Raw genomic sequence first — 144,179 nt, forward strand, 5'->3', positions numbered from 1 at the left:
ACTTTGAGAACACTGTATACAGCACCTTGAGAACACTGTATACAGCACCTTGAGAACGCTGTATACAGTACATTGGGGACACTGTATACAGTACTTTCAGAACACTGTATGCAGAACCTTGAGAACACTGTATACAACACCTTGAAAATACTTTATACAGCACCTACAGAACACTGTATACAGCACCTTGAAAATACTTTATACAGCACCTACAGAACACTGTATACAGCCCCTTGAGAACACTATATACAGCACCTTGAGAACACTGTATACAGCACCTTGAGAACACTGTATACAGCATCTTGAGAACACAGTATACAGTATCTTGAGAACACTGTATACAGTACCTTGGGAACACTGTATATGGCACCTTGAGAATACTGTATACAGCACCTTGAGAACACTGTATACAATACCTTGAGAACATTGTATACAGTAACTTGAGAACATTGGATACAGCAATTTGAGATCCTTGTATACAACACCTTGGAAACACTATATACAGAACTTTGAGAACATTGTATACAGCATCTTAGGAACATTGTATACAGCACCTTGATAACATTGCATACAGCAGTTTGAGAACACTGTGTTCAGAACCTTGAGAACACTGCATACACCACTTTGTGAATACTGTATACAGCACCTTGAGAACATTTTTACAGCACCTTCAGAACTCTGTATACAGCATCTTGAGAACATTGTATTCAGCATCTTGAAAACACTGTATACAGCACCTTGAGAGCACTGTATATTGCATCTTGTTAACACTGTATACAGCACCTTGAGAACATTGTATACATCACCTTGAGAACACTGTATACAGCACCTTGAGATCACTGTATACTGGGAGCCGGTCGGCCGAGCGGACAGCACGCGGGACTTGTGATCATGTAGTCCTGGGTTCGATCCCAGGCGCCGGCGAGAAACAATGGGCAGAGTTTCTTTCACCCTATGCCCCTGTTACCTAGCAGTAAAATAAGTACCTGGGTGTTAGTCACCTGTCACGGGCTGCTTCCTGGGGGTGGAGGCCTGGTCGAGGACCGGGCCGCGGGACACTAAAAGCCCCGAAATCATCTCAAGATAACCTTGAGAACAATTTATACAGCACCATGAGAACAATGTATACAGCACCTTGAGAACACTGTATATAGGACCTTGAGAGCGCTGTATAACGCACCTTGAGAACAATTTATACAGCACCTTGAGAACACTGTATACAGCTCCTTCAGAACATTGTATACAGCACCTTGAGAACACTGTATAAAGCACCTTGAGAACACTGTATAACGCACCTTGAGAACAATTTATACAGCACCTTGAGAACACTGTATACAACACCTTGAGAACACTGTATACAGAACCTTGAGAACACTGTATACAGCACCTTGAGAACAATTTATACAGCACGTTGAGAACACTGTATATAGCACCTTGAGGACAATTTATACAGCACCTTGAGAACTATTTATACAGCACCTTGGGGGCACTGTATACAGCACCTTGAGAACACTGTATGCAGCACCTTGAGAACAATTTATACAGCACCTTGAGAACACTGTATACAGCTCCTTGAGAACATTGTATACAGCACCTTGAGAACAATTTATACAGGACCTTGAGAACATTGTATACAGCACCTTGAGAACACTGTATGCAACACCTTGAGAACATTGTGTACAGCACCTTGAGAACACTGTATGCAACACCTTGAGAACACTGTATATAGCACCTTGAGAACTATTTATACAGGACCTTGAGAACATTGTATACAGCACCTTGAGAACAATTTGTACAGCACCTTGAGAACAATTTATACAGCACCTTGAGAACACTGTATACAGCACCTTAAGAACAATTTATACAGCACCTTGAGGACACTGTATACAGCACCTTGAGAACACTGTATACAGCACCTTGAGAACAATTTATACAGCACTATGAGAACACTGTATACAGCACCTTGAGAACAATTTATACAGCACCTTGAGAACAATTTATACAACACCTTGAGAACACTGTATATAGCACCTTGAGAACAATTTATATAGCACCTTGAGAACATTGTATACACCAAAATTAGTTTTTAATACACTTACACATGTATTAGATCGTTCCTTCCTCTTTATTCCAGCACTTCCGCATTGTAGTAAGTTTCTCAATAATGGAAGTAGTAATATTAAAGAAATAAATAATTTATTAATGAAAATACTAACTATTGACTTAATATTGGTAATAACGAAAACCATATAAAAAAAAGTTTGTTGACAACGGGTGTCTGACAATGGTCGAGTGGATAAGGTGCCCTGTACACCAGTTGCATAGTGCTTCTGGTAGTACGGGTTCGAGTCACTACTGGGGTGTGAGTTTTCAGTTGCATGTATACCTGGGGACCATTGAGGCTTGTTCTTATATATATATATATATATATATATATATATATATATATGTATATATATATATATATATATATATATTAGTATATTTTGGTAGCAGTCTTTCCTGTAGACATATATTATTAAATATGACCGAAAAAGTAAGATTAATAATTCTAACACGAATTTTCTCAATCTTTCGTACATTTCTTTTCACTGTTGAAGGTAAATCAAAAATCAATTCTCCAAAATTCATTTTTATTTCTAGTCTGACGCGACACGAGCGCGTTTCGTAAAACTTATTACATTTTCAAAGACTTTAGTTTACAAATACACAACTGAATAGAACTTACGCATCTCCGACTTTGTTTATATCTGCATTTGAGAGAGGTGGATGGGGTGAGGTGGCATTAATAGGGTATTAATTTCATCAACACAAGACAGAACAAGAGGTGGCATTAATAGGGTATTAATTTCATCAACACAAGACAGAACACGAAACAATGGGTATTGAATAGAAGTGATTGTAGAAAGCCTATTGGTCCATATTTCTTGATGCTTCTATATTGGAGCGGAGTCTTGAGGTGGGTAGAATATAGTTGTGCATCAATTGGCTGTTGATAGCTGGTGTTGACTTCTTGATGTGTAGTGCCTCGCAAACGTCAAGCCGCCTGCTATCGCTGTATCTATCGATGATTTCTGTGTTGTTTACTAGGAATTCTCTGGCGATGGTTTGGTTGTGGGAAGAGATTATATGTTCCTTAATGGAGCCCTGTTGTTTATGCATCGTTAAACGCCTAGAAAGAGATGTTGTTGTCTTGCCTATATACTGTTTTTTTTGGAGCTTACAGTCCCCAAGAGGGCATTTGAAGGCATAGACGACGTTAGTCTCTTTTAAAGCGTTCTGTTTTGTGTCTGGAGAGTTTCTCATGAGTAGGCTGGCCGTTTTTCTGGTTTTATAGTAAATCGTCAGTTGTATCCTCTGATTTTTGTCTGTAGGGATAACGTTTCTATTAACAATATCTTTCATTGACCCTTTCCTCCGTTTTATGAGCTGTGGAAAAGAAGTTCCTGTAAAATAGTCTAATAGGGGTATAGGTGTTGTGTTAGTTGTCTCTTCAGAGGTTGCATGGCGTTTCACTTTCCTTCTTATGATGTCTTCGACGAAACCATTGGAGAAGCCGTTGTTGACTAGGACCTGCCTTACCCTACAGAGTTCTTCGTCGACTTGCTTCCATTCTGAACTGTGGCTGAGAGCACGGTCGACATATGCGTTAACAACACTCCTCTTGCACCTGTCTGGGCAGTCGCTGTTGGCATTTAGGCACATTCCTATGTTCGTTTCCTTAGTGTAGACTGCAGTGTGGAAACCTCCGCTCTTTTCCATGTCTGTTACATCTAGAAAGGGCAGCTTCCCATCCTTTTCCATCTCGTAAGTGAAACGCAGCACGGAACTCTGCTCAAATGCCTCCTTCAGCTCCTGTTATATATATATATATATATATATATATATATATATATATATATATATATATATATATATATATATATATACATATATATATATATACATATATATATATATATATATATACATATATATATATATATATATATATATATATATATATATATATATACATATATATATATATACATATATATATATATATATATATATACATATATATATATATATATATATATATATATATATATATATATATATATATATATATATATATATATATATATATATATCACCACTCAATTTTGATCACCAGTACAATTTTGTCCCCATTGCTTCTGAGACACTCGGCGCCTGGGGTAAAAGTGCTACCCGTCTTTTTAAGGAACTAGGTTCTAAGCTCATTGAAACAACAAGGGACTCTAGAGCTGCCAGCTTTCTTTTCCAGCGCCTCAGCGTGGTGATACAGAGGGGAAATGCACACCGCATTCAGGGTTCCTGCCCGCCGTCTGAGGAGCTGGAGGAACTAGACAACTTATGATAACCATATTTGTACCCGATATGTAACTTTTTTTTGTAACAAAGTTCAAATAAAACAATATATATATGTGCAATAATATATATGTGCATGTACAAAAGAATGGGGGTGGTAGAAGATAATATTTGTGTTTAGTGAGAAACCATAAGGTCTTTTCTGAATACTTTTTATTTTCTTCTCCGAGGCTATTTGTCCCCACATTGGCACCAGAGGTGGTACCCTCACAATAAAAAAAAAAAATATATATATAATATATATATAATATATATATAATATATATATATATATATATATATATATATATATATATATATATATATATATATATATATATATATATAGAAGCCTATACTTGCATAAACCACAAGTGAAGATTAACAATCTTTGGACAACACCCACCAGTGGGACTCGAACCCAGAAAGCACAACTACCTTCCAGTAGCTGCCATAACTAGTATGCTTTAACCCACTACACCATCAGACCCTACAAAAGAAGTAGAGACTTCGAGATATATATACATCTCAAATATCTCCACTTCCCGAGGGCACCAGATGAGTGTGAGGTTAGTCTGCATTTTTCGTCAAGCCACTGTCAATGTGAGAGAACTCGTGTCCAGCTTATAAGCCTATACTTGCATAAACCACAAGTGAAGGTTAACAATCTTTGGACAACACCCACCAGTGGGATTCGAACCCAGAAAGCACAACTACCTTCCAGTAGCTGCCATAACTAGTATGCTTTAACCCACTACACCATCAGACCCTACAAAAGAAGTAGAGACTTCGAGATATATATACATCTCAAATATCTCCACTTTCCGAGGGCACCAGATGAGTGTGAGGTTAGTCTGCATTTTTCGTCAAGCCACTGTCAATGTGAGAGAACTCGTGTCCAGCTTATAAGCCTATACTTGCATAAACCACAAGTGAAGATTAACAATCTTTGGACAACACCCACCAGTGGGACTCGAACCCAGAAAGCACAACTACCTTCCAGTAGCTGCCATAACTAGTATGCTTTAACCCACTACACCATCAGACCCTACAAAAGAAGTAGAGACTTCGAGATATATATACATCTCAAATATCTCCACTTCCCGAGGGCACCAGATGAGTGTGAGGTTAGTCTGCATTTTTCGTCAAGCCACTGTCAATGTGAGAGAACTCGTGTCCAGCTTATAAGCCTATACGCCTTATAAGCCTGATGGTGTAGTGGGTTAAAGCATACTAGTTATGGCAGCTATATATATATATATATATATATATATATATATATATATATATATATATATATATATATATATGTATATATATATATATATATATATATATATATATATATATATATATATATATATATATATATTTTGGTAGCAGTCTTTCCTGTAGACATATTTTATTAAATATGACCGAAAAAGTAAGATTAATAATTCTAACACGAATTTTCTCAATCTTTCGTACATTATGCTTCACTGTTGGAGGTAAATCAAAAATCACTTCTCCAAAATTCATTTTTATTTCTAGTCTGACGCGACACGGGCGCGTTTCGTAAAACTTATTACATTTTCAAAGACTTCACAAATACACAACTGATTAGAACTTGCGTTTCCCTGATTTTATATCTACCTTTGAGTGAGGTGGGAAGGGTGATGTGGCATTACATTTGAGTGAGGTGGGAAGGATGATGTGGCATTAGAGGATATTAATAGGGTATTAAAAGTATCAACACAAGACAGAACACGAAACAATGGATATTGAATAGAAGTGTTTGTAGAAAGCCTATTGGTCCATATTTCTTGATGCTTCTATATTGGAGCGGAGTCTTGAGGTGGGTAGAATATAGTTGTGCAATAATTGGCTGTTGATTGCTGGTGTTGACTTCTTGATGTGTAGTGCCTCGCAAACGTCAAGCCGCCTGCTATCGCTGTATCTATCGATGATTTCTGTGTTGTTTACTAGGATTTCTCTGGCGATGGTTTGGTTATGGGAAGTTTTGGTTATGGTTATCTCTTCCCATAACCAAACCATCGCCAGAGAAATCCTAGTAAACAACACAGAAATCATCGATAGATACAGCGATAGCAGGCGGCTTGACGTTTGCGAGGCACTACACATCAAGAAGTCAACACCAGCAATCAACAGCCAATTATTGCACAACTATATTCTACCCACCTCAAGACTCCGCTCCAATATAGAAGCATCAAGAAATATGGACCAATAGGCTTTCTACAAACACTTCTATTCAATATCCATTGTTTCGTGTTCTGTCTTGTGTTGATACTTTTAATACCCTATTAATATCCTCTAATGCCACATCATCCTTCCCACCTCACTCAAATGTAATGCCACATCACCCTTCCCACCTCACTCAAAGGTAGATATAAAATCAGGGAAACGCAAGTTCTAATCAGTTGTGTATTTGTGAAGTCTTTGAAAATGTAATAAGTTTTACGAAACGCGCCCGTGTCGCGTCAGACTAGAAATAAAAATGAATTTTGGAGAAGTGATTTTTGATTTACCTCCAACAGTGAAGCATAATGTACGAAAGATTGAGAAAATTCGTGTTAGAATTATTAATCTTACTTTTTCGGTCATATTTAATAAAATATATATATATATATATATATGCTATATATATATATATATATATATATATATATATATATATATATATATATATATATATATATATATATATATATATATATATATGCACATATATATATATACATATATATATATACTTTGTATACTTATATATACTTTATATACATATATATATATATATATATATATATATATATATATATATATATATATATATATATATATATATATATATATATATATATATATATATATATATATATATATATATATATAACTGAAAACTCACACCCCAGAAGTGACTCGAACCCATACTCCCAGAAGCAACGCAACTGGTATGTACAAGACGCCTTAATCCACTTGACCATCACGACCGGACAAAATGAGGTAATAGAGTTTTCAGTTGCATATTGTCCTGGGGACCATTCAGGCTTGTTCGCATTTGTGTTCCTCACGTGTGCCCCAAAGAATGAGGTGATTTGGTAAAATGCTATGCCCAAGATTACTATCCGAGTGCCGGCGGTGGGGTGGTTCAAATAGCCTCGGCAATCACCTCATTTTGTCCGGTCGTGATGATTCATCACCTTCCTTACCCTTCACAACCGTCACTACCCCTTCAACACCTTTTCTACCCTTCACCACCTTTTCTACCTTCCCCCTTCATCAACTTCCTTACCCTTTATCACCTTCCCTACCCTTCACCACCGTTTCTACCCTTTATCAATTTCCCTACCCCTTTATCACCGTCTCTACCCTTCATCACCTTCCCTACCCTTCGTCACCTTTCCTACCCTTCACCACCTTCTCTACCCTTCATCATCTTCCCTACCCTTCACTACCGTTTCTACATTTCACCACCGTCTCCACCTTTCCTCATCTTCCCTTCCCTTCACCACCGTTTCTACCCTTCATCGCCTTTCCTACCCTTCATCACCTTCCTTACCCTTCATCACCTTCCTTACCCTTCATCACCTTCCCTACCCTTCACTACCGTCTCTACCCTTCATCACCTTCCCTACCGTTCACCACCTTCTCTACCCTTCACCACCTTCCCTACCCTTCACCACCTTCCCTACCCTTCACCACCGTCTATACCCTTCCTTATCTTCCCTTCCCTTCACCACCTTCCCTACCCTTCACCACCTTCCCTACCCTTCACCACCTGTTGGAAATTTCCAACAATAATACAACACTGTTGTATTATTATTAATTATTACTAAATCTACTAATCACTGTAGTAATTAAAATTAACCAACCGTAGAGTTCACATGTACTAATAATTGCATCTGTACAATAAGGCTAGAATTCTTATGTCACCAGACGCCAGTATTGCGTCAGATTACATTATAATAAACACATCTATCCAGTGTGTCTGAGAATTGAGTTTGATTCTCTATAAAACAACGGTGTTCTGTGTGATAATTATTTACAGATAAACTGATCCGAACTAATGCCAAATAGAGCGTTTATAGTTACAACTGTTATCTGGTGATAAATTTAACGTCACGCGTGAATGCCCTGGAGAGACTTTAATTCATCTCCATTGCTTGTTTACCATCGTAAAACGAGCAATTAATAATATTTAACTCCTCTGAATAATAAACCCATCTTTATCCGAGCATTTCAATCACAACTGCGAGAAATGATATTATTCGTAGTAAATAATTTGTGTATCAAATGTGGGACGCAGAGCGGCGGGGAGAGGAGACGCCATTACTCGAGAAGATGCCACCGAGAGAACGGGGAGGAGGAAAGTCGCCACTGTGAGGTGTGAAGAATAGTTGCAGAATATAGCAACTTAGCTGGTGTCAGTGTCACTGGATACGCCGTGGTGAACTGTCAACGAGAATTAACTTGACGTTCAGCCGGGAACCTGTTAATTGGTTCCGTGTAGACCAACGTGACCGGCCAGAGAAGCGCTTCAGCATCTAGGCTAGGCTCGACACCACGTGTTCATTATTACGACGCCAGAACCTAGGACGCGAGCTTCGGCAAGCCTCAACTTACACAGTGCCCTGTTAGCTAAGTACCTTTATTCCCTTTTGATGCATCATTATGGATAGGTTATAGCTGGGTAGCTTGTCGTTACGCCGAGCGACTAAAACAAACCACAGGTTATTATCTGTCTCCACTCTCCATTTTAATTTCTTGAACATAGATATTTAGCAGCCTAATATGTTGCTACTGAATATAATTTGATTTGCAGCGTGTGTGAAGAATTCCCCGAGCTGTCATTTCCTGTGTTAATCATCTCCCAGTGTTCCATGATGAGTTCAGGAGATTCCGAGGATGAGTCATAACCGATGTCTTGGAAAACGTCTTCAAGCTAAGACCCTTTTCCGTATTCCTTTAATTACATTATCTGTAGTGTATTATTACTACGGATCACTGTTTTCTGGATTAATACGTGTTTATTATAATCATTAATTTCTCATGTTCATAATCTATGTTCTTATTAGTGATTGTTTTATTGATTCTATAATTGGTCATAGGATTAGATTATTGCATAATGAACTGGTGCACGAACCCCACTAGTTCCTAGACATATATGAAGTTCTAGTAATAATCCCCCAATGTAGGTGTTTGAGGCTTTTATTCAGTTAAATTATATACAGCCCATTAATTATACAAGTGATTATATTCTCTAGTATTTATCCATAGTTACTGGTTCATCTAGGAATTTTCCAATGATCACATTTTATTAGTTTCCCTCTTTACTATAGAAGCGGGTGGTCCTTCGTAATTGATTTTCATTACATTAATATTTAAATAAATAGAGTCAAGCCCCAAATGTCCCACATTATGGTCCTTCGAACCGGATAAACATAAATTATAATTATAAATACTAATTAGTAATAACTAATCCTTGTGTGACGTAGTCTAGACTAACCATTGTAATTAATTGTGTCTACCAACAGCGTAAACCATAGGTTAGCCTAAGTCACACCAATTCATTGCTACTTTCACCTCATATATAAGGTAGCACTAGTGGGACACAGTTAATTGCCCACAACACTTAGGCCTACACTTCATACTGAAGTAAGAATCTTTAGGTCACCAGGAGCAACAGCTCATAACTTTATATTAATCACTAACACCAATTATGTGTTAACTATTTGGGCTATACAAACATTTCAATATATGACTGTCAGCAGACTGTCCATTATAGGCTGAATCCATGTTATAATTACTGATTCACTCAAGTCAGTGGATCATTAACATTTTAGGATCCAGTATACTAATATAAATTGCTGATCCCATATTAATTAATCATTACTAACCCTGATAACATTTTATTCCACAATTAGGAGTACGTTCCGGAGTTAGATATTATTTACGGCAGTAGAATACTTGCCAAACACAATTGATTCTCTTGTGTTCATTTAATTTCTTATACACATAATTATACCAGTGTATATATTATATAAAATCCAAAAAAAAACAAAAATACAGCACAATTATTTGCACATTACTGCACCACAATATAATCTTTGCCAACCTTTATTAGGTAGCAATTTAGGCTGTGATTGTGCTGAATTTGGCACAAGCATAGACTAAATAAATTTGTAGTTTCTTAAGTAGAAAAACTCACGACTAGGCTTGAGCTAGTTAGTAGCATATATATTATTCATTTTTGTGCTGACCCTATCAAGGGTGGGATTAGCCATTTATTGTGTAATTATATTTATGGCATATTTCTATGTATATCTTTGAGTGTTACTGTAAGTCAACTACCCATCCAAGGCTGATTTTGAAGAGCTAAGCTGAGGAACGCCTGTAGTGAGAACAAGATACCACTCAAATCTTAGTTGCTTATTATTAGGTAGGTAGCTAACCTCTAAATGAGGTAAATTACAACCAGCCTCAAGAAAATACCAGGCTGTCAATAATTATACCTGCTCTACATCAAGGAGCAGACACCATAGCTGTACAAGTAGCTATATAAGGCCTATCAGGCTCAATTTACCACAAGAATGAATCCTCTAGAAAGGAATGCAAGATTCTTGACAATTCTTCAAATTCAGCTAGAAAAACTGCTTATCAGATGTGACAACTGTGTAGAAACTGACCCAGGTGACGTCTACAGACTAGCAAGTTCCATAAGGAACGCTAACCGAAATTATGACTATATAAAGCCTGTAATCGAGTCTCATAGGAATTTACTCCAGGTCGGTCATACTGTCTCAGACCACTTACGTCTGACAGAATCTGATCTTGATAACTATGAACGTAGCGTTCAAACCAGGTTAGACCAATATAAGAAGGTGCCTGAGACAAGATATTCCCGAGTGGATAGAACAGATCATTAATAGACCTACACCCGAGCCAGCACTCAGCTCAGATGAAATACTTGGGCTACCTCAAGATGAGGAGAATCCTCTAATCAATACTGATCACTACACAGGATCAATAACTGAAGTTCAACCTTCATTTTCTAACCTCTCATCTAATACAACTTCACGTGATGATTTGTTTACAGAGTCTGATCAATTTTCAGACAGCTCTTCTCAATGTTCCCTGCATTCTATAAGTTCAATACATGAGGCTACTGAATTATCTAGCTTATCACAAGAACCCAGAAAAACAAGTGAAGCTGCAGATGAAACAAGTGAAGCTGCAATAATCAGTGAATGTGAACCAGAAAATGATGAAGCTAATGCTGCAGCAGCAGTCGAAGCTGTAATTAAAGCTGAGGCTAAGCAAGAAGCCTTAAGCAACACAAGTAATGGTCACAATTGCTCACAACAGCCTTCTAAAGTAAGTGCTAACAATGAGAAGACTATTATAAACCTTGTACACCAATTATTAGATTTATCTTCACCAGAAAAATCAGTTGACTCTTTACAAGCCTTTAGTTTCCAGCTTGAGTCACTGATAAATTCCTTCAGTAAAGAGGTGGATCACCCAACTGCTGAGTGGATGACAAAAATTGTCATCCAAAGAAAATTGTCTGGTGACACACTTAATAAGTTATATGTATACCAGAATGGTAATACCCTGTCAATGCAGGATATATTTACAGGTTTGCGCAATATGAGTAATCATACAGCAGACCAGGCACTTAATGCTAAATCTGAATGCACCAAAAGTGTACCCACATCAGTTTCCTTACCTGAAACTCCTAAAATGACACTGTCACTAGGTAACAAAGGTGCTAATAATCAATGTAATGACAATGAGTCAAACACTGATTCATCAGTAAGGCCTTAGAGCTCCATAGGTGCTCCTAAGAGACCTAATAGTCCAAAGAGCACTCCTAATAACTCCACAGGTGCTCCTAAGAGACCTAATAGTCCAAAGAGCACTCCCAAGAGCCTATTAATGGTTCCCAAGAGTACACCAAGTACTCACAAGAGAATAAATAACAAGCAAATGCAAGCAGCAAAACCATCACAACCTACAAGTACTGTTTTACCTAAATCGGTAACCCCTAAACGAGCTGTAGGATGGGGAATGTGCTTGTTTTGCAATCAAAAACATTCTCTGTACAAATGTACCAATTATCCTAATAGAGACACAAGAGTCAGACGACTCGAACAGTTACACAAATGTACTAGGTGTCTCAAATCACATAATGTTAATAGCTGTGAAACCCCACTGAACACCTGCAATAGGTGTAGAAGGGGCAAGCATCATGCTGCACTGTGCAAATTAGTTAGGACAAATTATGTCAATCCTAGAATAGGATGTAGAGAATCTACACCAGTACAGTGCTGCAAGGTGTGAGATGTGTACAGCGTAACTTCACAAGCATCTCAAGTGGATGCTGCTTTGCCTACTGCCCAACTTCAAGTAAAGAACAGAGGAGCCAAGATCACCACACGTGGACTATTTGACCAAGGTTCCCAGAGAACTTTCATTACTCAAAGGGCAGCAGAGGCACTTAATTTACCACCAATCAGACAGGTAAAATTAAACTTGTCAGGGTTCATGATAAATCGAGGAACCCATGAATAATCAGTAGTTCAACCGCTTGTACGACTAGGTAGTCATGCCAAGGCTGTCCAAGCCATTTTTGTAGATCAAATACCTTTAGACTTAAATATTAAGGGTCTGAGGTACACAGCCCACTTCCTGCAGGAACGTGAAATTAATTTGGCTGACAACAAGTTAACGTCTGACCGCCTTAACAATGTAGATGTACTAGTAGGAGCAGACTACTATTACCAGTTCATAACTGGACATGTTAAACGATTGGGAATGAATATGCTCCAATCTGCAGGTGGCTACTTACTTACAGGTAAAGTTCTGAATGTGAACAAGCCTAAGCCTGTCAACAATAATAAATTAGTCAGCAGTAAATCAATTCTCCAGCAGCAAGCTAAAAGGAGAAACACAGCTGAGTAATAAACTCAGATTGAATGTAGTGCAATTAGTGCTCACCGAGATGTTTCATAGCTCTCAGTGGAAACCAGTGGTCCATACTCAAACAAGTACAAGTCACAGCGACCAAGCCATTGAATCCACTGCAGACCTAGAATTATTCTCGACGAGTAGTAAATGACCACACTCAGTCTTCCTAGGTAAATTATAATGTTGGGCTAGAGAATCTAGTACTCCCTAGGTAATTAATAATGTTAGGCTAGAGAATCTAGCACTCAATGCCACTGGCATTTCCTGAATTTAGTAATACTATGAAGTCATCAAGCAACTTCTGTAATTATAAATTCACTAGGACCACTGGTCCGCTATACTTGCGCTTAAAGGTTTGCCAAGAAAACCTTCTTAATACAATGTTTTCTGCACTAAGAGTTAGTGATAAATACTTGCATCAATTTTGTTTGAGTTGTTTTTCTTTCGTTTCTGCTTAATTAGTGTAGAAACGCAGCACGAACAAACTTGCAAACTTACCAATACGTAAGTGAATCTACAGAGAACTAATAGCCTGTGAAACGTTTAGGTTGGGAAAATGTTACAAATTATCTTGAATAGGATTAGTCGTAGCAGGAATTTAATTTCCAGCAATCTTAGGTTTCCCTTTGTTTAATGCATTATCGTTAAACATCAGCATTGTTAATTAACATGCTTCATGAGCTTCATATAACTCACCCTGTTAACTCTGTTAACGAGCTCACTGTAGCTCACCCTGTCAACACTGTTGACGAGCTCAATATAGCTCACCATGTTCACGAGCTCAATATAGCTCGACCTGTTAATGAGCTCAATACAGCTCCCAATGTTAATTTGAGTACAATTTGCTCACAATTAGCTGAGTCCCTTACTTAGGTAGGTTAGAAATTTAAACCATTTATTTAGTTAGGTATAGGGACTTTAGTTAGTGTCAACTGAGTACTAGCCTAATCTGTACTCACCATTAATTGCAGTTGACTATACTTATAGAGACTGATTTAATAAACTCAATTTCATGTAAAGGTTGATTTCGTATTAACAAGTTTACAGTGTCAAGCCTATGAGCTGCACTTCAATTAGCTCATAAGTCAGAATGACTAGGCTACTAATCTCACTGTCGACTCAGATTTCCCTTGATTTAATGAATAAATCTTTTCAGTTCTCTAATTTTCCACTATCTTAGCTAGTTAGCAAATTAGTTGTACTCTCAGTCAAAATGACTACTGCACGGCAGTGCACATTAAATTCAATTTCCTCATTTGATTTTGGGGTGATCATGATGCTGCGTGATATTATTGTCTAGTAACTCAATAGTTACAAGTCACAGCGACCCTAGACAGTGACCTCACTGCAGTGTCATAGTCTCCTTGATTTTAAATGACCCAATAATACTTTACTGTACAATAATGTAGAATACAACTTATACAATAGTGTTATCAGTTCTTAGGAACTTTTTCTGAAGTTTGCCTACGATTCAGCAGCTACGTAATACACCATTACATGTCACTGCGACCCTAGTTGTTGAGTTTATTGTGAGCTTTAGAGGGTTCCTGATTACCGATAATTTAATCATTTAATGTTTCAATATTTAATACATGTTTCCACTAGAGCAGTTGTTCAACAATGCAAACGGAAACTACAAGCCTATTATAGCTCTAACTAAGAGCAAACACCTTCTCATCCAATTTAAGTAACCATCATGATACTGTGGTGGGATATCAAGTAACAAAACAGTTACAAGTCACTATGACCCAAGACATTCTCATCACAGTGGATTCTCAGTTATTTGAATTGTGGGATTTAAATCCTTAATTGTTGTATAGGCTATAAATAGCATTATTTATCTAGAGTATCTGAGAGTTTGCAAACTTTGAGACTTTGTAACATACACATTACATGTCATAGCAACACCAGTCCCAGAGTTTATTGTAAGCTTTCTTAGTTATCAGCTTTAGGTAATTCATAATAACATGTTCCATTTAACATGAAATCAGCAAGACTTAAGTTTCTTGTATGTACTTGACAAATACGGGACATTCGTTATGTGTGTACTAACATACTAACATACAAATATACTAATATTAATACTAACTTCGGGATGGGTGTGTCAGTACTCCACATTACACTGCGACCCTAAAATTCTCCCCCCGGAGTTATGTTGGAAATTTCCAGCAATAATACAACACTGTTGTATTATTATTTTTTCTTACGATTCCGCATAACAGACTACGCCTGTAGTCCATCGAAAAAATATTTCTATAAATTCCATTTTCTAACCGAAATGGATGGGGATACTCTCAGATTTTTCTCCATGAAATAGTTTTCATGGAGTTTCATTCATGAAGTTTTCATGGAAATAGAAATCATGTTATAGTTTGGAAGGACAAGTGCCCCGTCTCTGTCATCACCAATATCTACAATGCCGACACTACTCAAGCACAGCGCAGGAAACGCGTTCGTAAACGTGACGGGAGAACTGGAGTAGAAATTGTGAAAATGAACAAACCAAAGGCCATAGTGGATTACAATAAGTTCATGAAAGGGGTTGATCATTTTGATCAAATGGTCAAATATTATGAGTTTGCAAGAAAAACCCACAAATGGACCAAGAAGACCACTTTCTATTTTCTGCAAATGGCCATGCACAATGCATACGCATTGTATAACCATTACTCAACAGATAAAAAAAAACTAACACTATTAGAGTTTCACGCAGTAGGAATAAAAGCCTTATTGGCGTGGAACAGCGAGGAATGGCCAACAACAACAAGCATACCACATGTGTCGGAAAATCCGACACCATTTAATAATCATACAGATAATAGCTGTATTACCAACAAGTTACCCATAGAAAACGTAACTTGTAGTGGAATTACCGTCTATAGAAAACGGGATATCATCACCACATACTATTATAATTCACCAGCTATTTTGCTGGGAATTATTCTTAAATACATTAGTCTTTGGACTTTACCATCATAAAAACATCTTATATAAATTAACTTAATTATCAATATTAAAGTAGAGTAAATGTGACCCTTCTATCACTTTCTGAAATGTGGACAATGTAAGCCAGGCGTCAGAGTGGGGAAGGAGGGCAGCCATTATTGTTATACGAGACCAGAGGCTCACACGGGAGCAAATTCGGCTCCTGTTAATTTTACTTGGACGTAGTGTTATGGATACCAAAGGTGTACCATCTGTCAACACGCTGTCAACAAATCAAGTTAAGTGTTCTTTCCGAAACCCATTATTTATCATTGGTGGCCATTAATGTCATTATATAGGGTGACCCGGTTAGATCACATGGAAGCCTCAAACTAAAGGTAATTAAGCCAGGTCTTCATGTTCCATGTACTGTTTTCTCTGATATACTTGTCATATATAGGTATCTGGCTTCACAGCTAGCGCACTTTTGACAGGTCAAGACGAGGATGCAAGATTTGTGCACCAGTTACTGGGTGATATGGAAGCTACCTCAAAGAGGATAATTTGGTGTCTACACCCTAGTTATACCTGGTGGACTAACCTGCTGTACTATAAGATAAGGAACCTCTTTAATGTATGTAGTTATTTCTGTAGTTTGATTGGCTGCATATATATTAATTTAATAAACCCCCCCTAATGTGTAGAGGATCGATTTGTGAGATTATGAGATTATTGCAGAAATACAGTCCACTTATCATTATACAAATTGCTATCGAAGTATATAAATTAACGTAAATATAAATTCATATAAATTAAATAAATATAAATCTCACAGGTCGGTTCCCACAACATGTTCCCGACATAGATGCCAGCGCAGCTCCTCCTGCTGACGCGGCAGTTTCAACACCCGGCCCATCTGGTGCGAGGCGTCCTCTGTTCACCTCAACACCTCAAGCCCACTCATCATCCACAAATTCTGAAATGGACATTGAGGACATAGAACCACTTGATGTTTCTGATTTCATAGAAGATTCTACTACAAGTTTGGTGGTTCCTGTAGAAGACAATATTCCTCCAGTGCATCCAAGAAATAGAAGAATTATAGATTCAGAACAACGTCTCAACTACAAGTTGACGCATGAACTCGTGCACTTGGCTAAAAAAAGAAGATGCCGTGTTTATTTCAAGTCAGGCAAAAGGAGGGACGTGATATATGGATGTAAAACTTGTGATGTGGCACTTTGCGCTGCGCCTTGCTACACAAGGTACCACCGAAGAAAGATATTTTGGGTGGAGAAAAAATAACCACCGGCAACAGCTTCACTCCACCTAAGAAACATCAGATGAGCAACTTCAGGATCAGAAGCCTGAAGATGGTGGAGTGAAGAAAAAATGCTCAACTGTTGATCTTCAATCAACATAGACAGGGTAAGTACACCTATTGGGAATTTTTTATCATCTATAAGAAGTTATATTATATACGTTTTGTAGAGAATTTATTTGCGAATTTTTTGGTACCAGAATGAATATTATATCGCATAAACTTCTATGAGTAAAAAAAAAAAAACACAAAGTATGTTTGGGGGTGTGGCGGGTGTGGCTCTGGGTGTGGCGTGGGTGTGGCATTGGGTTCCCTTTAGCCGTTGATATATCCAACACGTGGAAAATATTTGTATGTGTTATGTATATGTCTGTGTAGGGAATTTTACTGCGATCACTGTCATACAAATTATAAAATGTTTCAACAAGTATAAACATGACAAACATCAAACGAACAAAAACAATGCGTTCGATTCTGCCGCGAACGCATACTGAGCGACGTGGTTCTATATTTGGCGCTTCTCTTACACATGCTTTGTACAATTGTTATACATTTCATCTTATAGAAAATTTTATTGCGAACACATTGGTATAAAATAGAAATACGTACATAGAAAAGTAGGGTCAGGAAACGTATAAATGTATAAACTTTCCAAGCATGATTTCCCCCCTGTGTTTTGGCCAGTGCGCTCGCGGCTAACTACTCTCCACTTCACACACTCTTGCGGGTGGGCAATTACCTATATTAAACATTCATATGCATATGTCCGTGTTGAGAATTGTATTGCGATTCCAATGATACCAAAATTAGCGATGTAGGACAACTGTAGGCTTCGCAACCATGTAGAGAGTGGAAACATTTTGTTGCTGTTTGGCGCTCTCGGCGAGTGATCTGCATAGTTTTTTATTTGGTGTTGATACTCCTTATGCTTGGGCGGCATTTTATAGGTATGCTCTTATAGACAATTTCATTGCGAACACAGTGATACCAAATTTAAATACGTGCGCCTTCAATTATTGTCAGGACAGTCAAAAGAGTGTACACTTTTCCGGTCTTACTGAGTAGGCGCGCGAAGTGCCGAAAGCATCTGGGGTATTGTTTTTTTTTGAGCGCCGAGAGCGCGAAAGTGTTAATTATTACTAAATCTACTAATCACTGTAGTAATTAAAATTAACCAACCGTAGATTTCACATGTACTAAAAATTGCATCTGTACAATAAGGCTACAATTCTTACGTCACCAGACGCCAGTATTGCATCAGATTCCATTATAATAAACACATCTATATCCAGTGTGTCTGAGAATTGAGTTTGATTCTCTATAAAACAACGGTGTTCTGTGTGATAATTATTTACAGATAAACTGATCCCCAACTAATGCCAAATAGAGCGGTTATAGTTACAACTGTTATCTGGTGATAAATTTAACGTCACGCGTGAATGCCCTGGAGAGACTTTAATTCATCTCCATTACTTGTTTACCATCGTAAAACGAGCAATTAATAATATTTAACTCCTCTGAATAATAAACCCGTCCTTATCCGAGCATTTCAATCACAACTGCGAGAAATGATATTATTCGTAGTAAATAATTTGTGTATGAAATGCGGGACGCGGAGCGGTGGGGAAAGGAGACGCCATTACTCGAGAAGACGCCACCGAAAGAACGGGGAGGAGGAAAGTCGCCACTGTGAGGTGTGAAGAATAGTTGCAGAATATAGCAACATAGCTGGTGTCAGTGTCACTGGATACGCCATGGTGAACTGTCAACGTGAATTAACTTGACGTTCAGCCGGGAACCTGTTAATTGGTTCCGTGTAGACCAACGTGACCGGCCAGAGAAGCGCGTCAGCATCTAGGCTAGGCTCGACACCACGTGTTCATTATTACGACGCCAGAACCTAGGACGCGAGCTTCGGCAAGCCTCAACTTACACAGTGCCCTGTTAGCTAAGTACCTTTATTCCCTTTTGATGCATCATTATGGATAGGTTATAGCTGGGTAGCTTGTCGTTACGCCGAGCGACTAAAACAAACCACAGGTTATTATCTGTCTCCACTCTCCATTTTAATTTCTTGAACATAGATATTTAGCAGCCTAATATGTTGCTACTGAATATAATTTGATTTGCAGCGTGTGTGAAGAATTCCCCGAGCTGTCATTTCCCGTGTTAATCATCTCCCAGTGTTCCATGATGAGTTCAGGAGATTCCGAGGATGAGTCATAACCAATGTCTTGGAAAACGTCTTCAAGCTAAGACCCTTTTCCGTATTCCTTTAATTACATTATCTGTAGTGTATTATTACTATGGATCACTGTTTTCTGGATTAACACGTGTTTATTATAATCATTAATTTCTCATGTTCATAATCTATGTTCTTATTGGTGATTGTTTTATTGATTCTATAATTGGTCATAGGATTAGATTATTGCATAATGAACTGGTGCACGAACCGCACTAGTTCCTAGACATATATGAAGTTCTAGTAATAACCCCCCAATGTAGGTGTTTGAGGCTTTGATTCAGTTAAATTATATACAGCCCATTAATTATACAAGTGATTATATTCTCTAGTATTTATCCATAGTTACTGGTTCATCTAGGAATTTTCCAATGATCACATTTTATTAGTTTCCCTCTTTACTATAAAAGCGGGTGGTCCTTCGTAATTGATTTTCATTACATTAATATTTAAATAAATAGAGTCAAGCCCCAAATGTCGCACACCACCTTCCCTACCCTTCATCACCTTTCCTACCCTTCATCACCTTCCCTACCCTTCACCACCTTCCCTACCATTCACTACCGTCCCTTGTGATGGAAAAATTTAGTTCTCCATTGAAATTATACTAATGGTTTCGAAGGACCCATATGAATATAAATGAATAAAAAACCAGTGGTTTATGGATCTTCAATAATATATTAATAAATGTAATTAATAATATTAAGAGAAATGGACTGTAATGTTAATTACAATTCAGAACTAAATCCTAGCACCCGACATCTTCGGGGCTAATTAATATGAATTTAATGCACTTCTATAATAATAAAAAGTTAATACTTTTCTGTTAATGAAATATTGAGATGTTAATAAAGATCTATTAATAAATTCATATATAAATAAATAATAAGTTGTCTCTCAATAATGAAGAATGGCTTTCTACAGTATATGACTGGAAATATCTTAGCTGTTTTCGGAGGAACGTAGATCGCTTCCAGCCTCTACAACACGTTCAAACCAGCCCTGAGATAGCAATCCGTGGAACACGTGATCATGGAAGTCAGTAACACGTCTCCCTCAGTCTTAACGCCACAGTCGGTGTTTTAATTCACCTGCAGCGTTACACCAGGGCATCTACATTTATGTATAAAATCAGGCCTAATGAGGTAAAATGCCTTGTCGAAAGTGGTGTCGGTAAGTTGAGTAAGCTGCGCCCTCAATCTAAAGTCCCGGAAAGTAAGGATGCTTGCAGAATCAAAAGATTTGTCGGGTCGTTTGAATATCACCAGCACGCTAGCTGGTAAATATGGCGAGAATCCTTTCTCCTCCTCTTGGGTGCCGAATGCACAATAGCTCCCAAGGATGGGATCCTGATTATAAATCATAAGATTCGTTTAATGTTCAGTATGGAAGGAAATGGGTTTGACGAATATTTACGTCATAGATAAATGTATTAAGCGGCAACAAATATTTTCTCCTAGTGCATGTCAATTAACTTAGACTACCTTAAATGTCCGAGAAAGATTCAGAGTGGAAATTTGGTTTATAATTTTATTCACTGGAACAGCTAATCGTAGTTGTATAAATTAATTCCAGTAAACGAACGTATTTACTAACTAAAAGTAAACCTATTAATAAACGATTATCCTTAATAAAGGTACGTAAATGAGGCTGGATTCTACTCGAGCCATTAATAAGTAGAAATTATTTTCTGTGGGTGGCTGACGCAACACAGTCATGATTCTAGGGAGAATTCGGGCGATACTATACATAATGTTTATACACTACTGGTTAAAATAATGAACTGAATTACAGCACACAGGTGTGTCACTGAATATTCATTAATTCATCCTCAACTTTCAATGAAGAAGAATAATTTCATTTAAATCAGTCTCTATTAATAGTCAACTATATTTATTTGTGAGCACAGACTTAGCTGAGACTCTGTTGACTCTAATTAATTTCCCTTTATATCTACCTAAATAGAGGGTTTAATTTTCCTAAACCTACCTAAGTAGGTTTAGGAAATGCTAATTTTGACAACTTACTATTTCTTTGGTAGTGTCACTTTCGCTAAATTATGAGCAGTTGAGCTGCGCGTTTGTTAATACGTTAGGCTACAGTGCTATTGCCCTCTTGAGACTTAACGAAGCACCTAGTCTAACAGAACTATTTATGAGTAGTAATGCCTACTCAGTTTATTTGTATTATGCTACAATGTAAGAGTCCTCTTGAGACTTAACGAAGCACGTAGCTTAAAAAATTTCATAGTGAGCGATAATAGTTGCTCATGTTATCATGATGAGCAATAATATGCTCGGATTATAATGGTGAGCAATAATATGCTCGGATTATAATGGTGAGCAATAATATGCTCGGATTATAATGGTGAGCAATAATATGCTCGGATTATAATGGTGAGCAATAATATGCTCGGATTATAATGGTGAGCAATAATATGCTCGGATTATAATGGTGAGCAATAATATGCTCGGATTATAATGGTGAGCAATAATATGCTCGGATTATAATGGTGAGCAATAATTTGCTGGTGTGATCATGTTGAGCAATAAGGACTCAAATTATTGTGGGGAGCAAAAATGGGCTCAAATTACCACGGTGAGCAATAAGGGGCTCGAATGATCATGGTGAGCAACAAGGTGCTCGATTTAGCATGGTGAGCAATAAAGTGTTCGAATTATCGTGGGGAGCAATAATGGGCTCGAATTATCACGGTGAACAATAATATGTTCGAATTATCATGGTGAGCAATAATATGTTCGAATTATCATGGTGAACAATAATGCACTCTAATTATCATGTTAATTCATATGTGAGCAGTTGAGTCTGCTCGTTTAATTCAGGTTAAATAAGAGCAGGATCCTTCTTGAGGGATAGCTAAGCACAGAATAAATTAAAGATTCATGGTGTGAGCAGTGATGTCTGCTCGTATTAAGCATGTTAAGTTACAGATCTATAGCCCTCGTTAGATGTAACTAAGCACAGCAACTTAAAATGTTTAATGTTATTTCATTAGATGGTGTGAAACCTAAGGTTGCTGGACAGAATTAATTCAATGTTACTACGAACAATCTTGCTTGGAAGATAATTTGTAACTGATTATCCCAACCTATACGTTTCCCGGTTTATAGTTCTCTGTTATATGTTCACTTACAGATTTGCAAGTTTTAAATTTTGCTTGCACTGGTTTCCCCAGAAACGTTTCTAAGCTTGCTTAAGAGCAGAAGCCAGAAAGAAGAAGCAGCCCAAACTGTTGCAACATGGCAAGTGGAAATTTCATTAGGAAAATTACTAGAATCCTTGTTCAGAGAAACTTGATTAAATGTGGTTGTATGGCTATAAATCGGGTAACTGGAAACTGGTAACATCAACCTGGGACAAGAGGTCACCTATACCGACCGGAGACCAGCTTTGCTACCCTACGCTAAGTACCTGCCATAAAGTTTGAACAAAATAACATACATAATATTAGAAATATACGGTATACATATAATATTATAAATATTAAACATATAAATATATATACATATAATTTTATAAAGAGTTAAAAGGACTGACATCAACAAGTGATCCACACAGTGAAGCACAAATACAACACAATACACCAGACAATGGAGAGGTGTGGCGAGTGTTCGGGAGTACTGGGAAGACGTAATGCAGGCGTAACGTGCTGCATTTGTAACATAAGATTTCACCTGGGCTGTGCAGAATTAGCTCCAGGATGCATAAAAAGGCAAGGAATTTACTGGGTTTGCAAAGATGACAGATTAATGTTAGAAAACATAACTAAACTGATGAAAAACATTCCCGAGTCACAGAGATTATCATTCACAGACAGTCTACCAGTGATATATGCGGACTGGGAAAAGTCAACATTGGATAACGACCAAAACTTAGGAACAGATAGTTTAGAGAACCGCAGCAGTAGTGTGGAGAAGGAGACTATTGTGGTACAAAATAACAGCAATATTGCAGAGCCAGATAATATAAACGATGAGAGCAACAGTGAGACAGAGTGCATAGATGAAGGAATTGGGACGAAAAACGGAGATGGCTCCAATAAAGAGGTAGACAAGACAGTCACAGATATAAATACCTTGAAAAACGCAAAACCGGAACACATTTGCAAATTCTACGCTAAAGGAATATGCAAATATGGAAAATTTGGAGCAAAATGCCTTTTTCTGCATCCTCGAAAATGCAGGAACAACGTTGGAGAGGGGTACATGCCGTTTTGGAACAGGGTGTAGATACTTCCACCCTAAATTATGTAAATTTTCAATTAGGGTCAAAAAATGCTACGATCTTCAGTGTCCGGAATTCCATGTGAGAGGTACAGAGCGTTATAGACGGGAAGATCAATATGACACTACTGGAAATTTTTTAGAGGAAGGCAGAAACAGAGTAGTAAATATAAGAGAGAGGAATAGTCACATGGAACCACTACAGGATTACAGAGGGGAACGGAGATACCCACAAGACTGGAATTCAAATTATCAACAAGCACACAGGTACTACACCAGACAACACCCGTCCTACTACCAAAAATGGACGAATCACTTCCAAAACGACACACCCTGGACGCAAACACAGTGGCCTCCTTACCAGAGCCTCAGATATTAACACCAAGTAAGGCTTCCAGCACTTCCACTAACACGATAACATCATTTATATTTGCCAACATCCAGGGTTTAAAAACACGCAAATCCAACAAAGTTCACTTTATAGATGGTCTCCTTCATGAGGCAAATGCAGTGTTTGCAGCCCTAACAGAAACCCACACAAAGGACTACCATGATGGTGAAATATGGATCTCAGAGTACAATCTTTTCAGATGTGATAGGAAACACCGGCTTCAGGGTGGGGTCAGCCTCTACATCAAAGACACACTCATCTGTACTGAGTTGCTAAACACCTCAAATGATATGGTGGAAGTGCTGATAATCAAAATAGAGATTTTAAATGTAGTTATTGTCCTTGTATATAAGTCACTGGAGGCAAACCCTCAGCAGTTTAAAGAACAACTAATGAAAATAGAACACTGCTTGGAAAACCTCACAAATCCAGCTCCGAACATCATCCTGCTTGGGGACTTCAACCTACGGCACCTGAAATGGAAGCGCCTGGCTAATACAGTAATATCAGAAAGAATACCAGGAAGTAGCCTAAATGAACAGGCACATGCAAATGACCTGCTACGGATGTGCGACAGGTTTGCCTTAAACCAGCAAATAGTAGAACCAATTAGGAAGGAGAACACGCTGGACCTCATTTTCACTAATAATGATGAATTGATCAGGAACATAATGATTACAAATACCTGTTACTCAGATCACAACTTAATTGAAGTTATGACAACCATGGGGAGTAGACCTTCAAAACCAGTCCAGATTCCCGGTGGAGGAGATTTCAGCAAATTCAACTTCAATAATAAACAGATAAACTGGGAGCAAATAAACCAGGACTTCACAGAAATAAACTGGGAAGAACAGCTAGAAAATGCAAACCTGAACCAGTGCCTGGAAAAAATAAGCTCAGTAGCACTAGAAATATGTTCAAACCGCATACCTCTAAGAAAAAAGAGGAAGAGATGCAGATTGGAACGGGAACGTCGTTCCCTATATAGGCGAAGAAAACGAATCGCGGAACAACTAGAGAGTCGCACCCTATCTCAAGAACGGCGAAGACGGTTAGGTAGAGAAATAGAAACAATTGAACGGAAGCTACAAGAATCATACAAAACCCAGGAGAGGCAAAGCGAGCAAAAGGCCATCAGTGAAATAGAAAGAAATCCGAAATATTTTTTCTCCTATGCAAAATCAAGATCAAAAACCACATCTAGTATCGGGCCCCTGCGAAAGGGAGATGGAACTTTCACCGATGGCAACAAAGAAATGAGCGATCTACTGAGGGCGCAGTACGACTCTGATTTCAGCGAGCCATTAAACACACTAAAGATTGATAATCCAAATGAATTTTTCATGGATACGATACCAACATCAAATCATATATCAGACGTCACCCTATCCCAACTGGATTTTGAAGAAGCCATAAACAGTATGCCTATGCACTCTGCACCAAGCCCGGATTCTTGGAACTCCATATTCATAAAGAACTGTAAAAACCACTATCGCAGGCCCTCCACATTCTGTGGAGACAAAGCCTAGATACTGGCGTTATTCCTGATATACTAAAAACAGCAGAGATAGCACCACTTCATAAAGGAGGAAATAAGGCAGAGGCAAAAAATTACAGACCAATAGCACTAACATCGCACATCATAAAAATTTTTGAGAGAGTGCTAAGAAGTAAGATCACAAAATACATGGAATCACAGCAACTCCATAACCCCGGACAACATGGTTTCAGAACAGGGCGCTCCTGCCTGTCGCAGTTGCTGGACCACTATGATATGGCATTAGATGCTATGGAAGACAAACAAAACGCTGATGTAATTTACACAGATTTCGCAAAAGCTTTTGATAAATGTGACCATGGTGTTATTGCACATAAAATGCGTTCAAAAGGAATTACCGGAAAAATAGGCAGATGGATCTACAATTTCCTGACCAACAGAACCCAATGTGTAATAGTCAACAAAATAAAATCCAGCCCATCAACCGTGAAGAGCTCAGTCCCCCAGGGTACTGTGCTTGCTCCAGTACTTTTTCTCATCCTCATATCGGACGTAGACAAGAACACAACCTAAAGTACTGTATCATCCTTTGCAGATGACACTAGGAACTATCATGAGAGTAGGCAACATAGAGGACACGGAGAACCTCCAGTCAGATGTAGATCAGGTCTTTCTATGGGCTACAGAAAATAATATGGTGTTTAACGAAGATAAGTTCCAGCTCATGCGCTATGGAAAAAATGAAAATATAAAAACGGAAACCACGTACAAAACTCAGGCAAATCATAACATGGAATGAAAAGGCAATGTAAAGGATCTGGGTGTACTCATGTCGGAAGACCTTACCCTTAAAGAACACAATAAAGTAGCCGTCACAACTGCAAGAAAAATGACAGGTTGGATAACAAGAACTTTTCACACTAGAGATGCTATACCGATGATGATACTTTTCAAAACGCTTGTGCTCTCTAGAGTGGAGTACTGCTGCACAATGACAGCACCTTTCAAAGCTGGAGAAATTGCTGACCTGGAGAGCGTGCAGAGATCCTTTACTGCTAGAATCCACTCAGTAAAACATCTAAACTATTGGGACCGACTAAAGAGCCTAAAACTGTACTCCCTTGAGTGCAGGCGGGAGAGGTACATAATAATTTACACGTGGAAAATATTAGAGGGGCTGGTCCCAAACCTGCACACAGAAATAACATCACATGAGACCAGAAGACATGGCAGGATGTGCAGAATACCCCCGTTGAAAAGCAGAGGTGCAACAGGTACTCTGAGAGAGAACTCTATCAACATCAGAGGTCCGAGACTGTTCAACACGCTTCCACTACACATAAGGGGCATAACTGGCCGACCCCTCACAGTGTTCAAGAGAGAACTGGATAAGCACCTCCAAAGGATACCTGATCAACCAGGCTGTGACTCATACGTCAGGCTGCGAGCAGCCGTGTCCAACAGCCTGGTTGATCAGTCCGGCAACCAGGAGGCCTGGTCGACGACCGGGCCGCGGGGACGTTAAGCCCCGGAAGCACCTCAAGGTAACCTCAAGGTAAGGTATGGTTAAAACTAATCTAAGGTTTTCTTGGCTGACCTTGGGTGCCAGGTTATTTTGGACCTTGGTCCTGGTAAATTTGAAGGTATGGAAGTTTCTTGATGACTTCATGGTCCCGCGAGATTCATTGGGTGCTAGAATTTTCTAGACTATTTTATTAATTTACATAGGGAGACTGAGTGTGGTCAGTTATTACTGTCGAGAATAGTTCTGGTCTACAGTGGGGTCAGAGGCTTGGTCGCTGTGACACACACCGGTTTAGGTTGGTGACCACTGATTATCCACTGAGGTCCATAAAACAGTTCAGCTAATATTAATTGTACCAGGCTCAATATGGATTTATTACTTAGCTGGTTTTCTCCTTTATGCTTGTTGCTGGAGAATTAATTTACTGATGATAATTAATTATTATTAATATTGGTTGTTAGCAGGCATAGGGTTGTTCAGCTTTAAAACTTTACCTGTAAGTAGGTAGCCTCCTGTTGATTTGAGCAAATTCATGCCCTGTTGTTTAACTTTACCAGCAATAAACTGATAGTAGTAGTCTCCTCCTACTAGTAGATTTACATCGGTAAGGCGGTCAGATGTTAACTGGTTGTCAGCCAAATTAATTACATTTTGTTGTAGGAATCTGGCAGTGTACCCTAGACCCTTAATATTTAGGTCAAATGGGATTTGATTTACCACTATGACCTGGACAGACCTGACATAACCACCTAGTTATACAAGCGGTTGTACTACAGAATATTCTTGGGGTCCTCTATTTATCATGAACCATGACAGGTTTAATTTTACCTGTGTTATTGGTTTGAACTTAAGTGCCTCGCCGCTTTCTGTGTAATGAATGTTTTCTGGGGCCCTTGATCGAATAGGCCACGAATGGCGATCTTGGCCCCTTTATTCTAGACCTGGAGTTGGGCAGTGGGTAATGTTGCATTAACTTGAGATGCTGGTGATTGTACGTTGTAAACGTCTCGCACCTTGCAGCACTGTACTTGTGTGAGATTTTTATCTTTTACTCTGCGATTTGAATTATTTGATTTAATAAATTTACATAGTGCAGCATGATGCTGTCCCCTTATATACCTATTACATGTGTTCAATGGGGCCTCACAGCTGATAGCATTATGTGGTTTGAGACACCCTGGTACATCTGTGTAACTGTTTGAGTCGTATGTTTGCATGTATTTATTATTTTGTTTCTTGGGAGTACTTGTTGTACTCTTGGGAGTAATTATTGGACTCTTGGGTGCACTTGGGCTCTTAGGAGCACTTATTGGACTCGTAGGAGCACATGGACTTTTGGGAGTACTTATAATACTCTTAGGTCTCACTGATAAATCAGTGTTTGACCTGTTAATATGACATTGTTTATTAGTACCCTTATTACCTAATGACTGTGTCACTTTAGGAGTTTCAATTAGAAAATTTAATGTGTGTCGGAAAATCCGACACCATTTAATAATATCATACAGACAGATAATATTGCTGTGTTGTATAAACAAGTTAACCCAAAGAAAATGTAACTTGTAGTGGAATTACTGTCTATAGAAAACAGAATATCATTACCACATACTATTATAAATTCACCACCTATTATGGTGGGAATTATTCTTAAATACATTAGTCTTTGGACTTTACCATTATAAAAACATCTCATATAAATTAACTTAATTATCAGAATTAAAATAGAGTAAATGTGACCCTTCTATCACTTACTGTCATCTGGATCGGTGTAAGCCAGGCGTCAGGGAGGAGGGAGTGGTCAGCCATTGTTATCGTACTAAGACCAGAGGCATGGGAGCAATTCGGCTCCTGTTAATTTTACTTGGACGAAGTGTTATGGAAACCAAAGGTTTACCATCATCAACACGCTGTCAACAAATACAAGTTAAGTGTTCTGCCGAAACCCATTTATCTATCATTTATGGCCATTAATGTCTTTAGATAGGGTGAGCCGTTAGATCATGAGATCGCCTCATACTAAAGGTAATTAAGCCAGGTCTTTATGGTTCCTTGCACAGTGTTTTCTCTGATATAGCTGTCATATATTAGGATTTTGGCTTTACAGCTAGCGCCCTTTTGACAGGTCAAGACGAGGAAGCAAGACTTTGAGCACCAGTTACTGGGTATTGGAAGCTACCTCAAAGAGGATAATTTGGTGTCTACATCCTGGTTATACCTGGTGGACTAAGGCCTGCTGTACAATAAGATAAGGAACCTCTTCAATGTGTAGTTAATACTGTAATTTGATTGGCTGCATATATATAAATTTAATATAAACCCCCCTAATGTGTAGAGGATCGATTTGTGAGATTATGAGTTTATTGCAGAAATACATTCCACTTAACATCATACAAATTGCTATCGAAGTATACAAATTACCATAAATATAAATTCATATAAATTAAATAAATATAAATCTCACAGGTCAGTTCCCACATTATTTGGACCTTCGGAACCGGAATATTGGTCCTATGAACCCACATTTGGTCATCTTAGTACCGGATGAACCAGTTAACCAGTGGATTCATTAAATATACTAGTGCAGTGTGATTTATACAAAGCCAGCAGTCAAAGATGGCGGCGTTGCCTCGAGCGAGTTCACGAGCCCCACTCAGTTCTGATAAGCCTTAGTCAGCGGTTTCATGCACACCCACAGATTTGGTGGCGTGTTATTCTGTGAAATGACAGCGCTAATATTGAAGCTAGCCAAATTAGTGGCTGTGTCGCGAGATTGTTCACGGATTTCGTGGTGTTAAATTTCGCGAGCGATTATCCACGAATTTTGTGGAGTTTATTTCGCGAGGTCACTAATAATATTTAATACTTCTTGATAATATTAGAAGTTTCATAGAGGCTAATTAAGAGGCTATTATCAATAATTGTGTATATTATTTCTCCAAAATAGAGAATTATTTAATATATATTGCACTAGTGATCACAGTATAATATTTACTCTTTGCCAACCCACAACAGGGTAGGATATTACCAGGGACTAGTTGAACTATTTATTGTTCATCCTAGTCCCATTATTACCATAGTCAGTTGTACTATATTGAACAACCTAGCACCATTAATGAATGGTGCAGACCCTATTTTGGGTGTAATTTTTATCAACTCGAGTTGAGTTGTATATATAATAATTTACTTATGATCATTACACGTTTGAGTGATTAATTAGTGTCTACCATCCTAGGGTGATATAGAAGAGCTAACGTAAAGGTACTTCCAGCGACACTGGTTTATCACTCAAATCATTAGTGTGTATGATTGTATATATATAATGTGTATTAATTTTAAGTGCTAACCTCTAGCAGAGGTAGGATTACAGCCTAGTGAGTGCAGAATTTTACCCTAGGCTACCATCAGTACTTGCTCACAATTTATGAGCCAGTGGTGCCCAATTAACAAGTCACCATGACTAATCCACAGAAAGCAAAACGTGCTTTAATAGCAAGTAAACGTCAACTGACAAGAGATCTCGACCAATATGAACAGTTGTTATATGAGCCTGTAATTAATTATCGTCGGTTGAAAATACCACTATTACAGATTCAAACCCAATTGCATATATTGAAAGCAAATAGGAAATCTTACCAAAATCAAGTCCACGACGACGTAGTAGTTGAAGATGTGGAACCATTCCTGTCTGACCTAGCACAATATGAAGAAGAAACTCAAGGCAGGTTGGAACATTTACACAGGATAATTGAATCAGAACAATTAGCCAGTACATCAAATAAAGTAGATAATGTTATGGATGATCTGGATCTTTTTGAGAATAAATGTCAAGCCAGATTAGATCCTTTAATCAACAAGGATAAAGCTTCACTCAGTAAAGCTTCACCCACTACAGCTTCACCCAATATTATACCACCAGAAATTAAGCAGTTCTCAGACAATTTATCCACAGTCTCTATGGATTCTGAAAACCCAATACCTGAGGCCACTAAGTTAATATGCCTCCAAACTAGAGGTGAAGCTGAACCAGTAGTAGAAAATGTAAATGAAAATAGCGACAGCACTAATTTCCCAGTCCAGCCTCCTAGGAATAATGCTGGCAATGAGAAAACTGTCATACATCTAGTACTACAATTGCTGGATTTACCTCAACCTGATCAGACTGCTGACTCATTACAATCCTTCAGCATGGAGTTTGAGTTACTACTAAGAACATTCAGTCTTAAGGTTGATATAACTACTAGTGAATGGATGACCAAAGTAGTCCTTCAACGAAAATTGTCCAGCGATATACTAGATGAATTATATGCACATCAACATAACACCATCCTGACAGTACAGGACATCATTGAAGGTTTGCATTCCATCATAAACAAACGACGAGCAAATGAGGAAGTTAAAGCCTCTTGCATGCCTTCAGAAATAGAAAATAATAGTCAATTAAAGGGTAAAACAACTACTCCAAATAAACATCAACCAAATACTCAAACATCAAGTTGCAGAAAATCTGACAATGCAGCGGAATCCTCCAAGCCTACTGTTACTAGTTCACCCAAACCGGTAACTTCCAAACGTGCAGTAGGCTGGGGGACATGTATGTTCTGCAAAAAGAAACATTCAACATACTGTTGTGCTAATTATCCAACCAGAGACACTCGTATTGAGCGACTCCAGGAATTAGGGAGATGTTCAAGGTGTCTCAAGTCACACAACATAGATTATTGTGATACCCAATTCAACACCTGTAACAGGTGTAGAAGAGGTAGGTACCATGCAGCACTGTGCAAATATACGAAATTAACGTATTCAAGACCCAAGGTGGAAGATAGCATTCCCACCACTGTACAGTACTGCAAGGTGCAACAAACAAAGAGTGTCCAATCGGCAAAGTCTAAAGGTAATACGACTTTGCCTACTGCCCAAATTACCATCCTGAATAAGAGGGCCAAGGTCCATACCCGTGGGTTGTTTGACCAAGGATCCCAGAGAACATTTGTCACTAAAAAGTTGGCAGATGAACTACAATTAAAGCCTGTAGCCCAGATGTCATTCAATATTTCAGGGTTTGTAACAGATGCAGGACCTCAAGTCTACCAGGTGGTACAACCATCAGTACGTTTAGGCAGGTACGTCTGTCGAGTACAAACCATTGTGGTGGACAAAATACCAGTAGACCTACAAGTTCAAGGTCTGAGAGCAACAGCCAAATTCCTGAGAAATAGAGGAATAAAATTAGTAGATAATATTAAGTCTGATCACCTCACCGACTTCGGTCTCCTTGTAGGGACAGACTATTGCCATCGATTTAGCGGTAGCCCTACTAAATATCAGGGCATAACCATGTTAATCTCTGCAGGAGGTAAATTACTCTCAGGCCCAGTATCAAGCCTGAGGAGACCTATGCCTGCAGATAAACAATACTAGTAGAAATCTAAATTTGTCAGCTGATTATATTTCTCCAGTAGCATTATACTAAGGAGATTACAGCTGGCTATACCAACAGAGGTTGATGTTAGTATCATCATTTAAAGCTGAAGATGAGTTCATGAGGCCTCAGTGGCAAATCAGTGAACAGTAGCCTAAACAGCTACAAGTCACTGTGACCAATGTCACTGAACCCACTGCAGTCTCAGAACCATACTTTACTTTAATGATGAGCTATTCAATCTTCTGAATCAATTAACTAAATTAAACCCCAATAAATCTGATGACTGATTTGATACATTTATTATTTAATCAAGATGTATTCCATGGGCCTCAGTGTTTATATATCAGTGACCAGTTACCTGAAGAAACTTCAAGTTATATCTAATGTCACTGATCTCACTGCAGTCCCTGAATCATACTTGATTGTAGTACTTGATCACATTCAGTCTTCTGGGTTAAATAATATGTAATTAGGCTTGAATATTAGCCTTTCAAGAGTTGACAGGGAAATGAAATCGCATTAGACTTCTAACCCCTGCAACTCTAGTACGGGACATCCGTCCTGTACGAACAGACGCACAAATGTGTGCTTACTAAATACTAACATCAAATTAATCTAATAATTCGAAGGAGGAGTATCGGTGTTCGTCTGTTCTAAATAGGACTTCGACCCGCGAGCAGCCCCTGCCGAATTATGTCGGAAAATCCGACACCATTTAATAATATCATACAGACAGATAATATTGCTGTGTTGTATAAACAAGTTAACCCATAGAAAATGTAACTTGTAGTGGAATTACCGTCTATAGAAAACGGAATATCATTACCACATACTATTATAAATTCACCACCTATTATGGTGGGAATTATTCTTAAATACATTAGTCTTTGGACTTTACCATCATAAAAACATCTCATATAAATTAACTTAATGTAAATTTTTTGTATAAAATCAGATATGTAACTGTATAACCTTGCATAATAAAGTGTACACCATAAAAAAGGGGGGTGGTAGGAGAAGCGAACACTCTTACGTATTCAGAGTACAATGGCAAGTTTTTCCCTGATTGTTGACCAGACCACACACTAGAAATTGAAGGGACGACGACGTTTCGGTCCGTCCTGGACCATTCTCAAGTCGATTGTGATGAGGACAGGTAGGGACAGGCATTAAATAGGCAAGAGAGAGCTGAGGAGGAAAGTCAGGTGTAGGGGATAGTAGTAATGAGAACTGCAGCAGGCCTATTGGCCCTGATTGCTCTGTGTTCCCTTCTCTGAGGCTGTGGGTCCCTATAATTGCACCAGTGGTGGTACCCCCCTATATATATATATCGAAAAAAAATATAAATATATATATATATATATATATATATATATATATATATATATATATATATATATATATATATATATATATATATATATATATATATATATATATATATATATATATATATATATATATATATATATATATATATATATATATATATATATATATATATTAGTATACTTTGGTAGCAGTCTTTCCTTTAGACATATATTATTAAATATGACCGGAAAAGTAAGATTAATAATTCTAACACGAATTTTCTCAATATTTCTTATGTTTCTTTTCACTGTTGATGGTAACTGAAAAATCAATTCTCCAAAATTCATTTTTATTTCTAGTCTGACGCGATACTTGAAAGCGTTTTGTAATAACTTATTACATTTTCATTAATATTAGTTTACACACACAAAACTATAACCTGCAAACACTAAACAGAGTTCTTACTTATGCTATGATTTAAACAGCTTTCATTTTATACCCGCATATCACCTCACCCAAAATGACGAGGTCGTGCAATGACGATGACGACGAGGTCGTGCGATGAGTGGGAGGAGGAAAGGAAGGCTGGTAGAGCAATTTGGGAGGCTGTGCGGACACTAAGGCCGCTGAGTCTTACAGGAAGGGTTGCTTGCTCCCACTGAGAGCCGTCCAATGGCAGGTTAAGGACTTTCACCAGCATGGACCTCAGAAGGGTGTCATACACATTTAACTTAGGGCTGCTGTAGGATGGAGAACATCTCAGAAAGTAGGTCAACTTAGGGAGAGACAGGCATCTTGTGAGGAGAAAGAGAGCATCATGGGCATCAATCTTGTCAATCCTGTCCAGCATTCTCTTTAGATCAGTGATTTTTGCATCCAGGACCTCCTCGATTGCTCGTGGGCCAATGGGGGCACCAAAGAGAGTGCAGTCCGGTGGCTCGACAACGAGAATTTCTGGAAGAACATTTTGTATTTGCCCAGTGATGTCTGGGTTGCGGGAGATTATTTCACATTTGGACGCATTGAGAATGAGGCCTAAGGCTGCTTCCTGCTCCTGGATTTTCCTTATATCCTCCAAAATGGTTTCCGGGGTTCCAGCGAGAGTGCCATCATCCAGTTACCAGATGTTTAGCTCGCTTGTCCACTGTTGTTATCAGTGACCTCTTTGATAGCTAGGCAGAAAAGGAGGGGGGCTAAGGGGTCACCTTGTTGGACACCTTCACAGGAGTTTATTTCATGCTCCTATCTATCTATCTATCTATATATATATATATATATATATATATATATATATATATATATATATATATATATATATATATATATATATATATATATATATATATATTTATATATATATTTATATATGTCGTACCTAGTAGCCAGAACGCACTTCTCAGCCTACCATGCAAGGCCCGATTTGCCTAATAAGCCAAGTTTTCATGAATTAATTGTTTTTCGACAACCTAACCTACCTAATCTAACCTAACCTAACATTTTCGGCTACCTAACCTGACCTATAAAGATAGGTTAGGTTATGTTAGGTAGGGTTGGTTAGGTTCGGTCATATATCTGTGTTAACTCCAATAAAATTTTTTTACCTCATACATAATGAAATGGGTAGCTTTATCATTTCATAAGAAAAAATTAGAGAAAATATATTAATTCAGGAAAACTTGGCTTATTAGGCAAATCGGGCCTTGCATAGTAGGCTAAGAAGTGCGTTCTGGCTACTAGGTACGACATATATATATTTATATATATGTCGGAGGTTGTTCAACCCTTCCCTTCAAAAAAGGGAAGGGGGTGGTAGGAGAAAAGCACACAGAAACTGTATTGGAGGGGACCCACATTCCCTCCAATGCGTTATGTGTGGTTTCCTCCGAGGCTATGGGTCCCCCTTCTTCCAGCCAGAGGTGGTACTCCCTTCCCTATTGAAAAAAAAAAAAAAAAATTTATATATATATATATTTATATATATATTTATATATATATATATTTATATATATATTTATATATATATTTACATATATATTTATATATATATTTATATTTATATATATATATTTATATATATATATATTTATATATATATATATATATATATATATACATATATATATATATATATATATTTATATATATATATATATATTTATATATATATATATATATATTTATATATATATATATTTATATATATATATATGTCGTACCTAGTAGCCAGAACTCACTTCTGAGCCTACTATGCAAGGCCCGATTTGCCTAATTAGCCAAGTTTTCATGAATTAATTGCTTTTCGACTACCTAACCTACCTAACCTAACCTAACCTAACTTTTTCGGCTACCTAACCTAACCTAAGCTATAAAGATAGGTTAGGTTAGGTTAGGTAGGGTTGGTTAGGTTCAGTCATATATCTACGTTAATTTTAACTCCAATAAAAAAAAATTGACCTCTTACATAATGAAATGGGTAGCTTTATCATTTCATAAGAATAAATTTAGAGAAAATATATTAATTCATGGAAACTTGGCTTATTAGGCAAATCGGGCCTTGCATTGTAGGCTGAAAAGTGAGTTCTGGCTACTAGGTACGACATATATATATATATATATATATATATATATATATATATATATATATATATATATATATATATTTATATATATATATATATATATATATATATATATATATATATATATATATATATATATTTATATATATATATTTATATATCTTCTGTGTTGGCATCGATATGTTCTTGTCTTGTCCTTACTCTCATGGTGGGTAGAGTAAATAGTTCCGTGATTTGGGTGTTCATGGTAGGTCGCTCTATTCTTATGTGAATTGCCTATATATATTTATATATATATATTTATATATATATATATATATATATATATATATATATATATATATATATATATATATATATATATATATATATATATATATATATATATATATATATATATATATATATATATATATATATATTATTAAATATGACCGAAAAAGTAAGATTAATAATTCTAACACGAATTTTCTCAATCTTTCGTACATTTCGTTTCACTGTTGGAGGTAAATCAAAAATCAATTCTCCAAAATTCATTTTTATTTCTAGTCTGACGCGACACGAGCGCGTTTCGTAAAACTTATTACATTTTCAAAGACTTTAGTTCACAAATACACAACTGAATAGAACTTACGCATCTCCGATTTTATATCTACATTTGAGTGAGGTGGAAGGGGTGATGTGGCATTAACACAAAACAGAACAAGATGTGGTATTAATAGGGTATTAATTTCATCAACACAAGACAGAACAAGAGTATTAATAGGGTATTAATTTCATCAACACAAGACAGAACACGAAACAATGGATATTGAATAGAAGTGTTTGTAGAAAGCCTATTGGTCCATATTTCTTGATGCTTCTATATTGGAGCGGAGTCTTGAGGTGGGTAGAATATAGTTGTGCAATAATTGGCTGTTGATTGCTGGTGTTGACTTCTTGATGTGTAGTGCCTCGCAAACGTCAAGCCGCCTGCTATCGCTGTATCTATCGATGATTTCTGTGTTGTTTACTAGGATTTCTCTGGCGATGGTTTGGTTGTGGGAAGAGATTATATGTTCCTTAATGGAGCCCTGTTGCTTATGCATCGTCAAACGCCTAGAAAGAGATGTTGTTGTCTTGCCTATATACTGGGTTTTTTTGAGCTTACAGTCCCCGAGAGGGCATTTGAAGGCATAGACGACGTTAGTCTCTTTTAAAGCGTTCTGTTTTGTGTCTGGAGAGTTTCTCATGAGTAGGCTGGCCGTTTTTCTGGTTTTATAGTAAATCGTCAGTTGTATCCTCTGATTTTTGTCTGTAGGGATAACGTTTCTATTAACAATATCTTTCAGGACCCTTTCCTCCATTTTAAGAGCTGTGGAAAAGAAGTTCCTGTAAAATAGTCTAATAGGGGGTATAGGTGTTGTGTTAGTTGTCTCTTCAGAGGTTGCATGGCTTTTCACTTTCCTTCTTATGACGTCTTCGACGAAACCATTGGAGAAGCCGTTATTGACTAGGACCTGCCTTACCCTACAGAGTTCTTCGTCGACTTGCTTCCATTCTGAGCTGTGGCTGAGAGCACGGTCGACATATGCGTTAACAACACTCCTCTTGTACCTGTCTGGGCAGTCGCTGTTGGCATTTAGGCACATTCCTATGTTTGTTTCCTTAATGTAGACTGCAGTGTGGAAACCTCCGCCCTTTTCCATGACTGTTACATCTAGAAAGGGCAGCTTCCCATCCTTTTCCATCTCGTAAGTGAAACGCAGCACGGAACTCTGCTCAAATGCCTCCTTCAGCTCCTGCAGATGTCTGACATCAGGTACCTGTGTAAAAATGTCGTCAACATACCTGCAGTATATGGCCGGTTTCAAGTTCATGTCGACTAAGACTTTTTTCTCGATGGTACCCATGTAGAAGTTTGCAAACAGGACACCTAGGGGAGAACCCATGGCGACCCCATCTACTTGCTTATACATGTGCCCATCCGGGCTCAAGAAGGGTGCCTCTTTAGTACAAGCTTGGAGTAGTTTCCTCAGAATATTTTCTGGTATGTCAAGAGGAGTACAGGCTGGATCACGATACACTCTGTCGGCTATCATTCCGATTGTCTCGTCCACAGGTACGTTGGTAAACAGCGATTCTACGTCCAACGAGGCTCTTATCCCTGTGGCCCGTGTGCCCCGCAGTAAGTCAACAAATTCCTTTGGAGACTTCATGCTGAAGGCGCAAGGAACATAAGGAGGCAGCAGGCCGTTGAGTCGCTTCGCCAGTCTGTACGTGGGTGTGGGTATCTGGCTAATGATTGGCCGAAGTGGGTTTCCAGGCTTGTGCGTCTTGACATTTCCATACGCATATCCAGGTTTATATTCCCCAATGATCTTTGGCAGGTGGAGTCCGGATTTCTTGGCGTTCACAGTTTCGATCAGTTTGTTGATCTTTGCTTTTAATTCGGCTGTAGTGTCCTTCGTTACCCTTTGGAACTTAGTTTGGTCAGAGAGTATGATGTTCATTTTCGCCAGATATTCGTCTTTTTTAAGAATGACATATATTGGCGACTTGTCACCTCTCCTGACAACTATCTCCTTGTTCTCACGAAGGCTTTTAGCTGCCGCTTTAAGCTCGGGGGACAGTATGGTGCTTCTGTAGTTGCCTCGATTCTTTCCTCCTTCTGCAATAAGTTCTGCTTGTAAGGTATCTTTGGTAGTGACCTTCTTTTGTGTCTCGAGGTCGAATATGTCGTCCAACAGAATTTCCAACTCTACTTTCCAGGCCATCTCACTCGGTCTGGACATAACATGACAGTTTATGCCCAGATTTAGGAGAGTGACTTGGTCCTCAGTGAGGTTAATTCCTGCAAGGTTCAGGAAGCCATCTCTTGGTCGTGGAATTGCCATAGGTCCTCCATATAATGTTGTTAGTTTCTTGATAATCCTTGTTTCAGTGCTGTGGTGATGTTGGTCTGTGAGGATGTCGAGGTGTTGTTCAATGCGGGTACGGATACTATCGTCGATGTTGCTATTTCTCCACTCGTTTGTAGCATGGAAAGTAGAGTTGGAAATTCTGTTGGACGACATATTCGACCTCGAGACACAAAAGAAGGTCACTACCAAAGATACCTTACAAGCAGAACTTATTGCAGAAGTAGGAAAGAATCGAGGCAACTACAGAAGCACCATACTGTCCCCCGAGCTTAAAGCGGCAGCTAAAAGCCTTCGTGAGAACATGGAGATAGTTGTCAGGAGAGGTGACAAGTCGCCAATATATGTCATTCTTAAAAAAGACGAATATCTAGCGAAAATGAACATCATACTCTCTGACCAAACTAAGTTCCAAAGGGTAACGAAGGACACTACAGCCGAATTAAAAGCAAAGATCAACAAACTGATCGAAACTGTGAACGCCAAGAAATCCGGACTCCACCTGCCAAAGATCATTGGGGAATATAAACCTGGATATGCGTATGGAAATGTCAAGACGCACAAGCCTGGAAACCCACTTCGGCCAATCATTAGCCAGATACCCACACCCACGTACAGACTGGCGAAGCGACTCAACGGCCTGCTGATTCCTTATGTTCCTTGCGCCTTCAGCCTGAAGTCTCCAAAGGAATTTGTTGACTTACTGCGGGGCACACGGGCCACAGGGATAAGAGCCTCGTTGGACGTAGAATCGCTGTTTACCAACGTACCTGTGGACGAGACAATCGGAATGATAGCCGACAGAGTGTATCGTGATCCAGCCTGTACTCCTCTTGACATACCAGAAAATATTCTGAGGAAACTACTCCAAGCTTGTACTAAAGAGGCACCCTTCTTGAGCCCGGATGGGCACATGTATAAGCAAGTAGATGGGGTCGCCATGGGTTCTCCCCTAGGTGTCCTGTTTGCAAACTTCTACATGGGTACCATCGAGAAAAAAGTCTTAGTCGACATGAACTTGAAACCGGCCATATACTGCAGGTATGTTGACGACATTTTTACACAGGTACCTGATGTCAGACATCTGCAGGAGCTGAAGGAGGCATTTGAGCAGAGTTCCGTGCTGCGTTTCACTTACGAGATGGAAAAGGATGGGAAGCTGCCTTTTCTAGATGTAACAGTCATGGAAAAGGGCGGAGGTTTCCACACTGCAGTCTACACTAAGGAAACAAACATAGGAATGTGCCTAAATGCCAACAGCGACTGCCCAGACAGGTACAAGAGGAGTGTTGTTAATGCATATGTCGACCATGCTCTCAGCCACAGCTCAGAATGGAAGCAAGTCGACGAAGAACTCTGTAGGGTAAGGCAGGTCCTAGTCAATAACGGCTTCTCCAATGGTTTCGTCGAAGACATCATAAGAAGGAAAGTGAAAAGCCATGCAACCTCTGAAGAGACAACTAACACAACACCTATACCCCCTATTAGACTATTTTACAGGAACTTCTTTTCCACAGCTCATAAAACGGAGGAAAGGGTCCTGAAAGATATTGTTAATAGAAACGTTATCCCTACAGACAAAAATCAGAGGATACAACTGACAATTTACTATAAAACCAGAAAAACGGCCAGCCTACTCATGAGAAACTCTCCAGACACAAAACAGAACGCTTTAAAAGAGACTAACGTCGTCTATGCCTTCAAATGCCCTCTTGGGGACTGTAAGCTCAAAAAAACCCAGTATATAGGCAAGACAACAACATCTCTTTCTAGGCGTTTAACGATGCATAAGCAACAGGGCTCCATTAAGGAACATATAATCTCTTCCCACAACCAAACCATCGCCAGAGAAATCCTAGTAAACAACACAGAAATCATCGATTGATACAGCGATAGCAGGCGGCTTGACGTTTGCGAGGCACTACACATCAAGAAGTCAACACCAGCAATCAACAGCCAATTATTGCACAACTATATTCTACCCACCTCAAGACCAATAGAACCCACCCACCCACCCACTATATTCCACCCACCTCCAATATAGAAGCATCAAGAAATATGGACCAATAGGCTTTCTACAAACACTTCTATTCAATATCCATTGTTTCGTGTTCTGTCTTGTGTTGATGAAATTAATACCCTATTAATACTCTTGTTCTGTCTTGTGTTGATGAAATTAATACCCTATTAATACCACATCTTGTTCTGTCTTGTGTTAATGGCACATCACCCCTTCCACCTCACTCAAATGTAGATATAAAATCGGAGATGCGTAAGTTCTATTCAGTTGTGTATTTGTGAACTAAAGTCTTTGAAAATGTAATAAGTTTTACGAAACGCGCTCGTGTCGCGTTTCTAGAAATAAAAATGAATTTTGGAGAATTGATTTTTGATTTACCTCCAACAGTGAAACGAAATGTACGAAAGATTGAGAAAATTCGTGTTAGAATTATTAATCTTACTTTTTCGGTCATATTTAATAATATATGTCTACAGGAAAGACTGCTACCAAAATATACTAATATATATATATATATATATATATATATATATATATATATATATATATATATATATATATATATATATATATATATATATATATATATATATATATATATATATATATATATATATATATATATATATATATATATAATTTTTTATTAAACCTAAAAGGGGTACCACCTCTTGTGCAAGTGTAGGGACACAGCCACGGAGAAGAAAATAAAGAGTACTCGGAGAAGACCTTGTGGATCCTCACTGAACACTTTCATCTTGTCTATCACCCTATTCTTTTAGTATGTGTGTAACTTTATTTTAATATTTCATTACACAAAAAGGGTTACAACATTGGTTACATGCTTTGTACAAGGCTACTCAACACAGGTTCTAGAGTTCCTCCAGCTCCTCAGATGGCAGGCTGGAGCCATGGATGCAGTGAGCATTTCCTCTCTGGATCGCCACACTAAGGCGCTGAAAGTTGAGCAATGGGTCAAAATTGTAGTGGTGATCAAGATCTCTAGATTAAGAGCCCAATACTGTCACCATGGTGACACTGTTGGGCAGCGCCACTCATCCTGTGACTGGACACACCAATACTGTCCATCCCAATACTTTCACTATGAATATAGTGCCAGTATTGGGCAGTGCCACTCATCATGTGAGTGGACACACCACCATAGGAGCTTGCCAATAGGAAGCAAACCCTTCATCGTTCATCCTGTCACTTGTACCCAGACACAGCTGGGACTTTCTTAACTGTCTCAAGTGAACAGCTTTGCAAACAAAAAAATTAACATTCGTCAACCTTTAAAATTGTACGTTATCTTGCGGGTGCAAAATGGGGAAATATTTTAAGAACAGTATGTATATGTGACAACCACATTTGTCCTGATAATTTTTTTCAAGCTGGAGTTTAAAAGTTCTTGAGAATTTTAGCATTTACGATTTCGTTGGGTAGGCGGTTTCAATGGGGTTCTTAACCCTATGTATTCAAAAGCATCTGTTGTTACTCCTACATTGTGGCTTGTTGAGCTTGAAACCTTTGCTCTTTGTTCGTGTTACATCTGACCTTTTGAAGAAATTGAATGAATCAATATCCTCCAAATTGTTCAGTATTTTAAAGGTTTCGCTTTATTACTCTCTCATTTGCATATCTCTAAGCATATAGATTAGATTTAGATTTAGATTAGATTTTCAATTCAGGTAAAGGTACATACATACATTGCAGATGAGTTACAAAGGGAAAGACAAGGGCTAGCGTTCACTAGCTCTATTGGAATAGAAACATCTGCAAGACAAGTGTGGGCAAAAATTCAGATAGCTAGGGGACAGCCCGGCCTGCGGCTCACAAAGACCCCCAGGGTAAGGCTGAAGAACTAATACACAAGTTGAGTGATGCAGCATCATCCTCCTCCCTCCCTGCATAAGTAAGCAGGGAACAGCTCCTCCGACAAAATGACAGAAGGATTAGGATAACAAGAGCACAATCTAGTGATGACGAGTATGAGGAACCAATCACAGCCCAGGAAGTAAAGGGGGCTATGAAAAGGATAAAATTACAGCACCTGGTGAGGATGGCATCACCTACGACATACTCAATGCACTGGTGAAGTGTCTGGGAACTCAATACTCCACCTGTTTAACAAGTCATTCCTAAGTGGAGTGTTGCATACACAATGGAAACATGCAATATTTGTTCCCATACCGAAACCCAATGACCCTGGCAATTACAGACCTATCAGTCTCATGTCATGCACATGCAACATGTTCGAAAGGATCATCCGAAACCGACTATTGCACAAAATACGCAGGTTAGGGGATGTGGGTCAATGGATTTGTAAAAGGACGGAGCACAGCAAATTGTATAGTTAATTATCTGCCTAATGACACAGCTAAGTACCCCAATAAACTCTCTCCTTGGGGCAAATATTTTAAATTTAAAATACAATACCTAAAGCCACTAATACGCATAGCGTTTCGGCCAAATATATACGAAGTAAAACCCAAACAAAAACCCATTACAGCAGAGTAGGACCCATAAAAGATGAGACTAACAATGCAACCCGTCCTCGACTCTAGTCCATTACAACCAGCGGCCGACACCACAGACGCATTCATAAATTTTAACATGCTGTTCATTCAAAACGGGAATTTTCTCAAGTATAAATTAATATTATAATATATTGGCATATTGTGTATATATAGGCATAGGATAGGTTAGGTCAGGTGTTTAGGTTCTGTTGGCGTTTATTTGTATTTGTAGTACGTGGGTGAAGCATTGATAGTGTTGTGATTCGAACAAAATTCGTCAGTGAAGCACTTGTTCCGGATATGTTCGAACGTCAGCAGTTGTGAGTCGTGTGTAAACCGCTTTTCATTCATAAACAGGGGGTTTGGCGGGTGCATGGAATCACTTTTGGATCTTTGTTTGGAGGACGGGCTGAACAATGTTAAGTTGCACGATAAAAGGGCAGCAAACACACTGAACAAATACTTTACATCAGTGTTCACACTAGAAAGCTTAAATGACATCCCATCACCCACACAAATGTTTGTCGGAAGTAAAGAGAATGAATTAAGGGAAATACCAATTACACGCTACACAATCAGGAAGAGCATTGACAAACTAAAAGACTCAAAAGCCCAAAGTGTGAATGTATTTCAGTCCCAAGTCGTAAAGGAACTGAACTGGCAAATTCACTATGTTTGTCAGTAAAACTCCTTTTCAGAAAATCCCTGGACCATGGAATAGTTGAAGGTGATAATGAGACATTACTAAGTGATCTAAATGAACTTCAAAAATGGTCAGATGACTGACAAATGCTTTTTAATGTCGATAAATGCTAGTCCTTACATGTGGGCCACAACAATCCACTTCAGAACTACCAAATTGACAGCACTACCTCACAACAGATAGATGAAGGAAAGGGCGTTTGAGTCAGAATGCATCATTTCGCCTTCTCGCCATGCCCTGTGGCTGGGGGGATTGGTGCCCTGAAGCTACATCAACACCCTATACCCCCCCGAAGTGGCAAGGGGAGTTAGGGGACAATAATATTGCTAAACAAGTGGAAGAGGTAATTAAAAAAAATCATACCAGAGCTTCATCTCTCGTATCAGGAATGGATGAGGGCCACTAGGGTAACAACACTGCAGACCAGGCATGACAGGGCGGATCTCATAGAAACCCATAAAATACTAAATTTGGAGGATGTCAATCGGGACAGTTTTTTCAAAAGGTCAGACGTAACACGAACGAGGAGCAACGGGTTCAAGCTCAAGAAACCACAATGTAGGACAGAAAACCAAAGATGCTTTCACCCATAGGGTTGTAAACCCGTGGAATCGCCTATCCGCACATGGCATAACTCTGCTTGGTATTAAAATGCTGTAGCGAGTAATCCTTATACTCGCTCCATTATCTCATTATCTTAATAGCATAACTAATTAGCACTAATTACAGAAGCTACAATCCTTTCCCCAATTACAGGTCTCTTCTCAGCTTGTTGGAGGGAGCTGAGGTGTAATCACCATATAAGCAAGCGATATGAGGAATGGAGGACAGTACAATTTCCCCATTCAACAATGTAGCACTCGGCGTGTACAGTTCTAATCGACCCAAGACGCTACAGGTTCGACACAGAGCAGACAGCAGACTACGACCGCATCGAGCCGCCACGCTCTCGCTCCCCGAGTTCAGACACTCACAATTTGCCATTTGCCATTATCTTAATTATTGTACATGTGCTTGGGGTTCTACTACCCAAAATCATGCATGTCCCCTAATTATGCCATACAAATCTGCTATTAGAACTTTTACCTGAATAAACATTTAATATTCTTTATGTAAAGTAGTACTGTTAATTTAGTACTTGTGACGTGGATTGTTATGGCCCATATACAAGATCTTGCATTTAATTATAATTTACATTATAATTTGATGATGTGGTTTGTAATATTTTCATCTATGTTATTGGTATATATGACAAAACCTTATGTAAATCAGGTAGGTAGGTAGGTGTGTGGCAGTCCGTCTAATTACCCAAAGCTTCTTAGTACAGTATACGTAAGTAATGAAACACTACGATATATTTACTCACTATATTGTTGGTGCTGAATGTAGAACATCATGAAAAAAAAACTTATTTTTACTCTAAACTAACATAATTTTATAGCAAAATTGGAATCATCTAATTACCCAAAGCCACAATATTCTCTCTTTAGCGCATTTATTATGCACCCTATACCCATCTTGTGAGCTGAAGTGGAAAGAGATACAGAGACTTATTTATTGTCATGTTCCTGCATGCCAATGTGAGAAGGAATCCACAATATTTTTATATTTACCCTCTTCCTAAGTATTCTTATATATCTATGTCTAGCTTCCAAGACAAGCACGTTATTACATGATTGCAAACTGTTTATTGCTCGTAGTGAAGAAAGGGAGTCAGAAATAATTAAGCTGTCTACTTCAGTGTTGTCAATAATTTCGAGTGCTACCAGGCTTTGAATGTAGACTTCCTGTGTTGAACTGCTAGTTAAGTTTCATATAATTTCGTTATAAAATATGATTATTTCAGAGTAAAAATGTGTATTTCCATGTTCTACATTCAGTACCAACATTATAGTGAGTAAATATATCATATTTCTTCATTACTTACGTAATGCTAGGAAGCATCATCTCAAATGAAGTAGTTTCCTGAACCTACTGGGCCGTCATATCTACACTTGAAACTTTGTACGGAGTCTGCCTCCACAACATCACTTCCTGATGCATTCCATTTGTCAACTACTGATACTAAAAAAGTTTTCTGTATCTCATTTGGGCACTCATTTTTCATGTTTACCTTTTTTGTGTTTTTTGAAGGAAAGCAAAGAAATTGCACATAACTACAACTACAATTTATTTAATAAGCATTTCTAAACTAAACAAAACTTTAAGGGTAATTAATAAAAATAAAAACTAATTTGAGAACAAATCTTTCTTGAGCAACATAGGGATGCAAAATTAACATGACGATGATTTGGGCAAAGAACATTTGCCAACCCAGGGGTAGAGAATACTTGTTATTTTCTCTTTGCTTTGCTACTTAAAGCTACTCAAATCAAAGGGAAGAGTGTTTCTTCCATTTCTTCGTTGTCAGTCTGTGACTCAATACTGACTACACTGTTGTCACTGTCGGTCTCGGAATCCTCGGAATCTTGACTGTCTGTTTGAAATTTGTTGTACTCTACTTCCCTGTCTTCAGAAAACAGGTTAGTTGCCTCAAATAGTTTAATTTGATAGAGTTTTTTCATATTTAGCAAGAGGGCCGTAAGTCCACTGGTTACATGCTGGAATGATGACTTCTTTATTGAGTATTTACCCTGTTCCTGTAAAACAAACACACATCATTATTTCAGGCATTTTTTAAATTAAATGTTTGTTTTCCTAACAAGTGTTTCATTTAAACTTTAACCAGTAAAAGTGATAATGAAAATATATTACAATTTGTGTCTACAAAATGCTTTTACTAATTTTACTTAGCTTAGACACAAACAACAATGATTAAGCTCTAAAGTATGTAGACCAGACCACTCACTAGAAGGTGAAGGGACGACGACGTTTCGGTCCATCCTGGACCATTCTCAAGTCAATTGTGATGAGGAAGTAGAGACAGGCAATAAATAGGCTAGAGAGAGCTGAGGAGCAAAGTAAGGTGTATTTTAGGGGATAGTAATAATAATAAGAGCTGCAGAGGGCCTATTGGCCCATACGAGGCAGCTACTATTATAACCACCAAATGAGAAGGAGATAGGAATAAGAAGACGATAGCAAGGGAGCGTAGGAGAAGACAATGAACAGAAAAAAGGGAGAAGAGAGAAAGAAAAGGAAAGAGAAAGAAAAGATAGATAAATGGAAGGGGTAGGCTTATGTTAGGTCACGTTTGTTAGAAAGATTACAGCATTTGAGTATATACTGTGAAAGGGAAGAGTCCACAGCAACAAAGCCAGGACTCAAGTTCATGTTAGGTACATTGTGTATTAGAGCCGATTCAACAAGACGGCGTCTGTGGAGAGTAGAGGCAGGAAAGATTATTTTGGAGGAAGACCAATCTATGGGATGATTAGAATCCCTCACATGGCAGACGGGAGCATTGTTAGTGTCTGCAGACTTGACACTTCTCTTGTGTTCTTTAAGTCTGTCATTCAGTGTACAGCCAGTTTCGCCAAAGTATTGTACAAGATGAACAGAAAATAGAGTAGACACCAGCAGCAGGAGGAGCATTTTTTTTTTTTTTTTTTTTGAGGAGCACTGTGAACTAGATTGCTACGAAGTGTGTTAGTTTGTTGGTGTGTTAGTTAGTTCTTATTCCTATCTCCTTCTCATTCAGTGGTTATAATAGCAGCTGCCTCGTATGGGCCAATAGGCCATCTGCAGCTCTTATTTTTATTACTATCCCCTAAAATACACCTTACTTTGCTCCTCAGCTCTCTCTAGCCTATTTATTGCCTGTCTCTACTTTCTCATCACAATTGACTTGAGAATGGACCAGGACGGACTGAAACGTCGTCATCCCTTCACCTTCTAGTGTGTGGTCTGGTCAACATTCACTTTTATACTATCTATAATTTACTTGCTATATTAATCAAATCCAATTCATATACACAAAGTTGTAGGGTGACACCAGGTGTTGCTAGTTACTGAAGTCATCTTCATTACACATAATAAATATCACTAACAAGTTTTAATAGATTATACCTTCCTCATTGTAACAATGCACTATAAACTAACCGGCTTTCAACATGTTTTTGGTGGTACTGTTGTACCTCGACATATAGCTGAAAATTTGCTCGGTTTCTTCACCTGTGGTCAAACCACTTCCGTGCTGCCAGCGTCCTTCATACAAGACCTATAATTAAGATGTAACACACTGTAAAATAATTACAAGGAAAGAATAATAGTCGATTGGTCAAAAATTTAATTATGACTAAATACTTTATTCTGATTAATAGCTGTTTAACCCTAAAATAACGTTACATTTATACCCGTTATTTTGACAAATGATAATTATTTACCTGGCAATACCATGCATGTGCTTTTGCATGCAAAACACATAGGAACGGCTTTGTCTCCAGTAGGGGGAATTTTTTATTTTTTTCTTGAATTTTCAGGGCTTCACTTGTGGTTTATGCAAGTATAGGCTTATAAGCTGGACACGAGTTCTCTCACATTGACAGTGGCTTGACGAAAATTGCAGACTGACCCCTCACTCATCTGGTGCCTTCGGGAGGTAGAGATGTTTGAGATATATATATCTCGAACTATCTACTTCTTTTGTAAGGTCTGATGGCGTAGTGGGTTAAAGCATACTAGTTATGCCAGCTACTGGAAGGTAGTTGTGCTTTCTGGGTTCGAGTCCCACTGGTGGGTGTTGTCCAAAGATTGTTTATCTTCACTTGTGGTTTATGCAAGTATAGGCTTATAAGCTGGACACGAGTTCTCTCACATTGACAGTGGCTTGACGAAAATTGCAGACTGACCCCTCACTCATCTGGTGCCTTCGGGAGGTAGAGATGTTTGAGATATATATATCTCGAACTATCTACTTCTTTTGTAAGGTCTGATGGCGTAGTGGGTTAAAGCATACTAGTTATGCCAGCTACTGGAAGGTAGTTGTGCTTTCTGGGTTCGAGTCCCACTGGTGGGTGTTGTCCAAAGATTGTTTATCTTCACTTGTGGTTTATGCAAGTATAGGCTTATAAGCTGGACACGAGTTCTCTCACATTGACAGTGGCTTGACGAAAATTGCAGACTGACCCCTCACTCATCTGGTGCCTTCGGGAGGTAGAGATGTTTGAGATATATATATCTCGAACTATCTACTTCTTTTGTAAGGTCTGATGGCGTAGTGGGTTAAAGCATACTAGTTATGCCAGCTACTGGAAGGTAGTTGTGCTTTCTGGGTTCGAGTCCCACTGGTGGGTGTTGTCCAAAGATTGTTTATCTTCACTTGTGGTTTATGCAAGTATAGGCTTATAAGCTGGACACGAGTTCTCTCACATTGACAGTGGCTTGACGAAAATTGCAGACTGACCCCTCACTCATCTGGTGCCTTCGGGAGGTAGAGATGTTTGAGATATATATATCTCGAACTATCTACTTCTTTTGTAAGGTCTGATGGCGTAGTGGGTTAAAGCATACTAGTTATGCCAGCTACTGGAAGGTAGTTGTGATTTCTGGGTTCGAGTCCCACTGGTGGGTGTTGTCCAAAGATTGTTTATCTTCACTTGTGGTTTATGCAAGTATAGGCTTATAAGCTGGACACGAGTTCTCTCACATTGACAGTGGCTTGACGAAAATTGCAGACTGACCCCTCACTCATCTGGTGCCTTCGGGAGGTAGAGATGTTTGAGATATATATATCTCGAACTATCTACTTCTTTTGTAAGGTCTGATGGCGTAGTGGGTTAAAGCATACTAGTTATGCCAGCTACTGGAAGGTAGTTGTGCTTTCTGGGTTCGAGTCCCACTGGTGGGTGTTGTCCAAAGATTGTTTATCTTCACTTGTGGTTTATGCAAGTATAGGCTTATAAGCTGGACACGAGTTCTCTCACATTGACAGTGGCTTGACGAAAATTGCAGACTGACCCCTCACTCATCTGGTGCCTTCGGGAGGTAGAGATGTTTGAGATATATATATCTCGAACTATCTACTTCTTTTGTAAGGTCTGATGGCGTAGTGGGTTAAAGCATACTAGTTATGCCAGCTACTGGAAGGTAGTTGTGCTTTCTGGGTTCGAGTCCCACTGGTGGGTGTTGTCCAAAGATTGTTTATCTTCACTTGTGGTTTATGCAAGTATAGGCTTATAAGCTGGACACGAGTTCTCTCACATTGACAGTGGCTTGACGAAAATTGCAGACTGACCCCTCACTCATCTGGTGCCTTCGGGAGGTAGAGATGTTTGAGATATATATATCTCGAACTATCTACTTCTTTTGTAAGGTCTGATGGCGTAGTGGGTTAAAGCATACTAGTTATGCCAGCTACTGGAAGGTAGTTGTGCTTTCTGGGTTCGAGTCCCACTGGTGGGTGTTGTCCAAAGATTGTTTATCTTCACTTGTGGTTTATGCAAGTATAGGCTTATAAGCTGGACACGAGTTCTCTCACATTGACAGTGGCTTGACGAAAATTGCAGACTGACCCCTCACTCATCTGGTGCCTTCGGGAGGTAGAGATGTTTGAGATATATATATCTCGAACTATCTACTTCTTTTGTAAGGTCTGATGGCGTAGTGGGTTAAAGCATACTAGTTATGCCAGCTACTGGAAGGTAGTTGTGCTTTCTGGGTTCGAGTCCCACTGGTGGGTGTTGTCCAAAGATTGTTTATCTTCACTTGTGGTTTATGCAAGTATAGGCTTATAAGCTGGACACGAGTTCTCTCACATTGACAGTGGCTTGACGAAAATTGCAGACTGACCCCTCACTCATCTGGTGCCTTCGGGAGGTAGAGATGTTTGAGATATATATATCTCGAACTATCTACTTCTTTTGTAAGGTCTGATGGCGTAGTGGGTTAAAGCATACTAGTTATGCCAGCTACTGGAAGGTAGTTGTGCTTTCTGGGTTCGAGTCCCACTGGTGGGTGTTGTCCAAAGATTGTATATATATATATATATATATATATATATATATATATATATATATATATATATATATATATATATATATATATATATATAAGGGGGGTACCACCACTGGTGCAATTATAGGGACCCACAGCCTCAGAGAAGGGAACACAGAGCACTCAGGGAAAAACTTGACATTTAACTCTGAACACGAAAGAGTGTTCACTTCTCCTACCACCCCCTTTTTTTTTTATTATGATGTACACTTTATTATGCAAGGTTATACAGTTACATATCTGATTTTATACAAAAAATGAACATTAAGAGGACACAAGAAAAAGTTCGCTTCCTAGAGGCTGTAGATTTCCTCGAACTCCTCCGACGCCGGGCAGGAACCGAGGATGCAGCGGGCATTTCCCCTCTGGATCGGATACTGACACATATATATATATATATATATATATATATATATATATATATATATATATATATATATATATATATATATATATATATATATATATATATATATATATGTCGTACCTAATAGCCAGAACGCACTTCTCAGCCTACTATGCAAGGCCAAATTTGCCTAATAAGCCAAGTTTTCATAAATTAATTGTTATTCGACTACCTAACCTACCTAACCTAACCTAACCTAACTTTTTCGGCTACCTAACCTAACCTATAGAGATAGGTTAGGTTAGGTTAGGTAGGGTTGGTTAGGTTCGGTCATATATCTACCTTAATTTTAACTCCAATAAAAAAAAAATTGACCTCATACATAAAGAAATGGGTAGCTTTATCATTTCTTAAGAAAAAAATTAGAGAAAATATATTAATTCAGGAAAACTTGGCTTATTAGGCAAATTTGGCCTTGCATAGTAGGCTGAGAAGTGCGTTCTGGCTACTAGGTACGACATATATATATATACACACACACACACACACACTGTATTTGCAACTTAGTCCCTGGTTACTATGGCAATGCATTTATATTTGTATCTCTCTAAAATAATTAGATAACATACCATTGATATTTTGGGGTATAACGTCTACAACAGAAACTGGAGGCTTCATTACTTCATGACTGCAAGGGAAAGGATTTGATGGTGTGCCTAGTAATAGAAAAAAACAGTAAAAAATATATTACTATAACAAGTTATTTATAATTACATTTAAGAGCAGTTAGTGATTATATTTAACTGTTGACAATAATACTAATACCTAAATCTCTGCTTTTTCTAGACGAAGAGCCAGTGTACATAATTGTCCGCCTTTTTGGGTTGTTATTTTGGGAATCATAAATTGCTCGAAGCCTTGTTATCTCCTCTTCAATCTCCTTCAATTTCTTTTGGTGTTGTAAATCTTGCACACTTTTATGCAACTCATCTGAACATAGATAAAGAACACAAAGTATTCTAGGTAAAGGTGGAAAATTAATGATATTATCCAACACAAATACGTGAAGTGTGTGAAAGCTGTATTTTAAATGCAGATGACATAAATTGCTCATTTCACAATATATGTTGGTAATCTTTACAACAATATGAAAGGGAGTAAAATATTTCCTTTAAATAAAATAAAATTAATCAATTATATGTTATTTATTTCCATATTAAACATTGTGAATAAAAATATAAGTGAGCTTACAATGTACAACAGGTATATGTTTTTTCTTTTCTGATCTCTTGATATTTGCCTGAGCCTGGCTTTCCGGCTGAGCTTTACGTTTGACATCAAAAAGCCTATAGCCACACTTGCACATATGTTGATTAATGTTCACGATAATATGACATGAGGGACATAATCGCTGTAAAGCGTTTCTCAGGACTGAAAAATAAAGATAATTTGGGTTATGATAAACTGTGCAGTACAGTATAATATCATAATAATGTAGAACTACCTAAGCTCACCAGAAGTCACACACAATATGGGAAATCATTCATATTTGAATGATCAAATAAATGAGCAAATGATGAATGAATGATTTGAATGAGCAAATCATTTAACACAAAAGACCACATAGATAGTGAAATCTGGATCCAAAATTATAATTTATATAGATGTGACAGAGTAATAAGGTCAGGTGGAAGAGTAGGTCTGTATATTAAAGAGGAACTGGCATGAACAGTGCTCCTGAACTCAACTAATGAGGTGGTAGAGGTACTTGGAATCAGGGTTGAAAATATAAATCTAATTATCTTTTTAATATACAAACTGCAAGATGCAACAGTTGAGAAATTAACTGAGCAAATCCACAAAATAGAGAATATCCTTGATAACTTAACAAACCCAGTACCAGATATTATCTTCTTTGCAGACTTCAATCTGCCCATTTTAAAATGGAGAATAGTAAAAATAACATTATAGCAGGAAATCAACCTGGAAATAACAAACTACAGGTCAGAGAACTACTGAGATTCTGTGACAAATTCTCGCCCAGTCAGCAGATTACAGAACCAACTAGGAACGAAAACACGCTGGACCTGATATTTACAAACAATGATGAGCTAATCAGCGACATTACTGTCTCAAACACTACGTACTCGGACAACATTGAAGTGAAAACTAACATTAATAATGGTAGTAGGCCTAAGAGAAACAACAAGTAAGTAGGGTTATTCAATAAATCCAATTTTAATAATAATAATAAAAGGATAGACTGGGCAAAAATAAATGGGGAACATACAAACGTTCAATGGGAATGTGTTCTAAGTAATAAACATCATACACAAAGAATAGAAAAACAGACTTTTGAAGCCTATGAAGTCTGTTTGAAACATGTTCCTTTCAGGAAAGCCAGAAAGAGGTCCAACGTAGAAAGAAAACGCAGGCGACACTACAAAAAAAGACTGCCAATATTGGACCTATTTGTATTAGTGAAGGTTCATACATTGAGGATGACAAATTTCTAATTTGTCATAACACTATTTTTACAATTAGTGAAATCCTAAAAAAGCTGTATGAGGATATGTTTAGCACTCAGATACACAGCATGAAAGTAAAAAATCCGGACAACTTCTTTATGCGTGATATCCAAACCCCTGTAAATATTACCAATATCAACACGAGCATGGAACATTTTGAAAGAGAATTTTACAATATGCCCATGCACTCAGCCCCGGGTCCAGACTCATGGAATTTAATATTTATAACGAAATGCAAAGTGACATTAGCACAGGCACTCAGTATAGTGAGTAGGAAGAGATTGGACACGGGGGAAATACCAGATGCGCTTAAAGCAGCAGACATAGCCCCTCTACACAAGAGAGGGAGCAAAGAATTATAGACCAGTTGCACTAACGTCCCACATAATAAAAGTATTTGAGATATTGATCAGGAGTCAGGTCACTATTTTCATGGAAACAAATGATCTCCACAATCCAGGCGAACATGGATTTACAGCGGGAAGATCATGCCTCTCACAGCTACTTGACTATTACGACAAAATCACTGAGGCATTAGAAGAAAAAGGGAATGCAGATGTGGTATACAGTACACGGATTTCACAAACGCATTCGACAAATTTGACCATGGAGTGATAGCACACAAAATGAGGTCAATGGGAATAACTGGTAAAATAGGACGCTGGATACTCAGTTTTCTGTCAAACAGAACACAAAGAGTAACAGTCAACCATATAAAATCGAGTCCAAGAACAGTTAAAAGCTCTGTACCTCAAGATACAGTCCTTGCACCATTGCTTTCCCTTATTCTCATATCAGATATAGACTCATATACAAGGCACAGCGTTGGATCATCCTTGGTAGATGACACAAAAATCAGCTTAAAAATGACCTCTGCTGAAGATATTGAAAAACTACAAGTAGATACAGTATTAATAAAGTTTACGACTGGGCAGCAGAAAATAACATGATGTTTAACAGCGACAAATTCCAGGTACTCAGATATGGTAAAAATGAGAACCTTAAACATAATACAGGGTACAAGACACAATCAAATTTGTCCATAGTAGGAAAGTAACATGTAAAGGACTTGGGAATAATAATGTCTGACGAACTAAAGTTTAGGGAGCATAACCAAGCAAATATTGCGGCAGCCAGAAAAATGAGAGGATGGATTACGAGAACTTTCAAATCCAGGGATCCCATCACAATGGTTGTACTCTTCAAGTCACTTGTGTTGTCCCGTCTTGAGTACTGCTCAGTACTCACTTTCCCCTTCAGAGCAGGTGAAGATTGCTGAAATAGAGGGAATACAGAGAACATATACAGCATGTATAGACTCGATAAAGCACCTAAATTATTGGGATCGTCTCAAAGCTCTCCAAATGTACTCACTAGAAAGGAGACAAGAGAGATACCAATAATATACACATGGAAAATACTGGAGGCCCAGGTCCCAAATCTACACAGTAAAATAACAACATACTGAAATGAACAATATGGAAGAAAATGCAGAATATAACCAGTGAAGAGCAGGGGTGCCATAGACACAATCAGAGAGTACTGAATAAACACCAGAGGTTTGCGGTTTTTCAACATACTCATAGCGAGCATAAGAAATATTGCCGGAACAACCGTGGACTTCTTCAAGAGAAAACTAGATAGTTTTCTCAAAGGAGTGCCGGACCAACCGGGCTGTGGTGGGTATGTGCGCCTGCAGGCCACTCCAAGCAACAGCCTGGTGGACCCAACTCTCACAAGTCAAGCCTGGCCTACTGCCAGTCTTGCTGAGTAAAAGAACTCCCAGAACCCCATCAAGCAGGTATTGATTGCACTTTAAATACTTAGTATAAGCAAAGATATTTAATGTCTGGTGAAGGATGGAGGGTAGGCAATCCAAGAGAGGAGGTGCATACTCTAGATGAAAGCAAACTAAGTAATACTTAATAAATATTCTAAATTGGAATTTTAGGTAATATTGTACAATCTTTGGATGACAAAACAACACATCAGAAAACGAAGATGCAATGATCTTTACGTCAGTCTGGGACAATTATCAAATTGTGTAATTAATATTTTTGTGAATCATTTGCTAATTATACTCTTAGCTAAATGGATACTATGTAGCATGAAAGAATGCTTCATACACTTTTCTGTCCTGAAAATTATGATAATTTGGGCTATCATAAAGTATGTAATTTGATTAAAATATAGTACCATGATAAAGGAAACCTAATCCTAATTATAACGAAACTTACTTGGATTTTTGGAATCCATTGTTGCAATGATCTCTCAGATATTCGACTGCATGAGAAACAGTATCACCGGTTGAAATTGATGTTGGGCTGCTGTAAAATTTACCCAAAAGGTACAAAACTATTTAAAACCAGGCATAAAATAGAATCAGTTTAGATTAATTATATAAAACTACAAGAACAAGGTAGGATGCATACTTGCACCACCATCCAAAAACTGCAAATGAGAGTTGTGACATGCAAATCTCATAAGCACTTTTTGTTTACATATTAACTTCTTGGCATTTTTTCAGTAATTAAACTGAGATAAAAATAAAATTAATACATGTGAAAATACAAGCAAAATATAACTGAAATTTGAACAATGAAACTTTACAGATGATACAGAAGACACAAGAAAATTGGCACTGTAGGAGACATTGAAAAAACAGAAATAACAGTGATAAGTTACAGGTGCTGAAGTATGGTAGAAACGAGGAAATTAAATGAAACAAGGAACACAGGACACAATCAGACCTACTCTAAGAAGGAAAAAACATGCAAGAGATCTGAGAGTTACGACGTCTGACGACCTCACACTGTGTGAACATAACCGAGCAAATATAGTGGCGGCCAGAAAAATAATGGGATGGTTTATGAGAATGTTAAAATTCAAAGACCCCACCCACAGTAATGCTAATACTATTCAAATAACTGGTGCTGTCCCATCTTGAGTATTGCTCGGTACTGACTCCCCCTTTCTGAACAGGAGAAATCTCTGAATTAGAGGAAATAAAGAGACCATAAACAGCAAACATATAAATGATAAAACATCTAAATAATTGAGACTGTCTCAAAGCTCTCAAAATGTACTCTCTGGACAGGAGACAAGAATGGTATCAAATAATACATATATGTAAGATACTAGAGGGCCAGGTCCCAAATTTGCACAGCATAATATAACAACATACTGGAGCTAAAGATACAGAAGGTAATTAATAATAGGTGTCATAGGTACAATCAGAGAGCAGAGTCTTAACAGTAGGGGGTTCAAGGGCTGTTTGCTAGGCTAGGCAAGGGTAGACTAGGCTTGGCTAGTGTTGGCTAGGTTATGCTAGGAAGAAGTAGGCTAGGCTGATTTACTCCACCAGTAATTGGCGGTCTGTCTAATTACAAGCTACCACAAGCTACACAAGCTTCACATAGCTTCCTGGCAATATATTAGTAATGAATAAATATGATATATTTACTCATTATAATGTTGGTACTGAATGTACAACACGAAAAAAACATAATTTTAATCTGAAAAAGTATCTTTTTATAAAGAAATTAGACGAAAATAAAGAAATGGTGACACCAAATCAAGTAGACGATCCAGGCATCGGTTAGGTTAGGTTAGGTAAGGTTTGGTTTGGTTAAGTTAGGTTAGATTTGGTTAGGTTAGATTTGGTTACGTTTGATTAGGTTAGGTCAGCCTAACATATCATATTTATTCATTACTAACGTATTGCCAGGAAGCTTTGTGAAGCTTGTGTAGCTTGTGGTAGCTTGTGGTAATTATACAGACCCGTAATTGGGGGGAGAGGGGAACCTCAATATAAGCCTAATTTGTAGCTTCCTGTTCTCCGACACAATGATTTATTTTACGTCAGGCTTTCAGCACAACCGCATAAAAAACCCTGGTTATTTATTTATTTTTATACGAGAAGGTACACTGGGGGTTAAGAGAGAAAATAGCAATAATGATGATTTTACAATCTTGCCCGAAACGCTATGCGTACTAGTGGCTTTAGGTATTGTATGTACTATCTCTATCTATAAATCAAACAGAATGTTTGTACTGTAACTCTGCATCTATGTATATATTTTTCCTAAATAAATTATTATTATTATTGTAAAGCCACTAGCACGCATAGCGTTTCGGGCAAAGATCCCGTACCCAGAAGCTGGGTATCTTTTATTGCCCTGTGACTACTCTTATGACATTCCCTAACTCTTATGACATTCCCTAACAGTATTGTTAAACTAATAACAATGAACAGTAGTTCAATATTACCGGAATAATCCAACTGATGTGGCCATGTTTTTGTTGTGAAGCCCGGTCGTTCAGTTCGTATACAGCATACGAAGGTTACGAAGGTTAGAGTCTTAAAAATGTCTTACCATTGCTAAGAAATCCTAAGATATAAATATTTACAATAATACACTGGTTGTTTTTGTTGATTTAGGGGCGATGACATGAGTAAACTGGTTATGTTGTGTTGATTTAGGGGCAACGAACTGTGGTTATTAGACTATGTTTTGTACATAAGCAAAAAACAAGGTGTAATTCTTTTAATTATAACAATAATAACGACAAAAAGTTAATAATTAATGTACTTGTTAAGCAAAATTCGCAATATCTTAGTTTTCTTTAGGAAAAAAATAAAAGACATCTGGAAAAAGATCTGCAGACTATGTCTTACATTTTATTCCGTTATTTACACTAAAAGAACAATTAAACGTACACTATCGCCCGTGCCTGGTGCACGAGCACCAGGCACGGGCACCGGGAGCATCCCAGACACTGCCTTAATCGACTGAGATTAAGGCAGTGTCATTTTCATTCCTTTAGAACAAGGAAATCCCATTCTTAAACTGCATAATATGAGCTGCGCAATAATTTTTTGCTGATCTTCAATAAAGAAATTCTGGAGGGCTTGTGCAAGGATTAGGATGAGTTAGCATAGGCATTTTTATATCCGTTTCTGGTTACTCAAGGGTGACACTGGCGGGCAACACGAGAATAAATATTTGTATAAATTCCAATTTCGATCCGATCTACTTGGGGATAGTTTACAAATGTTCGCCATGAAATTTACGTTTTCTCTAATAGCCGAAGAGCTTATTTGAGAAAACAGTATGGCATTGAATCAGCGTGGTAAAACAATTGTATTATTGACACGACGAGTATAATCGACGTAGTTTTTATATATGTTGCCGGTCAAACACATCCTTATGTGACGTTTTATACTTATGTTCTTCTAGAACATTCTATTGCGAACACATTGGTACAAAAATGAAATACGTACATCAAAAACTAATGTCAGGACAGTGACAAGAGTATACAATTTTAAATATGGCCGCTCGATCGCCGATACACTAATTTCATTTGGGGAAATTTATTTTTTCATACGCCGTTTCGCGACAATTATTTATAACTGATATAAATGTTGCAAAAGAAGTTTAGGATTAAGTAACATATTACACATTAAAAAAAAATGAATACATTAATACCTAAACAGTTTGTAAATACAGTGATAAATTGTGCCAAATATTACACAATATTATTTACTAAGAAGCATATGACAACTCAAAACGGCATGATTTCAACAGGATCTTTTATAGTTGTCAAAAAACTCTGATTTTAGTTATCAAGTATTTGTCACAATGTATTTTATATAACTATGAGGCAGTGGAACGACCAAATTGTTCTGTATTATAAATGCATAATGCTAAATTTCTATATACATAACAGTAAAATAATGACCACCTACATTTAAGGATAACTAGGAAATAGTAACTGGAAACTTTATTTGAACGAAAATTCAATACCAAATTTCTTAGATGTTTTTCTTAATATAAAGATCAACAGTAACGAATCTTATTCATTATGGACAAATTAACAAAAAAAAACATAATTTTCATTGAGGACCATGTATTAGAGCATACTTAGTCACTTATATATTAAAAGTATTGTGTTTTTTGAAACATTGGGGTTGTAAACAAACAGAACGGCCTACCCGAAAAGTCGTAACATAAGAAGTTGTACATGTTTGCCAATTTATTATTTGATAAATGATTATTACTAATTTACGACGACTATAAAGGTTTCCCATTAGTAAAATTACTGTAGTGTGACTAAATGCTACTACAAAACATATATAAATCCTGGGAAAGTCACAATGACCAGCGACATTAAAGCATAAAAGACTAAATAGAAACAGGAAACTGTCGGCGAACGAAAAATTCATTTCCAAATTTATTAGATGTTTTAAATATAAAGATCGATAGGCTGGAATTTTCTGGATTAGAGCCTAATTAAGGCAAAAATATATGTATTTTTACTTGAAGAACATATATCAGAGCATAATCTGTGAGTTATAGAATAATAAGAGTGTGGTATTTCATTGTATAACAAGAGATAGTCCATGGAAGCGAAAATAGACGTAGTTTAAGACAAAATAACGTCCAAAAACAGCCGTAGAGTCAAACGGCAACTGTTGACGTTCTTTTTAAGAGGACAGGTTGGAGTAGAGGACTCCATAGGATCGGTACGGGCTGAGTATAGGACTCCACAGGATCGTTACGGGCTAAGTATGGAACTCCACAGGATCAGTACGAGCTGAGTATAGGACTCCACAGGATCGTTACGGGCAGAGAAGAGAGCTCCACAGGATCGGTACGGACTGAGTATAGTGCTCCACAGGAGCGGTAAGGGCTGAGTATAACACTCCACAGGATCGTTACAAGCTGAGTATAGGACTCCACAGGATCGGTACGGGCTGAGTTAAGGACTCCACAGGACAAGGTACAGGCTGAGTATAGAACTCCACAGGATCAGTACGGGCTGAGTATAGGACTGCACAGGATCAGTTCAGGCTGAGTACAGGATTCCACAGGATTGATACAAGCTGAGTATAGTTCTCCGCAGGATCGGTATGGACTGAGTTTAGGACTCCACAGGATAGGTACGGGCTGAGTATAGGACACCAGAGGATCGGTATGGGGTAAGTATATGACTCCATAGGATCGGTACAGGCTGAGTATAGGACTCGATTAGATCGGGTCGGGCTGAGTACAGAACTGCACAGGATCGGTACGGGCTGGGTGTAGGACTCCATAGGATCGGTACGGGCTGAGCATTGGACTCCACAGGATCGGTACAGGCTTAGTATAACACTCTACAGAATCGGTACGGGCTGAGTATAGCACTAAACAGGATCGGTACGGGGTGAGTATAGAACTCCACATGATCGGTACGGGCTGAGTATAGGACGGCACAGGATCGTTTCGAGCTGAGCATAGGACTCCACAGGATCGGTGGGAGCTGAGTACAGGAGTCCAAAGGATCGATACGGGCTGAGTATAGGACTCCACAGGATCGGTATGGGCTGAGTTTAGGACTCCACAGTGGTTACGGGCTGAGTAAAGGACTCCACAGGATCGGTACGGCTGAGTATAGGACTCCACGAGATCGGTACGGGCTGAATTTAAGAATCCACAGGATCGTTACTGGCTGAGTATAGGACTCCAGAGGATCGGTACGAGCTGAGTATAGTACTCCACAGGATTGCTACGGGCAGAGTATAGGACTCCACAGGATCGGTACGGGCTGAGTTTAGGACTCTACAGGATCGGTACCGGCTGATTATAGAACTGCAAAGGATCTGTACGGGTCTAAGTATTGGACGCCACAGGATCAGTATGGGCTGAATATAGGACTCCAAAGGATTTTATCAGTATCAGTATAGGACTTCACAGGATCAGAACGGGCTGAGTACAGGACTCCACAGGATTGATACAAGCTGAGTATAGGTCTCCGCAGGAACAGTATGGGCTGAGTATAGGACTCCACCGGATCAGTACGGGCTGAGTATAGGACTCCACAGGATCGGTACAGGCTGAGTATATGACTCCATAGGATCTGTTCGGGCTGAGTACTGCTAGGACTCCACAGGATCGGTACGGGCTGCGTATAGGACTCCACAGGATTGGTACGGGAAGTGCATAGCACTGCACAGGATCGGTACGGCGTAAATATAGGACTCCACAGGATCAGTACGGGCTGAGTATAGGACTGCTCAGCATCGGTAGGAGCTGAGTACAGGAATTCACAGGATCGGTACGAGCTGAGTATAAAACTCCACAGAATTGGTACGAGCCGAGTATAAAACTCCACAGGATCGGTATTGGCTGGGTATAGGACTCCATAGGATCGTTACAGGCTGAGTATAGGACTCCACAGGATCGGTACAGGCTGAGTATAGGACTCCACAGAATCGGTATGGGATGAGTATAGGACTCCATAGGATCGGTACGGACTGAGTATAGGACTCCACAGGATCGTTATAGGCTGAGTATAGGACTCCACAGGATCGGTACAAGCTGAGTATAGAACTCCACAGGATCGTTACAGGCTGAGAAGAGTGCTCTACAGGATCGGTACGGACTGAATATAGCGCTCCACAGGATCGGTAAGGGCTGAGTATAACACTCCACAGGATCGTTACGAGCTGAGTATAGGACTCCACAGGATCGGTAGGGCTGAGTTTAGGACTCCACAGGACAAGGTACAGGCTGAGTATAGAACTCCACAGGATCAGTACGGGCTGAGTATAGGACTGCACAGGATCAGTTCGGGCTGAGTACAGGACTCAACAGAATTGATACAAGCTGAGTATAGGTCTCGCAGGATCGGTATGGACTGAGTTTAGGACTCCACAGGATAGGTACGGGCTGAGTATAGGACTCCAGAGGATCATTACGGGGTAAGTATATGACTCCACAGGATCGGTACGGGCTTAGTATAGGACTCCACAGGATCGGTACAGGCTGGGTATAGGACTCCACAGGATCGGTGGGAGCTGAGTATAGGACTCCACAGGATCGGTACGGGCTGAGTATAGGACTCCACAGGATCGGTATGGGCTGAGTATAGGACTCCACAGGATCGTTACGGGCTGAATTTAGGAATCCACAGGATCGTTACGGGCTGAGTATAGGATTCCACAGGATCGGTACTAGGTGAGTATATAGTACTCCACAGGATTGTTACGGGCTGAGTATAGGATTCCACAGGATCGGTACGGGCTGAGTTTAGGACTCCACAGGACAAGGTACAGGCTGAGTATAGAACTCCACAGGATCAGTACGGGCTGAGTATAGGACTGCACAGGATCAGTTTGGGCAGAGTACAGGACTCCACAGGATTGATACAAGCTGAGAATAGGTCTCCAGAAGATCGGTACGGGCTGAGTATAGGACTCCACAGGATCGTTACGGGCTGAGTAAAGGACTCCACAGGATCGGTACGGGGTGAGTATAGGACTCCACATGATAGGTACGGGCTGAGTATAGGACTGCAAAGGATCGTTTCGGGCTGAGTATAGGACTCCACAGGATCGGTGGGAGCTGAGTACAGTACTCCACAGGATCGGTACGGGCTGAGTATAGAACTCCACAGGATCGGCATGGACTGAGTATTGGACTCCACAGGATCGTTACGGGCTGAGTAAAGGACTCCACAGGACCGGTACGGCTGAGTATAGGACTCCACAAGATCGGTACGGGCTGAATTTAGGAATCCACAGGATCGTTATGGGCTGAGTATAGGACTCCACAGGATCGGTACGAGCTGAGTATAGGACTCTACAGGATTGGTACGAGCTATGTATAGTACTCCACAGGATTGTTACGGGCTGAGTATAGGACTCCACAGGATCGGTACGGGCTGAGTTAGGACTCCACAGGATTGGTACCGGCTGAGTATAGGAGTTCACAGGATCGGTACGGGTCTAAGTATTGGACGCCACATTATCGGTATGGGCTGCATATAGGACTCCAAAGGATTCTATCAGTATGAGTATAGGACTTCACAGGATCAGAACGGGCTGAGTATAGGACTCCACAGGATCGGTACGGGCTGAGTATAGAACTCTACAGGATCGGTACAGGCTGAGTATAGGTCTCCATTAGATCGGTTCGGGCTGAGTACAGAACTGCACAGGATCGGTACGGGCTGAGCATTGGACTCCACAGGATCGGTACAGGCTTAGTATAGGACTCCACAGGATCGGTACAGGCTGGGTATAGGACTCCACAGGATCGGTGGGAGCTGAGTATAGGACTCCACAGGATCGGTACGGGCTGAGTATAGGACTCCACAGGATCGGTATGGGCTGAGTATAGGACTCCACAGGATCGTTACGGGCTGAATTTAGGAATCCACAGGATCGTTACGGGCTGAGTATAGGATTCCACAGGATCGGTACTAGGTGAGTATATAGTACTCCACAGGATTGTTACGGGCTGAGTATAGGACTCCACAGGATCGGTACGGGCTGAGTTTAGGACTCCACAGGACAAGGTACAGGCTGAGTATAGAACTCCACAGGATCAGTACGGGCTGAGTATAGGACTGCACAGGATCAGTTTGGGCAGAGTACAGGACTCCACAGGATTGATACAAGCTGAGAATAGGTCTCCAGAAGATCGGTACGGGCTGAGTATAGGACTCCACAGGATCGTTACGGGCTGAGTAAAGGACTCCACAGGATCGGTACGGGGTGAGTATAGGACTCCACATGATAGGTACGGGCTGAGTATAGGACTGCAAAGGATCGTTTCGGGCTGAGTATAGGACTCCACAGGATCGGTGGGAGCTGAGTACAGTACTCCACAGGATCGGTACGGGCTGAGTATAGAACTCCACAGGATCGGCATGGACTGAGTATTGGACACCACAGGATCGTTACGGGCTGAGTAAAGGACTCCACAGGACCGGTACGGCTGAGTATAGGACTCCACAAGATCGGTACGGGCTGAATTTAGGAATCCACAGGATCGTTATGGGCTGAGTATAGGACTCCACAGGATCGGTACGAGCTGAGTATAGGACTCTACAGGATTGGTACGAGCTATGTATAGTACTCCACAGGATTGTTACGGGCTGAGTATAGGACTCCACAGGATCGGTACGGGCTGAGTTAGGACTCCACAGGATTGGTACCGGCTGAGTATAGGAGTTCACAGGATCGGTACGGGTCTAAGTATTGGACGCCACATTATCGGTATGGGCTGCATATAGGACTCCAAAGGATTCTATCAGTATGAGTATAGGACTTCACAGGATCAGAACGGGCTGAGTATAGGACTCCACAGGATCGGTACGGGCTGAGTATAGAACTCTACAGGATCGGTACAGGCTGAGTATAGGTCTCCATTAGATCGGTTCGGGCTGAGTACAGAACTGCACAGGATCGGTACGGGCTGAGCATTGGACTCCACAGGATCGGTACAGGCTTAGTATAACACTACAGAATCGGTACGGGCTGAGTATAGCACTCCACAGGATCGGTACAGGGTGAGTATAGGACTCCACAAAATTGGTACGGGTTGAGTATAGGACTGCACAGGATCGTTTCGGGCTGAGTATAGGACTCCACAGGATCGGTATGGGCTGAATTTAGGACTCCACAGGATCGGATCGGGCTGAGTACAGGACTCCCCAGGATCGGTATGGGCTGAGTATAGGACTCCACAGGATTGGTATGGGCAGTTCATAGGACTGCACAGGATCAGTACGGGCTGAGTACAGGACTCCACAAGATCGGTACGGGCAGTTCATAGGACTGGACAGGATCAGTACGGGCTGAGTACAGGACTCCACAGAATCGGTACAGGGTAAGTATAGGACTCCACAGGATCGGTACGGGCTGAGTATAGCACTCCAAAGGATCGTTGAGGGCTGAGTATAGGGCTCCTCAGGATCTGTACGTGCTAAGTATAGAGCTGCACAGGATCAGTACAGGATTTGTATAACACTCCACAGGATCGTTACGAGCTGAGTATAGGACTCCACAGGATCTGTACGGGCTTAGTTTAGAACTCCACAGGATCGGTATGAGCTGAGTACAGGACTCCATAGGATCGGTACGGGTTGAGTATTGGAATCCACAGGATCAGTACGGGCTGAATATAGAACTCCAGTGGATTGTTACAGGCTGAGTATAGGAATCCACAAGATCGGTATGGGCTAAGTATAGGACTCCACAGGATCGGTACAGGTGGAGTATAGGACTCCACATGATCGTTTTGGGCTGAGTATATGACTCCACAGAATCGGCACGGCTGAGTATAGGACTCCACAGGATCGTTACGGGCTGAGTATAGGGCTCCACAGGATCGGTATGGGCTGAATTTTGGACTCCACAGGATCGTTACGGGCTGAGTATAGGACTCCACAGGATCGGTATGGGCTGGTATAGGACTCCATAGGATCGGTATGGGCTGAGTATAGGACTCCACAGGATCGTTACAGGCTGAGTATAGGACTCCACAGGATCGGTACAGGCTGAGTATAGGACTCCACAAAATCGGTAAGGGCTGAGTATAGGACTCCATAAGATCGGTTCGGGCTGAGTATAGGACTCCACAGGATCGATACGGGCTAAGTATAGGACTCCAAAAGATCAGTATGAGCTGAGTATAGGACTCCACAGAATCGTTACGGGCTGAGAAGAGGACTCCACAGGATCGGTTTGGACTGAGTATAGCGCTCCACAAGATCGGTAAGGGCTGAGTATAACACTACAAAGGATTGTTACGAGCTGAGTATATGACTCCACAGGATCGGTACGGGCTGAGTTTAGGACTCCACAGGACAAGGTACAGGCTGAGTATAAAACTCCACAGGATCAGTACGGGCTGAGTATAGGACTGCACAGGATCAGTTCGGGCTGAGTACAGGACTCCACAGGATTGATACAAGCTGAGTATAGTTCTACGCAGGATCGGATCAGGCTGAGTATAGGACTCCACAGGATAGGTACGGGCTGAGTATAGGACTCCAGAGGATCGGTATGGGGTAAGTATATGACTATACAGGATCGGTACGGGCTGAGTATAGGACTCAACACGATCGGTACAGGCTGAGTATAGGACTCCATTAGATCGGTTCGGACTGAGTACAGAACTGCACAGGATCGGTACGGGCTGAGTATAGGACTCCACAGGATCGGTACGAGGTGAGTATAGTACTCCACAGGATTGTTACGGACTGAGTATAGGACTCCACAGGATCGGTACGGGCTGAGTTTAGGACTCCACAGCACAAGGTACAGGCTGAGTATAGAACTCCACAGGATCAGTTCGGGCTGAGTATAGGACTGCACAGGATCAGCTCGGGCTGAGTACAGGACTCCACAGGATTGATACAAGCTGAGTATAGTTCTCTGCAGGATTGGTTCGGGCTGAGTATAGGACTGCACAGGATCGGTACGGGCTGGGTATAGGACTCCACAGGATCGGTACGGGCTGAGCATTGGACTCCACAGGATCGGTACAGGCTTAGTATAACATTCTACAGAATCGGTACGGGCTGAGTATAGCATTCCACAGGAACGGTACGGGGTGAGTATAGGACTCCTCATGATCAGTACGGGCTGAGTATAGGAGTGCACAGGATCGTTTCGGGCTGAGTATAGGACTCCACAGGATCGGTGGGAGCTGAGTACAGGACTCCAAAGGATCGGTACGGGCTGAGTATAGGACTCCACAGGATCGGTACGACTGAGTATAGGACTTCACAAAAACGGGTAGAGCTGAGTATAGTACTCCACAGGATTGTTACGGGCTGAGTTTAGGACTCCACAGGATCGGTACCGGCTGAGTATATGACTGCACAGGATCGGTACGGGTCTCAGTATTTGACGCCACAGAATCGGTATGGGCTGAATATAGGACTCTAAAGGATTCGATCAGTATGAGTATAGGACTTCACAGGATCAGAACGGGCTTAGTACAGGACTCCACAGGATTGATACAAGCTGAGTATAGGTCTCCGCAGGATCGGTACGGGCTGAGTATAGGACTCAACAGGATCGGTACAGGCTGAGTATTAGACTCCATAGGATCGGTTAGGGCTGAGTACAGGACTCCACAGGATCGGTACGGCTGAGTATAGGACTCCACAGGATTGGTACGGGAAGTTCATAGGACTGCACAGGATCGGTACGGGGTAAATATAGGACTCCACAGGATCAGTACGGGCTGAGTATAGGACTGCTCAGCATCGGTAGGGGCTGAGGACAAGACTTCACAGGATCGGTATGAGCTGGTTATAAAACTCCACAGGATCGGTTCGAGCCGAGTATAAAACTCCACAGGATCGGTACGGGCTGCGTATAGGACTCCATAGGATCGGTATGGGCTGAGTATAGGACTCCACAGGATCGTTACGGGCTGAGTATAGGACTCCACAGGATCGGTACAGGCTGAGTATAGGACTCCACAGAATCGGTACGGGCTGAGTATAGGACTCCATGGGATTGGTACGGACTTAATATAGGACTCCACAGGATCGTTACGGGCTGAGTATAGGACTCCACAGGATCGGTACAAGTTGAGAATAGGACTCCACAGGATCGTTACAGGCTGAGAAGAGGGCTCCACAGGATCGGTACGGACTGAGTATAGCGCTCCACAGGATCAGTACGGGCTGAGTATATGACTGCACAGGATCAGTTTGGGCTGAGTACAGAACTACACAGGATTGATACAAGCTGAGTATAGGTCTCCGCAGGATCGGTATCGACTGAGTTTAGGACTCCACAGGATAGGTACGGGCTGAGTATAGGACTCCAGAGGATCGGTATGGGGTAAGTATATGACTCCACAGGATCGGTACGGGCTGAGTATAGGACTCCACAGGATCGGTACAGGCTGAGTATAGGACTCCATTAGATTGGTTCGGGCTGAGTATAGGACTCCATTAGATTGGTTCGGGCTGAGTACAGAACTGCACAGGATCGGTACGGGCTGGGTATAGGACTCCACAGGATCGGTACGGGCTGAGCATTGGACTCCACAGGATTGGTACAGGCTTAGTATAACACTCTACAAAATCGGTACGGGCTGAGTATAGGACTCCACAGGATCGGTACGGGCTGAGTATAGGACTGCAAGGATCGTTTCGAGCTGAGTATAGGACTCCACAGGATCGGTAGGAGCTGAGTACTGGACTCCACAGGATCGGTACGGGCTGAGTATAGGACTCCACAGGATCGTTACGGGCTGTGTAAAGGACTCCACAGGATCGGTACGGCTGAGTATAGGCCTCCACAAGATCGGTACGGGCTGAATTTAGGAATCCACAGGATCGTTATGGGCTGAGTATAGGACTCCACAGGATCGGTACGAGCTGAGTATAGGACTCCACAGGATCGGTACGAGCTGAGTATAGTACTCCACAGGATCGGTACCGGCTGAGTATAGGAGTGCACTGGATCGGTACGGGTCTCAGTATTTGACGCCACATTATCGGTATGGGCTGAATATAGGACTCCAAAGGATTCTATCAGTATGAGTATAGGACTTCACAGGATCAGAACGGGCTGAGTACAGGATTCCACAGGATTGATACAAGCTGAGTATAGGTCTCCGCAGAATCGGTATGGGCTGAGTATAGGACTCCACCGGATCGGTACGGGCTGAGTATAAGACTCCATAGGATCGGTTCGGGTTGAGTACAGGACTCCACAGGATCGGTACGGGGTGAGTATAGGACTGCACAGGATTGGTACGGGAAGTTCATAGGACTGCACAGGATCACTACAGGCTGAGTACAGGACTCCACAGGATCGGTACGGGGTAAATATAGGACTCCACAGGATCAGTGACTCCTCCAGGTCATTGGCGCAGGGGTTTTACGACCTTTTTTCCCTATGCCGGTCATTGGCGCAGGGGTTTATGAACTTTTTTCTCCATGCCGGTCATTGGCGCAATGGTTTTACGAACTTTTTTCTCCAAGCCGGTCATTGGCACATGGGTTTCACGAACTTTTTTCTCAAAGCCGGTCATTGGCACATGGGTTTTACGAACTTTTTTCTCAAAGCCGGTCATTGGCACATGGGTTTTACGAACTTTTTTCTCCAAGCCGGTCATTGGCGCAGGGGTTTCACGAACTTTTTTCTCAAAGCCGGTCATTGGCACATGGGTTTTACGAACTTTTTTCTCCAAGCCGGTCATTGGCGCAGGGGTTTTACGAACTTTTTTCTCCAAGCCGGTCATTGGCGCATGGGTTTTACGAACTTTTTTCTCCAAGCCGGTCATTGGCGCAGGAGTTTTCTCGAATTTTCTTTCGTGGCCGGACCCATGCACAGGCATAGCCAAAGGTCAATGACGTCATTGGGTAGCCAGTCTTCAATTTGCCTGGGGGAGGATTAAAATGCCGGTCCCTGGCGCATCCAAATTCTGTTACCCTGGCGACCATGCACAGGCATCGGCAATGGTCAATGACGTCACCAGCTAGCCGCTCAGCGTTCCTGCACAGGCACGTTCAAGGGGATTAAAAAGCCGGTCTATGAGTCGTGTGTTTTACGTTACAACAGTGGTCCTGAAACCTAGTGTAAAATCCTATCAATTCTAGTCTATTTTAAATTTCCTATTTACTTCCAACTATTGTCCATTGCTAAAGAGGAAGCAACACAGAGCATGAGCTATCATGTATCTCCGCATTCTCCCCTATCAATCATTTATATGAAAACGGTCCCCTGCCAGGCGTGGTGACTTCAATGCGATTTCAGTTCTAATCCAATATGGCTTCATAAATATAAATGCACATACATAAATATATATGTACATCTCCCATTCACTCAAAAACATGCCTCCCCACACCTTGCTGTAGCATATAACAAATCAAAATACTCATTCAGTGTACATATATTGGAATACTACATTAAGTAAAAGCAACCCTCTCATGTTTTTGAAATAAGGTGCATAAATATATATGCACATCTCGCATTCACTCAAAAACATGCCTCTCCACAGCCGGTCTACGCACCCTGGGTTTTCTCGAATCAACTTGCCTGGGGGATTAAAAAGCCGGTCCCTGGCACACCCAAATTTCGTTACCCCAGTGACCCATGCACAGGCATCGCTAATGGTCAATGACGTCACCAGCTAGCCGTGCAGCGTTCCTGCACAGGCACGATCAAGGGGATTAAAAATCCGGTCTATGAGTCGTGTGTTTTGCGTTACAACAGTGACCCTGAAACCTAATGGAAAATACCATCATCCCTAGTCTATTTTAAATTTCATATTTACTTCCAACCATCACCCATTACATGTATCAAAGGGGGAGCAACACAGAGCATGAACTACCATATTATCCACAACTGTAATCATTATTCGGTGATAAGTGCAAAAGTATAACAGCAACCCAAATGTCATACCGCAATTTTTGTAGAATCGTACATCTGGCAGCATTGTAGGTGAGCTGAACATAATAATAAAGGTAACTGCAGAAGTCCTATTGGCCCATACAAGACTCCTATATATCTCCACCCAATCTCATTCATATTCATGTCCACCCGATGCATAAAACAACCAAGGGAACCCACTTAAAGTATTAGTTTACAATAATAGTTTCAATAAATAGCTGTCATTCTAGTTTTATACACAACAGCAATTATGAAACCCTATAGCTAGATATCGTACTGTAATCCACAAGTAACTACCACACATCTGGCAGCACAGCGGATTAGTAGCTGTGTTGATAGGCTAGTCAACTGTCCTCACATCCATCAAATAGCTATCCAAATGTCGCACTTCAATTCAACCATCTAGCAACTTAGCTGGATGCTAGTCACTATATTCATAGGCTAATCATTTCTACACCTCAAAAATAAAAAATCCTAGTTTCTAATCCAACACTCACAAATACATGCATACATACCTACACTTACTCCACAACCCATACATTCATAGAGAATAGCCTAGTTTTTGCCACCATTTTCCCCATTAATCAGATGTGATTTATGCCATACACAGAAAATACAGCAGTTACACGCCAAATATGCCATTTATGCACAAAATATATTATTTACACACAAAATATACCATCACACAAAAATATGACATTTACATACGAAATATGTCAGTTGCACACAAAAATATACCATTTACACAATATTGCATGTACACTCAGAGTATGACATTTACACAAAGTATGGTATTTGCACAAATATATCAAAATGCTTATGCATTTAGACAATCAAAAATGCGCTTTCACTAAAATTACACAATTCCACATACATAATTTTCACAAAAATACTCATACATTGTCTCATAAACCAAAATACACTTACACCATTAAGGTCTATTTTTTCAGATTACAGAGCTTACACAAAATACACAATTTGCACACAAAAATACAGTTGCACCAGTTCCACTTCAACAAATTAAAAAACACAACTTGCATTAATGCACTATTAGCACAAAAATTATTATAAAACATGGACAATTATTACACAATTTGTGTAATTATTGTACATCTTTGCACAATCAATACAAGAAAACTTGCAATATAATTTCTCGACTTGCACAATGAGAATCAATACACAAAGGTATAAATAAACAATTCGTCCATATGCAATTACACAACATGCGCAATTAATACACAACTTTCACATATATTACACATCTTTCATAATTATTACACAACTTGCACAAATACATATCTAGCACAAGTACGTACAATACATAACTACTACAAATATGAAAATACACAACTAGCATAAATACACGATTTACACAAATACAATTGCGACATTTACACAATTGCTCAAAAATAAAATCAATACACAACTGAACAATACATAACTAGCACATATTCATTAAATACACAACTAGAAAATTTCCACAAATACAAATACAATTAATACATACGACTTGTACATAACAATACACAATTTATAGAAATATAATCAATACATAATTGCAATAATCATACAACTTATGCAAAATGAATAATTTGCACAATTAATACACATGTATATTAATTGTGCTATATATGTACAAATACAAACACAACCAACTGGGTCAAACAATACACAATTTGCATGATATTTTTCAAAGTATATTTAGGACATTAATTACAATATGCTGAGTTTAACCAACTCCCCAAAAGTCAGAATTTCACATAAAAAAGGTACATATGACTTCCGATGAGCTCAATATAAAGCACATTAATTTTCCATTAATATTTCAACATTATTAGTGCTAAACTGTTCATCTAACATATGTCCATTGTTTTTAATGTCTTTATTAATACCTTCCTTGTCACATCCTCTCCAATCAGGCCACCCATATATATTTATGCAAACCATCTAACAGACTTATTTGTTCTAGCCTTAGTTATGTTTGGGCAGGTAGGGTTAGGTGAAGTCAATATTTTCTATGATAATTTTAAGCAAATTTGCTATATCTTATCAAAAATGCATCCTATTAAAACCTAAATTCATCTAAATCTATCCAAAAAAAATATTCTTATACTACACAAATTGGACTAAATTTAACCTAGCAAAAGCTAAACTAACTAAATATGAGCATCCCATATCCTCACATACAAGCCTATGTCACCTCTGTCACAGGATCGGTACGGGCTAGGTATAGGACCTAACAGGATCGGTACAGGCTGAGTATAGAACTCCATTAGATCGGTTCGGGCTGAGTACAGAACTGCACAGGATCGGTACGGGCTGAGTATTGGACTCCACAGGATCGGTACGGGCTGGGTATAGGACTCCAAAGGATCACTATGGGCTGAGCATTGGACTCCACAGGATCGGTACAGGCTTAGTATAGCACTCTACAGAATCGGTACGGGCTGAGTATAGCACTCCACAGGATCGGTATGGGGTGAGTATAGGACTCCACATGATCGGTACGGGCTGAGTATAGGACTGCACAGGATCGTTTCGGACTGAGTATAGGATTCCACAGGATCAGTGGGAGCTGAGTACAGGACTCCACAGGATCGGTACGGGCTGAGTATAGGACTCCACAGGATCGGTATGGGCTGAGTATAGGACTCCACAGGATCGTTACGGGCTGAGTAAATGACTCCCACAGGATCAGTACGGCTGAGTATAGGACTCCACAAGATCGGTACGGGCTGAATTTAAGAATCCACAGGATCGTTACGGGGTGAGTACAGGACTCCAAAGGATCATTACATGCTGAGTATAGGACTCCGCAGGATTGGTACGGGCAGTTCATAGGACTGCACAGGATCAGTACGGGCTGAGTACAGGACTCCACAGGATCGGTACGGGGTAAGTATAGGACTCCACGGGATCGGTACGGGCTGAGTATAGGACTCCACAGGATCGGTACGGGCTGAGTATAGCACTCCACATGATCGTTGCGGGCTGAGTATAGGACTCCACAGGATCGGTACGGGCTGAGTATAACACTCCCCAGGATCGGTATGGGCTGAATATAGAGCTGAACAGGATCAGTACAGAATTTGTATAACACTCCACAGGATCGTTACGAGCTGAGTATAGGACTCGTTGGGATCTGTACGGGCTGAGTTTAGAACTCCACAGGATCAGTACTAGATGAGTACAGGACTATACAGGATCGGTACGGGTTGAGTATTGGACTCCACAGGTTCAGTACGGGCTGAATATAGAACTCCAGTGGATTGTTACGGGCTGAGTACAGAGCTGCACAGGATCGGTACGGGCTGAATATAGGACTCCACCAGATCGTTGCAGGCTGAGTATAGGACTCCACAGGATCGGTACAGGTAGAGTATAGGACTCCACAGGATCGTTTCGGGCTTAGTATAGAACTCAACAGGATCAGTACGGGCTGAGTATAGCACTCCACAGGATCGTTTTAGGTTGAGTATAGGGTTCAGCAGAATAGGTACTGGCAGTGTATAGAACTCCACAGAATCGGTACGGGCTGAGTATGGGACTCCATAGGATCGGTACGGACTGAGTATAGGACTCCACAGGATCGTTACGGGCTGATTATAGGATTCCACAGGATCGGTACGGGGTAAGTATATGACTCCACAGGATCGGTACGGGCTGAGTGTAGGACATAACAGGATCGGTACGGACTGAGTTTAGGAATCCACAAGATCGGTATGGGCTGGGTATAGGACTCCACAGGATCGGTACGGGCGGAGCATTGGACTCCACAGGATCGGTACAGGCTTAGTATAACACTCTACAGAATCGGTACGGGCTGAGTATAGGACTCGTTGGGATCTGTACGGGCTGAGTTTAGAACTCCACAGGATCAGTACTAGATGAGTACAGGACTATACAGGATCGGTACGGGTTGAGTATTGGACTCCACAGGTTCAGAACGGGCTGAATATAGAACTCCAGTGGATTGTTACGGGCTGAGTACAGAGCTGCACAGGATCGGTACTGGCTGAATATAGGACTCCACCAGATCGTTGCAGGCTGAGTATAGGACTCCACAGGATCGGTACAGGTAGAGTATAGGACTCCACAGGATCGTTTCGGGCTTAGTATAGAACTCAACAGGATCAGTACGGGCTGAGTATAGCACTCCACAGGATCGTTTTAGGTTGAGTATAGGGTTCAGCAGAATAGGTACTGGCAGTGTATAGAACTCCACAGAATCGGTACGGGCTGAGTATGGGACTCCATAGGATCGGTACGGACTGAGTATAGGACTCCACAGGATCGTTACGGGCTGAGTATAGGATTCCACAGGATCGGTACGGGGTAAGTATATGACTCCACAGGATCGGTACGGGCTGAGTGTAGGACATAACAGGATCGATACGGACTGAGTTTAGGAATAGACAAGATCGGTATGGGCTGGGTATAGGACTCCACAGGATCGGTACGGGCGGAGCATTGGACTCCACAGGATCGGTACAGGCTTAGTATAACACTCTACAGAATTGGTACGGGCTGAGTATAGGACTCCACATGATCCGTACGGGCCGAGTATAGGACTGCACAGGATCGTTTAGGGCTGAGTATATTACTCCACAGGATCGGTATGGGCTGAGTATAGGACTCCACAGGATCGTTACGGGCTGAGTAAAGGACTCCACAGGGTCGGTACAGCTGAGTATAGGACTCCACAAGATCGGTACGGGCTGAGTATAGGACTCGACAGGATCGGTATGGGCTGAGTATAGGACTCCACAGGATCGTTACGGGCTGAGTAAAGGACTCCACAGGGTCGGTACAGCTGAGTATAGGACTCCACAAGATCGGTACGGGCTGAATTTAGGAATCCACAGGATCGTTACGGGCTGTATACAGGACTCCACAGGATCGTTACGGGGTGAGTATAGGACTCTAGAGGATCGTTTCGGGCTTAGTATAGAACTCCACAGAATGAGTACGGGCTGAGTATAGCACTCCACAGGATCGTTTTAGGTTGAGTATAGGGTTCAGCAGAACCGGTACTGGCTGGGTATAGGACTCCAAAGGTTCGGTACGGGCTGAGTATAGAACTCCACAGGATCAGTAGGGGCTGAGTATAGGAATCCACAGGATCGGTACGGGCAGTGTATAGGACTCCTCAGCATCGGCACAGGCTGAGTATAGGATTCCACAAAGTCGGTACGGTCTGAGTATAGGGCTTAACAGGATCAGTACGGGCTGAGTATAGCACTCCACAGGATCGTTACGGGCTGAGTATAGGACTGCACAGGATCGGGAAAGGCTGAGAACAGAACTCCACAGGATCGTTACGGGCTGAGTATGCGATTCTACAGGATCGGTACGGGTTGGTTATAGGACTCCACAGGACCGATACGGGCTAAGTATTGGACTCCAAAGTAATGATACGGGCTGAGTATAGGACTCCACAGGATCGGTTAGGGCTGAGTATAGGATTCCACAGGATCGGTACGGGCTGAGTATAGAACTCCACAGGATTGGTACGGGCTGGGTTTAGGAATCAAGAGGATCGGTACGGACTGAGTATAGAACTCCACAGGATCGTTATGGGGTGAGTATAGGACTCCACAGGATCGGTACAGGCTTTGTATAGCACTCCTTAGGATCGGTACGGGCTGATTATAGCACTCCACAGGATCGTTACGGGCTGAGAATAGGGCTCTACAGGATCGGTACGGGCCGAGTATAGAACTCCACAGGATCGTTACGGGGTGAGTATACCACTCCACAGGAACGTTACGGTGTGAGTATAGCACTCCTCAGGATCAGTACGGGCTTAGTATAGAACTCCACAGGATTGGTACTGGCTGAGTATAACACTCCACAGGATCGTTACGAGCTGATTTTAGGACTCCACAGGATCGGTATGGGCTGAATTTAGGATTTCACAGGATCGGTACGGGCTGAGTACAACACTCCACAGGATCGTTACGAGCTGATTATAGGGCTTTGCAGGATCGGTACTGGCTGAGTATAGGACTCCACAGGATCGTTACGGGCTGAGTATAGGACTCCTTAGGATCGGTACGGGCTGAATACAGAACTCCACAGGATTGTTACGGGCTGAGTATAGGACTGCACAGGATCAGTACAGGCAGAATATAGGACTCCACAGGATCGGTACAAGCTCAGTTTAGGACTCCACAGGATCGGTACGGGCTGAGTGTAGGACTCCACAGGATTGGTAAGGGCTGAATATAGAACTCCACAGGATTGTTACGGGCTGAGTATAGGACTCCACAGGATTAATATGGGCTGAGTATAGGACTCCTCAGGATCGGTACAGGGTGATTATAGCGCTCCACAGGATCGGTCCGGGCTGAGTATAGCACTCCACAGGATCGTTACGAGCTGATTATAGGACTCCACAGGATGGGTACGGGCTGAATTTAGGACTCCATAGGATCGGTACGGGCTGAGCAGAGCACTCCACAGGATCGGTATGAACTGAGAATAGGACTCCACAGGATTGGTACTGGCTGGGTATAGGACTCCACAGGATCGGTATTGGCTAAATATAGCACTCCACAGGATCGGTACTGGCTGAGTATAGGACTCCACAGAATCGGTACGGTCTGAGTATAGGACTGCATAGGATCGGTACGGGCTGAGTACAGGACTTCACAGGATCGGTACAGGATGAGTACAGAACTGCACAGGATCGGTACGGGCTGAGTATAGGACTCCACAGGATCGGTACGGGCTTAGTATAGAACTCCACATGATCGGTACGGGCTGAGTATAGCACTCCACAGGATCGTTTTGGGTTGAGTATAGGGCTCAGCAGAATCGGTACTGGCTGGGAATAGGACTCCACAGGTTCGGTACGGGCTGAGTATAGAACTCCACAGGATCAGTACGGCCTGAGTATAGGACTCCTCAGGATCGGTACAGGCTGAGTATAGGATTCCACAGGATCGGTATCAACTGAGTATTGGGCTCCACAGGATCAGTACGGGCTGAGTATAGCACTCCACAGGATCGGTACAGGCTGAGTATAGGACTGCACAGCTTCGGTACGGGCTGAGTATAGAACTCCACAGGATCGTTACGGGCTGAGAATAGGGCTCTACAGGATCGGTACGGGCTAAGTATAGCACTCCTCAGGATCGGTACGGGTTGAATATAGCACTCCACAGGATCGGTCCGGGGCGAGTATAGGACTCCACAGGATCGGTACAGGCTTAGTATAGCACTGCACAATATCGTTGTGGGCTGAGTATGGCACTCCACAGGATCGTTACGGGCTGAGTATAGGGCTCCACAGGATCGGTACGGGCTGAGTATAGCACTCCACAGGATCGTTTTGGGTTGAGTATAGAGCTCTGCAGGTTCGGTATGTGCTGAGTATAGGAATCCACAGGAACGGTACAGGCTGAGTAAAGGAATGAAGAGGATTGGTACGGACTGAGTATTGGACCCCACATGATCGGTACGGGCAGTGTATAGGACTCCACAGGATCGGTACAGGCATTGTATAGCACTCCACAGGATCGGTATGGGTTGAATATAGCACTCCACAGGATCGGTCCGGGCCGAATATAGAACTCCACAGGATCGTTACGGGGTGAGTATAGCACCCCACAGGATCGTTACGGGGTGAGTATAGCACTCCACAGGATCGGTACGGGCTGAGTATAAGACTCCACTGGATCGGTACGGGCTGAGTATAAGACTCCACAGGATCGTTATGGGTGAGTATAGCACTCCACAGGATCGGTACGGGCTTAGTATAGAACTCAACAAGATCGGTACTGGCTGAGTATAGCACTCCACAAGATCGGTACGGGCTGAGTACAGAACTGCACAGGACCGGTACGGGCTGAATACAGAACTTCACAGGATTGTATGGGCTGAGTATAGGACTACACAGGATCAGTATGGGCTGAATATAGGACTCCACAGGATCGGTACAAGCTCAGTATAGTACTCCACAGGATCGGTACGGGCTGAGTGTAGGACTCCACAGGATTGGTACGGGCTGAGTATAGGACTCCACAGGATAGGTATGAACTGAGAATAGGACACCACAGGATCGCTACTGGCTGGGTATAGGACTCCAAAGGATAGGTATTGGCTGAATATAGCACTCCACAGGATCGGTACGGGCTGAGTATAGGACTCCACAGAATCGGTACGGTCTGAGTATAGGACTCCATAGGATCGGTAGGGGCTGAGTACAGGACTCCACAGGATTGGTACAGGATGAGTGCAGAACGGCACAGGATCGGTACGGGCTGAGTATAGGACTCCACAGGATCGGTACGGGCTGAGTATAGGACTCCACAGGATCGGTACGGGCTTAGTATAGCCCTCCACAGGATCGTTTTGGGTTGAGTATAGGGCTCAGCAGAATCTGTACTGGCTGGGTATAAGACTCCACAGGTTCGGTACGGGCTGAGTATAGAACTCCACATAATCAGTACGGGCTGAGTATAGGAATCCACAGGATCAGTACAGGCTGAGTATTGGACTCCTCAGGATCGGTACGGGCTGAGTATAGGGCTCCACAGGATCAGTACGGGCTGAGTATAGCACTCCACAGGATCGTTACGGGCTGAGTATAGGGCTCCACATGATTGGTACGGGCTGAGTATAGAACTGCACAGGATCGGTCGGGCTGAGTATACAATTCTACAGGATCGGTACGGGCTGAGTATAGGACTACACAGGACCGATACGGGCTAAGTATTGGACTCCAAAGGATTGATACGGGCTGAGTGTAGGACTCCACAGGATCGGTTCGGGCTGAGTATAGCACTCCATAGGATCGGTACGGGCTGAGTATAGCACTCCACCGGATCGGTACGGGTTGGATATAGCACTCCACAGGATCGGTCCGGGCCGAGTATAGGACTCCACAGGATCGGTACAGGCTTAGTATTGCACTGCACAATATCGGTGTGGGCTGAGTATGGCACTCCACAGGATCGTTACGGGCTGAGTATAGGGCTCCACATAATCGGTGCGGACTGAGTATAGCACTCCACAGGATCGTTTTGTGTTGAGTATAGCTCTGCAGGATCGGTATGGGTTGAGTATAGGACTCCACAGGATCGGTAAGGGCAGTGTATAGGACTCATCAGGATCGGTACAGGCTGAGTATAGGATTCCACAGGATCGGTAAGGGCTGAGTATATTGCTCCACAGGATCAGTTAGGGCTGAGTATAGCACTCCACAGGATCGTTACGGGCTGAGTATAGGGCTCAACAGGATCGGTACGCGCTGAGTATTTGATTCCACAGGATCGGTACAGGCTGAGTATAGGACTGCACAGGATCGGGAGGGGCTGAGAACTGAACTCTACAAGATCAATACGGGCTGAGTATAGTACCCCACAGGACCGACACGGGCTAAGTATTGGACTCCAAAGGATTGATACAGGCTGAGTATAGGACTCCACAGGATCGGTACGGGCTGGGTATAGGAATCAAAAGGACTGGTACGGACTGAGTATTGGACCCCACAGGATCGGTACGGGCAGTATATAGGACACCACAGGATCGGTACAGGCTTTGTATAGCACTCCACAGGATCGGTACGGGCTGAGTATAGCACTCCACAGGATCGTATCGTTACGGGCTGAGAATAGGGCTCTACAGGATCGGTACGGGCTGAGTATAGCACTCATCAGGATCGGTACGAGTTGAATGTAGCACTCCACAGGATCGGTACGGGCTGAGTATCAGACTCCACAGGATCGGTACGGGCTGAGTATAAGACTCCACAGGATCGTTACGGGTGAGTATAGCACTCCACAGGATCGGTTCGGGCTTAGTATAGAACTCAACAGGATCGGTACTGGCTGAGTATAACACTCTACAGGATCGTTTTGGGTTGAGTATAGGGCTCAGCAGAATCGGTACAGGGTGATTATAGCGCTCCAAAGGATCGGACCGGGCTGAGTATAACACTCCAAAGGATCGTTATTTGCTGATTATAGGGCTTTGCAGGATCGGTCCGGGCTGAGTATAACACTCCACAGGATTTTTACGAGCGGATTATAGGGCTCTGCAGGATCGGTACGGGATGATTACAGAACTGCAGAGGATCGGTACGGGCTGAGTACTGAACTGCACAGGATCCGCACGGGCTGAATACAGAACTCCACAGAATTGTTATGGGGTGAGTATTGGACTACACAGGATCGGTACGGGCTGAATATAGGACTCGACAGGATCGGTACAAGCTCAGTATAGGACTCCACAGGATCGGTACGGGCTGAGTGTAGGACTCCACAGGATTAGTAGAGGCTGAATGTAGAACTCACAGGATTGTTACGGGCTGAGTATAGGACTCCACAGGATTGGTATGGGCTGAGTATAGGACTCCACAGGATAGTTACGAGCTGATTATAGGACTTCACAGGATCGGTACGGGCTGAAATTAGGACTCCATAGGATCGGTACGGGCTGAGTATAGGACTCCACAGGATCGGTACGGGCTGAGTATTGGGCTTCACAGGATCGGTATGAACTTAGAATAGGACTCCACAGGATCGGTACTGGCTGGGTATATGACTCCACAGGATCGGTATTGGCTGAATATAGCACTCCACAGGATCGGTACGGGCTGAGTATAGGACTCCATAGGATCGGTACGGGCTGAGTACAGGACTCCACAGGTTCTGCACAGGATGAGTACAGAACTGCACAGGAACGGTACGGGCTGAGTACAGGACTCTACAGGATATGTACGGGGTGAGTATAGGACTCCACTGGTTTTATATGGGCAATGTATAGGACTCCACAGGATCGGTATGAACTGAGTACAGGACTCCATAGGATTGATACAGGCTGAGTATAGGACTCCACAGGATCGGTATGGGCTGAATATAGGAAGCCACAGGATCGGTATAGGCTGGATATAGGACTCCACAGGTTCGGTACGGGCTGAGTATAGGACTCCACAGGATCGGTACGGGCTGGGTACAGGACTCCACAGGATTGATATTGGCTGAGTATAGGATTCCATATGATTGGTATGGGCAGAGTATAGGAATCCACCGAATCGGTACAGGCTGGGTATAGGACTCCATAGGATCGGTTCGGGCTGAGTACAGGAGTCCACAGGATCGGTACGGGCTGGAACAAAAATGCACAGGATCGGTACGGGCTGGGTATAGGACTCCACAGGATCGGTTCTGGCTGGGTATAGGACTCCACAGGATCGGTACGGGCTGAGTACAGGACTCCACAGGATTGATACAGGCTGAGTATAGGACTCCACAGGATCGGTACGGGCTGAGTATAGGAATCCACAGGATCGGTATAGGCTGGATATAGGACTCCACAGGTTCGGTACGGGCTGAGTATAAGACTCCACAGGATCGGTACGGGCTGAGTACAGGACTCCACAGGATTGATACTGGCTGAGTATAGGATTCTACAGGATTGGTATGGGCTGAGAATAGGAATCCAGAGAATCGGTACGGGCTGGGTATAGGACTCCATAGGATCGGTACGGGCTGAGTACAGGACTCCACAGGATTAATACAGGCTGAGCATAAGACTCCACAGGATCGGTACAGGCTGAGTATAGGACTCCACAGGATCGGTACAGGCTGGGTATAGTATTCGTTTGCCTTGTTCGGGTTGAATGTAGAAACAGTAGTCGCTTCTGTATATATTTATTGACCGAGACAACAAGGTATATATCTGCCTAGCTGAGGTCCGCCTACTCTGAGTCTGTGAGGAGAACTGAGGCTGCTGGGAGCAATGGCGGGCGCTCCTCTGTCTGGCATGACGTCAGAGGCCTACTTGCCTGTGATTGGTTACATTTCAACTGACATAGAATTTGAGTATAACACCGCTCGGACACGGTACCAAGTCGACGTCCCTTGTCGACAAGCTCTGGCTAGCTATATAGTTACAATGATACTGAAAGGACCTCGGTGGCATTCAATAGTGGCTTACATGTGAAATTTGCATAATAAAACATTGAAAGAAGATCAGGTGTGCGTAATGCTAACAACTCGGCATATGCACAAAAAAATTTATCATAATAGGTGAAAATCATCATAACAATGCTTTGATTAAACCAGAGTATTAAGATGTGGATGTCTTCTGATCAGATATGAACAATACAACTCAAGGTATTGCCTAAACAAAATTGTTAACATGTGTCAATGGCATGTGCTTGAAAACCATACAAAATTAAACAATTATTTCATTAATGGAACAAAGTTCTGACCTAACAACCACAAATGAATTTCAAGATGGATAATGATTTTTTTTTTCTTTGACACTGAAATATACAATATATTTACAAGACCAATGTACAATATATTTAATGTTCAATATATTTACAAGCTATATACAAGACCGGGATCAAGAAGACTAACATCTGCGTGATAGCAGTCAGGATTCACTGGCCTCAATGTGATTGCTAGAACATTAATGAACTCTTATGACAAGCACTGTAAAAATACAAATGGTAGTAGACTTAACAATGGCATCTAATTTATAACAAAATAAAGTTCAGAAAAACTATACATTATATATAATGGTAATAATAAGACACATGTGGTAGAAATACTGCAAATGATTTTTTTTTTTTCAAAACAAACAGAATAACTGTAGAGTGCACTCAATAATAAATTCTGCGGATATCTACACCTAGCTCATCCAGAGCACTATACAACTCTGGCTCTGACTGAAAGTTCGGAACAGATGAAATTTCATGTGACAAACTATCATCTTGAGAGATATCCTTGTTAACATCTAGCCAATGGACATGTGGTGAGTGCACGGTTGAAACGAGAGGTCTAGATCTAAGATTATAATTGCTAGTATGGGATTGCTGAACATCAAGTGGTCTGTCAACCACAGAAGGTGGTGTCCGAGTAGGAGTATCTGTCTGGGTAAGTTCATTGTCATCTTCCTCATCAGTCTCGTCAACAGTCATTTTAGCTAACTTCATGTGGTCTAAATGTTCATTTATATACTCTCCTGTTAACAAGTTCTTAAGTCTGTATTTGTTACCTTTAATAAGCTCGATTACCTTATATGGATCCAAAAATTTCTTAGTTAACTTGTACATAGGACCAGACCTGTGGGGGTTAAGTATCATTACTACAGATCCAATAGTTATTTTACTGGGTTTAGCTCGTGCATTCCTTGCTAGAGTGAACTCAGCTGTAGCTTTGGACAGTTGTTCACGTATTTTCTTGAATACTAATTGCATCTGTCTACGCTTCACCTGAACAAAATCATCTACGTTATATAAGGGAGTAGGTGGTACGTTAATCAATTCATTAGGGAGGATCTTATCTGTACCATAAAGAATAGCGTGAGGTGTCTCACCTGTAGAAACATTAATTGAAGAATTTATAGCACACTGAATTTAGGGTATAAAATCATCCCAATTGTTGTTATCAAAATTCAACGTGACTCAAGGCATCTAACACTTTCCTGTTAGTACGTTCAGCTAGTCCATTACTTGCCGGATGATAAGGCATGATGCTACATTTTTTGATGTTATATAAATCACACAAGCTAGTTAAAATACTATTACTGAATTCTGGACCATTATCTGAAAGGATTACTTTAGGCAGACTATATCTACAAATTATTTGGTCATGGAATGCACTGGCTATGGTTTCTGCTGTTTTGTTCGGGTATAGGAACTACTTCGCAAAACCGTGAAAAAATATCGACCATTACAAGCAAATGTTTGTTCCCTCTCTCTGTTTCCGCAAAATTTGTCAATAAATCCATCGATATTCATTCCCAAGGAGCTTTAGTTGCTGGGTACACCTGAATTGGATTAGGTCCTGAAACATGTCCCTTGTGCTGTAAACAAGTTAAACATCTGTCAACATAATGAGCAATCTCCTTAGCCATTTTTGGCCAAAAATACTTCAATTGACCTTGTTGGAGTGTATGATCCTTTCCTGGATGTGCACTTGCAGGAGACTCATGGATAATTTTTAACACAGTTGGTACCAAGACAGCTGGAACAACTAACTGACAACATTTTCTCGGGGCTGTCCCTAGCTTTGCTACTCTACACAGTAAATTGTCCAACATCACTAATTCTTTCAATGGTACTGGCGATTTATGAATCGGGCGAGTGTCTTGCTTAGTCAAAAATTTAATGATGGGTGCCCATATGGGGTCTTGTCTTTGTTCCGTTTCTACTACTGTAGCATCTAATGCTGGGTAATTTAACTGAATCGCAGCTACGTGTTGAGAAAACGCATCGGCTACAACATTTTGCTTTCCTGGAATATATCCAAATGTGGGATTGAATTCTTGAATTGTGAGCAAATATCTAGCAAACATTCCAACTGGATTCTTATTTTTGAACAAGGGAATTAATGGTTGGTGATCTGTAAGAACATGAACTGGGTAATTATAAATTGTATCCTTGAAATGTTTAAGTGCCGAAACAACTGCCAAGGCTTCTCGTTCTGTTGCACTATAACTTTTCTCTTCTTTAGATAAAGTACGGCTAGCATAAGCTATTGCGTGATCTCTGTGACCTTCTGTTTGAAGTAATGCAGCACCTAGACCTTTGTCACTAGCATCTGTAACCAACGTAAAAGGTTTAGAAAAATCTGGGTACCTAAGGACAGGTGACGAAATCAAGGCTGACTTGAGTTTTTTGAATGACTGATCCTGGGCCTCTCCCCAAACAAAGGGTTCATTTTTTCTTTGCAACTTGTAAAGCGGAGCGGCTATAATAGAGAATCCAGCAATAAATGAACGATAAAATCCTACAAGACCTGTGAACTGTCTTACGGCTTCTGCGGTACGAGGTGTTGGAAAATCACGGGCAGCAATAATTTTTGATTCATTCAATGTAATACCTGAAGGTGTAACTGTATGACCTAGGAAATTAATCTTCTGCTTTAAAAATGAACATTTTGCAAGCTTTATTTTTAAATTAGCTTCAGCGAGCTTTGCAAGTACTTTCTCAAGGTTCTGGAAATGAGTCTGAACATCTTGCGACATGATTATGAGATCATCAAGGTAAACTAGAAGAGTACTTCCTATCAATCTACAAAATAGATTTGTTATGAGCCGTGAAAAGGTTATTGGACTACTACGCAAACCAAACGGCATTCTTTTGAAATGAAAATGACCATTGGGAGTACTAAAGGCTGTCAATTGTTTACTTTCTTCATCAAGGGGGATTTGCCAGAATCCCTGCAACAAATCTAACTTTGAGAATACTTTGTTTTGACCAATACTTTGCAACAAATCATTTAGAACTGGAAGTGGGAAACGATCAGGTATTGTTACTCTGTTAAGCTTGCGATAATCTATTACAGGTCTCCAAGTCCCATCTCGCTTTGGTACAAGAATCAATGGAGCGTACCATGGCGAATTACTCGATTCAATTACATCACTCTGTAACATTTCCTCTACAAGTCTATCTGCTTCTGCTCTCTGAGAATGGGGAAGACGGTAAGCTGGTACATAAATAGGCGTAGTTCCTTGTTCAAGGGGAATTTTATGTGTAATAAGAGGAGTGAGACCTAACTTTTCTCCTGGTAGAGCAACAACAGCTCTATTCCTGTTCAAAATTTCCAAAAGCTGAGCCACAGATTCAGGAAAATCAGTAGGACTGAGGTGTTGCACTTGCACCTCTGGCTGAGATCCCTGTTCTCCTGGTGTGAGTGTACAAACAGTATGATCCATGGAGACATCATCCACAACTCGCACCGGTAACGAGTAATGGGCAAAATCTACAACATGGGTACCAGACTGGAGATGGATGTCGGCATTACTAGTGTTTGCAATAAATAATGTAACAGTACCATCCTGCACTGTGTGCCAGGAGGGTTCAACAAATGTACCATTCACTTTGCATGTTTCACTTTCCGCAATCACATCTGACAACTCAGGCACTCCCTGAACCTTAACTCTTATTCTGGTGAGAGAATGAGGGTGTAGCACAGTGTCAGTAGCCGTGGAACCACTGACTTCAGAGATGGAAGCTGCCAGGCGAGCGAGACAACAAGAATCCCTTAGGGCGTCCCCTTCCAGAAAGTCCCGATACTCATTCTCCTTAACAACTGCACAACTACTATGCTTCAATCGAGTGCCTGTTTTCTCGGGTATGCTACCACGACAATGATCTGACAAACCTACGCTAGCATGGTGGGTGTCAACAAAATTAACGTAATCTGATTGAAGGTTGAACTCATGGCCCTGTCGATACATGCTACACAAGGGTATAACGTGGTTTTTGATACTTATGTTCCAACGATGGGGAAACAATGCAATATTTTCATCAATCATGGTGTACAGACCTAAGAGAATGTCTCCAGGAAAATGAATAACCTCAACAACTAAACATGTTATAGACAATGTGACACCATTGAACTTGAGTGGGAGGTCGATTTCACCCTGAACTTTAACTTTATTTCCTGAAATACCACTTAGAAAAGGTATGTGTGACTGTTTTAAAGTAGTAGGGTGCTTACTTTCAATGTCTCTAAGAACTGCGGGCTTGACAATATTAATTTTTGCACCTGAGTCAAGAAAAACTTTTAAAACTCTACCATGTACAATGGCTGATACAAGGGGACCATCACTTGAGACTGGACAAGTTACTACTTTTGACTTATGTTGTCTGGGATATCTGCGTCTTGTTTGTGTCAAATTTACTGTGGATCCGTCAACATCTACAACTGGTCTAGAGTCAGTGTCCTCCTCTGTCAAGTGTCCAAATCTATTTTGGGTAGCTACTGAATACACAGGGAGGGCACTAGGATTTGCTAGCCTGAATTGGTTAGCGGATGGCCTTGGGGGTTTCCCGACGACATGGAGTGAACATTCTGAGCTCCAGCGTTCTGTGACTGAGCATTATAATTTGAAGTTGCATTATAGCTGGGCTGGGAGTTGTAATTACGAGAGTTCTGATAATGTCTTGGACGCTGTGAGCCTCGCCAAGACTGACCGTGGGAGTTACGAGGTGGGGATGCCCTTTGCCTAGCTCTACAATCCGCAGTGTGGTGACCAACTTGCTTATGGTATTTGTAATATGGGAGCCTAGAATGATTAGATTGACGAGGGGACCGAAAGAATTGTCTAGGAGGTGACGATCTAGGGGCGGACCAACAGTCCCTTGCGAGGTGGTTACTCTTACCACAATGCCAACATGAGGGAGTGGATAGTTGTGGACTATGGCGTTTCGGCAATTTATGAGGCGGCGAATTTGACTGGGGGCTACGAGCATGGGTACGCTTCTGTGACCAAGAGTTTGTGGGAGGATGCTGAGAGCTTGTTACTACATTTACAGTATCAGAGGGTGGCAACAGTTGAGCACTTCGGGGAGCTAGTTTATCTGCGTTTGCGGCATTGTTAATAGCCTCAAACACTTCACCAATTTCATGTTTAACACCAAAGTTTTGTTGCTCAACGATTGGTTTAGTATGCTCGGGGGCAAAATGCATTAAAGTACCAAATGCTATCATTTTGGCCATAGCCTCAGGGGACAGATTATTGTCTTTATCTAACCAAGTCGAATTATTCATAGCAGACACTAAGGCATAAAGATACTGATCGAGACGGCTAGTAAACGCATTAAACGATTCACCAGGCTGCATGTTGGCATTGGCAATTTTCTTAACTAACCTATACGGGTCAAGGTCTCCTTTATTAACAAAGCGCCGGCGAAAGAAATCCTTAAATTCGGACCAAGACTGGAGGCTAACAATGGCTTTCTCATCAACAACAAAACGTGCATCACCTTTGGTTGTGTCCACAGCTGACCATGCAATTGCTAAGTATTTGGCTTCAGTAGGCTTAGAAAACCGTGCAACAGTTTTCGCTTCAACCTTACTAAACCATGACTCTAATAAGCGCGATTCCCCAGCAAAAAGAGGAATAGCCATTTCCTGAGCTGATCTCTGGCCATTGGGATGAGCAACTGCTCCCGTTGAGTCTGAAGGGATTTCAACAGTGGTAGGCATGATTTGAACGCAGATTATAATTAAGTGCACCTGGCATCAGAAATAGTATACACAAAAATAAACACACAAAAAAATATCAACTTGGCTAAAGTAAAAATGGCAGAAATAAAATTATTTAACTGGGCTAGGCAAGAAAATAATTAAGAACAAGCAATTGTAACCTAAATTTAGCAATCTTTCATTAAAAATGACTGGAATTAGATGTATGTATATTAATTAAACCAGACTAAGCACAGCAATTTAGAATAAAAACTGGGATATGCAATTGGAAAATTTCATTAAAAAATTCAACACAACAAGTGGCAATGCAAGAAATATGGATGTAGCACATAAACTGGACACAGGAATGTATATAACTGCTAAGGTAAAAAATTATAATATGAAATGTTGAAGGATAAATTTCAATTTTAGGCCTGGAGGAATTAAAAAAAAATTATATTGCACAAATCCTTAACTGCTACTAAAACAAGGATTTCTTACTTCACTGGAATTTGAATTTTCCAATAACACTCTAGGAGAACAATTAAAATTCAATGAAATTACTGTAAGAAGCAGGAATGTTGAAATCACACAAGGAAACTGTGGGGAGTGGAGTACTGAACCAGCTCCAATATTTAACAAGTCACTGAATGGTTAATTCACAGGATATTATGGATATTATTATGTAAGTCACTTTCTAGCACTTGGCACGTTGTTCTCAACTAGCAATTACTTATCTCAGGGTTGAAATTCATGAGGATCATCAGTAGCCAAAGTAGGAGGAACGTCGTGAAGATCTGAAGAGGCACATGTGAGGCGTGTTTACAAACTGGTGGGATGGCTGCTCCTGACGGTGGTGGCGCGAGACTCAGGGAGGACCCCACACACTGTTGATGCTGGAAGCGCGAAGATAAATTCTGACGACGACGATATTGCGACGATGTCGGTGGGGAAACACGGTAGGGAGATAGGAGTTCACACAAAACGATGGAGCAGGGGCTGGTGGCGAGGTGTGAGCTTGAGAGGGAGGCGAGGTGTGTGAGCTTGGGGAGGCGACACTAGTCAAACAATTGCAGTCCACCAAATATTCTCAAGGAACAATACAGCACATACGATGATCAGTTGATAGTTGCGACGATGATTGACCACGATTGCAGTAGCTTGAACACTCGCAAAGCTTAGATGCTGTCAGCTTGGGTGGCGGTGGTGGTGGTGGGTGTAGGTTCCCACGTGGTGGCGCGAGATTCAAAAATGGCTGGCGCGGAAGCTTCCTTCCTCCTCACTGATGAATGAGCGTTCTCACAGGAAAATATTGATCCTTACTTCTGAAACGTTGGCCTGGAGTAGTGGTTGATGGCAGGACCCCGGTCTGGCACAATATTTGATGCGTGGGTGGCAGGATGGCGGCTGATGGCGGTGGCGGCTGGAACACGAGGCAATGTTGGGTAATTGAACTTTTGTTTCCAGAAAAAAATTTCCGGATCCCACTGCTGCTACCAGTATTCGTTTGCCTTGTTCGGGTTGAATGTAGACACAGTAGTCGCTTCTGTATATATTTATTGACTGAGACAGCAAGGTATATATCTGCCTAGCCGAGGTCCACCTACTCTGAGTCTGTGAGGAGAACTGAGGCTGCTGGGAGCAATATCAGGTGCTCCTCTGTCTGACATGACGTCAGAGGCCTACTTGCCTGTGATTGGTTACATTTCAACTGACATAGAATTTGAGTATAACAATAGGACTACACAGGATCGGTACGGGCAGTGTATAAGACTCCACAGAATCGGTACAGGCTGTGTATAGGACTCCACAGGATCGGTACGGGCTAAATATAGGACTCCACAGGATTGGTATGGGCAGTGTATAGGACTCCACAGGATCGGTACGGGCTGAGTATAGACCTCCACAGGATCGGTACGAGTTGAATGAACTCCACAGGATCGGTCTGGGCCGAGTATAGAACTCCACAGGATTGTTACGGGCCGAGTATAGGACTCCACAGGATTGGTACGGGCTGAGTATAGGACTCCACAGGATCGGTACGGGCTGAGTATAGCACTTCACAGGATCGTTACGGGCTGAGAATAGGGCTCTACAGGATCGGTACGAGCTGAGTATAGGTCTCCACAGGATCGGTACGGGCCGAGCATAGGACTGCACAGGATCGTTACATTATGAGTATAGCACTCCACAGGATCGTTACGGGGTGAGTATAGCACTCCACAGGATCGGTACGGGCTGAGTATAAGACTCCACAGGATCGGTACAGGCTGAGTATAGGAATACACAAGATCGTTACGAGCGGATTATAGGACTCCACAGGTTCGGTATGGGCTGCGTATAGGATTCCACACGATTGGTAAGGGCTGAGTATAGGAATCTACAGAATCGGTACAGGCTGGGTATAGGACTCCATAGGATCGGTACTGGCTGAGTATAACACTCCACAGGATCGTTACGAGCTGATTATAGGGCTCTGCAGGATCGGTACGGGCTGAGTACAGAACTGCACAGGATCGGTACGGGCTGAGTACAGAACTGCACAGGATCGGTAAGGGCTGAATATTGGACTCCTCAGGATTGGTAGAGGCTGAATATAGAACTCCACAGGATTGTTACGGGCTGAGTATAGGACTCCACAGGATTGGTACGGGCTGAGTATAGGACTCCACAGGATCGGTACAGGCTGATAGTATAGCACTCCACAGGATCGTTACGGGCTGAGAATAGGGCTCTACAGGATCGGTACGGGAAGAGTATTGCACTCCACAGGATCAGTACGAGCTGAGTATAGGTCTCCACAGGATCTGTACGGGCCGAGTATAGGACTGCACAGGATCGTTACGTTATGAGTATAGCACTCCACAGGATCGTTATGGGGTGAGTATAGCACTCCACAGGATTGGTACGGGCTGAGTATAAGACTCAACAGGATCGGTACGGGCTGAGTATAGGACTACACAGGACCGTTATGGGTGAGTATAGCACTCCACAGGATCGGTATGGGCTTAGTATATAACCTTACCTTGAGGTGGTCAGTATAGGTCTCCACAGGATCGGTACGGGCTGAGTGTAGGACTCCTCAGGATTGGTAGAGGTTGAATATAGAACTCCACAGGATTGTTACGGGCTGAGTATAGGACTCCACAGGATTGGTACGGGCTGAGTATAGGACTCCACAGGATTGGTAGAGGCTGAATATAGAACTCCACAGATTTGTTACGGGCTGAGTATAGGACTCCATAGGATTGGTACAGGCTGAGTATAGAACTGCACAGGATCGGTACGGGCTGAGTATAGCACTCCACAGGATCGTTACGGGCTGAGTATAGCACTCCACAGGATCGTTACGGGGTGAGTATAGCACCACACAGGTTCGGTACGGGCTGAGTATAAGACTCCACAGGATCGGTACGGGCTGAGTATAGGAATACACAGGATCGTTACGGGTGAGTATAGCACTCCACAGGATCGGTACTGGCTTAGTATAGAACTCCACAGGATCGGTACATGCTGAGTATAGCACTCCATAGGATCGGTTCGGCCTGAATACAGGAATCCACAGATTCGTTACGGGCTGAGTATAGGACTCCACAGGATCGGTTCGGGCTGAGTATAGGACTCCACAGGACCGATACAGGGTAAGTATTGGACTCCAAAGGATTGATACGGGCTGAGTATAACACTCCACAGGATCGGTACGGGCTGAGTATAGCGCTCTACAGGATCGGTACTGGCTGAGTATAACACAGGACAGAATCGTTACGAGGTGAGTATAGGACTCCACAGGATCGGTACAGGCTGATTTTAGGACTCGACTCCATAGGATCGGTACGGGCTGAGTACAGGACTCCACAGGATCGGTACTGGATGAGTACAGAACTCCACAGGATCGGTACGGGCTGAGTATAGGACTCCACAGGATCGTTTTGGGTTGAGTATAGGGCTCTGCAGATTCGGTACAGGCTGAGTATAGGACTCCACACGACCGGTACGGGCTGAGTGTAGGTCTCCACAGGACCGGTACGGGCTGAGTATAGGACTCTACAGAATTGGTATGAACTGAGTATAGGACTCCGCAGGATCGGTACTGGCTGGGTATAGGACTCCACAGGATCGGTACGGGCTGAGTACAGGACTCCACAGGATTGATACAGGCTGAGTATAGGACTCAGCAAGATCGATACGGGCTGAGTATAGGAATCAACAGGATTGGATCTGGCTCAGTACAGAACTGCACAGGATTGATATGGGCTGAGTATAGGAATCCACAGGTTCGGTATGGGCTGAGTATAGGATTCCACAGGATTGGTATGAGCTGAGTATAGGAATCCATAGGATTGGTACGGGCTGGGTATAGGACACCACGGGATCGGTATGGGCTTAGTATAGGACTCCACAGGATCGGTACGGGCTGAGTATTGGACTCCACAGGATCGGTACGGGCTGAATATAGGACTTCACATTATCCTATTGGAATGAGTGTAGGACTGCACAGGATCGGTTCGTACTGAGTACAGGAGGCCACAGGATCGGTACGGGCCGAGTACAGGACTTCACAGGATCGGTACGGGCTGAGTATAACAATCCACAGGATCGTTACGAGATGATTATAGAACTCCACAGGATCGGTACGGTCTGAATTTAGGACTCCACAGGATCGGTACGGGCTGAGTAGAGGACTCCACAGCATCAGTACGGGCTGAGAATAGGGCTCCACAGGATCGGTACTGGTTGGGTATAGGACTCCACAGGATCGTTATTGATGAATATAGCACTCCACAGGATCGGTAGGGGCTGAGTATAGCACTGCACAGAATCGGTACTGTCTGAGTATAGGGCTCCATAGGATCAGTACGGGCTAAATAAAGGACTCCACAGGATTGGTATGGGCAGTGTATAGGACTCCACAGGATCGGTACGGGCTGAGTATAGGACTCCACAGGTTCGGTACTGGCTGAATATAGCACTCCACAGGATCGTTTTGGGTTGAATATAGAACTCCAAAGGCTGAGTATAGGGTGAGTACAGGCTGAGTATAGGACTCCACAAAACCGGTACGGGCTGAGTGTAGGACTCCACAGGATCGGTATGAACTGAGTATAAGACTCCACAGGATCGGTACTGGCTGGGTATAGGACTCCATAGGATCGGTTCCGGCTGAGCACAGGACTCCACAGGATTGGTACTGGCTGAGTATAGAAATCCACAGGATCGTAACGGGGTGAGAATAGCACTCCACAGGATCGGTACGGGCTGAGTATAGGACTCCATAGGATCAGTTTGGGCTGAATAAAGGAATCCACAGGATCGGTACAGGCTGAGTATAGGACTCAACAGGATTAGTTCGGGAATTGTATAGGACTCCACATGATCAGTACGGGCTGAGTATAGCACTCCACAGGATCGTTTTGGGTTGTGTATAGGACTCCACAGGATCGGTACGGGCTGAGAACAGAACTCCACATGATCGGTACGGGCTGAGTATAACACTGCACAGGATCGGTACGGGCTGAGTATAGCGCTCTACAGGATCTGTACGGGCTGAGTATAACACTGCACAGGATCGTTACGAGCTGAGTATAGGACTCCACAGGATTGGTACGGGCTGAGTATAGGATTCCACAGGATTGGTACGGGCTGAGTATTGGACTCCACAGGATCGTTACGGGCTGAGTACAGGACTCCACAGGATCGGTATGGGCTGAATATAGGACTCCACAGGATCGGTATGGGTAGTGTATAGGACTCCACAGGATCGGTACGGGCTGAGTATAGGACTCCACAGGTTCGGTACTGGCTGAATATAGCACTCCACAGGATCGTTTTGGGTTGAATATAGAACTCCACAGTATCGGTACGGGGTGAGTATAGGACTCCACAGGATTTGTACGGGCAGTGTATAGGACTTCACAGGATCGGTACAGGATGAGTACAGAACTGCACAGGATCGGTACGGCTGAGTATATGACTCCACAGGATCGACACGGGCTGATTATAGGACTCCACAGGATCGGTACGGGGTGAGTATAGGACTCCACAGGATTGGTATGGGCAGTATATAGAACTCCACAGGATCGGTAAGGGCTGAGTATAGGACTCCACAGGATCGGTAAGGGCTGAGTATAGCACTCCTATGGATCGTTTTGGGTTGAATATAGAACTCCACAGGATCGCTACGGGCTGAGTATAGGACTCCACAAAACCGGTATGCGCTGAGTATAGGATTCTACAGGACCGGTACGCCCTAAGTATAGGTCTCCACAGGACCGGTACGGACTGAGTATAGGACTCCACAGGATCGGTATGAACTGAGTATAGGACTCCACAGGATCGGTACTGGCTGGGTATAGGACTCCACAGGATCGTTTTGTGTTGAATATAGAACTCCAAAGGATCGGTACAGGCTGAGTATAGGACTCCACAAAACCGGTACGGGCTGAGTGTAGGACTCCACAGGACTCGTACGGTCTGAGTATAGGTCTCCACAGGTTCGGTACGGGCTGAGTATAGGACTCCACAGGATCGGTATGAACTGAGTATAGGACTCCACAGGATCGGTACTGGTTGGGTATAGGACTCCATAGGATCGGTTCGGGCTCAGCACAGGACTCCACAGGATTGGTACTGGCTGAGTACAGAAATCCACAGGATCGTTACGGGGTGAGTATAGCACTCCACAGGATCGGTACGGGCTGAGTATAAGACTCCACAGGATCGGTACGAGCTAAGTAGAGGACTCCACAGGACCGTTACGGGGTTAGTATAGGACTCCATAGGATCAGTTCGGGCTGAATAAAGGAATCCACAGGATCGGTACAGGCTGAGTATAGGACTCAACAGGAGTAGTTCGGGAATTGTATAGGACTCCACATGATCAGTACGGGCTGAGTATAGCACTCCACAGGATCGTTTTGGGTTGAGTATAGGAATCAACAGGATCGGTACGGGCTAAGTATAGGACTCCACAGGATTGGTACGGGCTGAATATAGGAATCCACAGGATCGGTACGGGCTGAGTATTATACTCCACAGGACCGGTACAGGCTTAGTATAGGGCTCCACAGGATCGGTACGGGCTGAGTATAGGATTCCACTGGATCGGTACGGCTGAGTATAGGACTGCACAGGATTGGTACGGGCTGAGTATAGGACTCCACAGGATCGGTACGGGCTGAGAACAGAACTCCACATGATCGGTACGGGCTGAGTATAACACTGCTCAGGATCGGTACGGGCTGAGTATAACGCTCTACAGGATCTGTACGGGCTGAGTATAACACTGCACAGGATCGTTACGAGCTGAGTATAGGACTCCACAGGTTTTGGTACGGGCTGAGTATAGGATTCCACAGGATTGGTACGGGCTGGGTATAGGACTCCACAGGATCGTTTTGGGTTGAATATAGAACTCCAAAGGATCGGTACAGGCTGAGTATAGGACTCAACAAAACCGGTATGCGCTGAGTATAGGATTCTACAGGACCGGTACGCCCTGAGTATAGGTCTCCACAGGACCGGTACGGACTGACTATAGGACTCCACAGGATCGGTATGAACTGAGTATAGGACTCCACAGGATCGGTACTGGCTGGGAATAGGACTCCACAAGATCGGTACGGACTAAGTATAGGACTCCATAGGACCGGTTCGGGCTGAGCACAGGACTCCACAGGATTTGTACGGGCTGAGTACAGGAATCCATAGGATCGATACGGACTGAGTATAGGAATCCACAGGATCGGTACGGGCTGAGTATAGGACACCACAGGATCAGTATGGGCTTAGTATAGGACTCAACAGGATCGGAACGGGCTGAGTATAGGACTCCACAGGATCGGTACGAGCTGAGTATAGGACTGCACAGGATCGGTACGAGCTGAGTATAGGACTGCACAGGATCAATACGGGCTGATTATAGGACTCCACAGGATCGGTACGGGCTGAGTATAGCACTCCACAAGATCGTTTTGGGTTGAATATAGAACTCTACAGGATCAGTACGGGCTGAGTAAAGGACTCCGTAAAACCGGTACGGGTTGAGTATAATACTCCACAGGATCGGTATGAACTGAGTATAGAACTCCACAGGATCGGTACTAGCTGGGTATAGGACTCCACAGAATCAGTACGGACTGAGTATAGGACTCCATAGGATCGGTTTGGGCTGACCACAGGACTCCACAGGATTGGTACGGGCAGTGTATAGTACTCCACAGGATCGGTATAGGATTAGTACAGAACTGCAAAGGATCGGTACGGGCTGAGTATAGCACTCCACAAGATCGTTTTGGGTTGAATATAGAACTCTACAGGATCGGTACGGGCTGAGTAAAGGACTCCGAAAAACCGGTACGGGTTGAGTATAATACTCCACAGGATCGGTATGAACTGAGTATAGAACTCCACAGGATCGGTACTAGCTGGGTATAGGACTCCACAGAATCAGTACGGACTGAGTATAGGACTCCATAGGATCGGTTTGGGCTGACCACAGGACTCCACAGGATTGGTACGGGCAGTGTATAGTTCTCCACAGGATCGGTATAGGATTAGTACAGAACTGCAAAGGATCGGTACGGGCTGAGTATAGGACTCCACAGGATCGGTACGGGCTGAGTATAGGACTCCACAGGATTGGTACGAGCTGATTATAGGACTCCACAGGATCGGTACGGGCTGAATTTAGGACTCCACAGGATCGGTACGGGCTGAGTATAGGACTCCACATTATCGGTACGGCTGAGTATATGAATCCACAGGATCGGTATGAACCGAGTATAGGACTCCACAGGATCGGTACTGGCTGGGTATAGGATTCCACATGATCGGTATAGGCTGAATATAGCACTCCACAGGATCGGTACGGGCTGAGTATAGGACTCCACAGAATCGGTAAGGTCTGAGTATAGGACTCCATTGGATCGGTACGGGGTGAGTACAGGACTCCACAGGATCGGTACAGGATGAGTACAGAACTCCACAGGATCGGTACGGGCTGAGTATAGGACTCCACAGGATCGTTTTGGGTTGAGTATAGGGCTCTGCAGATTCGGTACGGGCTGAGTATAGGTCTGCACAGGATCTGTACGGGTTGAATATAGAACTCCACAGGATCGGTACGGGCTGAGTATAGAACTCCACAGGATCGGTACGGGCTGAATATAGAAGTCCACAGGACCAGTACAGGCTGAGTAATTTACTCCATTTAACCGGTACAGGCTGAGTATAGGACTCCGTAAAACCGGTACGGGCTGAGTATAGTACTCCACACGACCGGTTCGGGCTGAGTATAGGTCTCTACAGGACCGGTACGAACTGAGTATAGGACTCCTTACGATCGGTTTGGGCTGAGCACAGGACTCGACAGGTTTGGTACGCGCAGTGTATAGGACTCCACAGGATCGGTACAGGATGAGTACAGAACTGCACAGGATCGGTTCGGGCTGAGTATAGGACTCCACAGGATCGGTATGGGCCGAGTATAGGTCTCCACAGGACCGGTACGGGCTGAGTTTAGGACTCCACAGGATCGTTTTGGGTTGAGTATAGGGCTCTGCAGATTCGGTACGGGCTGAGTATAGGATTCCACACGACCGGTACGGGCTGACTATAGGTCTCCACAGGACCGGTACGGGCTGAGTATAGGACTCCACAGGATTGGTATAAACTGAGTATAGGACTCCGCAGGTTCGGTACTGGCTGGGTATAGGACTCCACAGGATCGGTACGGGCTGAGTACAGGACTCCACAGGATTGATACAGGCTGAGTATAGGACTCAGCAAGATCGATACGGACTGAGTATAGGACTCCACAGGATTGGATCTGGCTGAGTACAGAACTGCACAGGATTGATATGGGCTGAGTATAGGAATCCACAGGTTCCCTATGGGCTGAGTATAGAATTCCACAGGATTGGTATGAGCTGAGTATAGGAATCCATAGGATCGGTATGGGCTGGGTATAGGACACCACAGGATCGGTATGGGCTTAGTATAGGACTCCACAGGATCGGTACGGGCTGAGTATTGGACTCCACAGGATCGGTACGGGCTGAATATAGGACTTCACAGTATCCAATTGGTATGAGTATAAGACTGCACAGGATCAGTAGGGCTGAGTTCAGGACTCCACAGGATCGGTTCGTACTGAGTACAGGAGGCCACAGGATCGGTACGGGCCGAGTACAGGACTCCACAGGATCGGTACGGGCTGAGTATAACACTCCACAGGATCGTTACGAGCTGATTATAGGACTCCACAGGATCGGTACGGTCTGAATTTAGGACTCCACAGGATCGGTACGGGCTGAGTAGAGGACTCCACAGCATCAGTACGGGCTGAGAATAGGGCTCCACAGGATCGGTACTGGTTGGGTATAGGACTCCACAGGATCGTTATTGACTGAATATAGCCCTCCACAGGATCGGTAGGGGCTGAGTATAGGACTCCATAGGATCAGTACGGGCTGAGTACAGGACTCCACAGGATCGTTACAGGATGAATACAGAACTGCTCAGGATCGGTACGGGCTGAGTATAGGACTCCACAGGGTCGGTACGGGCTGAATATAGGACTCCACAGGATTGGTATGGGCAGTGTATAGGACTTCACAGGATCGGTACGGGCTGAGTATAGGACTCCACAGGATCGGTACTGGCTGAATATAGCACTCCACAGGATCGTTTTGGGTTGAATATAGAACTCCAAAGGATCGGTACAGGCTGAGTATAGGACTCCACAAAACCGGTACGGGCTGAGTGTAGAACTCCACAGGACCTGTACGGTCTGAGTATAGGTCTCCACAGGACCGGTACGGGCTGAGTATAGGACTCCCCAGGATCGGTATGAACTGAGTATAGGACTCCACAGGATCGGTACTGGCTGGGTATAGGACTCCATAGGATCGGTTCGGGCTGAGCACAGGACTCCACAGGATTGGTACTGGCTGAGTACAGAATTTCACAGGATCGTTACGGGGTGAGTATAGCACTCCACAGGATCGGTACGGGCTGAGTATAGGACTCCACAGGATCGGTACAGGCTGAGTATAGGACTCAACAGGATTAGATCGGGAAGTGTATAGGACTCCACATGATCAGTACGGGCTGAGTATAGCACTCAACAGGATCGTTTTGGGATGAGTATAGGAATCCACAGGATCGGTACGGGCTGTGTATAGGACTCCACAGCATCGGTACAGGCTGAGTATTGGACTCCACAGGACCGGTACGGGCTTAGTATAAGGCTCCACAAGATCAGTACGGGCTGAGTATAGGGCTCCACGGGATCAGTACGGGCTGAGTATTGAACTCCACAGGATCGGTACGGGCTGAGTATAGGATTACACAGGATCGGTACGGGCTGAGTATATTACTGCACAGGATCGGTACGGGCTGAGTATAGGACTCCACAGGATCGGTACGGGCTGAGAACAGAACTTCACATGATCGGTACGGGCTGATTATAACACTGCACAGGATCGTTACGAGCTGAGTATAGGACTCCACAGGATTGGTACGGGCTGAGTATAGGACTCCACAGGATCGGTACGGGCTAAGTATTGGACTCCACAGGATCGTTATTGGTCGAGTATAGGACTCCACAGGATCGGTATGGGCTGAATTTAGGAGTCCACAGGATCGGTACGGGCTGAGTATAGGACTCCACAGGATCGGTACGGGCTGAATATTGGACTCCACAGGATCGGTATGGGCTGAATATAGCACTCCTCAGGATCGGTCACAGGATCGGTACGGGGTGAGTATAGGACTCCACAGGATTTTAACGGGCAGTGTATAGGACTCCACAGGATCGGTACAGGATGAGTACAGAACTGCACTGGATCGGGTACGGGCTGAGTATATGACTCCACAGGATCGACACGGCCTGATTATAGAAATCAACAGGATCGGTACTGGGTGAGTATAGGACTCCACAGGATTGGTATGGGCAGTGTATAGAACTCCACAGGATCGGTACGGGCTGAGTATAGGACTCCACAGGATCGGTAAGGGCTGAGTATAGCACTCCAATGGATCGTTTTGGGTTGAATATAGAACTCCACAGGATCGGTACGGGCTGAGTATAGGACTCCACAAAACCGGTATGCGCTGAGTATAGGATTCCACAGGACCGGTACGGGCTGAATATAGGTCTCCACAGGACCGGTGCGGACTGAGTATAGGACTCCACAGGATCGGTATGAACTGAGTATAGGACTCCACAGGATCGGTACTGGCTGGGTATAGGACTCCACAGGATTTGTACAGGCTGAGTACAGGAATCCATAGGATCAATACGGGCTGAGTATAGGAATTCACAGGATCGGTACGGGCTGGATATAGAACTCCACAGGTTCGGTATGGGCTGAGTATAGGATTCCACAGGATCGGTACGGGCTGGGTATAGGACACCACAGGATTGGTATGAGCTTAGTATAGGACTCCACAGGATAGGTACGGGCTGAGTACTAGACTCCACAGGATCGGTACAGGCTGAATATAGGACTCCACAGGGTCGGTATGGGCCGAGTATAGGATTACACAGGATTAGTATGGGCTGAGTATAGGAATCCACAGGATCGGTACGGGCTGGGAATAAGACTTCATAGGATCGGTACGGGCTGAGTACAGAACTGCACAGGATCAGTACAGGCTGGGTATAGGACTCCACAGGATCGGTATGGGTAAAAATAGAACTCCACAGGATTATTACGGGCTCTGTATAGGACTGCACAGGATCGGTACGGGCTGAATATAGGATTCCACAGGGTTGGTACAAGCTCAGTATAGGACTCCACAGGATCGGTACGGGCTGAGTATAAGACTCCACAGGATTGGCAAGGGCTGAATATAGAACTTCACAGGATTGTTACGGGCTGAGTAGAGGACTCCACTAGATCGGTACGGGCTGAGTATAACACTCCACAGGATCGGTACGGTTTGAGTATAACATTCCCCAGGATCGGTACGGGGTGAATATAGCGCTCCACAGGATCAGTCCGGGCTGAGTATAACACTCCACAGGAGCGTTACGAGTTTATTATAGGACTCCACAGGATAGGTACGGGCTTAATTTAGGACTCCACAGGATCATTACGGGCTGAGTATAGGATTCCAAAGGATTGGTACGGGCTGAGTATAGGTCTCCACAGGATCGGTATGAATTGAGTATAGGACTCCACAGGATCGGTACAGGATGAGTACAGAACTGCACAGGATCGGTACGGGCTGAGTATAGGACTCCACATGATCGGTACGGGCTGAGTATAGGACTCCACAGGATCGGTACGAGCTGAGTATAGGACTGCACAGGATCGATACGGGCTGATTATAGGACTCCACTGGATCGGTACGGGGTGAGTATAGGAATCCACAGGATTGGTATGGGCAGTGTTTAGGACTCCACAGGATCGGTACGGGTTGAGTATAGGACTCCACAGGATCGGTACGGGCTGAGTAAAGGACTCCGTAAAACCATTACGGGCTAAGTATTGGACACCACAGGATCGGTATGAACTGAGTATAGAACTCCACAGCATTGGTACTTGGTAGGTATAGGACTCCACAGGATCGGTACAAACTGAGTATAAGACTCCATAGGATCGGTTTGGGCAGAGCATAGGACTTCACAGGATTGGTACGAGCAGTGTATAGGACTCCACAGGATCGGTACAGGATGAGTACAGAACTGCACAGGATCGGTACGGGCTGAGTATAGGACTCCACAGGATCGGTACGGGCTGAATTTTGGACTCCACAGGATCGGTAAGGGCTGAGTATATGACTCCACATTATCGGTTCGGGCTGAGTATAGGACTCCAAAGGATGGGTATGAACCGAGTATAGGACTCCACAGGATAGGTACTGGCTGCGTATAGGATTCCACATGTTCGGTATAGGTTGAATATAGCACTCCACAGGATCGGTACGGGCTGAGTATAGAACTCCAAAGGACCGGTACAGGCTGAGTATTTTACTCCATTTAACCAGTACGGGCTGAGTATAGTACTCCACACGACCGATACGGGCTGAGTATAGGTCTCTACAGAACCGGTACGGGCTGAGTATAGGTCTCTACAGAACCGGTACGGACTGAGTATAGGACTCCATACGATCGGTTTGGGCTGAGCACAGGACTCGACAGGATTGGTACGGGCAGTGTATAGGACTCCACAGGATCGGTACAGGATGAGTACAGAACTGCACAGGATCGGTACGGGCTGAGTATAGGACTCCACAGGATCGGTACGAGCTGAGTATAGGACTGCACAGGATCGATACGGGCTGATTATAGGACTCCACAGGATCGGTACGGGGTGAGTATAGGACTCCACAGGATAGGTATGGGCAGTGTATAGGACTCCACAGGATCGGTACGGGCTGAGTATAGGACTCCACAGGATCGGTACGGGCTGAGTATAGCACTCCACAGGATCGTTTTGGGTTGAATATAGAACTCCACAGGATCGGTACGGGCTGAGTATAGGACTCCACAAAACCGGTACGGGCTGTGTGTAGGACTCCACAGGACCGGTACGGGCTGAGTATAGGACTCCACTGGATTGGTATGAACCGAGTATAGGACTCCACAGGATCTTGAGGTTATCTTGAGATGATTTCGGAGCTTTTAGTTTCCCCGCGGCCCGGTCCTCGACCAGACCTCTACCCCCAGGAAGCAGCCCGTGACAGCTGACTAACACCCAGGTACCTATTTTACTGCTAGGTAACAGGGGCATAGGGTGAAAGAAACTCTGCCCATTGTTTCTCGCCGGCGCCTGGGATTGAACGCAGAACCACAGGATCACAAGTACAGCGTGCTGTCCGCTCGGCCGACAGGCTCCCATCGGTATCGGATCGAGTACGGTACTGAGGTACCGATCGAGGATCGGTACGGACTGAGAATAGGACTCCATAGGATCGGTTCGGGCTGAGCACAGGACTCCACAGGATTGGTACGTGCTGAGTACAGGAATCCACGGGATCGGTACGGGCTAAGTACAGGACTCCATAGGATCGGTTCGGGCTGAGCACAGGACTCCACAGGATTGGTACGTGCTGAGTACAGGAATCCACGGGATCGGTACGGGCTAAGTACAGGAATCCACAGGATCAGTACGGGCTGAGTATAGGAATACACAGGATCGGTACAGGCTGGATATAGGACTCCACAGGTTCGGTATGGGCCGAGTATAGGAATCCACAGGATCGGTATGGGCTGAATATAGGACTCCACAGGTTCAGTATGGGCTGAGTATAGGATTCCACAGGATTGTTATGGGCTGAGTATAGGAATCCACAGGCTCGGTACGGGCTGGGTATAGGACTCCACAGGGTCGGTACAAGCTCAGTATAGGACTCCACAGGATCGGTACTGGTTGGGTATAGGACTCCACAGGATCGGTACGGACTGAGAATAGGACTCCATAGGATCGGTTCGGGCTGAGCACAGGACTCCACAGGATTGTTACGTGCTGAGTACAGGAATCCACAGGATCGGTACGGGCTAAGTACAGGAATCCACAGGATCGGTTCGGGCTGAGTATAGGACTCCACAGGATTGGCAAGGGCTGAATATAGAACTCCACAGGATTGTTACGGGCTGAGTATAGGACTCCACAGGATCGGTACGGGCTGAGTATAACAATCCACAGGATCGTTACGAGCTGATTATAGGACTCCACAGGATCGGTACGGGCTGAATTTAGGACTCCACAGGATCGGTACGGGCTGAGTATAGAACTCCACATTATCGGTACGGGCTGAGTATAGGACTCCACAGGATCGGTATGAACCGAGTATAGGACTCCACAGGATCGGTACTGGCTGGGTATAGGACTCCACAGAATTGGTATGGTCTGAGTATAGGACTCCATAGGATCGGTACGGGCTGAGTACAGGACTCCACAGGATCGGTACAGGATGAGTACAGAACTCCACAGGATCGGTACGGGCTGAGTATAGGACTCCACAGGATCGTTTTGGGTTGAGTATAGGGCTCAGCAGATTCGGTACGGGCTGAGTATAGGACTGCACAGGATCTGTGCGGGTTGAATATAGAACTCGACAGGCTCGATACGGGCTGAATATAGGACTCCACAGGGCTGGTACGGGCTGAGTAGGTCTCTACAGGACCGGTACAGGCTGAGTATAGGACTCCACTGGACCGTTTTGGGCTGAGTAAAGGACTCCACAGAACCGGTACGGGCTGAGTATAGGTCTCTACAGGACCGGTACGGGCTGAGTATAGGACTCCAAAGGATTGGTATGAACTGAGTATAGGACTCCGCAGGATCGGTACTGGCTGGGTATAGGACTCCACAGGATCGGTACGGGCTGAGTACAAGACTCCACAGGATTGATACAGGCTGAGTATAGGACTCAGCAAGATCGATACGGGCTGAGTATAGGACTCCACAGGATTGGATCTGGCTGAGTACAGAACTGCATAGGATTGATATGGGCTGAGTATAGGAATCCACAGGTTCGGTATGGGCTGAGTATAGGATTCCACAGGATTGGTATGAGCTGAGTATAGGACTCCACAGGATCGGTACGGGCTGAGTATAACAATCCACAGGATCGTTACGAGCTGATTATAGGACTCCACAGGATCGGTACGGGCTGAATTTAGGACTCCACAGGATCGGTACGGGCTGAGTATAGAACTCCACATTATCGGTACGGGCTGAGTATAGGACTCCACAGGATCGGTATGAACCGAGTATAGGACTCCACAGGATCGGTACTGGCTGGGTATAGGACTCCACAGAATTGGTATGGTCTGAGTATAGGACTCCATAGGATCGGTACGGGCTGAGTACAGGACTCCACAGGATCGGTACAGGATGAGTACAGAACTCCACAGGATCGGTACGGGCTGAGTATAGGACTCCACAGGATCGTTTTGGGTTGAGTATAGGGCTCAGCAGATTCGGTACGGGCTGAGTATAGGACTGCACAGGATCTGTGCGGGTTGAATATAGAACTCGACAGGCTCGATACGGGCTGAATATAGGACTCCACAGGGCTGGTACGGGCTGAGTAGGTCTCTACAGGACCGGTACAGGCTGAGTATAGGACTCCACTGGACCGTTTTGGGCTGAGTAAAGGACTCCACAGAACCGGTACGGGCTGAGTATAGGTCTCTACAGGACCGGTACGGGCTGAGTATAGGACTCCAAAGGATTGGTATGAACTGAGTATAGGACTCCGCAGGATCGGTACTGGCTGGGTATAGGACTCCACAGGATCGGTACGGGCTGAGTACAAGACTCCACAGGATTGATACAGGCTGAGTATAGGACTCAGCAAGATCGATACGGGCTGAGTATAGGACTCCACAGGATTGGATCTGGCTGAGTACAGAACTGCATAGGATTGATATGGGCTGAGTATAGGAATCCACAGGTTCGGTATGGGCTGAGTATAGGATTCCACAGGATTGGTATGAGCTGAGTATAGGACTCCACAGGATCGGTACGGGCTTGGTAAAGGACACCACAGGATCGGTATGGGCTTAGTATAGGACTCCACAGGATCGGTACGGGCTGAGTATTGGACTCCACAGGATTGGTACGGGCTGAATATAGGACTTCACAGTATCCTATTGGTATGAGTATAGGACTGCACAGGATCAGTAGGGCTGAGTAAAGGACTCCACAGGATCGGTTCGTACTGAGTACAGGAGGCCACAGGATCGGTACGGGCCGAGTACAGGACTCCACAGGATCGGTACGGGCTGAGTATAGCACTCCACAGGATCGGTACGAGCTGAGTATAGGACTCCACAGGATCGGTACGGGCCGAGTATAGGACTCTACAGGATCGATACGGGGCGAGTATAGCACTCCACAGGATCGGTGCGGCTGAGTATAGGACTCCACAGGAACGGTACAGTCTGAGTATAGGACTCCACAGGATCGGTACGGGCTGAGTATACTACTCCACAGGATCGGTACGGGCTGAGTATAGGACTCCACATGATCGGTACGGTCTGAGTATATGACTCCACAGGGTCGGTTCAGGCCTAGTATAGCACTCCACAGGATCGTTTTGGGTTGAGTATAGGGCTCTGCAGATTCGGTACGGGCCGAGTATAGGACTCCACAGGATCGGTACGGGCTGAGTAGGTCTCTACAGGACCGGTACAGGCTGAGTATAGGACTCCACTGGACCGTTTTGGGCTGAGTAAAGGACTCCACAGAACCGGTTCGGGCTGAGTATAGGTCTCTACAGGACCGGTACGGGCCGAGTATAGGACTCCACAGGATCGGTACGGGCTGTGTATAAAACTTCACAGGACCAGTACGAGCCGAGTATAGGACTCCACAGGATCGATTCTGGCTGAGTACAGGACTCCACAGGATCGATACTGGCTAAGTACAGGACTCCACAGGATCGGTACGGAGAGAGAGCAACACGCTAACAGGGGTGTCAAATAATCCCGTACAGGGGTAGCTAACACACTGGAAGAAGTCAATTCCCGGGTACGTTGGTCCAGACAACCGCACCTACTATTTCTTGCCTTTTATAAACGCTTTAAAACGACCTTTTGTTGTTTAGGGCACGTTACAAATTACGTATAATATACGTGTTTTGAGAATTTTAAGAAAATGAGAATGAAACGTGAAGTCACAACGTTTTAATAGAAAGTGTTTTAAATGTTACGTTATAACGTTTTGGAGCAAATGTTTTCAAAACGTTAATTCTAATTATTTATTATTGGAATTATTAGGTATAATTATTTTTATTGTATTTAGAAAGATAGAGAGATGGAGGAGAGAGAGGGGAGAGAAAGAAGGGAGAGAGGAGGGACAGAGAGAGAGGGGAGGTCAGAGGAGAGAGGGGGGAGAAAGAAAGAGAGAGAGAGAGAGAAGAGAGAGATAAGAGATCAAAGGAGAGAGGCAGAAAGAAAAGTGAAATAGAGAGAGCATGAGTGAGACAAAGATGAACGCATGGCCAGATAGAAAAACAAGGAGTAAGATAGGAGGTAACAGAGAGTGAAGAAGAAGAAGAAGAAGAGAGAGTTCTCTCTTCTCTCTCCACAGAGATATTAGAAAGAAGTCTTTTAGTGTCAGAGTGGTTGACAAATGGAATGCATTAAAAAGTGATGTGGTGGAGGCTGCCTCCATACAGAGTTTCAATTGTAGATATGATAGAGCCAGGAACCTGTACAACAGTTGATTGACAGTTGAGAGGCAGGCCCAAAGAGCAAAAGCTCATGCCCCTTTAAGCACAACTAGGCAAGTACACACACACACACACACACTTTATACGTTTAAAGGACGAATTTATATAAATAGTTACAGTGTCACCTTTCTGCTACCAAATAAATACGTTAGAAAATGTTTTGTGTTTTCTGGGACACTACAGCAGCTAACACACTGCTACTACCGACCGTGGCCACTTTGTCCTCTCACAAGGACCAAGTCAGGAGTTCTGGATTGCCCAAGGTGAACTGCCCTCCTCAGTGCAATCGCCTCCTCACGTCACCTCTGTGAACATAAACGTCATTAGAGAGACCGGCAGTTTACAGGTGGGCCTTAGGATAACACCCACCAGGGAACTGAAATTGTAATTGCATGTACAACCTAGATGACATTGATATCGTTATGCCACCCACCAGAGGTCATCATCATCGACCTCCTAACCTCCTAATTGAGGTATGAAACAGGAGCCTTTCACTGATGCAACACCACTGCCAACAGATGGCGTGTTCTGCATCTCATCTAATACCGAACAGTTGGAGTGCAGGTCCATAGATAGCGCTGAATTCGCCACTCCACCATCCAGCAACGGTGTTGATACCGCAACACTCCTCACAAGGTGCCTGGCTTTGCCCAAACTTACCTATTTCCTAAGGTGTGCTCCCTCCTTACACAGCCCAAAATTAACAGAATAATATGCACTCCTAAAATCAATAACTGTGAAATTGTCAAACCTCTCCTTGCAAGATGACCATTGGGACCAAGCAACGCTCCCAGTTAGACTCGGGGGTATAGGTATTCGTTAGGCGACACAGTTAGTATTGCCGGCATTCTTATCCTCGACCAGTGCTACAGGTGAATTACTGAATGAAATACTTCCAGAATACCTAAAAGACTCCATTGGGATTCATGATCCCAAATTCGTGGACGGAGCTGGTCAGTGGGACAATCCTGCCAACTCTCACCCTCGAGCAACTTTTCCAAACGACTGTTAACAGGCCAAATGGGATAGCCCAATAGTGGAGAACATTGCCACAGCATTATGGAAGGCAGCTTCTGGGAAGGACAGAGCGCATCTTCTAGCTGTGCAAGCTCCCCATGCCACGGACTTCCTGTTGGCTGTCTCTAATTCTGCCTAGGGCTCCCGCCTGGACCATCGGGCCCTAAGTATTGGTGTTGCCCTGCGCCTTGCCGCCCCTATCTCCACCGTACACTGGTGTATCTGTCGCTATGCGCGGGCAGACCAATGCAGAGGCTATGTTCTCATCTTTCGTAAGTCACAGAGAAAGATTGCCAGACATGAAGCAGTCAATGGTATCATCAAGAGAAGTTTGGCTATAGCTGGGTGCCCCGTATAAAGGGAGACCAGACAACAGTCACAAATGCCCAGGTGGAATCACCCTGCAGCCATGTTGTGAAGGTAAAAAGGTCGTATAGGACTACACGTGTACATCTACATTGACTAATACCTATTTACCTCACAGTACTGCTAAGGGAGGTGGGGAAGCCGCCTCCAGGGAGACCCAGAAAACCATCAAGTACAGGGACCTAGAACGTTGTTACAGGTTCGTGCCGAAAGGCTCTGAGACCCTTGGCGCCTGGAGGTAGATATGCACTTAAACTCCTAAAGGAGGTGGGGTAAGGCACTCATGGGGAAAACTAAAGACTCAAGAGGGGCCAGTTTCCTGTTCCAGCTCCTCAGTGTCGCGATCTAGAGAAGAAATGCGTGCTGTATCTTGGGCACGTACCCCACCTCTGAAGAGCTGGTTCTCTGTTAACTGTAGTAATGTCATAAAATAAAATAAAATAAATAAAAAAGAAGAGGAGTGGTAGGAGAAGAAAGTATTAAACTGTTCAGTGGGAACCCACAAGGTCTTCTCTGAATACTCTTTATTTTCTTCTTCGAGGCTATGGGCCCCGACAATTACAAGTGGTACCACTATTTTATATATATATATATGTCGTACCTAGTAGCCAGAACTCACTTCTCAGCCTACAATGCAAGGCCCGATTTGCCTAATAAGCCAAGTTTTCCTGAATTAATATATTTTCTCTATTTTTTTTCTTATGAAATGATAAAGCTACCCATTTCATTATGTATGAGGTCAATTTTTTTTATTGGAGTTAAAATGAACGTAGTTATATGACTGAACCTAACCAACCCTACCTAACCTAACCTAACCTATCTTTATAGGTTAGGTTCGGTTAGGTAGCCGAAAAAGTTAGGTTAGGTTAGGTTAGGTAGGTTAGGTAGTCGAAAAACAAATAATTCATGAAAAATTGGCTTATTAGGCAAATTTGGCCTTGCATAGTAGGCTGAGAAGTGCGTTCTGGCTACTAGGTACGACATATATATATATATATATATATATATATATATATATATATATATATATATATATATATATATATATATATATATATATATATATATATATATATATATATATATATATATATTATAAAATATGACCGAAAAAGTAAGATTAATAATTCTAACACGTATTTTCTCAATCTTTCGTACATTTCTTTTCACTGTTGGAGGTAATTAAAAAATCAATTCTCCAAAATTCATTTTTATTTCTAGTCTGACGCGACACTTGAGCGCGTTTCGTAAAACTTATTACATTTTCAAAGACTTTACACATACACAACTGAATAGAACTTACATATCTCCGATTTGTTTATATCTACATTTGAGTGAGGTGGATGGGGTGAGGTGGTATTTAATAGGGTATTAATTTCATCAACACAAGACAGAACACGAAACAATGGGTATTGAAATGGAAGTGATTGTAGAAAGCCTATTGGTCCATATTTCTTGATTCTTCTATATTGGAGAGGAGTCTTGAGGTGGGTAGAATATAGTTGTGCATTAATTGGCTGTTGATTGCTGGTGTTGACTTCTTAATGTGCAGTGCCTCGCAAACGTCAAGCCGTCTGCTATCGCTGTATCTATCGATGATTTCTGTGTTGTTTACTAGGATTTCTCTGGCGATGGTTTGGTTGTGGGAAGAGATTATATGTTCCTTAATGGAGCCCTGTTGCTTATGCATCGTTAAACGCCTAGAAAGAGATGTTGTTGTCTTGCCTATATACTGGGTTTTTTGGAGCTTACAGTCCCCATGTGGGCATTTGAAGGCATAGACGACGTTGGTGTCTTTTAAAGCGTCCTGCTTTGTGTCTGGAGAGTTTCTCATGAGTAGGCTGGCCGTTTTTCTGGTTTTATAGTAAATCGTCAGTTGTATCCTCTGATTTTTGTCTGTAGGGATAACGTTTCTATTAACAATATCTTTCAGGACCCTTTCCTCCGTTTTATGAGCTGTGGAAAAGAAGTTCCTGAAAAATAGTCTAATAGGGGGTATAGGTGTTGTGTTGGTTGTCTCTTCAGAGGTTGCATGGCGTTTCACTTTCCTTCTTATGATGTCTTCGACGAAACCACTGTAGAAGCCGTTGTTGACTAGGGCCTGCCTTACCCTACAGAGTTCTTTGTCGACTTGCTTCCATTCTGAGCTGTGGCTGAGAGCACATTCGACATAAGCGTTAACAACACTCCTCTTGCACCTGTCTGGGCAGTCGCTGTTGGCATTTAGGCACATTCCTATGTTCGCTTCCTTAGTGTAGACAGCAGTGTGGAAACCTCCGCTCTTTTCCATGACTGTTACATCTAGAAAGGGCAGCTTCCCATCCTTTTCCATCTCGTAAGTGAAACGCAGCACGGAACTCTACTCCAATGCCTCCTTCAGCTCCTGCAGATGTCTGACATCAGGTACCTGTGTAAAAATGTCGTCAACATACCTGCAGTGTATGGCCGGTATCAAGTTCATGTCGACTAAGACTTTTTGCTCGATGGTACCCATGTAGAAGTTTGCAAACAGGACACCTAGGGGGGAACCCATGGCGACCCCATCTACTTGCTTATACATTTGCCCATCCGGGCTCAAGAAGGGTGCCTCTTTAGTACAAGCTTGAAGTAGTTTCCTCAGAATGTTTTCTGGTATGTCAAGAGGAGTGCAGGCCGGATCACGATACACTCTGTCGGCTATCATCCCGATTGTCTCGTCCACAGGTACGTTGGTAAACAGGGATTCTACGTCTAACGAGGCTCTTATCCCTGTGGCCCGTGTGCCCCGCAGTAAGTCAACAAATTCCTTTGGAGACTTCAGGCTGAAGGCGCAAGGGACATAAGGAGTCAGCCGGCCGTTGAGTCGCTTCGCCAGTCTGTACGTGGGTGTGGGTGTCTGGCTAATGATTGGCCGAAGTGGGTTTCCAGGCTTGTGTGTCTTGACATTTCCATACGCATATCCAGGTTTATATTCCCCAATAACCCTTGGCAGGTGGAGTCCGGATTTCTCGGCATTCACAGTTTCGATCAGTTTGTTGACCTTTGCTTTCAATTCGGCTGTAGTGTCCTTCGTTACCCTTTAGAATTTAGTTTGGTCAGAGAGTATGAGGTTCATTTTCGCCAGTTATTCGTCTTTTTTAACAATGACGTATATTGGCGACTTGTCACCTTTCCTGACAACTATCTCCTTGTTCTCACGAAGGCTCTTAGCTGCCGCTTTGAGCTCGGGGGACAATATGGTGCTTCTGTAGTTGCCTCGATTCTTTCCTCCTTCCGCAATAAGTTCTGCTTGTAAGGTATCTTTGGTAGTGACCTTCTTTTGTGTCTCGAGGTCGAATATGTCGTCCAACAGAATTTCCAACTCCACTTTCCGGGCCATCTCACTCGGTCTGGACATAACATTGACAGTTTATACCCAGATTTAGGAGAGTCACACAAAAGAGACTCTCTTTCCAAGCGTTTAACGATGCATAAGCAACAGGGCTCCATTAAGGAACATATAATCTCTTCCCACAACCAAACCATCGCCAGAGAAATCCTAGTAAACAACACAGAAATCATCGATAGATACAGCGATAGCAGGCGGCTTGACGTTTGCGAGGCACTACACATTAAGAAGTCAACACCAGCAATCAACAGCCAATTAATGCACAACTATATTCTACCCACCTCAAGACTCCTCTTTAATATAGAAGCATCAAGAAATATGGACCAATAGGCTTTCTACAAACACTTCTATTCAATACCCATTGTTTCGTGTTCTGTCTTGTGTTGATGAAATTAATACCCTATTAATGCCATCTCTTGTTCTGTCTTGTGTTGATGAAATTAATACCCTATTAATGCCACCTCACCCCATCCACCTCAAATGTAGATATAAAATCGGAGATGCGTAAGTTCTATTCAGTTGTGTATTTGTAAACTAAAGTCTTTGAAAATGTAATAAGTTTTTACGAAACGCGCTCGTGTCGCGTCAGACTAGAAATAAAAATGAATTTTGGAGAATTGATTTTTTATTTACCTCCAACAGTGAAATGAAATGTACGAAAGATTGAGAAAATTCGTGTTAGAATTATTAATCTTAGTTTTTCGGTCATATATATATATATAGTTAAAAAAAAAAGGTTATATAGTACTGTACAACACCTAGTTTTATACATGGGCCAAAATATTGGAGGGTACCTTGTCCAACCACTTAGACTGAATGGTAAAGTGAAGGTCTCGCTTCTTACAGGTAGGCGTTCAATCCCTGAAAGTCCAAATGGTTGGGTACCATTCCTTCATGTCGTACCTAATAGCCAGAACGCACTTCTCGGCCTACTATGCAAGGCTCGATTTGCCTAATAAGCCAAGTTTTCATGAATTAATTGTTTTTCGACTACCTAACGTACCTAACCTAACCTAACCTAACTTTTTCGGCTACCATACCTAACCTAACCTATAAAGATAGGTTAGGTTAGGTTAGGTAGGGTTGGTTAGGTTCGGTCATATATCTACGTGAATTTTAACTCCAATTAAAAAAAAATTGACCTCATACATTATGAAATGGGTAGCTTTATCATTTCATAAGAAAAAAATTAGAGAAAATAAATTATTCAGAAAAACTTGGCTTATTAGGCAAATCAGGCCTTGTATAGTAGGCTGAGAAGTGCGTTCTGGCTACTAGGTACGACATATATATATATATATATATATATATATATATATATATATATATATATATATGTCGTACCTAGTAGCCAGAACGCACTTCTCAGCCTACTATGCAAGGCCCGATTTGCCTAATAAGCCAAGTTTTCATGAATTAATTGTTTTTCGACTACCTAACCTACCTAACCTAACCTAACCTAACTTTTTCGGCTACATAACCCAACCTAACCTATAGAGATAGGTTAGGTTAGGTTAGGTAGGGTTGGTTAGGTTCGGTCATATATTTACGTTAATTTTAACTCCAATGAAAAAAAATTGACCTCATACATAATGAAATGGGTAGCTTTATCATTTCATAAGAAAAAAATTAGAGAAAATATATTAATTCAGGAAAACTTGGCTTATTAGGCAAATCGGGCCTTGCATAGTAGGCTCAAAAGTGCGTTCTGGCTACTAGGTACGACATATATATATATATATATATATATATATATATATATATATATATATATATATATATATATATATATATATATATATATATATATATATATGTCGTACCTAGTAGCCACAACGCACTTCTCAGCCTACTATGTAAGGCCCAATTTGCCTAATAAGCCAAGTTTTCATGAAGTAATTGTTTTTAGACTACCTAACCTACCTAACCTAACCTAACATAACTTTTTCGGCTACCTAACCCAACCTAACCAATAAAGATAGGTTAGGTTAGGTTAGGTAGGGTTGGTTAGGTTCAGTCATATGTCTACGTTAATTTTAACTCCAATAAAAGAAAATTGACCTCAAACATAATGAAATGGGTAGCTTTATCATTTCGTAAGAAAAAAATTAGAGAAAGTAAATTAATTCAGGAAAACTTGGCTTATTAGGCAAATCGGGCCTTGCATAGTAGGCCGAGAAGTGCGTTCTGGCTACTAGGTACGACATATATATATATATATATATATATATATATATATATATATATATATATATATGTCGTACCTAGTAGCCAGAACGCACTTCTCAGCCTACTATACAAGGCCTGATTTGCCTAATAAGCCAAGTTTTTCTGAATAATTTATTTTCTCTAATTTTTTTCTTATGAAATGATAAAGCTACCCATTTCATAATGTATGAGGTCAATTTTTTTTTAATTGGAGTTAAAATTCACGTAGATATATGACCGAACCTAACCAACCCTACCTAACCTAACCTAACCTATCTCTATAGGTTAGGTTAGGTTAGGTAGCCGAAAAAGTTAGGTTAGGTTAGGTTAGGTAGGTTAGGTAGTCGAAAAGCAATTAATTCATGAAAACTTGGCTTATTAGGCAAATCGGGCCTTGCATAGTAGGCTGAGAAGTGAGTTCTGGCTACTAGGTACGACATATATATATATATATATATATATATATATATATATATATATATATATATATATATGTCGTACCTAGTAGCCAGAACGCACTTCTCAGCCTACTATGCAAGGCCCAATTTGCCTAATAAGCCAAGTTTTCGTGAATTAATTGTTTTTTGACTACCTAACCTACCTAACCTAACCTAACCTAACTTTTTAGGCTACCAAACCTAACCTAACCTATAAAGATAGGTTAGGTTAGGTTAGGTAGGGTTGGTTGAACGACCCCACCGCCGGCGGGGTGGTTCAAATAGCCTCGGCTATCAGCTCATTATGTCCGGTCGTGATGGTCAAGTGGATTAAGGCGTCTTGTACATACCAGTTGCGTTACTCCTGGGAGTATGGGTTTGAGTCACTTCTGGGGTGTGAGTTTTCAGTTGCATATTGTCCTGGGGACCATTCAGGCTTGTTCGCATTTGTGTTCCTCACGTGTGCCCCAAAGAATGAGGTGATTTGGTAAAATGCTATGCCCAAGATTACTATCCGAGTGCCGGCGGTGGGGTGGTTCAAATAGCCTCGGCTATCACCTCATTATGTCCGGTCGTGATGGTCAAGTGGATTAAGGCGTCTTGTACATACCAGTTGCGTTGCTCCTGGGAGTATGGGTTCGAGTCACTTCTGGCGTGTGAGTTTTCAGTTGCATATTGTCCTGGGGACCATTCAGGCTTGTTCGCATTTGTGTTCCTCACGTGTGCCCCAAAGAATGAGGTGATTTGGTAAAATGCTATGCCCAAGATTACTATCCGAGTGCCGGCGGTGGGGTGGTTCAAATAGCCTCGGCTATCACCTCATTATGTCCGGTCGTGATGGTCAAGTGGATTAAGGCGTCTTGTACATACCAGTTGCGTTGCTCCTGGGAGTATGGGTTCGAGTCACTTCTGGGGTGTGAGTTTTCAGTTGCATATTATCCTGGGGACCATTCAGGCTTGTTCGCATTGGTGTTCCTCACGTGTGCCCCAAAGAATGAGGTGATTTGGTAAAATGCTATGCCCAAGATTACTATCCGTGTGCCGGCGGTGGGGTGGTTCAAATAGCCTCGGCTATCACCTCATTATGTCCGGTCGTGATGGTCAAGTGGATTAAGGCGTCTTGTACATACCAGTTGCGTTGCTCCTGGGAGTATGGGTTCGAGTCATTTCTGGGGTGTGAGTTTTCAGTTGCATATTGTCCTGGGGACCATTCAGGCTTGTTCGCATATATATATATATATATATTTATATATATATATATATATATATATATATATATATATATATATATATATATATATATATATATATATATTGTCACGTGGGGGTGGGCGGTCCGGGGCTCTGCTAACACTCGGCTGCTAGGGGCTCAAAGGCCCAAATACTCAGCCCCTCCGACTCCCTGGATTCACCGGAGTCTCCTTGGTCACACAAGAGAGGACCAACAATGCCCACCTCTGCAGGTCTTTGCTTCCACCACAAAGGGGTGCCACTGATTCACCCTGGAAGCCCTTCAGTCAAACACGGGGAAACTGCTGTTAACAGTTCCGGCCTAGACCCGTGGGGGAGTGAAGGAAGACTCAGGCTTACCTTTAACTATAACCTCCCTGAGTCTTGCCTGCCAGACAAAAAAGGTTGCAGGAACTCCTTTCCCGCCTGTCTTCTCTATCTTCCTCTTAGCAAGGTCGCCAGCTGGGTTATTATATCTGCACCCCAGCAATGCAGTTCAGTGGGTGTATTATATATTGTTTGTAGCCAGAAATGTATGCTCATAGAGAAATATCATAAATGGAGGCACACTCAAACACAGTAATAAAATGTGTGGATTTACTGATGCAAATTACATGAACACACACACACAATCACAAGTAATACATGAATATGGAAATATGGATAATGAGTCTGGAGATCGTCAGCCTCTTCTTCCACGACATCCAACCCTCCTTCAACTGGGCAGAAAGACAGGAGTCTCACACTCTCACAGGAGGGCCTCTTCACCACGTCGGCGCCTCTTCTTCACTGTCCTGCCATCCATACACACTGTCCTCTCTGACAGTCCTGGACTCAAGCTGCCTTTCAGCCTATTCTACTATTAAAGTAATCAAGTCTTGCTGCCACATACACAAGTAAATATTGTGGCCTAACTAGCCTACTCATACAAGGGGTAAAGGGAGGGAAAATGATCTACCTTACATTCCTGGCTCACGACGCCTGTCCCTCGATGGTGTGAGGTTCCCACGCTTCCTTGGGTCGATCCTTGACGATCCAGGACGTTCCACAGGTCCTCAGGTGTCGTGGAGCCTTCGCGTCGTCGCCGTTCCAATCCCTGAGATTCAGCTGCCCCAATCCTGGTTCATCGATGGGCGCTGAGCTAATCACTATTTTCCCCACACTCGCCTCTCCCACAAGGCGTTGCTCCTTGTCCTAGGCACGGTGTCGTCCTTCCAAGATTCTCAGTGGATGTGACCCCAGTCACAGCTAGGCCTGCCCGCCCACCTTCCAGACCTCAACGTCCAGCCAGCGGCGCCGCCCAGCGTCGTCGCCGACTATTTTCCAAGTTTGGCACTTCTCTGCTCACTGAACTTGGTTCCTCTTTTGCTTCCCAGAAGCGCAGGGTCTCCAATAACTATGATGGGCTGCGATGGCCAGCTCAATCCACTGAACAAGGCTTGCAGAGCCTCCAATCCTTGAGAGCAGACCGAGGCGCGTCCTGTCGCTTCCAAGGTCAGAACAACTCTGACGTTGGCGCCGCCCGGGGCACTCGGTGACGTCATGGCGGGCCCTGATTTGTCGCCCGCGACCTACGTCGACCAATCCGCGATCGGCTAATGTCCCTTCCAAAAGGTCATATCTGCCGTAGGAGATACTGTTTCATTTTATAACAGGGCGCCAATTTTCCTTTATTTACAACTTATAATATAACTTCCTTCCCTTAACTGGCAGCCGGTCTGGTCGCCACATATATCATTAGACTCCCTGAACCTCAGAGAATCAGTAGGGAGAGCTGATATGACTCTTTAAGCCGGCAAACGAAAGAAATAGGAGAGGGCACCGAAACAATATATATATATATATATATATATATATATATATATATATATATATATATATATATATATATATATATATATATATATATAACTGAAAACTCACACCCCAGAAGTGACTCGAACCCATACTCCCAGAAGCAACGCAACTGGTATGTACAAGACGCCTTAATCCACTTGACCATCACGACCGGACATAATGAGGTGATAGCCGAGGCTATTTGAACCACCCCACCGCCGGCACTCGGATAGTTATCTTGGGCATAGCATTTTACCAAATCACCTCATTCTTAGGGGTAAAATGCTATGCCCAAGATTTACCATTCTTTGGTAAAATGCTATGCCCAAGATAACTATCCGAGTGCCGGCGGTGGGGTGGTTCAAATAGCCTCGGCTATCACCTCATTATGTCCGGTCGTGATGGTCAAGTGGATTAAGGCGTCTTGTACATACCAGTTGCGTTGCTTCTGGGAGTATGGGTTCGAGTCACTTCTGGGGTGTGAGTTTTCAGTTGCATATTGTCCAGGGGACCATTCTGGCTTGTTCGCATATATATATATATATATATATATATATATATATATATATATATATATATATATATATATATATATATATATATATATATATATATATATATATATATATATATATATATATATATATATATATATATATATATGTCGTACCTAGTAGCCAGAACGCACTTCTCAGCCTACTATGCAAGGCCCGATTTGCCTAATAAGCCAAGTTTTCATGAATTAATTGTTTTTCGACTACCTAACCTACCTAACCTAACCTAACATAACTTTTTCGGCTACCTAACCTAACCTAACCTATAAAGATAGGTTAGGTTAGGTTAGGTAGGGTTGGTTAGGTTCGGTCATATATCTACGTTAATTTTAACTCCAATAAAAAAAATTGACCTCATACATATTGAAATGGGTAGCTTTATCATTTCATAAGAAAAAAATTAGAGGAAATATATTAATTCAGGAAAATTTGGCTTATTAGGCAAATCGAGCCTTGCATAGCAGGCCGAGTACGACGTTCTGGCTAATAGGTACAACATATATATACATATGTCGTACCTAGTAGCCAGAACGCACTTCTCAGCCTACTATGCAAGGCCTGATTTGCCTAATAAGTCAAGTTTTCCTGAATTAATATATTTTCTCTAATTTTTTTCTTATGAAATGATAAAGCTACCCATTTCATTATGTATGAGGTCAATTTTTTTTTATTGGAATTAAAATTAACGTAGATATATGACCGAACCTAACCAACCCTACCTAACCTAACCTAACCTATCTTTATAGGTTAGGTTAGGTTAGGTTAGGTTAGGTAGGTTAAGTAGTCGAAAAACAATTAATTCATGAAAATTTGGCTTATTAGGCAAATCGGGCCTTGCATAGTAGGCTGAAAAGTGCGTTCTGGCTACTAGGTACGACACACACACACACACACACATATATATATATATATATATATATATATATATATATATATATATATATATATATATATATATATATGCGAACAAGCCTGAATGGTCCCCAGGACTATATGCGAATGAAAACTCACACCCCAGAAGTGACTTGAACCCATACTCCCAGGAGCAACGCAACTGGTAACTACAGGGCGCCTTAATCCACTTGACCATCACGGCCGTCAAAAGGAAGTGATAGCCGAGGCTATTTGAGCCACTTCCCCGACGGCAACTCGGATGGTAATCTTGGGCATAGCATTTCACCAAATCACCTCATTCTTTGGGGCACACGTGAGGAACACAAATGCGAACAAGCCTGAATGGTCCCCAGGACTATATGCGAATGAAAACTCACACCCCAGAAGTGACTCGAACTCATACTCCCAGGAGCAACGCAACTGGTAACTACAGGGCGCCTTAATCCACTTGACCATCACGGCCGTCAAAAGGAAGTGATAGCCGAGGCTATTTGAGCCACTTCCCCGACGGCAACTCGGATGGTAATCTTGGGCATAGCATTTCACCAAATCACCTCATTCTTTGGGGCACACGTGAGGAACACAAATGCGAACAAGCCTGAATGGTCCCCAGGACTATATGCGAATGAAAACTCACACCCCAGAAGTGACTCGAACCCATACTCCCAGGAGCAACGCAACTGGTAACTACAGGTCAAGTGGTCCTGTAGGACCACTTGACCATCAAGTCAAGTGGTCCACTTGACTTGATGGTCAAGTGGATTAAGGCGCCCTGTAGTTACCAGTTGCGTTGCTAAAGAGGCACCCTTCTTGAGCCCGGATGGACACATGTATAAGCAAGTAGATGGGGTCGCCATGGGTTCTCCCCTAGGTGTCCTGTTTGCAAACTTCTACATGGGTACCATCGAGCAAAAAGTCTTAGTCGACATGAACTTGAAACCGGCCATATACTGCAGGTATGTTGACGACATTTTTACACAGGTACCTGATGTCAGACATCTGCAGGAGCTGAAGGAGGCATTGGAGTAGAGTTCCGTGCTGCGTTTCACTTACGAGATGGAAAAGGATGGGAAGCTGCCCTTTCTAGATGTAACAGTCATGGAAAAGAGCGGACGTTTCCACACTGCAGTCTACACTAAGGAAACGAGCATAGGAATGTGCCTAAATGCCAACAGTGACTGCCCAGACAGGTACAAGAGGAGTGTGGTTAACCCATATGTCGAATGTGCTCTCAGCCACAGCTCAGAATGGAAGCAAGTCGACGAAGAACTCTGTAGGGTAAGGCAGGTCCTAGTCAACAACGGCTTCTCCAATGGTTTCGTGGAAGACATCATAAGAAGGAAAGTGAAACGCCATGCAACCTCTGAAGAGACAACTAACACAACACCTATACCCCATAACAGACTATTTTACACGAACTTCTTTTCCACAGCCCATAAATTGGAGGAAAGGGTCCTGAAAGCTATTGTCAGTAGAAACGTTATCCCTACAGAAGGGGATAAGGGGCCTCGTAGCCTGGTGGATAGCGCGCAGGACTCGTAATTCTGTGGCGCGGGTTCGATTCCCGCACGAGGCAGAAACAAATGGGCAGAGTTTCTTTTACCCTGAATGCCCCTGTTACCTAGCAGTAAATAGGTACCTGGGTGTTAGTCAGCTGTCACGGGCTGCTTCCTGGGGATGGAGGCCTGGTCGAGGACCGGGCCGCGGGGACACTAAAAAAGCCCCGAAATCATCTCAAGATAACCTCAAGATAACAGACAAAAATCAAAAGATACAACTGACGATTTACTATAAAACCAGAAAAACGGCCAGCCTACTCATGAGAAACTCTGCAGACACAAAGCAGAACGCTTTAAAAGAGACCAACGTCGTCTATGCCTTCAAATGCCCTCTTGGGGACTGAAAGCCTCAAAAAACCCAGTATATAGGCAAGACAACAACATCTCTTTCCAGGCGTTTAACGATGCATAAGCAACAGGGCTCCATTAAGGAACATATAATCTCTTCCCACAAACAAACCATCACCAGAGAAATCTTAGCACACAACACAGAAATCATCGATAGATACAGCGATAGCAAGCGGCTTGACGCCTGCGAGGCACTACACATCAAGAAGTCAACACCAGCAATCAACAGCCAATTAATGCACAACTATATTCTACCCACTTCAAGACTCCGCTCCAATATAGAAGCATCAAGAAATATGGACCAATAGGCTTTCTACAATTACTTCCATTCAATACCCATTGTTTCGTGTTCTGTCTTGTGTTTGAATTTTGTCGGAAAATCCGACACCATTTAATAATCATACAGATAATAGCTGCTGTATTACCAACAAGTTAACCATAGAAAACGTAACTTGTAGTGGAATTACCGTCTATAGAAAACGGGATATCATCACCACACACTATTATAATTCACCACCTATTATGGTGGGAATTATTCTTAAATACATTAGTCTTTGGACTTTACCATCATAAAAACATCTTATATAAATTAACTTAATTATCAATATTAAAGTAGAGTAAATGTGACCCTTCTATCACTTTCTGAAATCTGGACAAAGTAGGCCAGGCGTCAGAGTGGAGGAGGAGGGCAGCCATTGTTGAGACTAGACCAGAGGCTCACACGGGAGCAAATTCGGCTCCTGTTAAATTTACTTGGACGTAGTGTTATGGAACCCAAAGGTGTACCATTGTCAACACGCTGTCTACAAATTCAAGTTAAGTGTCTATCCGAAACCCGTTTATCATTCATTTATGGCCATTAATGTCAGGATATAGGGTGAACCGGTGAGATCGCGAAATCGCCTCAAACTAAAGGTAATTAAGCCAGGTCTTAATGTTCCATGTACTGTACTATTTCTCTGATATACTTGTCATATATAGGTATCTGGCTTCACAGCTAGCGCACTTTTGACAGGTCAAGACGAGGATGCAAGATTTGTGCACCAGTTACTGGGTGATATGGAAGCTACCTCAAAGAGGATAATTTGGTGTCTACACCCTTGTTATACCTGGTGGACTAACCTGCTGTACTATAAGATAAGGAACCTCATCAATGTATGTAGCTATTTCTGTAGTTTGAATGGCTGCATATATATAAATATAAACCCCCCCTAATGTGTAGAGGATCGATTTGTGAGATTATGAGATTATTGCAGAAATACAGTCCACTCATTATTATACAAATTGCTATCGAAGTATATAAATTAACGTAAATATAAATTCATATAAATTAAATAAATATAAATCTCACAGGTCGGTTCCCACAAATTTAATACCCATTCAATACCCATTGTTGAAAGTATGTTTTCACCTCATCCACCTTACCCAAATGTAGATATAAAATCGAAGATGTGTAAGCTCTATTCAGTTTCAGTTGTGTGTTTGTAAACTAAAGTCTTTGAAAATGTAATAAGTTTTACGAAACGCGCTCACGTGTGGCGTCAGACTAGAAATAAAAATGAATTTTGGAGAATTGATTTTTGAATTACCACCAACAGTGAAAAGAAATGTACGAAAGATCGAGAAAATTCGTGTTAGAATTATTAATCTTACTTTTTCGGTCATATTTAATAATATATATGTATATATATATATATATATATATATATATATATATATATATATATATATATATATATATATATATATATATATATATATATATATTCATATATATATATATATATATATATATATATATATATATATATATATATATATATATATATATATATATATATATATATATATATATATATATATTCATGCAATTTTAAAGTTTCTAGTTATTCCATCAATTAATAATTAGGTCAGTGTTATTTTCTTGTTTCATTAAGGGATTATTAACAAAAATTGTTGATTAATTATTTATTATTCCTGACATGTATTTCACAAATATGTGTAATGAAAACCGTGCCAAAGTAACATCTCGAAATCAGAAATAACATTATAAATCATAATTTTGTATTTTTTTGTATTTTTATAATGAATGGAGATGTGTGAGGCAAATATAGCAAATTTCCCAAATTAGTTAGAACTGTGATAACTAGTTAAGGAACTTCCTCAAATTCCATTGGTGAACAGAATGTTTGTTTATTATTTTATTTCCTGTTCAGCTTACAAAAGAGTAAACAAGAGTTTTTAAGAATTTTGTTCATTAAAGTCTAAAGTAATAAATGTGATAATTTAAGAAAAAACTCACACAGCAACATTATATATAGAGTTACACCTAACTCCACCACTGGTAACAGTGTGACCATCTGGAGAGTTACACCTAACTCTACGACTGGTAACAGTGTGACCACCTGGAGAGTTACATATAACTCCACGACTGGTAACAGTGCCACCATCTGGAGAGTTACACCTAACTCCACCACTGGTAACAGTGTCACCATCTCGAGAGTTACATATAACTCCACGACTGGTGACAGTGTGACCACCTGGCAAGATATATATGTTCATAACTCTACTTAAATATAAGTTTACATCAAATATAAGCAAACAGTCAAGTGATAAGCAAACAAGCAAAATATTACCAGATTCTATAATAGGTGCGTTGTATCCAGCAACACCATGTATCACAATGATGGAAAGTTTCACATTACAGACAGTTTTGCCTAAATATTTCTTTGGTGAAATTAATATTTAACATATTAATAACCTGAGGTGAACCAACTTATCACTTGATGGTTGTTGATGATACAGATTAATCCTGGTTTATTGAATAATATAACTGTTCAATTAATGTAACTAACCTATGAGAGGATCGACAACATCTCTTGCCTAAACTGAGAACAGGATGTTATGTTGCTAATACTCTTTTAAATAATTCATATAAATGATTGATAACGCACAAGCCTGCGTCATTATTACTGTCAAGTTTTTGTAGACAGATTCTGTAAATTTTCAAGGAGTTGAATTCAAATCTGTATTTGGTTACCTATGATCAGCTCAAGTTTTCTCGTAATCTAATTTTATTCAGATAAACGCCTACCTGTTCAGTTTTGTTTATGTCTGTAATAATATGAATGCAGGGAGGCTAGTCCAAATACCCGGGTCTTTGTGGGAGAGTGGAGCAGGTGACAAACACTATGAGTGTAGTGGAGGCCATCTCCAGAAGCCTTTCAACCTGCCTCACATAATGTTGCTGCTCAACCTCTAGTCTGTCCTCCTCAAATTTTGCTGCCACCTCTTTATGTGAAACGTGAATTGATGAAAAAGAATCAAGATCATGAATAAAGAAAGTCTAGCTTCTGTTTTCATAGAACATAAATGTTCATGTTAAAGTGATGCTAAATTGTATGCAGGAATTTATGATGGTTCTGAGAAAGGACGACCAGTAGGAAAGATTAATGAGAGAGACGGAGAGGAATGCAAGGCAAACTTTCAAATCAGAAGTGAATAAATTTCCTGGAACCGCCGAATTTCAGAATTCGTGCACTTTGTTGAAGAACTGATAAAGAGTATTAAGTCTGGAACATGGATGTTGAAGAACTGATAAAGAGTAAAGTCTGGAACATGGATGTTGAAGAACTGATAAAGAGTATTAAGTCTGGAACATGGATGTTGAAGAACTGATAAAGAGTATTAAGTCTGGAACATGGATGTTGAAGAACTGATAAAGAGTATTAAGTCTGGAACATGGATGTTGAAGAATTGATAAAAAGTATTAAGTCTGGAACATGGATGTTGAAGAATTGATAAAGAGTGTTAAGTCTGGAACATGAATGTTGAAGAACTCAAAAAGAGTATCAAGTCTGGAACATGAATGTTGAAGAACTGTTAAAGAGTATCAAGTCTGTGAGCATTGATGTCAGTATAATTTTATATAATATATTTTCTCAGATCGCATCTGAATTATTTCCCTGAGAACTGTTGTTGACTAGAGTGAAGAACAAGGGGGCAGGTTCCACCAAGATATTCCTACTATGTAAGGAAGGTACCAGAGATGACGGCACACTAACATGTTAGCCCGCTGACCTTACCACTACAAAACACAAACCAAAATCATTGAAGACAACTTTTCTTACACATTAATGTATATTGCTAATGAGAATTTTAACCTAAAGACAAGGTTTTATCAGATACTGGAATAGGTGAAAAATCTAAGCTGATTGAGCGAAACCTTTGCAATATTTTAGTTCAGTGCAGCGATGTAATTTAGATTCAGTGCAAAAAAATAAACTCTGACAATAGAAAACATATTTCAAAATTCAGGCATGTGCAATTTCATAAATGCAACAGGAACTATATTAAGGCATTTCTTGAATTATATGTGTCATTATAATAAGTTAATTAAAACATGATCAATATTAAAATTTTAAATTGAGTCGGGAAACATATTGACCAAAACATATTGGCTGACATTACTAATCTTTTTGACCCATATAAATAATATATAGAAATCAGATCCTGTGAAAAATAAAAACAAAAGTATATTGAATAACATGTTAAACACATTGTTAAATATCAGTGATAAACACATTGTTAAATATCAGTGATAAACACATTGTTAAATATCAGTGATAAACACATATCGTCCTCAGCTCTATAATCACCAGCAGATTACAGAGATAACTGATGTCAAGTGGCCATGGGCCACACAACTCATTAACTGCAGATATCTGCTGCTAACTGGCCATGAACACACAACAGATCAACCAGGGCTAGCTGATACCAACTGACCATGACAGCCTATCCTCCTGTTTTGGTAGTACTTATAATAACGATTAGGACCATATATTTTTTTTTTGCAAGAATATTCCTTCGCGGGCTCTAAGCCTTTGGCTGGCCCACTAAATGTTGCTTGTTTCTGTTTTACTTGGGCGGAGTATGAGTATTTATGACTCGTATGGTCGCTTCAGTAAGATTTTGCCATATGTGTTTAACAACTTCTTCTGCTCTGTTGAATTAAGTTGAGATCTTAATGGGTTTGTAACTGTGCACTGTGTTAGATAATGTTCACGTGGTCTGTTGTGTGTGTAACTATGCACTGTGTTAGATAATGTTCCAGTGGTCTGTTGGGCATTTCTTCACAGTGCATTAGGACCAAAGTACATATACAAACGAACAACGCAATTATAAAGTAGAAATTTCTACTAATTTGGCCAAACCGGAATAGGTTTTCTATTTATGATGCAAAGACAAGCTAAGCTACCCTAACCTAACCTCCACAGGCCTAATACACGCTACCTGAGGCATAATATAGTACATATGTGTTCTATACTAGGCCTTGGAATATTTAAGTTTGTTTTTCAGCGTCATTTTTTCGGAATATATAGAGTGAATAGTACCAAGTTCTACTGTCCATTTGCTTAGTACGTCAATATTTGTACTATTGCGCAAATAGTTACAACCACTACTATTTAAACAGGAGGATGGGTTGACCATGAACACACAACTGATCAACCCGGACTAGCTGAGGCCAACTAACTATAAACACACAGCTCAACAACCAGGACTAGCTGAGGCCAACTAACTATAAACACACAGCTCAACAACCAGGACTAGCTGAGGCCAACTAACCATAAACACACAGCTCAACAACCAGGGCCATCTGAGGCCAGCTTACCATGAACACAGCTCAACAATCATGGTTAGCTGAGGCCAGCTAACCATGAACACAACTCAACAATCATGGTTAGCTGAGACCAGCTAACCATAAACACACAGCTTAACAACCAGGGCCATCTGAGGCCAATTTACCATGAACACAGCTCAACAATCATGGTTAGCTGAGGCACGCTAACCATGAACACACAGCTTAATAACCATGGCTAGCTGAGGCCAACTAACCATGAACACACAGCTCAACAACTGGAGAGCTAAGATGACAATATTTATATTACTCGTCAACAAGTAATGACTTTTCAAATAAGGACAGACCATACAGCTCTTTCTTTTAACCAATTTACAATACTGAGAACAGTACATATAATGTTACAAGATCATGGGAATTCATTCACGGTAATGTTAAAACAGAATAGTTACTCACAAGTACAAGTTAAGTTGCATCTTATTAATCACAAGGGAACAACCTAATCATGCTAATATCAAGACATACAAACACAAAATATTATTTAAGTTATAAATATGCTAACCATGATACTCAAGCTACAATGAAAAATTACTTTAAGTAAACCATTTATTATATTAAATTAAAAGCACTCTAGTGCTAAGTCGAAGTCCATATATACCAATAAAAAACCTTCCAAGTGTTAAGACTGGTACAGGAATAGTTATACACAAGCACACCAGTGTTAAGACTGGTACAGGAATAGTTATACACAAGGACACTAGTGTTAAGACTGGTACAGGTATAGTTATACACAAGCACACCAGTGTTAAGACTTGGTACAGGAATAATTATACACAAGCACACCAGTGTTAAGACTGGTACAGGTATAGTTATACACAAGCACACCAGTGTTAAGACTTGGTACAGGAATAATTATACACAAGCACACCAGTCTTAAGACTGGTACAGGTATAGTTATACACAAGCACACCAGTGTTAAGACTTGGTACAGGAATAATTATACACAAGCACACCATGGTTAAGACTGGTACAGGAATAGTTATACACGAGCACACCAGTGATAAGACTAGTACAGGAATAGTTATACACAAGCACACTAGTGTTAAGACTTGGTACAGGAATAGTTATACACTAGAACACCAGTGTTAATACTTGGTAAAGGAATAGTTATACACTAGAACACCAGTGTTAAGACTTGGTGCAGGAATAGTTATACACAAGCACACTAGTGGGGGGCATATTACGGAAAAATGTGATAAATGAAAAATGATTCGATTTCAATCAAACTTTTTTGACTAGTTTTATATAAAATTTGGTTCAACATGCTCATCTCTCAGCATTATAGCATAAATAGGAAGGGAGAAAAAAAATATTCAATTTTGTGTCAAAAAATTTCCAAAATGGTAAAAAATTAACATCAAGTGTCAAGTGCCAGCTACTGTGAGTCAGGGGATATGGTGTCAAGTGCCAGCTACTGTGAGTCAAGGGGATATGGTGTCAAGTGCCAGCTACTGTGAGTCAGGGGATATGGTGTCAAGTGCCAGCTACTGTGAGTCAGGGGATATGGTGTCAAGTGCCAGCTACTGTGAGTCAGGGGATATGGTGTCAAGTGCCAGCTACTGTGAGTCAAGGGGATATGGTGTCAAGTGCCAGCTACTGTGAGTCAAGGGGATATGGTGTCAAGTGCCAGCTACTGTGAGTCAGGGGATATGGTGTCAAGTGCCAGCTACTAGGAGTCAGGGGATATGGTGTCAAGTTCCAGCTACTGTGAGTCAGGGGATATGGTGTCAAGTGCCAGCTACTGTGAGTCAGGGGATATGGTGTCAAGTGCCAGCTACTGTGAGTCAGGGGATATGGTGTTAAGTGCCAGCTACTGTGAGTCAGGGGATATAGTAACAAGTGCCAGCTACTGTGAGTCAGAGGACATGGTGTCAAGTGCCCGGTCTTCTGAGTGACAGGGCAGGGTGTCAAGTGCCCGGTCCTCTGAGTGAGAGGGCAGGGTGTCAAGTGTCCGGTCCTCTGAGTGAGAGGACATGGTGTCAAGTGCCCGGTCCTCTGAGTGAGAGGGCATGGTGTCAAGTGCTGCTGGCAATGAGACAGCATACCGGAGAGGATAAGCCAAGGGGTTGTGGGCCAAGACAGGAGGGTGAGACAGGTGTGGACAGGAGCCCACCAAGTGATGGTCTGGGAGAGGTGAGGGTGTGGCCAGGTGGCAGAAGTAGTCAGACACTGTGCGGCGCCACATGTAAGGTGTTCCTTGTCGACGGTGGTGAGACAGTTGACTGAGGCGCCCAGGCCGACGGCGTATGTCACCAACATGGACGCCCCACATGGCGTATGCTGCAGCCTGGACTCTGGCCACACTGTCCACGGAGATGTAGATGCTGCTCTGGGTGAACGGGTGGCGGTACCGGGCAGGTACGCGACCAGCATTTATACCAAGGTAAGCGGCCATGAGACCCAGGTCCTGCAGGCATATTGCTGTGGAGGTCACTATATGTGTGGTTGCCTACTTGTCAGAGTCACGCTCCACCGAGTGGTGTTGTGTTTGTTGGTCACCGTCGTCATCCAGCACAGCATAGCTCATGTCCTCCTCCTGCTCTAGCAGCTCCTTCCTCAGTGTGGCCACTTCCTCGTCTCCTTCACAATACTGACAAGAGAGAGAAAAGCCTGTTAGAAGACAGTAAGCAAAAGAATTATTATTAATGTGTGTGTGTGTGTGTGTGTGTGTGTGTGTGTGTGTGTGTGTGTGTGTGTGTGTGTGTGTGTGTGTACTCACCTAGTTGTGCTTGTGGGGGTTGAGCTTTAGCTCTTTGGTCCCGCCTCTCAACCGTCAATCAACAGGTGTACAGATTCCTGAGCCTATTGGGCTCTATCATATCTACACTTGAAACTGTGTATGGAGTCAGCCTCCACCACATCACTCCCTAATGTATTCCATTTGTCAACCACTCTGACACTAAAAAAGTTATTTCTAACATTGTTGTAATCCACAAGTTAGTAGGAATTATTAGCTAGAGGATCATTACTACAACACTTAACGAATGATGATTGGAAGTACATGTAAGTAGACAGACGATGGATCAGATATCTAAGAAAGGTCAATGGATTAAGACCGAAGCTGTTTAGCCAAATTAATAATTCCTGGAAAGAGGAATTATTCTTCGTCAGGCTTCTAGGATCAAGGTTACCGCTCTAGGGATAAGGTTAATCGGATTATACCTTCCTTGAGAGGAGTGGTGAAATGTTTGAGGCCATGGTTGGCTAAAGTCAGTCTGATTGTGGGAATTGAACTAGCAAGTCCTTTGGATCCCCGTTTGCGGCAGCAACGAAGTGTAGCAGACAGCTATGCGAGAACCTGATGTGATCTTAGTGACGAAGTTAAGTCTGCAGTATGTGAGTATTGAATGAAAGACTAACCGGGTGTGGAGCGTTGTAGTAATCATTCCGTATTAGGGACTTAGGCGGAAGTTACGAGTGTGGGTGGTGATCGCGGAGGTCAAGTGGTCTATGGGTATTGGAAGTGTATAGACCTAATAGAGTATGTTAATAAATATAGTATTATTTGTCAGAGTCTATTCTTTGTAATTAAATGACAAAACCCGACGGCCTTTAAATACCTTCCATATGTTCATTCATTGTGTTCCAGTACAAACCGAGTGGTACGCCTCAAGGGTCTGGTGTGTGTAGGAGTATAGGTGGTAGTAACGGTTGCTGAGGCAAGGTGTTATGTGTTGTATAATCGCTGTGTTTGGAATGAACCGGGGTTCAACGTCACGACATATTTGGTGGCAGCGCAAACAGGTTTTGGAACACTTTGAGAGATGAAGGAAGTGTGTTACTGGTTTAGTTGGTGAGGGAATGTTCGGGAATTGGTAGACGTCGGGTTGTGTTCAGGACGGTGGAAATTGGAGTGAGGAAGGGAAGGTGTGTGGGCCAGTGAGTGGCCATAGTGGGGTGTGGGGCCAAGGTGTGTGGCCAAGTGGAGTGCCACGTTGTGCGGCAGGGAAAGGTCTCCTAAGGGGTGGAAACAGTAGTGTGGGGAACTGATAAGTGACGTTGTTAATGGTGGCTTAAAATTATAAGTGATTCTAGTGAGATTAAGGGAATAAGGCCAAGTAAGGTTACTGTACGGCAAAGCGTCAAGCTGGTTCATACACGAGCACATAAGGGGTGAGTAGCCATGACGGGTACGGTTAGTAATAGGGGCGCCAGTGGCCAGGCCACGAGTAATGTCGGTCAGGGTGAGAGTGGTGATAACACGGCGGCGTTGCTTACGGCGCAGGCGGCAGCGTCAGAGACAATTGGGCAGGTTGCACAGTGGTTGAAAAATGTGTTGAGCACGCATGAGACGACTAATGCAGGACCTAAGGTATATGGAGACATACCCACGTTTTGGGGCGCCAAACGCGATCCGAAAGGTCAGTTACTGACGGATATTGTTGTAATCCACAAGTTAGTAGGAATTATTAGCTAGAGGATCATTACTACAACACTTAACGAATGATGATTGGAAGTACATGTATGTAGACAGACTATGGATCACATATCTAAGAAAGGTCAATGGATTAAGACCGAAGCTGTTTAGCCAAATTAATAATTCCTGGAAAGAGGAATTATTCTTCGTCAGGCTTCTAGGATCAAGGTTACCGCTCTAGAGATAAGGTTAATCGGATTATACCTTCCTTGAGAGGCGGGGTGAAATGTTTGAGGCCATGGCTGACTGGAGTCAGTCTAATTGTGGGAGTTGAACGGAGAAGTCCTCTGTATCACCGTTGTGGCAACAGCGAAGTGTAACAGACAGCTATGCGAGAACCTGATGTGATCTTAGTGACGAAGTTAAGTCTGCAGTATGTGAGTATTGAATGAAAGACTAACCGGGTGTGGAGCGTTGTAGTAATCATTCCGTATTAGGGACTTAGGCGGAAGTTACGAGTGTGGGTGGTGATCGCGGAGGTCAAGTGGTCTATGGGTATTGGAAGTGTATTGACCTAATAGAGTGTGTTAATTAATATAGTATTATTTGTCAGAGTCTATTCTTTATAATTAAATGACAAAACCCGACGGCCTTTAAATACCTTCCATATGTTCATTCATTGTGTTCCAGTACAAACCGAGTGGTACGCCTCAAGGGGCTGGTGTGTGTAGGAGTACACGGTGGTAGTAACGGTTGCTGAGGCAAGGTGTTATGTGTTGTGTAATCGCTGTGTTCGGAATGAACCGGGGTTCAGCGTCACGGCAATATTAGAAAATTTTATTTTGCTCTAGAGAAGGCAACTAGTGTGGGGTCATGGTCGGATCAGGCAAAGATTGCATTGGCATATTCCAAGGTGAAAGGGGAAGCAAAGACCCTGCTCAACTCGGCGGAAATTAGAGAAATAAATAGTTATAGCGAGTTCAAGCAGGAACTGATAGATCATTACGATGTGCAGCACGATGCAGTAGAACTAAAGGCTCAGTAAGCTGCACTTAAACGAGAACCAGGGGAACAATTAAGGGCGTTTGGCCATAGAATAAGACTCTTGGGTGATGTGATTGAGCGGACGGAAACGCAGTTCACGGGGGTAGTAAGAGATTCTATGCAACGGAGTGTTTTTTTTCGGTGCATTACCGCGGGAAAGTGCGTTACACTGCAGGGAAGCTAAGTCTTTTAAGGAAGCGGTGAAACATGCAGTGTTTTGGGCGGAGAATAGCCCGACACATAAACTGACAGAGGATGACATTTTCAAGGAAGTGTCCCCTAAGGAACAGGCAAATCTTGCAGACACGCAAGAGAGACAGGCTCAGCTCTGGGCCCCAGTAGCTCAGCCAGTGGAGGATGGACTCGCGGCGGGGGTCACACATTCCAAGGGCAAGGGGCGAGGTGCTCCTCGACGTAACAATAATAAGGGCTAGGAGCCAAGGGTGTTCCAGGGACACAATACGAGTGGGGTGTCGTGGGGACCCCATCAGGGTACTCGTGGGCAGCGAGGAGGCTATAATCAAGGGGCACGTGGAGGCAGGTTCACTCCTGCTCCACCACGATACACGCCTGCTCAGGGAGCAACAGGAATGTACCACCAGAACCAGGGTACAGGTAGAGGGTATCTCCGGGGAACGGGATACACTGCAGGTAAACACGAGCCAGAACGACCTAAGCAGACAAAAGTGTGTAAGCTGTGTGGTGACGGTAGTCACTTGGCCTGGCAGTGTAAGCTTTTTGTTCCGCCTAATTACCCAGTGTGTACAGTAGGGGGTGGCGGACAGTGGTTGTGTACCGTCGGGTCGGGTCATCCCATAAAGGTGCATTTACGGTTAAAGGGCACTATCTATACAGCCTTGGTGGACACCGGTGCTTCCGTGTCCATCATGAGTCGTAGCGTGTTAGGATCAGACGTCAGGCTGATACCGAACAACAGGAGATTAACGGCGGTGGGGGATAATGCGTTGCGGGTGTTGGGAGAGACAACTGTGGATTTCCAGCTAGAATATAGATGGTTTAAACATAGTTTTGTAGTAATACAGGATATAGGGCTGAAACATACCAACATTATCTTGGGAATTGATTTCCTCGAAAAATTCTCATGTACCATAGCGTTCAGCGCAAGGGGGAATAAATTGGTATGTGGGGGTCAAGCGGTAGACGTTAACAAGGTGAGGAGCAGACAAGGAGTAGCAGTAGTGAGGGGTAACTGTGGTAACTCGGCTGGGGACCAGAATATACAGTGGGCAGTCACGGTACCCAAGGATGTCACCATTCCGGGAGAAGCATCCTTAGTGATTAAAATGGCATGTAAAGCCAAGGGAGTAGACGTTGTGCAAATTGAGCCATTGGATAATCCAGCAGGGTTGGTGATAATGGAGACTATTGATGACATAAATGAAGGGGTAATTCGGTTGATGGTTTTTAATCCCTCTCGGTGGCCAGTCACCTTGAGTTAGCATGCACAGGTAGCGTGGGCGCACCCTGTGGAGGAGATTATTGCAGCCATGTCAGTAAGCCAGAGTGAGGGCGACGAGGATAGAATGGATAAATTAATGGGAATAGTGGATAGGATGTCCATGGAAAGGGAGGTTAAGGAAGCCTTAAGGGGCTTAGTCAGGGAGTTCCCGGATGTTTTTGCGTTGCGAGGGGAACCCCCAGGGTGCATTACTCAAGGAGCACATAGAATTGACGTACAGGGCGCACATCCAGTATATACGAGAGCATATAGCATACCAGTGGCACACCAGAGGGAGGTGAAAGAGGAGATAAGCCAGCTAAGAGATTATGATATCATTGAACCATCCAGTTCACCATGGCACAGCCCTCTCGTAGTAGTCAGGAAAAAGAATGGGGGAGTGAGGTTATGCGTAGATTTCCGCAGAATAAACAAGCTGACGAAAGACGAAGCATACCCATTACCTAACATACAGGACACATTGACACACTTGAAGGGTACACAATATTTTACCACATTAGACCTACTCAGTGGGTATCACCAGATACCGCTGGAGGAAGAGTCGAGGGAAATCACAGCGTTTAGTGCGTGCAACGAGCTCTGGCAATATAAATGACTTCCTTTCGGGTTGAAGTCAGCACCTGCTGTGTTCAGTAGGCTAATGATGAGTGTATTATCGGGGTTGATAGGTCCCACAGCGTTGCTGTACCTCGATGACGTAATCGTGCTGGGAAAGTCATTAGAGGAGCACATGCATAATTTGAGGAAACTCTTGCTAAGGCTGAGGTCACACAACCTCAAAGTGAATTTCGAAAAATGCAGTTTTTTTGGAGGATCGGTAACATTCCTGGGTCATACAGTGGGCCGGATGGGTATCAGTCCATTGCCAGATAAAACCAGGGATATTCAAGAGTTCCCAGTTCCACAGAACAAGAAAGAGTGCAAATCTTTCCTGGGGTTGGTTAGCTATTATCGGCGATTTATTAAAGATTTTTCAAAAATTGCAAGACCATTACATCAGCTCAGTGGACTTGCAGAGTTCGTGTGGGGGAAGGAACAACAGCAGGCGTTCCAGGTACTGAGGGCTGCTGTCAGCTCTCGCAGTATCTTGGCGCACCCAGATTTTAGCAAACCGTTTCTGGTGTATGCGGATGCTTCTGGCGTAGCGATAGGTGGTGTGGTAGCTCAGGTGGATGAGCGAGGACGGGAGCGTCCCATTGCATTTTGTTCACGAGTACTATGTCCTGCAGAGAGGAACTATAGTACGATTGAGAGGGAAGCGCTAGCGATCACATTCATATTACAACGGAATCGGTACATCTTGCTTGGACATGAAATTTGGCTCAGAAGCGATCACAAACCCCTTAAGTATGTGTTCGAGTCCAAGGAGCCTTGTCAGCGGCTGGCACGGTGGGTCACCTCGCTCTCAGAGTTTAACATTACAAACTTTGAACATGTACCAGGGAAAAGCAATGTGGTCGCTGACGCGTTGTCAAGGTGTCACAATGTACCAGTGGTGAGTGAAAGGGGGGAGGAAGATGTGTCGTGGAATGTGAGGGAGTTGATACGGAGTCAGGAAGGTCACCCCCTGTGGGGGGAGGTAAGGAAGTTTTTGAGGGGTCAGCGTGCAGAGTTGAGGAAGTCACTTCCAGCACCAGTGGATGAGTTTGTGGTTGAAGATGAGGTGTTGTATCATCTTGGTAGGGTTTCGGGTATACGGTCTGAACCAGTATACCAGGCAGTCTTGACACCGGAGTTCCAGAGGACTGCAATGTATCTGTGTCATAACATCCCAGCAGCAGGCCATGGAGGGGAGTCCAAGACGTTGCAGAGGGCACGTCAAAGGTTCTATTGGCCATCCATGGGTAAAGATATCAAGGTCTATGTAGCCTCTTGTGACAGTTGTCTGAGGTACAAGGCACATAGGTTGGGGGGCGGAACCATTGCGTAGGTGGCCGGATGTGAGTACTCCCTTCGAGAGAGTACACATAGATCTCATTCGGCCGCTACCACAAGCTCATTCAGGGGCGAGGTACATATTTGTAGCAGTGGATGCACTCACACGGTTCACTGTGGTGAGTGCACTCCGTTCTAAGTCGGCAGAGGATGTGACCCAGGCCATGGTGGAAAGTGTGTTAACCAGGTTTGGGGCTCCTCAACAAGTTGTGTCAGACCAAGGGTCAGAGTTTATCAATCAAGTATTTCAAAGCATCGCGAGTGTGTATCAATTCAAACATACTCCAGTGCTGGCATATCGACCATCGGCGAATGGTTTGGTTGAAAGACACAATGCTGAAGTAATCAGTATTCTGCGGCATTTGGCTGCAGATGATGTGCTTGCATGGGATCAGAGTTTGTCGATGGTGGAGTCGGCGCTCAACACGGCGTTCAATAGGTCGGTGGGAGAAACCCCGCATTTTTTGTTGCATGGGTTCGATCCCCGACTTCCGTTCACGACGTTCACAAGCAAGCAACCGCCATGCTATGCGTTAGACTTCAAAAGTGTTGTCTGTAGGCGAGCAACCAAGGCATTTGACTTGGTGAAACTACATTTAAGAAAGTTGACAGAGGTAGCAGAGGCATATTATAATGCGCGGAACAAGATCCAAGCAAAGGTGATCAATGAAGGTGATAGGGTGTTCGTGAAGCAGATGCACGCTCAGGCAGAAGGTAAGTTGGCACCCAAGTTTGTGGGGCCATGTCGGGTAATTAGCAAAAAGAATGCAGAAGTTAAGGTTAAGGTGCTAAACACAGGGCATGTGTTCTCCTGTCACCCAGACCGCGTCTATACACTGACCGGTCAGGCAAGTGAGGAGCCATATCCTACGGAGAGTGTGCCAGGGGAGAGCACACCAGCGGCTGAGAACATAGGTAGGGGTACGAGGAGTTGGCAATCAAGGGTAGATAACACAGAACAGCCTTCGCAGGACCGGGGACAAGGTCCACAGGCGACGGTGACACATCGCTATCCGACCCGCTCTCGTGGGGTCATGAACACAGAAGGAGCATAGTATGTACTGTAGAGTAGTGCATGGCCATGGTAGTTTTTGTAGATTGTGGGGTAGTGTGTAGAGTGTAGTGCTGAGTGGTGCATGGGCATGGTAGTTTTGTAGAGTGTGGGGTAGTGTGTAGAGTAGCATGTGTAGTGGGTGGTGTAGTGTTGTGGCGTTTGGACGCCTGGTATGGAGTGTGGTGTTGTGGAGTACATAGCGGCACAGGAGGCCAGGTGGTGGTGGGTACGGTGAGTATCGGTGTAATGAGGTCAGGTGCGTCAGGACGCAGAGCCTGGCTGTTGAGAGACGTGGTGTTATAATGAGGTCATCAGTGGTTGGGTTGACCAGAGGTGATGGTGTGTCGGAGTGGGTAAGTATTATGGATAAGATTATAATGTAGAATTTCAAAATTTCAGGTGTTGATGGTTGCAGTGGGCGAGCCAAGTAGATATACTAATTTCTCATTAATTAAGTTGTTACAGGAATCTCGCTAGAAGCGAGCCAGTGGCAGTATGATGCTTTAGTGACATTAGTTGTGAAATGATTTTTAATGTGGTATTTATTGTGATAATGTATGTGTATGTATATACTGTATATTACCTCATCGGCACCATTACTGAGTGTTAGGCTTGAGAAGGTCCCCGGGATCATGTCACAGAGCTTCAGGTAGAGTAGAAGGGAAGCTATGAGGCTACACTCAGTAATTCTAGGAAAAAATGGGGGAGGAAGTGAAGCCAACGTGACGTTATAGGCGAAATTCGCCCCCTGACATCAAAGCAGGGATAAGGGCCAGCTGCAATGGTTTTGCAGCTGCGCTCAGGCTATATACGGGGAGAGAGTAAGGAGCCGAGGGGGTTATGTAATAATTGGATCGAGCCAGGGAGCTCCGAGGGAATATTTTGCAGGTACAGCGGTCGGGAAGGTGTGAATACAGGTGGACACACTCTGGGCGGATGGGCCTAGACCAGAGAGCTGTGAGGGATCTACAGCGTTCTGGGATTGGTGCCCTGGAACGAGACGTCAGCACAGACCCAAGGGAACATGACCCTGGGGTAGGAATCTCCGTTGCTCTGGAGGCCAGGATCACGTTAGCTCAGAGCAACGATGGGACATTGACAACATTCACCAGGCTGGACAGGCTGGGTTTTGTCTGGGTCATGGAGGATCTATGACCTAGCAACCATGGGACACGAAGACAAGAGAGGAGATGCTGCCAATTGTGGAGGAGGCCACTGAAACATTGTGTGATCATTGTAAGCCTTATGTCAACAGTACAGGGCAAGATGTTAAATTATAATTAACTTATTACTAAGGATGAAGAACCTTAGATATATATGTGTTGTGTATATATTAATGACTAGTGTCATTTCTGTTTAAGTGCCAGCATTCTGGTCAATGTAATTTTATGTTTATGGTTGTATGTAATTATATGTCAGCAGTTTAGGTATATGTGCATTGTTGGAGATGGGAAAAATTATTACAGACTATTTTACCTGTGCTATGATGTAAATATAATGTATATGTTGGAGAAGTGTTGTGAGCCATGTCGGGGAAAATTTTAATTTATTTCATCGTGTGTATGATGAACTTTTTGGATGATTTTTTAGTTGTACACATATGGTGGGTGCATCCTCCAGGTCCTTGCACTAATGGAACCATTGCAATGATGCATATGGGGACATATGCGTGTTTAAGGAGGGGAGTGGTGTTGTAATCCACAAGTTAGTAGGAATTATTAGCTAGAGGATCATTACTACAACACTTAACGAATGATGATTGGAAGTACATGTAAGTAGACAGACGATGGATCACATATCTAAGAAAGGTCAATGGATTAAGACCGAAGCTGTTTAGCCAAATTAATAATTCCTGGAAAGAGGAATTATTCTTCGTCAGGCTTCTAGGATCAAGGTTACCGCTCTAGGGATAAGGTTAATCGGATTATACCTTCCTTGAGAGGAGTGGTGAAATGTTTGAGGCCATGGTTGGCTAGAGTCAGTCTGATTGTGGGAGTTGAACTAGCAAGTTCTTTGGATCCCCGTTTGCGGCAGCAGCGAAGTGTAGCAGACAGCTATGCGAGAACCTGTTGTGATCTTAGTGACGAAGTTAAGTCTGCAGTATGTGAGTATTGAATGAAAGACTAACCGGGTGTGGAGCGTTGTAGTAATCATTCCGTATTAGGGACTTAGGCGGAAGTTACGAGTGTGGGTGGTGATCGCGGAGGTCAAGTGGTCTATGAGTATTGGAAGTGTATTGACCTAATAGAGTATGTTAATTAATATAGTATTATTTGTCAGAGTCTATTCTTTGTAATTAAATGACAAAACCCGACGGCCTTTAAATACCTTCCATATGTTCATTCATTGTGTTCCAGTACAAACAGAGTGGTACGCCTCAAGGGTCTGGTGTGTGTAGGAGTATAGGTGGTAGTAACGGTTGCTGAGGCAAGGTGTTATGTGTTGTATAATCGCTGTGTTCGGAATGAACCAGGGTTCAGCGTCACGACAACATCTCTGTGGCTCATTTGGGCACTCAGTTTCCACCTATGTCCCCTAGTGCATGTGCCCCTTGTGTTAAATAGACTGTCTTTATCTACCCTATCAATTCCATTGAGAATCTTGAATGAGGTGATCATGTCCTCCCCCCCTTTAACTCTTCTGTCTTCCAACGAAGTGAGGTTCAATTCCTGTAGTCTCTCCTCGTAGCTCATACCTCTCAGCTCGGGTACTAGTCTGGTGGCAAACCTTTGAACCTTTTCCAGTTTAGTCTTATGCTTGACTAGATATGGACTCCATGCTGGAGCCGCATACTCCAGGATTGGTCTGAAATATGTGGTATATAATGTTCTGAAAGATTCCTTACACAAGTTTCTAATGGCCGTTCTTATGTTAGCCAACCTGGCATATGCTGCTGATGTTATCCTCTTGATATGAGCTTCAGGGGACAGGTCTGGCGTGATATCAACCCCGAGGTCTTTCTCTCTCTCTGACTCTTGAAGTATTTCATCTCCCAAGTGATACCTTGTATCTAGTCTCCAGCTTCCTACCCCTATCTTCATTACATTACATTTGTTTGGGTTAAACTCTAACAGCCATTTGCTCGACCATTCCTGCAGCTTGTCCAGGTCTTCTTGAAGCCTCAAGCTGTCCTCCTCTGTCTTAATCCTTCTCATAATTTTGGCGTCGTCAGCAAACATTGAGAGGAATGAGTCTATACCCTCTGGGAGATCATTTACGTATATCAGAAACAGAATAGGAACGAGTACAGAGCCCTGTGGGACTCCACTGGTGACTTCACGCCAATCTTAGGTCTCACCCTTCACCGTAACTCTCTGCTTCCTATTGCTCAGGTAATCCCTTATTCACTGGAGCACCTTACCAGCTACACCTGCCTGTCTGTCCAGCTTATGTACCAGCCTCTTATGCGGTACTGTGTCAAAGGCTTTCTGACAATCCAAGAAAATGCAGTCCGCCCAGCCTTCTCTTTCTTGCTTAATCTTTGCCACCTAATCGTAGAATTCTATTAAGCCAGTCAGGCAAGATTTATCCTCCCTGAATCCATGTTGGCGATTTGTCACGAAGTCCCTTCTCTCCAGATGTGTTACTAGGTTTTTTCTCACGATCTTCTCCATCATCTTGCATGGTATACAAGTTAAGGACACTGGCCTGTAGTTCAGTGCCTCTTGTCTGTCACCCTTTTTAAATATTGGTACTACATTAGCAGTCTTCCATATTTCTGGTAGGTCTCCCGTTTCAAGTGACCTACTATACACTATGGAGAGTGGCAAGCAAAGTGCTCCTGCACACTCTTTCAATACCCGTGGTGAGATTCCATCCAGCCCAACAGCTTTTCTCACATCCAGCTCCAATAGGTGCTTCTTGACCTCATCTCTTGTAATGTCGAACTTTTCCAAGGTCACTTGGTTTGCTGCCACCTCTCCTAGCGCCGTGACTTCTCCCTGTTCTATTGTAAAGACCTCCTGGAACCTTTTGTTGAGTTCTTCACACACCTCTTTGTCATTCTCTGTGTACCTGTCCTCGCCCACCCTAAGTTTTATCACCTGTTCCTTCACTGTTGTCTCCTGATGTGACTGTGTATTAGCTTTGGTTCGGTCTTGGCTTTATTAGCTATATCATTTTCATACCTTTTCTCAGCTGCTCTTCTCACACTAACATACTCATTCCTGGTTCTCTGGTATCTCTCTCTACTTTCTGGTGTTCTGTTATTACGGAAGTTCCTCCATGCCTTTTTGTTCAGCTCCTTTGCTTTCATACATTCCTTATTAAAGCACGGATTCTTCCTTTGCTTCTCTGTTTTTTCGTGTTGGGCTGGGACAAACCTGCTTACAGCCTCCTGACATTTTTGGGTGACATAATCCGTCATGTCTTGTATGGACTTGGTTCCGAGTTCTGTGTCCCAATGTATATCCCATAGGAATTTATTCATCTCCTCATAGTTTCCCTATCGGTACGCCAGCCCTTTGTTTCCCAGTTCTTTTTTGGGGGTGATAATTCCTAGCTCAACCAGGTACTCAAAGTTCAATACACTGTGATCACTCATTCCCAAGGGGGCTTCCAACTTAACTTCCTTTATATCCGACTCATTTAGGGTAAATATCAGATCAAGCAAGGCTGGTTCATCCCCTCCTCTCGTACATGTCGGTCCCTTGACATGTTGACTTAGAAAGTTTCTTGTTGCCACACCCAGCAGCTTAGCTCTCCATGTGTCTGGGCCTCGATGTGGGTCTCTGTTCCCCCAATCTATCTTTCCATGGTTGAAGTCTCCTATGATTAGTAGCCTGGATCCGTTCCTGCTAGCCACAGAAGCTGCTCTCTCTATTATATTGATGGTGGCCAAGTTGTTTCTATCATATTCCAAGTCTGGGTCTTCTGTCATTCGATGCGGGGTTATATATGACTACTACTATAATTTTCTGTCCTCCAGTTGCTATGGTGCCTGATATGTAGTCACTGAAACCTTCACAGTTCTGAATTACCATCTCTTCGAAACTCCAACCTTCTCTTAGTAGCATAGCTACTCCACCTCCTCCTCTCCCTTCTCTCTCTTTCCTCACTACATAGTAGTCCTGTGGAAACACTGCGTTTGTTATGGTGTTTGTTAGCTTTGTTTCTGTGAGTGCTATTATGTCTGGCTTTTCTTCTACTGCCCATTCTCCGAGTTTACTTATTTTATTTGTAATCCCATCTATGTTAGTGTATATTGCCTTGAAGCTCACTTTCTTCTGTTCATTTTCTTGTCCCTTTCTTGGCGAGCATTCTGCTGGTGTGGGAAGCTTTTCCGTGGGTGAGAAGATCTGTGAGGTGGTTTGCAGGGTCTCAGAGGAGTTTGGGGTGAGGGGTGGGGGTTTCAGGGAAGGGGGGACAGGTAGGGTGTGGGTTAAGGAGATAGGGGGGACATGATGGGAATGGGGAAGGGGTGACAGGGTAAGAATGAGGCTAGGGGGGAGGGAGGGTTGGGTGGCGGCAGGTAGGGTGAGGGGAAGGGAGGGTTTCTATGCAGAGGGGGTGGTGGAGTTCCCCTCCCCTCTGGTGTTGCTGGGATGCTGGTTTTGGGTTCACCTCTTGTCTCTAGGTCTGTTGTGTTGGGGGTAGTGATTTCCTGGTTTGCTCCTCTCTCCCTGCGCTTCCTCCTTGCCTTTGCTGCCCTGGCTTTCTCCTCCTTCGTCCTGTCCCTCTGCAGGAATACTTTCTTGTATCCCTCCACATGCTGCAGTCGA

The sequence above is a fragment of the Procambarus clarkii genome, chromosome 84, assembly GCF_040958095.1.
Source record: "Procambarus clarkii isolate CNS0578487 chromosome 84, FALCON_Pclarkii_2.0, whole genome shotgun sequence".
Classification (NCBI taxonomy): domain Eukaryota; kingdom Metazoa; phylum Arthropoda; class Malacostraca; order Decapoda; family Cambaridae; genus Procambarus; species Procambarus clarkii.